Genomic DNA, 133,428 nt, shown 5'->3' with positions numbered 1-133,428 from the left:
TATTGTTTCAAAAAGATAAATGTACGCTCAAACGTAGGTACTATCCTACACCTTTCGCTAAGATAGATTTTAGTCATGTGTAAACAAATGGTACAAACCATGTTTTTGATATTTCAACCAAAAGTTACAACCCTTCTTAGTACCGAAGCTATACGATATTGACAATCGCAGTTCCGAGAGCTAAAGAACCTATGGTCGCCGCTTTGCCATGAGGATAATTCTGTGTATGGATTTCACCATGTAAGAGACACATGTTCAGACTAATTTCGTTAGATCACAGGTCAACCTTAACGCAGTTACAAGCCGGTGAATCAGATTAAAATCTTACAACCGATCGGTGGATCTTTTTCAACTGGTTTACAGCAAGGCTAATATCTTGTGTTGGAAGCTGGATGACTGAAAAGGATGACTAGGCAAGATGATATTTTGACTGATGCGTAGATATTCAATTAGGGCAATCCTATATTATTAAATGCTATATAGCTGAAGGATTTGTTCGTTTGGTTCGATGCCTCTTTTAAATAGGGAACTACATATAGTTAAATAGGAACTACATATTTAGTAATTGCAGTGTCAATGAAACAACACCAGTTATCTACTTTTGTCAGTGACGATAAATGATTTTTCCACTTTCAAATAGGGCAATAAAATGTTCTGACTCCTTAAACATTACCCATGAATGCATACTAACAATAGCTATAAGATATACCATTTGATAAAATTAAAAAAAATCTTTCCTTGGATATAAAATACGTATGGATACACATAATATCCATGCGTTATTCACAGGTAAGTGGCCGTAAATTCCCTGACATTTTCCAACATCGAATGAAGGAGGAAAAATGTTACATACCTTTTTTACAAGCGTTGCCAAGCACTTTACTGGCAAAACATTGTGGGTTTATTTTTAGACTTTTTAGTTTTACGGCAGAAGGATGTTTTTCACACGTTATGATGATGATTAACGAAGCTAAGATTCCTCTAAAACGTTACATCAATATCTATTCATGTATACGCTACGAAATAAATAATTTAATAAATTATAATACATACAAATCAAATTGCGATTTGATATTTTTCTTACAGACTTCGCATCTCTGATTGTGTTAGACGTCGCTTGGTACGCGCTTTATGTAAAATTTGTATACATTTTACGAGTCAAAGAATTTCCTTATGCTGCTTAAACAAATTAGGTTCTCTGAGAATTTTTTCTTCGGATAATTTTGAGGGCACGTGTACCTTATTCATGTTGTTTTCGTCGTAAAGAGGCTTAAAACAAAAAGATGGCGAATCCGAGAGCCACAAGCAAACCTTAAAAACTTTCCGACATGAAAGTTTAAAAGTGATCCGGGTAGGGGAGGCTCGGGTGGTAGGGGAGACCCGTTGCCTAGCAACGCCGCCCAAACCCGCCCTACGCCGCAAATCTCCGTTTGATACAGAAAACCGAAAATTTATTGTTCCTAACACACAGATTTATGATTTATTTGGTAGCTTTTGCAATAAATATGGATGAAATGTAAGGAAGAACGATTTAATTAAGGATATTTAGCGTGATATATTAATTGGCTTCTTATAGTCTGAATACATTTGTATGTAACTATGATGGTTTATTTTATTAATATTTCCTCTTTGAACAGATTATTAGATACTTCTTTTCGAGAAAGTCTTTGCATGACTTTAATAATATTCTATTTCGTGCAAATAGGTAGTTGATCTTGTCTTGTGAATGAATTGATATATTGTATAAGTACGGTTTTTAGATTCCTATATGACTTTAATCGTTTTTTATTCCGTTCATTAGGATTAGTCTTCTAGAGAAGCAATTATGATATATTTCGTATGAAGATTATTTATCGTTATTAGTCAAATCCATTGATAAATAGAAAATTAATAAAAACGCCCGTAAATCAGGGTATGTTTCAGGTTTCCAGAAAAAAAAATAAACCTTTTTACTTCAGAAAAAATAAAAGAGTCTTGATTTTTAAGACAGTTCGTTTTAATCGCTTCATTAAACTACTCTTACACAATCCAACAAGATGGTAATTCGTCTCAATTTGCGTCACACACTCGAGACAAAAGGAACGCGTCGACAAGTCAATTAGCATGCAAATGTAAGAAAACGACCATTAGGGAGTCTTCGGTACCGAGGAACACGCAGCCTGCCAGCCTCATGTATTGATCATACAATCCCTCACACGCTTACATACGCCCGTCTCTTTTTAACTTCCCACAACAGATCGCTATAAACATAAACATTTTCGTACTGAAAAGCCCTCTCTTCAACTTCCACGCACTCAATCTTCAATCTTATCCTGACATTTTAAATCTCTTTTTAGATTGTGCGTTGGGTAGTAAGTTAGGACATTTTATCAGCAAACAAAAGCCTTGTTGTGCCAGCAAATTCTGTTCCTATCTTTAAAGGAATAAAGATCTATTTCAAAGTGGAGTTAAGAGAAAATGAATCGTATATAGAAATTTCAAAGGTTATTATTGACGGATGTTCGTACGTGTTCTGCTCTCAGTTGTTGTATGGCTAAGATAGAGGGTTGTAAACACCGTGATGAGTTTTATACGGGGTTTATATGTACGTAGGTACTTATAGATATTTGTATGTTGCACGAATACTCTTCGACGTATTAGCTCATGAACTTTAAATTGTGTTAAAAGAATTAAGTCGCTATTAAGCTTGGTATCTACTAAAGAGAAGTTGTTTAACTACGTGCGCCAAATTTTTGTTTGTTTTCTTTTCGAGACCATGATAATATTGTATTTGAAATTAGATGCGTTTGGTATTTGGTCAGATTAATTGCAGTATCACTGGCGATGCTTCAAACCTCCGAAATGCACTTTGGACTTCTACATTCAAAATCTTACATCGGTGGAGCTTTATCTTAATTACATTTTTTTATCCTATCAAAATCATAAATGTGTAATAAGAGTCAAGTTTAATATAATGATATTATTATACCTGATAAACCTATATATGCCTTGACTGTTGATTTCATCGACTAAAAGATGTGAAATGTAAATGCGTCATTTATTATAGCTGTGATCACCACATTCGCTCATTGTGGGTTGGTGAAAACAGATTATAAAATTTGTAATCCGGGTTTCTCACAATGCTTTTCTCCGCCGTTTGTCTTCTCCTTAATCAAGGAAGTAAGAATAACTTGTAAAAAGTTACATTATTACTTTGCCAGCATTGGGATTGAACCTGCAAACCATGTACGGAAAGGACACCATGACCAAATAATTTTGTTCTAAAAAGAAACATGTTTGCTCTCCCTACATGAAATATGGAGCTTACTATTATATTATAATTATTCTATCGCAGTAATTTATACTTATTAAATCCGTATTTCTTTGTTGGATGGATAGGTTAACATTTGAACGATATACGTCATACTATGTGAGGATAGTTTGCCCTCTGGATCTCTTTTTAATCGATATAACGTGTCAGACTTTATGTTCTCAAAATTGGCTTCAGGCTAAGTCCACCATAGTTCATACAGAACAATGTTTTTGTTGTTCTTAGCCTGTACTATTTTTTAACCATATAAGAAACCACAAATGTTTAAATAGCAAAAGACTCACGAACTTTTTGGGTTGAATTACCAGTTCAATCTAAAAGTTGAAATAGGCAGACCTACATAAACGATTTACTTAAAAAGGAGTTTGAAAATGAATCTATAAAATAACGCTTATACAAGAAAAATCATGTAGATATTCTAAGCTCAATAAAATTTTGCAACGGAAGCAAACTGTCAGCTATTCCGTATCAAAATTCAAATCACGTTGATCAGATCTGTAAAATCTTAGCGTAATCGGTGTAGACATATAAGACCTTTGCGGAGTTGGAAATCGGTTAAAATTAAAGGTTTCGTTAATCACCCAACAGCTATAAGGCTTGCTACTTTAAAGTTGCAGTTACCACATCTTCATGATGCAAACTTCTTCATAGTTCGACGAAACAATATTGAAGCAGACAAATCTGCGACATTAATTTGAAACAAAATAAAAAAAGGAACATTTTTTAAAATACCTTTGAAATATGACATCGAAATGTTTCCTCAAGACGCGTAGTGACATCTAGTATAGGGAAACTCAAACACAACCCTCCGTACTCCGGAGGTCAACCTTGCCATGCGCAAATGAAACTTTCCAGATAAGCCATATTAGTCCATAACCATCTTGGCAATAAAGTCTCAATTCCTTTGAACGTTTTACGCATGCGCTGTTAAATTGATTTGTAATGTCAACCCTTGACAGATGCTAAAATGTGTTGGTAAGAAACTGTGTTGTTATTTGTGAAATAAACAAAAACTAGTGAGGGTACGGGGAATGCTGTAGCAATGAAACTAGAAGGTGAGACATACTACCTAATACATTATTCTTCGTTTACTAGTATGACGTAAATTATGATCATATTCAGAAATCAAAAGAAATAACCTCAAATCTCATCGTAGAAACCGAGACGAAATCATGGATATTCAATTAATATTTGCACTGATTTAATAGATGTTAATCTTCTAATTTCACTACCAAAACATTCCTTAAAATTACGACCTCAAATTATCATGACAATATACAGAAATCTCGTACAAACTGCAAATCAAAATCAGCAAAAATATTCGCTATGACATCCATAGCTAAAAGCAATCACGACAAACGAATTGAAACATCGATCTTTTAGATAATGGGCTATAAAACTACTTGATTATCGCGTCAAAAATACGAGTAGATACATTGTAGTCAAACCAAAGTATAACCAAGGTTAGAAAGGATGCTGTGACCCGTGGAGAGGGATCTATTGTAATCACTGGGGATTGGGGTGCTATCAGACGGTAATATGACGGGATGGGCTGAGTCAAGCCCTCGTTCATTCATGCTCGTGATACACTGAATGGAAGGATGCCGAATGATTTGTTAGATGGGGTTTGTAGTCTTTTGGCGGATTGCAGTTTTGATAAAGGTACCATTATACCTATTGATAAAGAAATATGAGTGACAGGAGATGAGATTTCGGTATGGATGAGATTGAATGTTTGAACCAACATATAAATCAAAGGTTTTCCTTAGAAAGTTTAGATTCTCTATACCATCTAGATATACCTATAATTTTACAGACACAAAAACGGAGTACTTAAACAGTAAAGGGCAACAATTACATTTAAACTGCTTTGCGTTTTAATAAAACCTTTCTTGAATAGACTCTTGAAATTATATGTTATGCATTTTTTCTGCTTTGCGTTGTTTCACACATTTTCCTGTCCATTCCTGGGACCAGTGTGTCGCCTTCCCTTAGCAGCGCTTGCGACGGACACCCCGACATATGGACCGCGCACTTGTCACAGCGAGTGCATAATTTGTCCTCCATTATGGCTTTATACTACTCTATAATAAAGTGGGGTCCGATTAAAGACCAGTCTCGTCTTTCTCCGTACCAACTGTTCCAAAATGAAGGGTCCAAAAATAAATTATGCATTCGATACATTGGAAGTTCTTTGTAATAGATTTTTGTTTCAAAAGGGTATGGGCACCTGTCTCAATGTTTTTTAAGTATTCATAGAAGTACATTATTTCAAAGGGAACTCATTGCAATTGCGACAAACTCATCTTAAGTTTTGGTATTGTTAATTAGCCATTTTTTTATTTCTTTGTCATTGTATCACTACGTCTAAAACACGAAAAATTTATGGAAACAATAAGTATGACACGCCCTGGTAATACTATATACTATAAGAACAAGCAACAGTTATGTCACACTTTATTTATAGTAAAGCGATACTGCCTATCGCAAGACCAGTCAAAACTGTCGTAACATTTGCAAGCTCAAAGTCACATTCAAACTACTCAATTACAATAACAAAGCAATAAAAATTCAAATAAACATTAAAATACTGCTAATTTTAAAACAGCAATCGAATCAAATATTCAATTTGCCGTGCTTTTGACTAGGCGATGACAAATGTAATGGGCAGGGCTCTTGTGAAATGAGGTGTGAATATTGTGTCCCGGCGGGTTGCCCTCAGACCGCATGGGGCTCGGCGAGGCCCGCTGGCCCCTGCAGGCCCCCAGCTGGTCCCCTTTATGTTGCCAACTACAATGCATCACAAATTATAGACAGGTATTAAGTACTGTTGGTATTGTGATTGTTGTTATATTTTTTCGAGCTATTTATTGATTGATGGCGCGTGCCGCTTCTTATGACGGGTATTTTGTATGTGACTTGTGGAGCTATGCAAGTTAATATCATAGACTCTTGTGATAGTTATTGTATTGCAGAGAAATAGGTATTGTAACACAAGGAGATAAGATCAAACTTTTAGATTATGATGCTTCTCGCTTTTTAATGAAATTGTAAGAAAGCTGAGCTCATTTTTCAAAAATCCTTAAATAGAACCCGTTTCTTTTACCTTATCACCATTTACCCAGTTTTACCGTACCTACTCGTAACATTGCCAATCTCTCCAACATACACTGTAATCAGATCGCAAGCTATATCGAATTGAAACCTCTTTTTTCCAGCATGTTTAATTTTAATGCTGAACGCGATATCGTCGGGCATGCGGCGCGGGCCTCACCACCCGCACGGCCAGATCCCGGTTGATCACAAGCATCACCATTACCAGCCTCGAGGGTCGGAGTCACTCACCGCGGACTCGGATTTGCTGCATGACACCAAGTAAGTCACCACAACCACAGATGTTCCAATAAGTACTATGGATACCTACTGCGTTTCTCGGAGCAAATTTTTTGAGACGATATATATTTTATAACTTTCTGGAAGTTAGAAAGAAGAAGTACGTCGCGTTACGTAACAATATCGCTGTTGTTTTGGTCACACTCCTCTATTAAGTCGTGCACTATTTAAATAACGCTTGTTGCTTCAGCTATATTAGAAATACTATGAGAATAATCGTCTAATTCGTTGGACCGACTAATACGAAAAACCCACGACGACCGCTGACTATGCGATTAAATATAGCATCTTTATCCAAAACTCTTCTCAAAATATACCTTCCTTTATATTCTTTCCTTAATAGCGTTCAAGGGATTTTATTTATAGTAAATATATGTTTCAGGCATTTAGAAGAAGATTCACAAGTTCTTAGTGAGGAAATGTTATCTAAAATGACGCCTGAAGAGATGGAGTTTCATTACTTTTCAGTTCACGACTTTGATAGGAATTCAATGTTGGATGGCTTGGAATTATTGAAGGTGAGAGCAAATAGAAATATAAATCCTCTTGGTAACATTAAAACTGATGCACTTATACGGAATGGTTGGCGCTCTCACGTGAGGCCTATGTTCGGAACTAGACGATAAAGTGCTGATATGATGGTGATGAGACATCATACGTACGCGGTATCATTTGAATGTTTTTTGTATTTTCATTTCTTGTACATAACTTACGATATTTCTATATATTTCCTGGCCTACAATAGGTACATTTTTAATTAAAGGACGATGACTACTAAAGGTAAAAAAGAGGATTTTTTAAGTTGTTCATTCCAAACAATGAGGTTGCTGGTCTCATTTGAGTTGATTGTCTTGTTTATTAAATATGAATCTGTTTCCAGGCGGTTTACCATACCATGGAACACGAGGTCCTCGACGCTGACGAGGACTCCTCTATTGAACCTATAGCAAATAGTATAGAAATGTATGTGTGTAAGTATCGATATATCAATATAAAACTATAATGATTTAGAGACATATCTTTATTATAGAGCTTCTTATTAAGAAAAATAATTCGCTGTTTGCTAAAACCTAATTATTTTTGTCTGTTGTTAAATACATTGATCATGTTTGTCATTAGTTGAAGAAAAGATTAACAACGAAACAAATCAATAAGATTGACATACAATGATAGGTCGAAGAAAAGATCAATGATCGGAATATAACATTTCGTAAGTCTTCCTCTAAGTGGCATGTTCCGAAATATTAAAATGATACTCGTACATTATTAGTTTTGTGTTTAATGTTAATCTACTAAATTTTTTCAGCCCTTGTCGACCGTACTCTAAAGTCTGATGACACAAACAACGACGGCTACGTATCGTACGCGGAGTATCGAGCAGCTCGAGCCAGGAAGGACAAGAGGCGAGCCGCGAGACAGTCCGCTGCCAGTGCCAACGCACCCGCCTAGTTCCTTTTATAAGAGACAATAATTAATTTTACATTTGGTAGTAATACAGGGCCTGGATTTGTCCAAGCGCTGATTGAATCGCTCCATGTTTTGTTCAATTCGCGTCACTTGTCGTCACTGTTCGTCTTGTAGTTTATTGTAATAATGGATACGTTTTTTTTTGTATCACAAATATAAATTGATCTAATTACAGCGAATGGAATTTACGCGTGACGTCACGATTGTATGTTAATTTTACGAAATCGTTACGTCATACGCCCTAGACTCTAAAGAGGTTTATCTTTTTCAATTTTTGCTGTTCAGAAAAAGGCAAAAATACGTGTCTCGTTATGTTTAATATCTAATTGAAGGTCTAAATAGATGATCCTTTTTATACCAAATCATCATCCCTGAAATATTGCTATTCATTATACATTCCATTGAAATGTAATACTGTCTATAGTGTCTATCTCTGATTGTTATTACGCCTCTGTAACATGGCGATCTCAAGTAGAGCTCCAAGAATGTTCGACATCAACGCAAATGTATGCGACAGGTGAGTGTGATATTTTAAATAATTTTAATTCAATGTGTCGGTTTATTTTTGTCAAACTATACTTACATTTTTGTAATTGAATTATGTATTCGACCCATGCTATAATGAAGGAAGCGCAATGTATGTCTGATCTCAAATTAAAATAACACTATGTATGTAGTTTTGACTGAAAAATAATATGTATATATTTTTATTAAATATGGTGTGAAGTAGACTGAATTGGGCTAACTATATGTATAACTAATTGTTTAACGTCGCGGTTTCCAAAGGGCTGATTAATTTTATGTACTGGTGAATTATACAATGCGGTTGGTTGACCAAATATTAGTAAAATAAATAATGCCTTTTCTTAAAGAGTTTCATGTTTTTTTTAGCTTTAAATGACTTACAGTGAAGAAGAGAGAAAAACCTAGTTTATGGTGATTAATCAGTCTTTTGGAAAAATTAACTAAAGGAATGGATTTTATAAGTATTTTCATACCCCTTCCAGTAACATTATATTTAATATATTTTTAAATTTAATGTAATTGTACATATAAGTGTAATACTAATACTTACTATAAAATAACTATTTCATATGAATAAAACTTCAGTATCTTAGAGTTAAATTATTTATGACTTTTAAACTAAGGACTTCGAATTACATATACTATAATTAATTATGTTTAAGGATTAATCTCGAATCACAAAAAAGAAAACATCAGTCACTATAAATAAAAAACATTGAACAATGAAAAATCGTATTAAAATAAACTTCAAAAAAAATGACGAGAACAAGATTTTCCTATGTCCAAAGTATATTATAATATTTTGCAATGATTAAATGTTCCTCGTGACGTCACTTTTGTGTAGTGATTTCGCGAAGTAGTTACGGAATGACTTAATTGACGCGTAAGTCACAAGTGTACTTTCCTAATCTAAGCAGTTTAGTTTATCTTTGTCAATTTATAGTTCAGCAAAAATATTCGTTTTTTTTGTTACATTAAAAAGGTTTTTGCTTCTTGTACCCAGTCGTCATCCCCATTTCAGGTATTATTCCTTGAATTCTGTACTTACTATGTGTTTTTAACTTAGAAACTCTAGCGGAAGTGAGACATAGCAACGCACAGACTAATGTGCCATCTCCCCTTTCACATTCGAACCGGTGACTTTACGAATTCACAGTACATGCATTGTTCGTTCTCGTTTGAAAAACAAATATCTATCGCCTATCTTAAAGCCTTATGATCTCCATAGTATTAAATTTATTATTGTCCACATCTATAACGAGTGTCGCAGTTCATGCCGGCGTCACCCCACTCAGCTGCTTCCTTGATACCAGCTGATACTTCTGCGTACGGCTCCAATGATGTACTGTCTCTGGAATATGGAGAAAGGTTAATAGGTCGAGAATCTACTGATGCCCATCAAAACGATAATATAGTAGTAGTTATCATGATGTGTTGTTGTCTTTGTCACTGTAGTGAGGAATGATAAGGACAGGTATTTGTTCTTCTTTGTCTGGTATCAGAGCATTATAAAAATTTATTTTCCTTTAGATTGTTTTTTGAAATTGGTTCAGCTTGAATCAAATTATTTACAACAACCTGACCAAGAGATAGCATCGGATTAATTTATCAAGGATTCTATTAAATATGAGTAACAGTATTTTAATAGTAAAATACAATACAAATGCGGTCAAGGCTTAACCCAAAAATATGTACGCGCTTCACAATTGATATCATTAGTTACGCCAAATTAAGAGATTTTGTAACCACGAGGTCCAAGTAACTGGTCTTAGGAGTTATGTTGCCTTACCCTTGCAATAATCTGGCGCCTTGCAGCATCAGTTGAGCTCCGGACGAATACATGCCAGCCTGTTGTGGTCTCTGGCACGATAGTAAGTACAAGCAGCCGTAGTCCTTGTTCTGCTGGCCGGCTAGGTAGCTCAGGTAGAGAAGGATCTCATCTTCGCTTATATATGTTGCATTTTTGTTGTCTATAATGGGAATATTTATGTTACCTTAATCTTGATGTTTGCTAGTATTGTAAAACTGAACAGTTCACAGAACTATGAGTAAAAGAAGAATGTACATGTACTATGCCCTATTAATGGACAAAACCTGATAGGAAATAATGATATTAATGTTTTATCATATAGAAGTACGAGACTAATCAAAATCATGGCAAAAAAATCATTTAATTGTTTTAAAAAGGGGGCCTCGGAGTTTTATGTTAAAAGCCTGGCTTTAAAAGACAAAAAAGTTAATCCTCTAACTTTTAAAAGCCCAAATGAACTTTTATCCCCTACAAGTGAAACTACTTACGACCTAAACGCAAACCCTGTTTGCATGTTTTGTCTGACCAAACAGGGTGTGTATAGGTATAGTAAGAGATTTTACTACACCATATAAAAATATGATTTTATGGTTACTGAGCTAACTTCAGTAATAGGACTTTATAAGGGTTTATAATAATAATGAATAACGTTTGCTAGATACAAATAATATGAAATTGTGAAAAATAAGGCGTTAAAATAAATACATAAAAACCGACAGACAGAGAATAAAAAATAACCAGCCGTGATTGGTGTTCTCCGAAAAAATCGTACAAGTATGGGTTGGACTAGCTACGCTGAGGGTTTCGTACCAATAGGCTAAAGATAGAACATCAAAATTTTATGAAAGTTTTATCTATTTAGATATCACGATCCATGAGACACAGATGAACAGACAGAGTACAACGAAGCTTTAGTAATAGGGTTCAGCTTTACTATTTGGGTGCGGGACCCTAAAACTGCTCGCGTTTTTTTCCAAATCTCTTGTTAAAAGTTAAATAAGACCAACAGTCGTCCATCCTGATACAATTTGCTGGTCATTTCGCCGACGGAGTGTGGAGATAATCCTTTGGCAATGGGATTACGGCGTTGGTTGGACATGACAAACCCATTGCCAACTAATATTGGATTATGAACTGGTCAGTTTGTTTATTTCGTGCCCTTTAAAAGGTGCGAGGTGAAGCAGATGGGATACCCCAATGTACTATCAATTGATTTCCTGGTAATTATTGTTTGGTCAATTCATTTGTTGGTCATTATTGGTCAATAAGTATGGGAGCTGTGAGGGTTTGGTTTTGGGGTTATTTGTGGTTGCTTTTGCCGTTTTGTGATAGAAGGGATGTGTAAAAATTGTTTGTTATATTTTTCTAATTTTAATTTGAAGACGAATGTGATTTGGAATTTGGCATCGAGCGGTCTACTGCGCTCACTTTGCTTTATCTTCGTTTTATTTTAGAGCATGTTTTTGTTTATACGTTTGAATGAATGTTCATGTTAATTTTGCAGTTGAAACTATTTATCTCTTTGATTATGTCTGTAACGTAGACAGCTTTAATTTAACACCTTTTTGCTTAAATACTATCAGCCGATTTTAAATACATGCATAACTGTTATATAATTATAATGTGTATGCGACTTACCATCGAGACTCCTTCCGTAATAATGTCCGCCTTTCCATGCACCAGCGCCGAAGAAGCCTGCCGCTAAGATCAACGCCTTGAGCACGATGAGAATCACCAAGTTCGTTAGGTTTAAGCTTAGTACCTGTGTTAACAATCACATGTTAGCAGATTATACCGAGAAAATAGTGTCGCCGAAGATGTATTGAGGACCTTTGTAATGCATATCTACTCATAAGACTACAGTATCCATTTTATAAAGGGCCATGGTGACACATTTACCTGTAAATAGGGTACCTTTAAAAACTATTCAATTGTCCGATTCACGAAAGATAAGATTAAAAGTCACTTTCACAGTAACCATTATTTTGTTTTGGTATACGTCATACTACCCTTCTGTATGACTCATGTTAAAACTATTGTCAAAAAGCAGATTACTCATACAAAGAATGCGTGCAATTTTTACAGGAAGTGCAATAAGTACGAACCTCAGAAACGCAGTCAAAACCAACCTGACTGCTGCCGGTGGACCTGGCGAAGAAAGCCTTCGCTAGGCTCGACACTACCTGACCTCCTGTGCTACTGAAGAAACTCCCATCAGTCTCATTTCCCTTCTCAAACCTCGCGATCTCCTGGCCTTCCTCCTCTTTGAACTGGATCGGAGGCTTTTCCCGAGGAAGCAAAGCGTTCGTATCATATCCTTTCTTCGGGAACATTTTCTTCGCGTACTGAGGCGAGGAATACGCGCCCGAATGCTCAGCAGAAACAAATGCGGTCATCACAAGTAACAAGTAGATTGCAACCATTTTGCTCGATGGTCGTAATGCGACTGGGAACAGGTAGTGTTCACAATAGTCTCGGATAGTTTGAAGCGGCTCGTTCGTGTTCCGTTGTTTTATCTCTTCCCGGCTTCTTTTGTTTGCACGCACGATGACATCTCCTAATGGTCCTATTGTTGATATATTTAGTGGTGAAATAACTATACTTTTAATGGAATGAATGAATGCTGTATATGTTTACTTGGAATACTTTACCTAAGTGAGTAAGTGCTTCAGACAGTGCTGGCATAATTAACTACCAGAACTACAGTTCATTGGCTCCAGTATTTTATTTCTTTTAAATGGAAATTCTGTATTTATTCTAAATTTTAGGTGTTCTAATAGATTCGGTTCGTTAGAGATGTGCTGCATGCTGGCACAGGCTTGCAATGATTGATCTGGTTCTGTCTTCCAAAGGCCAGTATATTTATTTACTTCTTTTAAACACTACACTGTCTAGTCTTTAAAAGACGCAATGACCCCTGCGTTTGGGTTGATGTTTCTTAGGGTAGCTAGTTAGGAAATTAAAAGATGACGTTTATCCTACTTTGGAACAAACTATTTCATTACATTTTTGGGTGAACTGAGAGTATAGCTGTTGGAACTATTTTCACGACTGTTGCAAATGTATCGTTCACGTTTTGGGGGATCATTAAAGTGATGTCATCAAGTCATTTAAAGTAAGTATTACCGTTTTTGTTTTATAACGATTACAAATTTTCTATCCAAGAACCGACTCTTGACCCTTTTTCGTAATACAGCAAAGAACTATTTTTTTTTGTTCGAACTAAAGATCACGTATTTCGACGCCTCAACAAATTGAGACCAACGCAAACAATAATTGAACAAAGAATGTGACATCATCGCAGTGCAATACTTCAGAAACAAATAAGTCAACAATGCAAGAAAGCAAGAGTGTTAACATCCACAATAGTTGTGTTCTCGTATAAAAGTAGGCGACAATGTGTAGCCCAGTGGAACATTTGTTTGCCTCACTGCCCGCCGCGATTGTTCCGTAACACACATTTGGGACAAACTCTGTAATTGTGACATAACAATACATCGCGATCAAGATGTTATTGACATTTTTGAGGGAAATGGGTACACAGCACTTGTTTTGAGTCATGGTTTTGATTTAGTAGCTTTGGCTGCGTTTTTCACTGTTAAGGCAGACAACAATGTGATTTCTCAATGACTAATTAAACCCAAGTGATTTGCTCTTATCCTAGGGTCTAGGTTATATTGCATTCTGCATACTGCAGGTTCCCGAAACGAAGGTTTTGCAAGCTTCACCGGACTGTGAGGAACTAGTTGTAGTAGTGTAGTTCTATATCCGTAGTGTCATGTAGGTATGGACATTACAAATTTGTCGTTATTCTTAGTAACTTCTTGAGGGATTTCAACAACAATACTAATATTACTAGCGGGGTCCTTATTTCTGAAGTTGAACCGTGCCTCTTCGTACCTCTCCAGGCTACCAATAATTAGCAGTCAGATTGTGCAGACAGACTCAGGTACATTCTAAGAAATCGTAAGTAGGTACAAATGCTACTACATCTTGCCAAGGAAAGTACATTTTCCGTGTGGTTGACGATTCTGATGGGATGCTTTCATTGAAAGAGTAAGTGATGCGCGCATAACAATGCACTCGTCATTGTTCGAACAATTTGTTCACTGAGTCTATTCTGAGCGGTAAACATGCTTGTTAAGGTAAGTTTTCTACTATTGGGTTCCTTGAAGTTCCTTCGAGATATTGCTACTGCTGAACGAAATTTCCTATTCGAATACATTTAGGTATGACTTTATTTTTATTGCTCCCTTTGTTATATCATAGGTACCAAAGTGGTATTACTTATTTTACCTAATACTATTTTTTTAATGTTTGTTCTTTTTCATGAATAGATTACTCTATTTTGTTTTTTACTTGTATCGTGTATAGTTGTATGTGTTAAAGTTGATCCATTGTTTTCGTTTACTATTTTAGTTTTTATTACTATCTACTTCAATTACCTAAAAAAATACAGGCCTGAGAATAAATTGAATAGTAGTGACCTCTAGCGAAATGTATGAAAATACTTTCTACCACCATAACTTATTGTAGTTTCTACTGGCTATAGATGGCGCTTAGTGGAGTACTTGTCAAGTTACGTTGCTTACTTACTAATGTAAAGTGATATCGTTAGAGGGCGTTGTTTTTGGAGGAAAAATGAATTGTTCCAAATCCAAGTTAAAGTTTGGACAAAATGCTATATGGTGCTACATATTTGTTACAGCAATGGAGAAAATGATAATGCAGGAAACAAAACACTGAAGTTGATTTTTCAATAATTATAAATTTTGTATTCTTTATTAAAAATTTAAATTCATTGTGAAGTAAAATAGAGCTCAATCAACCACATATGTACTTTTATGAAGTGGTGCATACATTTATATACAAAACTAAGCCTGTCCACATCCTATAGATTATTTAATTTATAATTCCTTGCACGTTTAATCTTGTTACCCTCATTATTTGTAGGCGATCAATCATCCGCAATTTTATCAAGAGTCTTGCTCAAATTTCAGGAAGGCGATAAGGGATAGGAAGATAAAGCCTAATCACCATCGAAGATTTCAAGTCCTCAAGAACGTTTACTTAGTTCGTTCTTAAACAAAAGCATTCACAAGCTCGACAAACAGCCACAAGTCGTAGTTCAACTATCAAACATTTCACGGTCAATGCAGCTGTCGTACTCCTAATGCGTTTGTATTAAACCTCGGTGCGCAGTGCGCAGGGAAGCAAGCGGCGTGAGAGCGGCCGGTGAAAAGATTAAGAAAGTGAAACCAGGTAGCGAGCCTTGACCGTCACGCCGGCAAAGCGAGAGAAGTACAACTAAATTTGAACAAGTTACACGAATTATCTAATGGATTATAAGGAAAAGTGTCATCATTACATTTTTGATCGGATTTTAGTCTGCTGCTGCTGTTTACACCCATTTTATCTATATCATCGTCATCATAATTTAAATTACCTACATTATGTTCTGACATAGTAGGAACTTCTCCTTGAACGGTTTTTTTATGAAACATATAATATATAGAGCATTATTTTCTCAATTATGCGTTAGAGTAAGTAGTGATTCAGTTAATATCAACCTAACTATTGAATTTGAATAAAAGGGAAGCGGTTGATGTGTGCACTGAATGGAGAGCTGCGTCACAATAGCAAAATGTACTATTTATCTATGAGCGTCTTTGAGTAAATAGACTATGATTTGAAGCAGACAGAAGCTAAAACAAATCTCATTCAGGTCATCAAGACAAATTCTAAGATTGTTTCATTTTTTACTTACCTTAGTAAGCCAAGGAATTACACAAGGAATCCATATGGCCCAGGATAGAGAATCTTCGAAGGATTTGGAGGAGATCTTTGCCCAGCCGTTGGACACAGTGGGCTATATAAAAGAGACAATGAATGAAGTAACGGTGTCACACTGTCACGTAATTGCTTAGATTATTTGGATGATACTCGTACCTACCTAATTGAATCACCAGTTTCATCTTAACTAAACCTATTGCTTATTGGTATGTTGTATTCGTTTCATTTAAGTTTTACTAGATCGTCTTTCGAGAACCATTTTACGTTTAACGTAAAAAAAGAGACCGGTCAAGTGGGAGTCGGACGGAGCAACTATGAAAGTTCCGCATAAGTAGATAATAGAAATTCCAATAAAAAATGGTCAGTCATTAAATTTATGACCCTTTCAATCGTTGCTTAACCTGGATGATTTTTTTTTCATTATTTGTTGTTATAGTGTCAATAGGAACTCATCATCTGAGACAATTTGAAACATCTTGCTTTTACCGTTTATGATATAGACAGAAAGAGGAGCCTTGGTAATGAAGCTCCGTTTCTACTCTTTGGATACGTAACCCTTAAAAAATTTAAGCTACATTTTAAATAAAATATATCTAAACAAATTACAAAAATGTATTTCCCACCGAAACAAATGTCCGTCTCCACAGCGGTCCGTAATCTAGGCCTCCGTTCAAAACTATTCTGGTTCACAATTTGTCAGAGTGTCGTGGAAAGTGTTTTTGTTCTTATAACATTTGGCGGCAATTACGCTTTCGACCATGATGCAATTGTCGGCTGGAATAACGACTGATACGTAATCATAACAGTTTATTGAGCTGTGGACACAACGGTTTGTTTTGAACTAAAAACTTCGGAATTATTGGTCAGAGAGAAAAAAGTATTTTGTATTTTAAGTTCTAGATTGTAACTTGGGAATGTGTTTGTTTTGTGGTGGCAGATCATTGCTCAGATTAGTAGCTTATTTTTTTTACTTGTGGGAACCTTTTATGATATTCCTCAGCCTCAAAAAGCTTATCACCCAAACATTTGCTCTGAATAGAAATCGAAAACTTAAAAATCAATCGTGAGCACTGACCACTAGACCGACAGCCTAGTAGACTAAATCTCGCCAGATAAAACACGTTGACACGGGAAAAAAGCACACAGAAGTTCTGCTTTTTTCTCATTGATAGGGATCTTACATGGATTACTTACCAGCAAAACATCAGATAAAAAGTACACTGGACTTACCCAAATAAACTTACACAGTCAGGAGGATCAGAATTTCGATCCACACTTTAAAGGACAAACCAGGGTTTCAACTCAGTTCACAAATTCGATTTAAAAATAATTCCCAGTTACCTAATATTAGTTTTACTATTTTTACCCGACGACAATGCATTGTCCAAAGCTTTCGTCCGCCGTTGTGTTCTCGCACTTTGGCGAAGAAAGCGACCACAACAATGGTGGCCACGAAACATAAACAGTTCGCTGCAACCACGCTTTCTTTCTTTTATTTACAACAATAACTGTTACGTACAAACTTGGATATTAAAATGCAGTTGTTTGTGTTCAGTTTTGGGAACAGAAGTCGTTAGGAAGCCGCTGCGTAATTCGAAGAGGAAAGTTCTTTTTAGATTATAGCTACTGGCTGTGGAGGTCTTGACGCATATGCGTAAAGAAATAAATAAACAGGTGCTTAAGATTAAATTCTTTTATAATCATGAGCCCTTTGGTCCGGTTTAAAAATAATTGATGCATTTGGCCCGTTTTGGGCTACTTACGTGTAGTTTCTTTATTCAATATATTTTTATTCTACAAAGAGCACATAATATATCAAATTGAAATTGCGGAGTTTTAGAATTATATTCGACAGTAAATACAAACCCCTAAAGAAAAGATTTAATTTAAAAGATCTGCAGACCGGGCTTAATCCTCGGCGTTCCTTGATTAAGACCTAAATGTTGGCGGTTTTCTATTTTAGGCTTTCGGTGTAATAAGATGCGGTTACCAAGTTCTCTTAGTTTAAATTAACTGTTCAATTCATTCTCAGTGTTTTGGCTCAGCACTTGTTTTTGAATATGTCTGCGTGGTTCGAGGTATTATACCTCTTTGGTGAAATCTTCGAAAATAATGAAAATTTTGCAAAGCTATGGTTCGCAAACTCTTACTTACATATCGTCTTCTCTAACGCTTATGTTATGCCTTGTACTAACGGATTACGAAATTTTTAGGAATATATGGCTACGGCTATGGCCTTCGCTAATACTGACCTCCTGGAAGCAGGGGAAGATACAAATAGAACAGTAGCGGCTCTTATAAGATGATCTTAATCAAGTAAGATTCTAAGCCTAAATCCTAGTCTGATGTTGCATTTCTTACTTACCTATAGTTTGCCATTTGAGTTACACGTTTTGTGTTATTTGACATCACGGATAGCCGAGTGGCATGGTTAACCACGAAAGAACTGTGCGCGTCATGTCACGGATTCGATCGCCGCGTAGGACGATTCCAAGTATTTAATTTTGTGTTGTTTACGAGTTTTTGCTCTGACGCCGTTTGTCTTGTGCATCTGCCATGAATGATTGTGATAAAGCCTGGTGCAGGAGTGGCTTAGAAAATATATATTTAAAAGTATTTTTCTGTCTGTGTACCGAGATTCCCCACTTTTTAATTTAATCGTACACATAACCCGTATCAACAGTGGTATCACTACGTCACGGTAGTGCTCTGCGACACTTCTGCCACTCTCATTTAACGCCAGCCGTCCTTTATGCTTTCTACAGTTTGAAAATGGACAAATGTATTATGAATTTCTAAGATTATTTTATTTAAAATCGCGACAGACATATTACTTAATATACATTTTGAAATAACATCTAGAGAACTGTCAGAGAACCTACCCTAATTTAGGGTACTTATATGTATATCAATTTATTGTATATATGTGTATATTTAATTGTAAAGTGAAAAGCAATCTCCAAACAAATAAACAATTGTTTTTTACGAGTCATGATCCACTTACTTCCATTTGTTATATTACGTAGACATTATCCAATAATTTGTTTTAAGATTGCAAATGAATTATAAAACCATTATCATTCTACATTGACCCATTAAGTATAATTACGTATGGACTCGTGTGATCGCGTCTTTGTACGTTACGTTTTGCAGGTACTATGTACGTCAATACAAAGAAATTTCTATTATGTGCCACTGTATTGTTTTGTGATTTGCCTCAAGTTCCTTTCTCCAAGCATTAACCTCAGTTACGTAAGTCTAAAAAACAAACTCGAGAGACAATTTGCGAACGACGTCTTTTATCCACATTAACATAATAATCGCGATGATGATGATGAGTGAAGGCTTTGCGAAACCGATTCACTTTTGTTTTCTTTTTAAATGAAAGGTAAACGTTTACTATTTCTTTTGAGTTATGAGTGCGTTCGTATCACACGAAATGACGTCGATATACATTAACAAGAAAAGTAAGTCAGATGTGATTCGACATTCGTCATTAGAAAAGTCTTTACTTTAGAATTGTCCTCAATAAACTAAATGAAGCATCAGATGTATCCGGATGCTCTTGATATGTTCTAAATTGCTTGCTTCATCAAGACAACAGTACGTTTAATAGAGAAAATTTCTGTTAAATTCCATTTTTCTCCACGTGTGTACTGTTTGGGAGCAAGTCGGTCCGGTAAAAGTGCAGTCTACAATTAGAGCGAAGTTGATCGGAGTCTAGATAGGGATAATAAGTGGGCTTGCGATTATGGAGAGAGCAAACACGACACGAAGGAAATAGAGTACAAGGGGCCGACGTTTTAGGTCACATTGTATTTAGTTTTGAAAGTTCGTGTGTTTGATTATGTCACAAAATTCGTAGGATTCCTACATAGAAATTGTGTTGGTGTGACAAAAATTGGTTTCATAAATGGAACTCCCCTATTATAAACAAACATAAAATGAGGTTCTATTCGTGAATGCATGACCTTTTGTGTAAAGAAATCCGCACATGTAAAGCCTGGTATTATTAAATTTCATGTAATTGCTATTGTGATGCATTGAGATAGAAAGTCTAAAACTTTGATAAATCACAAATTGTATGTGAAGATTTCAAACGTGCATGATCCAGCAAATGAAAAACATGTCATTAAACATGTCATTAGTCTGTGCTTGAGATCATCGCTTGCTAATTACTTTGGTATTTTAATACTTAATTACATGTTCAACACGAACGATTTTACTTTGAAAGTGGGTTCAAACAATAAAGTATATTCTTGAAAATGTATTGTGCCTTTGTTAGTTGATTTGCGTAGAGATGTTAATCGTCATTTCACCGAGTCGTGTGTGAACCGCGAAACTTTCCTATTATCCATGGAGAAAATATCCCATAAAATGAAAAACGGTTTCACCCGTGCGCGGGTCATGGCCCTGAGAGTCGCGATAGTCAATTAAGATAGTCGCCGGCAAACGACAATCGCCACATAATTATCTCGCTCATTCCTCGTGACCGTACTGAATCAGCATTGCATTAGAGCGCAGGGAGGGTTAGTGTGCATCCACTATCAAAACTATATCAGTGGGCTGCGGCGGCCGCCGGCGCTCAGTACTCGCGCGCCTCGCCCGCGTGCCGACACGCGAACCAACGAAAGTGAAATAAACACGATGAGAATAACAGTGCGCTTTTTAGTTTTCTGTGGGGTTGCCCTTGCGCATGTTGCCGCGGACTCCGAAGACCCAACACAGATTGAAAAGTATGACAAAAAAATTAAAACATACCAATTAGATGTTCCTGGAAAGGATCCAATCACAATTATAGAAAATACATCAAATGCCAAAAATCTGGAAGATAAATGGGAAGATATGACTTTTAAACACAGCGATAAGGATGATATAGAAATTAAAAATTTAATGACACATATTGTGCATGACTTCGACGGAAATCGTCCGAGATGTTATGGTCCTTCATGCCAGGATGGATACAACAATGAAGAAGAGGAGGCGCTGGATGAAGACATCTTGACTGCAGACAAACTTAAAGATTATGGAGACTTCCCACGTGATCGTTTACAAGCGATAACTGCTTTGGCTGCAAAACTAAAAAAGGATAAACTGAAAGCAGATCGCCTTTCATCGATGAACAGTGAAGCTAATGACGACGAAAATAACGGCAAAGTGTATACAACTTGGAATCGGTTGAAAGTTAAGCAACACAAGCATCCTTACGATGACAAAGATGGATGGGTGAGCCTAGAGCCGGTGGCATGGTCTACAAGTAAAATATCAAAATGGAAACCCAATGTCAAGAAACAGAAACCTAACCACTGGAATGATGATGATGATAGATTCCCAAGTGATGATAGATTCCACAGTGACGATAGGTATTACAATGATGACCGATATCAAAGTGACGAGAGACCAAATAGTTACGACAGATTCCCTACTCAAGAACCAAATAATAATTACAACTACAAACCCCAGAAAAAACCTACAACTAGACCTGGATATATCAACAATAAGCTGCACATGGCTTCCGAATATGAGTCTGAAGTACCATCAAAGCCTACATGGGCTAAACCAGGTCATCAAGCAAGTTACCCTTTAACATGGGCTCCGGATGAAGGCAGGCGGCCACATAAACCAAACTGTGATAATAACCAGGAAACTTACGCTGATGACGACGCAGTCTACTATGGAATGTCTGACTCTGTAGTAACTGATCATCGACCTCCGAACTTTCCTTATGAATACGAAGCTCTTCACCAATCAGCGAGTTCAATGCAAAAACGCCCTTACAGAAGACCCACCCAAGTAGTTTATTCTGGAGGCTCCGATTATGATAATGACCGTATCTCTCGCCCTCCTCATGGTGATGGTCAATGGGTACTACTATCAACTACTAAAGGATACAGAAACAAAAAACGGCAGCGTTCTCTAAACCCCCCTGCTGATGACCGCTCGGATGTATCAACCATGACGTCACACCAAGCTGTAGCTCTGACTGTACTGCCCGTTGATAAAGCTCACACTAATATGACGACTTCACATGGAGGTATGTTAGAAGTGGAAAAGAGTTTTCAAACTGTCGAGGAAGCAAAACGTGATATGGACAAGAAGCATGACCTAGATGTTGCTATGACGCAGTTTAGGCCTGTGGTGAATAAACATCGACTACTGAAGAGGAAGATAGTGTCTAACGTGGCTCCCGACAGTTCTACTTTATTAGCCGCAGTAGGAGCTGGTATGGTACCTGCGACCATGGCCATGGTAGTCCCTATGATGCTAGGCAGACGTAAAAGGGAAATAAGAACACCAGAATTACAATTAGAGAATTTATTATATGAATACAGAAGATAGACTTTTAGTTATAAATTGTTATTTATTGACTATTTATTGAAATAATTTATTTAAATGAAGGTGTGGACTTGTGTGATTGTGTCTGTTATATCTGTTTTTGTACGTGTGCTATATTTATGTCTTGTAGCAAAGAATATAAAAAGTTGTGATTTATTGAGTTATGTTGTTTATTGATTAAATAGTACAAAAAATACTTATTTACTTATTTAAATCCTTCCTCTGCTCATATTTAATGATATACGATTTAGTGGTTTCTTAGGTTTACGCGAATGTTAAACACGATTATGTTATATACGATTTAATCAATCAAAATCATATGCACTACTACCCTGTAGTTTCTTTTATATTGAATTATCGATTTAAGAACAATTAAATTCATGAACAGAATAATGAGAACGTCCAAAAACGTTGAAAAAATATAAAGCGATGTTTTCTAACAATTTTGTTTGAATAAAAATCTCAGGCATCATTAATGCACTCCACAAAGATGGTTTACATTGATATAAACTTTACTGCAATATACTTATAGTCTATCAATCGAGACTTTCGTATCACATTGGTACAGCTAACGGTACTTTTACAGTAAGAGGATAACAAATGTATAATGACTCTACATTTTGGACTTCTTTACAAGCTAGTACCTACTAGGAAATGTCTCACGACCAAAATTGTTGATCAAAGTCCATTCAAATATACATATTTGATCGTCATGTACATTTCAATGTTGTCTTTTGTTTTGTGACTTATGTACGTTTATACTCTGTATTCTGTGACTGAAGGTTGAGGACAGTCGTAGTCGAGAACGACACACAGAGAAATTACACCACCGAATGTCATTGACAAGTAATTAAAAAAAAATCGTGATAAAAAGCCATTTTTGAACGACACTTGCTAATAGGGTAATTTACGAAGAAATCTGTTTAGTCCGTCAAACAGATTTAAAAAAATATTAAACAAAACATTCGTGTGACGTCACTTAACAGTACCTTACTATATAGCTAGTGATGTTCTTAGCCCCCCGTACCATGCTTAAGTGCTTTTCATATCCTTACTTTTAAATATAGTAATAAAATGAAAACTACGTTTTTAATAATTTTTGGAAATCTGTCCGACGGGCTAAAAAGATTCATATTTTTAGATTTAGTCAAATACCCTATTGTCGTTCTTACATTCGGCTGTGTATTCTTATAAACGATTAACAATAAATTAGTATTTATAGTAAACTTCTCCGGGGTGACTGTAGATGTTCCCTGTCCGGATTGCTTCCATCAGATATTTGACGCTGAACAGACAAACTATCAGGAGCACTGCAACAAATAAGATAAATTTGAATCATAGAACGAGAAGTAATATTTTGCTTGAATAAACACAAGAATTTCCACACACTAAAATATACATCTAAATTGCAAGTGGGGTTGCTTTAACTTTAAAAAAACCCGTCAAATGATGCAAATATGTATTTTAACTTTTAAAAATAAAATATCTAAACCAAAATTAAATTCCCAAGTTCCGGTAGTGAATATTTATAGATTAGGGAGAGAAAGTAATGAAAGCCGTACGGTCAGTACATAAAACCATCCTAAATCCTAGGAATAATGATATTCGATAAAACGTGTTTACATCCTATATCTGAACAATCACTGGTCTGGTCATTGACATTGTATTGCTTAGTCCATGTACCGTAAATTCAAAACAATTGTTATTATGATATGTAGGTGCTAGTGTTATTTGCACTAAGGAACATGTGGAATTTTTTGCCGCATCAGCGTTTGCTGCTTGCTTAAAATTGCATTGGTTTGACATTGAATTCCGTTAGTTAATTCAGGAATTTATAGTGTTGAGCGTCAATTGGGTGACGGAAATACTTTTTGTAGCAGATATTATTGACTTCAAAATATATGTGGCATTCAAGGAAAGTAAATTAGCAGAAGTGTATCCAGGTATAAACCCGCTTGACATGCCTTTCTATACAACAATCTTTTTTTTACTCTTCTTCAGCTCCTCCCATTATCAACGAATCATCATCATCATCATCATCATAATCATCATCAGCCTATCGCAGTCCACTGCTGGACATACGAACGTCAACGAATGCATGACGACTACTGTTCAACATAATTGTAGGGTAACAATTGAACCAGTAATTACTATAAACGTTTGGTATTCTATGTATCCGGCAGTTCCTGAAGGAAATGTGTAGTTCTGTACACGCTATAGGAGTTACACAATATCCTTGAAACTTATATATGATCTGTTTCCTGTTACAGGTAAATTGTGATACGTAACGAGAGACGGTTCCTTTTGGCTCTAGTGAGGTCTGGCGAAGTGTATGTCGTGTGGCAGAAATATATTATAATAGATAGAAATATGGAAACTTGGTTTGGTTTGGCTCGAGACAGTTTGGTTATTACATTTAAATTAAAATTGCTGCTCTTGTCTAAAATATTTGAATAGAAGATTTTAGTATGTTTAATGGGTATCAGATAACAAGCAACGCAAATTGAACTTGTAAAGGCACTAAATTGCCATTTTACGATAAATGTTATTATTACCTCTAAACACAGATTTACTCGTATTTATCACTTAAAGTATCATATAAGTGGTGCTCATATAAGTTATGAATGAATAGAGTTCTCACCTACGAGCCTGTAGAAAACCCCTCCATTAATATTAAAAAAAAAGATATAAATCCTATTCAACTCACAACTGAGTGAAAATTCCAATTCAGAATGGATTGGAAATGAATTTCTATTGGATTTGAGAAATGCAACCAGAAAGCCGCCGTTTCAATAACTATTTTTATCTGAAGAAAGCGAATCAAGGAACGAGCGAGAAAACTTGAATAAGACTAATCGAGTTTCTATCATAATTGTGGAAAAAGTGTTGGCAACAATATTTTGTAAAAAGAACATCACTGTTCACTTCTTTTTAAATAATCAAGGCTTTTTAATACTTTTCTCAGTCGTAGATTCTTGTGGTTAGTGGTCTAGCTTGATGTGAGTAGACAGATATAAAATTTATTGCATAGCTATTAAGTTTACAGAAAACTAGACAAAAGTTTCAATGAAAATATATTTAAAAATATATTGACGCTGACCTAGAATATATATTATTTTTAAACTTTATGTGGGATATCAAAGATTCTTAGATTCAAAGATTGGTGACAAAGAGAATTCAAGAAATAAAAGGCTCATTTGTAGGACTTGTGTTTTGATCTATCATTATCTCTGTCTTCGAAGAATCCTAATAAATCTGCTATATTTAGATCTTCTCTGCCACTCTTTTTTTAAATTCGATAAAAAGGCTTGGAACTAAATACGTATCTGTAGTTCTTGTATCTACGGTTACAATCACATGTACTCACGGTCGGACAGGGCAATCAACCCCAGCTGTATCCAGCCGGCAGTGAGCGCCTCCCACACTATTAGTATAATCGTGAAGAATAGGTGGAAGAAACTGTACACGAAGAACGTCGTCACCAGACAGTAGTTCGCCTGGAATTTTAAACTTTATTAGTATGTGCAATAGTGATTAAAATGTGTGACGGTAATATGTTATGGATACAAAGACAGGTAGGCTAAGTGGAAAAGGTAATTTGAGGTTATTTTCATTGAGGACTATGGACAATGGATTGGTCTAAGCCAATGATTAAAAATGCAAAACATAAGAGGACGCTGTATTCTAACAGCTTGGTATCGAGATACGTCTCTTAGGACTAACCTGTAATATCTTATATTAGTGTCTGTGGACTATAATCGATTTGGAAATATTATCAAATGTACGACTTCAAAAAATAATAAATTCTCCTTAATTCGACCATATTTTTACTTCTTCTTGATAATTTCGACGTTTTCGAAACTATTGGTTTTTATAATCATTTTATTACACTGAAGTTTCATGCCTGAATACCTACAGCTACTTGTAAAATCACAGTCTTTATTGAGTTTACTTAAAAACAGCACAAGAACACGTTCTTGGCTTAATATCCTAATCGCGTGTTCAGATATTTCTAAACAAGGGTTGTATTTCGAATCTGGCACACCTTGTTTTCTAACGTTAGTGATACAAACCTATTTAGTTATCGCAAAGGTTTTTTTCTTAACATTTATTTTAAAGTGTAATGTAATAAACGTTAAGGTCACTGACCATTCAACCTTTTTCTGATTTCACTCTTTCTCGAACCACAAATACCTAATTGATACAGCGATTAAGCTAGTTTCGTAACGGCAATCATCAACGAAAGTATTATCTTGTATAGTAGAAAATGTTCCGTGAAAACTAATTTATATCTTTTAATTTATTTCAATGGCAGCCATTTAATTTTGTTGATGGAATATTGAGGCCTCTCTAATTCCGCAATCAAGTTACATAATACTTTTTTCGGTGCGTGCATGTATTGACGTTATTGGTTGAATGGTCTCGTGCTTGTGCTTTGAATCGTATCGCGTCACGTCATCATAAAAAGTTGAGTGTGTTTACGTCATGTAAGTGTTTGTGTGTCGTAGTATTGGATCAAAATAGAAAGAATCGATTTCGGTATCCATTTTTTATGCCTTTTCTTTGCTGCTCATATAAACAAGTGCGATGAATGTTAACTTTATTAGCTTTTTAAGTATCAATTGGAAACGAATTGAGGTTTGATACATGTAAGACACATGTACACATGATAAGATTGATGTAAACATATCAGACGTAGTGATTCAAATGAGATGTACTGTTTGGCATCGTTACATAAAAATTTATGCAAATTAATTGCACGGCAATAAACTCTATCAAGACTTGTCTACCTCGTTTCCTCAATTTTCCAATTAAAATAAGAATATTTTATAGTTTTTCGAGCACAACCTGGCAAGCGCTCTGCTCGCGTTATTCTAAAACCTGTAAGGAGGTAGGTATTGCATTTAGAAACTAAGAAACAAGTTACACACGGCTACCAACACGACAAAACTACTTTTATTTTAGAAGGAGGTTGTATACTATCGTGAAAAAAAGAAAGGTTAACGATACTGCAAAGGTAAGTAACGACTTTCTGTGATGTCATATATTTTTTGTAAGAAATAAGAAAATAAAATTGCCGACATTCCTGACACACAATGGAGTGCTGACACCGGTCTTGATATATTGTATCCTCGTATCAATATATTTTTATTTATATCGTATTGTGGACATTCTGGGAGGGACGCAAGGAGTCAATATAAGGTGCACAAAGTGTTTTCCTTGTAAAGTTATGCTCAATATAGAAGATGTCAAGATATTTTCTGAGCTTCCGAATGTGAAGAAAAAGAAATAATTGTACAGAATATTATTTTGATCTGTTCCATTCGAAAAAAAACCAATCGAAATAAACATAAGTAAGTTACTCTTATGTGATTTATATTGGCTCAAATAAAGATCAAAGTTACACCGATAAGAAATATTATAAAGAATTAGATTTTTTGCTTCAATATTTTAAAATCTTGATCCTCATTAAACATCTTTTACACTATTTCCATCTCTCTCTATGTACAAGATTATAAGCCTCGGTATAAATATTAGATAAAAACCAAAATGAAATCTTACCCTATAAGCGCCGCATGTAAACATAATAGCAAATAGGAAGAGCATCAATCCTATAGCGATGTACGAGAGATAGTAAGTGAGCACGATTATGCTTTCGAGCGAGTCTCTCGTGGACCCGAAGATGCTCTCCAAATTCTCGAAGTTTCTGAACTTGCCATCCTTCTCGTAATAGTTGTTTGTCACGTTCAAGCCGAGTTGGTACAAGTGGAACGCCGCTGTTGCTATTGCTATTAGCTGAAATAAGAAAATTTATATTGAAGAATATTTTTCATTGAATTTTGTTGGTTAAGTTTAGCTTTTGATATTTAAATGCATTTTTTACGGTTGGGACAATTTTTTGGGATCTGCCATCATTTTCATAAATTCTAAGAGTCAAAATAAGAAGATACATTGTCCCGTTTCTTCTCTAAATGAGCCATTAATTTCTTGCCCGGGTTAGCATATTACGTGTAAAATAAAATAAAAACACAAAAATTTCACAAGAAATAACACACAAATACTAAATTCTATTACATTATTACAAATAAGAATATTTTCTTTTCTTTACAACACATAACATCTCTATTATATGTACAAGAACGTGAATCTCAAACGCCTGATAAAATATTCATAGCAAAGCCGCAGAGCATCAACATGAATGCAAAATGCATCTGGAGTAAGTTTCTTCGAAACGAGTCATTTCAGGCCACTGTTAAATTAAAGTATGTTCTTAAGTTCAGAGAAATAGAGGCTTACTGTGATTCTGAAGTAAAAACATTTGTTAAGCTCCTGCACAATTGTAGAATTGAGTTTGTTTTGTTTTACTTTGAACAGTAAGTACGGAATGTTAGGAAGTTATTGAGAGCGAAAAGAAGCAGAAACTAGCACGGAATGTTTTTGCTTCAAGATCGTTTTTTAAGATAAACAAATACTTTTGACACGTTGCGATGGATATATACAGAATTAATTTAACACTTACCTAACAACACGAAACAAACACAAATCGTATTAAACTTTGCTACTAACAGATAAATTGGGTAATTACAATTAGAAGTACACTTCCTTCTGTGTTGTACATGTATCCAATTAATGTTGAATAAATATTTTTCAACCTAACTAAACTGAAGAAAAAGTTCAACATCTTTCCCAACTCTGAAAATATATGACGTTAATCCCAAGAAAAAAATTAACCAAAGACATTGATTTCAATTTTATTCAGACTATATTTAATGTAAATAATGTTTCTACAATATAGAATAGGTAAGTCTACTTACTATAACGATGTATCCGAATATAATATTCCCCACTCGGAGGGGGAAACAGAATAGAAACTTTCTCGTCATGTTGACATCTGAATTCCTGAAAAGATGAAAAAGGGATATATTAAAACACATTTTTTTTGTAATTCAATATACACACATTCCCTATCTTTTACGAGTCAAAATGATTGGCTAACGTCAAAATATTAAGTATCCACTTTCATATAGGTAAAAGTTAGATACCTACATACAATTTTCTGAAACCCTTAAAAGCAATATTTACCAAACTTTCGAGAAGTTCACATCACTTTCTAGCCCTATACGACCATTTATAAACGTTCCACACTGCAATGCGAAAGTTTCAAACTATGCCAATTAGTGTTTTAAATGAAAATTCACTTGAACTTGAACTTTAACGATGATATCGCAAACACATTTTATACGACGTACATTCCGCCCAAATTAAATGTCAGCTTGATATTCATTGCTCGCTCTTTCCACTACACACTCAACGAATCCAAACAAAACTATCTATGCACTGCACACGACCGAAACGTACGCTATCATAACACCATGTGCTATTTCAGGTATCTAGGTTCAGCGGACCTAATCGTAGCGAACAGCGGCCAATTTAATTAGGTCTTAAATTTAGTGACTTTATAATGAGTGTAAAGGTCTATTAAAGGTTGCTGGTCGAGGAAGCGTCTCCACGGTTCGCTGATCGTTGTAAAAGTTGCAGTGGGGAGAGGGTCCCTGTGAACGGGCCAAGGTCGGGAGCCCAGTTTATAAAAAGGTACATCGTGCCTAAGTAGCAACGTAAAAGGTGGGTCAACCTCTTTTATATGCGATAAGAGTTCGGTTGGGAATTTGGACACCTGGCTTTAAGTGCGCTTGAATATGTCGACGATACCTAAGTATAAACGTATAGATCCTTTTTGGTCATGTTGTTTTATTGCTTACGGTAGCATCACACGTGTGTTTTCCGCTTTTGTTTGTCAAGCGGTGTTAGCAAACTTTTTCATCTATACTTCTATACTCTATACTAATATATAAAGCTGAAGAGTTTGTTTGTTTGTTTGTTTGTTTGTTTGTTTGAACGCGCTAATCTCAGGAACTACTGGTCCAAATTGAAAAATTCTTTTTGTGTTGAATAGACCATTAATCGAGGAAGGCTTTAGGCTATAAACCATCACGCTGCGACTAATAGGAGCGAAGATACAATGGAAAATGTGAAAAAAACAGGACGGTTATAAATCATAACTTAAATCTTCTTCTACCCACGGGAACGAAGTCGCGGGCAACAGCTAGTTCATGAATAAAAGAAAACGGGTCGAGTTTTGTAAGACTTTGGTAAGAGTATTGAATATCAGTATTGAGAACTAAGGTATTATGTACCTGTTAGTGTGTCTTGAAGGTGTTTTACTCAGTGTGTCAGAGAGTTATTACATCATTTTCCTCTAGACAGATTTGCATAAGGTCACATCGGTTGTTTACTGCAATTACGATGTCTAGTAGATGTATAGACTAGGTGTGAACGGTACTGCTAGGGAAACCAAGGTCGGTTAATAAGTGGCAAGTGTGTAAGCAAAGCAACTTGCTTTTTTAAGGTTTTGTAGAATATGCTCTTAAGGTGTCCGATTAATGAATGCTTTCAGAAACAGTTGTTTAAATGGTTTTATATTTTAGTTCAGTTTTTTTACGTCAAAGGAAGTATTAATCCTAAGATGGTGAAACGTAATGAAGTAGGGCTAATTACCTACGTCACTTGTGGGTAAAAGTGTACAGATAATGACGTCATACGAAATTGAAACTTACGGTACCAACATCATTTTTCGTTTACGCCATTTTTTTACAAAATGCCTATTTTTACGTAAATACCTATTGCAGAAAAATTATAACCTAAATATTTGTCCCTAGTTGTTATCAAACCAAAATACTTGTACAGATGCACTCACTAAAGTGCCAACTAGGTCACCTTTCTGCTATTATTTCTCGACCTTGATCCCAGAAGGAACCGTTTAGTTTCATTTCATACAGTATGATGATGATGGTTATTAATTACTGTGTATAATTTGTCTAATGATAAGAAGTTGATAAGAATGAAGACAATGAGAAAATAAAAATAACCGTTTTTTCAGGGCCCATGTACATGCCATTACCATGCCATTCAGCCCTGTACTGAATACTGTCACACTGCTGGGCACGAGCCTCTCTTAGCGTGAGAGGTATCAGGCCCTAGTCCACCACGCTGACCAAGTCTGAGTTGGCCGACCTTACATACCTTCGAGAAATTTATGGAGCCCTCTTAGGTACGCAGGTTTCCTTACGATGTTTTCTTTTTCCTCTACCGTATTCTAAAGCAATCGAAACTGCAGCGTGTAACGGAGATGGCAAACGAGAAGATGTCTCGCTCCCACAATCGAAACTATTAATTAAGTGGGAGACTCGATGAAGGCAACTAAAGAAGCAAGCTCCTATCTCAGTAAGCTCCTATAAAATAATACTTAATTTGAGCATGTTAGAAATGTTTTATATTCATTGCAGTTTTTCACGAAGACATTATCAAAATCAATTTTCCTTTTATTCCATCAAATTCAACTTGACACTCATAAAAACTTGAAGATCACTTACAGCATAATAAAGTGTAACAAAGCATCGTCATCGCAAGATAAAAATGTCCTGTTAATGATTACGCAAGACCTATTTAGAGTAGTTAGGGATATGAGCACTTTGATAAGAGTTTGCGCCATCGTAAAACTAAGCCGTCCCATGGAGATGAAGTAATTTTATTAACGTGTTTAGTGTCTATTAAAATTCTTAGGAGTATTATGCTCTTAGTTTCTGAGCGACTATCCAACGACTATGTGGACAGAATATATGTTAATGTTGGATAGCATCTAGTTAATATATGAAAGTACTATACACAACGCCTTATAGTTATGGAATGTTTGAGTGTCAAAAAATGGTAACTGCTGAAGATACCTTTGACATAATATCGTAAAATTGACCATAAAGTATCGAGGAAATATTGATTTTTTTTAACGACTCCCGCACTAAGGAATTTAATCCTTGTGTCGCGGGGGGTTTTACAAACATACAAATCACATGCACTCAGAACAAGCATTTGTGGATCTCACTTACTTATCCAACGCGGGGATCGAACCCGCGACACGTCGCGTACAGTGGTTTTGGCGTGGTGACCTCAACCACTCGGCTATCCGTGCAGATTATTGGATTTAAAGTGAAATAGGATTTTAGGCAGAAGTTTCGTTTAGATTTTTTATTCGACTTTAAAAAGGCGGAGGTCCTCAAATCAGCCGGTATTTACGGACATTTCTTTTCCGCTTACGTTATATTTTTGATGCATATTAGCTGTTATCTAGTCCTATAAAACAATACAGTTATAAGTCCTTTTTAGTGTATGAGCATGACTGTTAATTTGAGCAACGAATTTTTAAATTCCCTTCAAAGTTATTTATTCGTATACGTGGACGCTCGTACGGAGACCTTTGTGTCGCGAGTCCGAGTCTCTCTTGACTGTCTTTTTAATAATGCTCCATGCATTATTTTAAAAAGATTTTCTCAGGAATAAGTATCACTTCTATAAAACGACAACTTTGTAAAGACGGTAAATTATGCACTATATTTCTGTGGTACTTGTATAAAAGTACTACTTAAACGTTAAGCCTTACAAAGCACGCGCCGAACAATAAAAAGGAACTAAATATTGAGCACAACGTTCCTCCCTCGCAATACATATATCAATAGGCCGCAATTATTCACAATTATACCACTGGGACAATATACATGCATAATACATTGTGTATCTGCACGGCAGCTGCACGCTGACGTTATTTGCATCACAATATGCACCTGACAGTACCGAGCCATTTTCAGTGGTACCCGGTCAAGTACAACTGCGTGGATGAAGGTTTAATGATGTAGAAATGAGGTGCGGTTTGCGTGGAGTAGGTATTTGTTGTAAAAGGAATGTGTGGTGATAGTTTGTTATTGTAAGATAGTATATGGTGTTATGTAAAGGTGTAGAATATGAGCAGTAGACGGATAGCCGAGTGGTAATGCTGACCACGACAAATAATGTGCGCGACGTATCGCGAGTTCGATCCCCGCGCATAGGACAAGTGTTTGTGTGATTCATGAATGCTTGTTCTGAGTGTCTGTGTCTTTGTGCTTGTGACTTGAATATTTGTGAAACTTACTAAAATACTTTTCTTGACACTTTTCTGGAACAACTTGAGATTTCGTGACATTCCTAATCCTGAAGCACTGTTTCGTTATGATCTCCATTGCCAGATAGTCGACATTTTCAAACGACAACCAAGCAAGTAACTTTTACTTGCTTGGTTGTTGTTTGAAAATGTCTGGCTAAAACATTCCACCATCCAGATTATCAAGTATCTACTTATTAAGATCGTTAAATCCTTTTAGAAGCTAAATACTGCCTCATATAATTTCAAGCTCTAATATTACTAGGATTAAGTAGAATTTTCCTTATTTCTATAATTTATCGTATAATCATAGACTAGTTTAACAGCCAATTCAATAAATAGCTTTCCAGAAACGTTTTATTACCACCACTGTTGTAAGAATATGTATGAAAATGTATTATTTTATGTATTGGTCGCTTTCATTGCGACCGCGGCTTAACGTAGGCGGTAAAATACGGGCCTGCTTTGACATTTCTGCATAAAATAGGCCTCGGATAGTGAGATAATATAAACATCAGTATAAAGTTAAATGTCGGATAAATTATCGTGTGCTAAGGTATGAAAAGATTTATGTTAATAAGGCCTTTTCGGTTAGATACTTTAAAATAATTCGCTCAGACGTTCTAAGATTGTCAGTTTAGTAAAAGTATTCGTAATGTGAATATAAAACATTAAGGTTCCGAATATAGATATTATAATTAAGATTAACGGTGGCCTACTACCACGTCTTAAACTTATTCCGAATATGAGAGAGAGATGATGAAAGATGATGTCCATGCGCGCCATCCAACTTCAATAACCATTATAACCTTCTGTGGTCTCCTTACAAGTATTGACGATATTAAGACTTTTTCTTTTTCACAGGTAATAGGTGCTCTACACCAACTTCACACCATTACATATGTAATACTCACTATTCTACAAACTAGTAGACGAGGAAATGAGATGCCGCGTACACTCTACAGCGTGTACGCTCTCTCGCTCACACAATTGCAACTGTTTTAATTTAAGTCATATTGGTAGGTACGTCCACGAGATGTAACAAGTGAGAAAACTTAATTAAAAATTAAGATACAATATGTAAATCGTGAGAATATTCGACGGCAACAAGATGTAATGGATAGGGTCATTAACATTATGTCTTAGTAACTTTTTGTAGATGTAAGAACATCGCGGTATTTCCACGATTAACGTAATGCTATGAGAGGTTGTTACAACGCTTTTTATGAGTCTAAATAATGTTATTTTTGTGTTTGTTGCTATGTCAGAATCTATAGAATAGATCCTGTTTAGGGTTCCGTCTACTATTAATTTGTAAAAAAACTTAACAACATTTTGGGTAGTCTATTGCTGTGTAATTGTAAATACCAGTTGATCCGTAGCTATTGTGTTGTTCGGTATTTTTCTAGTTCATGTACAATCTAAAAAACTTACTAGTAATATGGCTTCGTATTGAAAAGATAATATATATAATATAATAATAAAGTTACTTTGTTTTGCATGGTTATTTGCATCCATAGCAACAAAAAGCGGCATCGCATCAAGTCCAAAAGTCCATCCACGGATTTAATAAGATACGGAACCCTTAGCACTCGCGTCAGACGCGCTGGACCCTGGTTTTATTATGTTACTATAATGTTATAATAAATTATACATTTGGATGATAAAAATATCAACTCGTTTTCTGATGTCATCGTTTGTATAATAGTTACCTTAAATATGTACAAATTATGTCTATTCTAATATAAATTTTATGCTAATCATGTATTAGGTATTATTTTTTATTTTGTATTTTGGATCAGAAATTTAAATCTAATAACGATTTTGTAAAATATTTTCTTCTCAGGCTTTGTCACATATTCCGCCATGTTACGGAAATTGAGGCTTAATATTGTGAGCTGATCAAAGAAAATTAACAATTCGAATTTTTCAGGTATTACTTTACCTGTATGTAATGTATCCAGTAAGAAAAGCTAAATTTTCCAGTTAAAATGAATAAAGTATGTAACAAAGTAAGTATGTAACAATTTGGTAAAACACTGAAAGATAGATCCGAGATCTATCTTTCAGTGTTTTACCAAATTGTTATCTTTTAAGACATACATAATTTGTCAATACTAGATCAAAATTAAATGGCAAAGCTATTAAAAAGTGTCACACTTGTCTTGTCAACGGCCAAAATACGGGGTTAACGAACTGGTTTCATCGCTAATTAATTAATTCTTAGTAATCATCATTCTAGTCGCCTTCAAACAGGATCTTAATCTGCCATTTAAATTGTTTTTTTACCAAATAGGTAGATTATATATGGGATTTGAGATTATTGGTTTTATCATTTTCATGGCATTCAGTAGCATTTTAAAGGTCCAATTGATCAATCTCAAAGGTTGCCCTTTGGGTGGTACAAGCAAATAAAGCAAAAACGGGAAAAACGCTCCGTACGTCCGTCTGTCCCCGAAGTATGTCTCACGAATGACGGTCGTTTTTTGGATATTTTGAACAAAGACTAGTAAAAAGGGGTTAACTAACAAGCTTTTTAGAAATATCAAAATTTAGGTAACAGCGGAGTAGGTACGATATGTTTAATGGACTTCTTCCGTATAACATATAAGATGTTTGACAAAAACAAAAAAACCGGCTGAGAACTATAAAGAACCGCTCAGCTACGACTTAATATCCGAAAAAATAAAACTTGTAAGATAAGCATTCACAGGTAATAGACTACGAACTATTAAAATTAAATAATGTTGTTGATGACTTACCTAAGTAAACTTGATTATTTTCCTCAAATACTTCACGAATATTTCAAGCAGCAAGTATTATCTCATCACAAGCATATCACATCATCACACACACAAGCACTAAATAAAAACACTGGCCGCTAACACTAAGTATCGATTAAAACTAGTATCGATTAAATTAATTATCGATTTGTTTCGCGTGTTCAAATTTCGAATGCGGGATGCGCTCGCGCACGGACGCGCGGTATCTCAGAGACGCGGAGGCATACAAGTTACGTCACACGGCAAGGCCGGTCCGGCGACGCAACCTACTGACTACTCCGATCGGGGAATTAATCGTCGCACCAAGGTCACACCGAAAATGCTACCATTTTATTTGTAAGTATTGATAGTTCCGCCATCTTGACGAATTAAGATAGTTTGTCATGATAGTTACCCTTACTTATTTATTAAACATTATATTCGACTTGTATTACCTAGACCAGAATATGTCTTGTCAATAGCTACCGTGAAAACTCATCTTTTCTAACTCTTTCAATCGCGGAATCTAGCTTAAAAAAACAGTTAAATTGGAATATTTCAGTATTAATTAATCAACGTCCTTGAAGACAAAGGCAAAAAAGGACAACAAAGGACAAGGGGAACATTGAAGTGAGTAGTGTGACCGACAAGGGTCAGCTAGCCGGTGCCGGTGAATGGAGTAAGACATGTCATTCACGTCACCTGATCGCGTCACTGCGGCGCCGCTGTGTATTTCATCTAAAATATCACATCGAAAACAATTTCAAAGACTCGATTAGCCTTGAAACCTTGAAGTGGGTATGGTACCTATAGTAACAATAAGACCCTCATACGAGGTTTGTGGGATGAGCGGATAACGATTGTAGCCGAAAAAGACTGATTGTGTAGCAATTATTAAAGTTCATCCGCTTCTTAAATATTTCATCACTTTTTTCAACTATAAATAGATAATTGTAAAGAACATATAAAAACAAACCTACATTGCAAATAACAAACACGTAGGTAACAGAATTTCAAAAATACAAAGGCTGTTTTGGTCAAAGAAATCTTCGTGATTGACGTGAAAAAAATAAGCACATTTATCACGGAAATCGTGTTTCGCAGTGACTCGCTGTCTCATTGCTTCCTAATTGTTTTGAAGCAATGCTTTGTATAAAATTGTATTGTTTAAAATGCTGTGGAAGTAAGCGGATAGTTGCTATGAAATGTATGGTTAAACATGAAAACATGTACAACATCTTCCAATTCACAAGATGAGGTCAACGAGGTAAAAATCTCGGCTTTTAAAAGTCCAAAGACACAGGTCTCTTATTGAGAATTTTACAGTAACAATATTTTTACACTTATTAATTTAACTTTTCTCTCAAGAAATGTTGAAGTGTAATAAATGAAATAGCGAATAAAATGAAACGACTATGTACTAAACACAGAAGCAACGGTAAGATGGTACAAAAACTATAGTTTGACTAGGTAAATAAATTTATCTATAATGCTGATTAAAGATGCCTTCGTAAAACCGCACAGGCTTTAAAGCAAAATAGCTCGTAAGCTTTCATGTATACCCAGAACATTTAATTTTTCTGCGTGATCGGATTTCAAATTAACCTAGAGAGAAAATTATATCCTGGAACCTATTTACACATTCTTTATCTAATAAAACTGTTCTCGGATATCTAATAAAGTAGCACGGATAATAAATATTAATTTTATTTAATAAACTCAAAATTAAAACATTCACTTAGGAATATTAAGGAGTATAATTTTATTAACACGTCTTCATCTTAACGAGGGACTTAAAAGGCACAAAAAGAAAGCATCAACTAAGTATATCCCTCGTTCCGGAATACATTACAAACTTTTTGTGGTGTAGCGTGACTCCAATGTACCAGTTTATCATGTACTAGAAGACCTACCACCTTTTCTTAAAGTAATGTGAGTCTAGATGCGAAAGCGAGACGCCGCTCTACATTATATAGTGCTCTATCCCGCTTTCACCATCACAGTAATATTACTTTACGAGATAGTGGTTGGATCTTGGTGATAGGGAAGAGTGGGCAGCGAACGGGTTTAACCTGTCCCCAGTGTTACTTGACGGGATAGCCGAGGGTACTCATTTGTACTCTATAACGACCACTACACCTACGTAGAAATCGCCTCATTGATTTTTAATAGACGTCCGATATAGCTGAACTTTTTGGTTGGATAAGCATGGATAGGTTATATTCACGGACCTCGTATTTACGGTACGATAGTGATGTGATGATGTAAATACGTTTTTCTGAATAAAACTTCAGTATGGGAGATTTGAGAAATATTTTTACCTTCGGATCTCCAAAAACGAAACGGAACTGTTTAAAGCAGTTTAGTCTCGTATTAGAGTGTTTATTCTTCACACAGCTAATATTTATTTATGAAACAGATACATGATAAGAACATTAAATCTGGTGCAATGTCCAACAAAACTATCGACAAAGTTTGTCTGTTGGATCTTGTTAAACATTTATAGCGAGTACAGAATATTATGCACAAGCCCATAAGCATTTGTTTTTTTGACTGGTGTCTACCACTTCCCGTTATAGTAGAATTGTTTCAGTTGTGGCTAGATGCCGCTCTACACCGAATATTGCCATATCTCGCTTCTACTCATAATACAGTATTTCTTTAAGAAGTGGTGTTTGGTCATGTGCTCTGACTCAGCCAAGCACCATATTTGTATAGTGCAAGAGCTCTCCATGGTCTAACGAAGGTCAGTGCGAGTCACTTGAGCGCTAAGTAGGAATGCAGGTAAAATGTAAATGCAGCTGTATAAATATTTTTAATTCCAGTATCCATACTGGGGCCATTAAAATAACCTTAAATACCTTGAATGTGGGGTTAAGGTAACAGGTATTATGGAAACCAGAACGAGGAATGATTTATATTTTGTTCTCACGCACGGGTTGGAAATTTCAAACTCTGTTGTTAGGTGAGTAATATTTTATTTTAAGATTCTTTTGAACTTGACCTTAAATACTTTTGCTGTGGCATGAACACACTTAAACTCTAACAAAATTGTTCTACAAACAAATAAGAAGAAAAAGAGACGATTTTTTTTGACGAACTTTTTCTTTTCCTCGCTGCAAATATAGCTTTAAGACACATCATTACACAACTTATGTCCATTGTAATAAACGTGGTCATTTCTATGAATCCCTGGTGGTCGCTCTGGACGCCTCGTACACTCTACGGGGCTAACAATAGTGTCGCCGTAAACATCGGCTTCGACGATATGCCATAAAATAGATATCTGCCATATTATTATAGTATGGAATATTTTATGACCAGTAACTATTTATTTCCCTGCATCTTAGCTCTTGCTCTTAACTTGATATAGGATGAAAATCTGTTTTTATTCCATTTTTTTAAATAAACGTATTTATTTAAATGAAACTAATAAACATAATACCTGCAAAGATTTCGAAACGTCGGGAACTAAAATCTAAAATTAAACCGCGATTAAATCCGTAAAAGTAGTTTCATTTCAATGTCTAACATTCGCGTAAACCTAAGAAATCACTATAAACGTTTTTACTTCCTTACCATTCATTAAAGTTTTCACCTTATCTGAAACTAAGCGTAAACAAACCATCATTGAACAAACAAACATCTAAACATAATTATTGATCAATAGTTGAACCCCTGGTCTGAGCCTCGGTGCTATTCTTACAATACTGCAACGGCTAACAAACATTGGGAGGTCTACATAATTCTTTAATCATCAACAACTGATGATGACGTCGACGGAAATAGGCCTAAGAACAACTATAATATTAAACCTTATGCACAATATAACCTTGACATCTAAAGCTATCAGTAAAAGTTATAACGAAACCCCTCGCAATATCACGGCAAACTCGCGAACTTCGTCGACTTCCAAAATTCAAACTCCATTGACGCCTAATGAAAGCGCTGTAATAGAATATATTATGTGCCGAAGCAAATATATATTGAATTTCCTTCGGAAACCTTGTTCCGCTGAACTGTTGAAGAATTGACAGGTTCCCAGATGAGTGGCTTTGTTACAATTACCCGGTATTATGCTACTCCTACGTCATTTGTCTTATATTTAACGGGTTTCATTACACCTGGCTTATAACCGCCTGTGTGTGAAAGACAGATGAGACTATGAAGTGTAATGCGCTGTCTTGCTCGTTTGTAAGCAGCGGATGATTTTTTTTACGATTTTTTGTACTGGAGTAGTAAAAATTTTAATGAATAAGTTTTATTTGTTTTTTGCTGTTACGTTATGTTTTAAGATTATTGAAAATTGGCAGAATATAATACAACAGTGCAGGGCGTTGAATAGATAGAAGAGAAGACGCCTTGGAAGATCGCAATTATGAGATAGCAGTTGAACCCTTTACGGTTCTTGGCGTCATTTTTGTTTATAGACATATATATATATTTATTGAGTCAAACAAATTTAGCGTTTACATATTCATGACTTGAAAAGCATAAAACAATCCGCTATGACGTCAGAAGCTCCCATTAAATCAGGATAGGTACTTCACCAGGTAAACGTATTGCTTTATGGCCCGAGGAAAGGTTACTGATGCTTTATTTTTATGATATCGTCATTATTTCTTTGATATAAATAAATAGTAGTAAGCTTTATTAAGTAGATGATTTTATTATTTCAGCAACTTTCGTGATAATGAATTATTGTTCAAAACAGTTTTGTGAACCAATGTATTAACATAAGTCTTATATTTTCTGTATTTAATAATTATAAATAATAATAAAAAATGTTATTAACCAATGCAACGGATAACTTTTTGGATCAAACTGGTACCTCGTACATTCGAAACTATACATGGAACCGCAAGGATACCGAGACATTTTATTCTATTCTATTATATTTAAAAAAAGGAATGAAATATTGAAATTCTATTCTATTTAAAAAAAAAGGAATTGTTGAAACAAAAACAGAAACAAGAATATATAATCCCTACATAAAAAATATTAAACCTTATGATACACTACTAAAAAAAGTGGGATTTAGTGCTCGGTTTCTAGTAAACAATGCATGTAACATGCAAAAAGCTCATGAGAAAATTCTCTATATTGGAAACTGCTAGCAGTACGATGCTGTTCCACTATTTTCGTTCAAATACATAGTATTTATTTCCGAGAAAGCTAACAATTGTTTTCCTGTAGTGCGTCGTTGTGGTAGCATAAATAATTGTTAAGTTTCGCGGTAGGTATATTATTATCTTTAAATATTTGATCTTGTTCAACCAAGCCAAATGAATGCAACTTTAAATTACGAATGTTACACGTAGTAGCTGATGCAGTCATATCATACCAACCATCAAATGCCAAAGGTGTAAGATGCACAGTTTTCTATTGTGATAGGCGATCTCACATAGACAATAGAACATCATAATTCCCCGGCGTATTATACCGTTGCCATAGCAACTAAGAAACACTGGATGCCGCTTGCAACGGTACAGCGATGGTATCACTATGAACATTATAAAAAGGTTGTGAAGGGTAGATGATTATCGCTGTTTTAAAAAAAGAATCACGTCTTCTAAATAATGTTCCCCATTTTTTTTCTTTTTGTAGTTTGTAGACTTTTTGAAGTTCTCATTTAATAAGGTTCAAAAACGTTTCGGAGCCACAAAAGCCCGCAGTCAACCCATAGTTTAATGTCACCTGTTTGTCAATATGTGTTACATATGAAAGGTAAATTTAGTTTAAATTAAATAAATATATATTAAAAAAAAAACAAACCCTTAAGGCTCCAGGTAGACAGACAGCATTTGAACTGCAATTCAAGCGCAAATTGCAGTTTGAATGCAGTTGATACGACAGCAATAGAACTGCAAACCAAACATGCAGCCAGATTGCAATTGAACTGCAACCAGACTGCGCTGTTGTATTGCAGTTGAAATGCCATCCGTGTGTCAAAAACCTAAACAAGACCGAGCACGGTAGTCAGGATTTTTTAGACTGTTTATTGTAAATTATCATGTAACAAACTATCAACAAAGCTATCTAATCAAGCATTTCAACTTTGCCTTAAAACAAGAAAAGTATTAAATACTTTTAACTACTACCGATATTTGTCCTTAACCACTAAAATCTGTGACTGATAAAATACAAATCGTTAACCGAATTTCCGAACGTTAATTACCAAGTTTTTGCCTTCGTTTACACAAAAGGCGCGGGTTTGAAATCTCAGTGAATGGTGAGTGGCTTTGAGATACAAGTCCGTTGGAACATGGATGAGTGTATAAGTGGATGTGAGGGCTCTTTGCCTCTCGTTCCCGCCAACATATAAAGGCTTATAATCTACGGTGAAGTGTCTTCAACACTTTGCTATTCAACTGTTGCTGTTTTATTCTCGCAGAAGTGAAATGCATGTGGTTTTACAAATTTGCGGTAGTGTTTTGTTTTTAGTGAAAGTTTTCGAGGATAAGACGGCTGTATACGATGATTCCTTTTGGTTTTGTGTATTGAGGTTTTATATTTTGAGAATGTACTTATGTAGCATAATGTGAATTATATTGTTTGGCATAAATGTGAATTATAATAAAAACACTCCGTGCATAAAAAGTTATCGTAATGTAGGTACAAAAGTGTATTGAATTTAAGCCATTAAGTATGTAAGTAAAAGTAATTTAATAAAAAAATGTCCAAAAGTTGAAAGAGTCATTTGACATATGAAAGTTATAAAACTCCCGCGGCGTCGGTCGCATGACAAAGTGTTTCCCTGTGGGTTCTCCAAAGAAAAAGTAGGCCATTACCAATCCCTATGTCAATCTAAATTACATACATAAAATATGATATCCTTCTTTATGTGTGGAAGTACTAGAAACATTTGCCCAACCTAAATGAAGACTTAAATAGTAGCATTAAATATGAACAGGTTTTTAAGCTCAAGATAATAAATTCACCTAAACTGGCTAAAAAACATCGAGAATAATTTGATAAAGACAAAAGATATTTTTATTTGTAAAACATGAGTATACATACATAGTGTGCATGCAGGGTGTTAAAAAGAAAAAAAAGTAACAGTCATGTTTAGCCATTACAGCATACAAATATAAAGAAAGAAAAAATAATCTTATCATTTTGAAAAAAAAAACATTTTAAACCTCTCCAAATTAACATTTATACTTAAGTATTTATTAGTTTTAAGTTAATACAACAAAAAATAATAACAATAACAACAACACTATATATTATTCTAGCACCTAGTTGCTCTACCACTAATATAGTTATAATTGTAAAACAAAGAAATGACAAAGAAATACAATTAGAATAAAAAGTATGGAGCAGTAAATCAGCTGTTATATTTTATCCTGCAGGAACTCTTCATTCATTTGGTTCATTACTTGCGAGAGAATGTCTTTACTTTGAATACCAAAAAATTAGGTTCCTTAAAAAAAGTACATACATAATTAACTCTTCCAAAAAGTACCCCAGCAAGAAGGCTTTTTTTACTTCTCTCTTACTTATAGGTCTTGAACAAAACTGACAGTCCAATCAAAGTACTGTCAGATTGAAATGAGGTTGTCTATCTGCCTTTAAACCAACAGTCTGAGCACCTGTCCGATACAGCTTGACTTGAACTCAACCGATATAGGTCTTGCCACCTCTTAAAGTAGCACTAACACGTTTAAGCGAGACAGAGCACTGAACGACGTAGACGGCATCTCGCTTTACACTGTTGTCGTACTTTGATAGGCGGTCGGTCCCCAGATTCCAAACCCCATGATCAAAGGGTCATTAGAGGACATAAGTGCTATGACCTTTCCTACGCAATTAATTCTGGCTGCATCATCAGCACTATTTGCGTAGGTTGATCCTTAATGAGTTTAATTATCTTTAGAAGGATAATGTTATTGCTGCCTGCGCTTACGTGATAAGTAGTTACGGGGTTTCTGGATGGTTTAATGGGAGGGAAGTACTTTAGGAGGTACACTTACCATCAGTGAAGCAAACGATTAAGCGATTTAATATTGACAATAACGTGAGATTAAATCATTCATGACTGGCCTGTTGGTCTAGTGGTTAGTGGCCCTGACTGCTCTTCGGTTGATTGCGGACTGCTATCGGATTGGTTCGGTTCCCATCCAGGGTGAAAGTCTATGTGATCGTTTTTTTGTTCTGTGTCTGGCAGTCATGTCTGTATTTAGAAAATACATATAAATAAGTTAATCAGTTTCTTAATTCTTTGACGACCTCCGTGGTCGAGTGGCGTACGCACCGGTTTCAAGGTGTCGCGGGCTCTGAGGTCCCGGGTTCGATCCTCGGTCGAGTCAATGTAAAAATTCACATTTCTACATTGTCTCGGGTCTCGGTGTTTGTGGTACCTTTGTTGTATCTGAATTCCATAACACAAGTGCTTTAGCAACTTACTTTGGGTTCAGAACAATGTATGTGATGTTGTCCGTATTTATTTATTTATTAATACTCATAATAAGCTTAGCTTAAGTCTGGATGGCGTTGTGTAAAATATTATAGATAAAAAACCTAAAATGAGTCATAGCGGGAACTTTCAATTGATATTCATGTCCTTAATAACAATTTAAGCGTGCTTATATGAAAATAAAATATTCCTAAAAACACGGTTACAGTTTACACCACGTAGTGCAGCCAGTTATCTAGTATGATGCCTGATGAAAGTAAGCATATGGTAATGAAATAAAAGAATTGCTAACGTTACATTCAAAGGCGCAAGGCATATCAGTTTAAGAGGCATTTGCATGTATATGTCTATATAAGTTATCACGACATCGATTTTTCAAAAATATTGAAAGTTGGTTAAGTAGATATATTTTTTTTATGAAGTGAACTTCCGAAATTGTAGTCTCAAATTTGTGAATGGAGAAATTCGGAGCTTTACTCGGAACTACATCATCAGATTTTTAATAAGACAAATCAAATATACAAGAGTATTCAATTTTCCTTGTAAGATTTTATCTTCCTTTACAGATCTAGAGGAAATTGCCACCTCGGCGGTTGATAAGTGAAAATGTTTTATCACTTGCGTCTTAGTACTTAGCGACCGGGAACGGTTCGGAAATTAAATGTTTGCTTTCTAAACAAGGTAACCCACGTACAAAGTGTTCCGACTGTTTTGAATTTATTCGTGAATGCCTTCATTTTACAGTCCATTAAATCATTCCACCCGATTGAGGGCAAAGCTAGCGAGGTGTACCTGACTTGGGCGTCTGCGGTGCGTAATATAGTTAATGTGGTGTTGATCAAAAAGGTTACGCAGCAAGAAGGCTGATGTAAAAAGTGTTTATAGTAGGTGTTAACTTCGATGCGTAGGCTGCGTTGTAATTTATGTCATTTTGATCAATAATTGTTTTGTTTCTGGCTTGAGATGTTGCGATGTTACTTTACTCACCAAAAAATGGTATTTATAAACCATGTACTATGTAGGTACATGCACTTTCCAACAGGTCCCCAAGATACATGCTACTATAAAAGCCACTGTAAAAATCATACATTTAGTGACTATAAATGATCATTTTTTTTTCTTTTCCACTAATGTAACAAGTGTATTTACATTTTGTATACCTAGCACTTTGGTGCCACCCATTTATCAGTCACAAAATACCTTAAGTACGGTTTACAACATCGAACAGCTGGTTTGTTTGTGTAGCACGTTGGAGCTTGAGTTTGAGCCATCGATTATCGATATTAAAGCAGCACAAGTTTTGGGAGTCTGACAAGCTTAAACTTATGCTAATCTTGATAAGTCTTCTGGTTAAATTAACAAGCGTCTCTTTATAGCTTTCATAAGTAGATATCAATGTAACCATTATGAGAAAAAAATGCCAGTTATGATAAAAAGGTCAGTCTAGGAAGGACACTTTGTTTACTGAAAATAAGATCACAACATTTTTTCTGCTAAAAAGAGTCTGTAATCGTTCTATTTGTTTTGACGTTACTTCTATATATGCCGACCGATTTCGGCTAAAGTGACTTGGATCTGTTTAGAGAGCTAGTCCTCTGGTGACTGACATAGCCAATTTTTGCAGTGAAAGTGCGGCCACATTCGCTGCTAGTCAGTACCTAGGTCTCACCTAGGGATGCTACCTTTTCAGGATAGCCGGTTAAGAAATATCCCCTTCAACATATCATTATATATCGATATCATTTATCATATTTGCAGATAAATTTCATTTCAATAAACAAGTTGAACCCACTTGGCATTTTTTTGTAAATAAAATGTATGAATATTTACTGAATAGCTACATAAAGTAAAAACGTAAATTTACTTAAATAAACTGCACAGAAAACTTGAATGGAATTGTCACTTAGATAGAAGTTAGTGTGAGCAGATTTTAATACAAACTTTTGCCCGTCGTCCTCGGTCTTCTAACCTCCGTAAGACGGCATGAGTGTTCCCTAAATAAATAGGCAGAGTTTAAGCAATAAACTAAGACTATTTCTCATTAACATTATAGTTAAATTGTCATTGTCAATAACCAAAACCAAACTGATAACCAAAATAATATGAAATAAATAATAAAAATAAAAGTACAACATGCATCTAATTCAATGGACTTAAGAAGATACAAATCAATCACAGATTTTGAAAGTCATGGAAACCAATTTATTCAGAGAACTCCAAGAAATCGCGGAAAGACAGAAATTTGAAACATGGGAATCGTAAATAGTAAGGATTTCATATCTAGGAGAAAAGTGGATGAAGCAACAAGCAATTCCAGGAGGAGCAATGATGGGCATGTTTATCAGGCTAACTTATTGCCTATGCATATCAGAATTATAAGAAAATTACATATTAAAACAGTTGCTGGAATTTAGACCTGCAACTATGTGCATAATAATTCAATCTTTGAAACCCTAGTTCACATAAATACTTAGACCTTTGTTTAGTCCTAGCTACCGCATTAGGTTAAGTAACCTGTAATGGTAGATTAGTGTGATAATTAAATAAATAAATAAATAAATAAATAAATAAATAAAGTTTATTCCTCATAGAAAGTTGTCAGTCAAGTCCTACACATACATATAATAAACGCGAATATTTGTATGTATGGATGTTTGAATGGTTGTTGTTCTTTTACGCAAAAACCACTGAGCGGATTTAGACGAAACTTATAGTTTATAACCAGAATTAACACCTAGAAGAATATTTATCCCGATTTTATGTTCCCACGGGCACAGCTAGGGCATACCTAGGTATGACGATAACTTAGTATATTATTAGAACGTAGGAGCAACATTAGTTAACAAGGTATAAAGTTGATAATTGATAGTATCGATATAATTGGATTTCATTCGGCTATTGATTGATTAATGAACGCATCTGTGTGTGGGGACACAAAGGCGATAAAGCCAAGTTAATCTGTTCAATTAAACAATGGAGATCGATTAGTATTAGACTTGAGCTGATTGGTAAAAGTAATTGATTGGATCTTTGTTAAAGGTAAAACTAGGTTTTAAAGATTTTTGGAACGAAAACAATTGACGTGTGAAACTTGTCTGAGCATAAGTTTAAGCCGAAATGCATGTTTTAGAATTCTTGACTGTTTGTTTCTGTGTCGGTAAACCTTTAATATTTTCCTGAGATAAGCGTTATCAAATTTACACATTTGTCACAAAAGCTGCTGCTTATAGAGACTTTCTCACGCGGATGCAATCGAAGGCACAGCTAGTATTTCAATAATACATAATACCCAATCCTATTGAAAGTTATGATAAAATAAAGAAATTCTAAACAAACTACTTCCCTTTTGTCTATCATGTCACAAAATATCTACAAGCAAAGCAAAGTACCACTCGACATCATACAAAGACGTACCAAGAACTATTAGGTACCCAATTTAGTCTACATTCTTGTTGAAGCGATCAATCTTGAACAGAATCTGGACCCATTAGCCGCCGTAGTGCGAACAAATTGGTTGAATCGATACGCACTGTGAGAGAACCGTCAATGTTGTAGTGATATCTACTAGGTGTTGGACCTTCATGGACGAATATTAGGACGTAATTACTGTATGATATGCTAGGATTTATGGGCAGATATGATTTGTTGGAAGAATACCTATACGATCTATTTTCTCTTAAATTCTTATTATTTAATTCATTTGTTCAAATTAGGCTAGTAAGCAGCACTTCTTAAGGTCAATTTACATTGAACAGCACTCAGTTTCGCCCACCATTATATTTAGGGCATAATTACAAAAACAAGTAAGTAAGTAATTCACAAAAATACAAGAAAACCTTAAGTTTATTTTAAAGTTAATGAACTTTGAAAAACAAAACTAAAACAAAAACAAACAAAAAAATTGATGAAGGAAAAGAGGTTTACGTGCGTTTATTTTTGACTCGCTTAACCTTTATTTCTAGTATTTAATGACATAGTGGGAGCAAAAATACATAATTTGTGAAAATATCAAGGGCCTTGCTACCACAGTTTACGAGGTACAGCCTGGTAACGGACGTACTGACGGAAGGAAGGACGGACAGGTTAACTGTTTAGTTTTACCCTATTAAACAAACGATCTTCATCGAAAAAATCTACTGCCTACCAAATCCAAAAAGTCAACTTCTACATTTGGTATAACATAACATACATTACAATTAACAATAAACAATAATACATTTTGTTTGAAACCAAAGCCAATATGATGTATAATTGAAAAGTTAATTCACAAATAATATGGAAAACATTAAAACCCTAACCGCAGCAAATTAATCGAATCTGGGAGGAAATGGCACACCAATTACGTTTCCCTTTTCCTGTTACCATCTATTACTGAATATGGAACATTTTATTCGCATTTTAATATATTCTTATCTATACTAATATATAAAGCTGAAGAGTTTGTTCTCTGTTGTTTAATCTCAGGAAGTACTGGTTCGAATTGAAAAAATATTTTTGTGTGGAATAGGCCTTTTATCAAGAAAGGCTATAAGGTATATAACATCACGCTGCTAATAGGAGCAAAGATACAATGGAAAATGTCGAAAAAACGGGGAAAATTCTAACCACGTGGACGAAGTCGCGGGCAACAGCTAGTTACTGATATTACGTTAATTAATGTCTGAGTAGGTACATTTGCATTTATTCGTTTGTGTATATAACAATAAGGCATGTACATATGTATGGCCGCGAATAAAAGCTAATAAGTCTTTACTTACTTCTTCTTTATTTTAGCAAGACAGAGGCGAATGCCATAAACAAACGACGGGTATACACTACTCCATTGTAGTGATGATGATAATGATGATGATACCTATATTTTTATATATTTGTCGTCTATATGCACCAAGGATCATTTTAAATCACGCAATTTTATATTGAATGCCTTTATACCCAAATAAATAACAATTTGCTTTGGCATGCCATTTCAACGCCTCTTTACTGATTTCAGCATAAAATAAATGGTAGGTAACAGTCATAGCCATAACTCAGCTTAATATCAGAATAATACTGACGCATTGCAAAAGTGAAAATAAAAGTTTTTAAATTCATACTATGCTGTAACATTGGCCGCTATGCTGTTTTTGCCAATATTGAAAAAGCAATTTGCTATCTGCATAGCGTATGGGGTGACCTTGGCCGTTTGGCAACCCCTGCCAGTCGATACTGGCAAGCTGAGTCATACTGGTGTGCCGTAGATGGTGGTAAATATGACATTGTTTGAAATGCCTATATTCGTATAAACAAATGTTTTAGTAAAATTTGTTAGTGGCCAGGAGAAACAATGTTACCTTCTAGGTTTTGTTTTGTAAAAGGATCAGCAAAAAAACCGATAGGTTATCTTCTAATGCTTTACTTAGTATTATTTTGCACTCCACGAGATATAAAGTTGAAGACTGTCGGCCAAAGCATAAATTAAAATGTATAAAAGATTTAAGTGGAAAATAATAATGTTTTTTTTTTTGAAAATTTCATTATTCCTGATTCCTGACAGTGATTAGGAAGTCTACAAAAACATGAAATTTATAATATATCTGCGACATTTGCTAGGTATTATGTTTTGGCTGGATTTAAGCTTTCCACTGGTTTACACGCATGAGTCTTTTCAGCTGTAATCGAAGTTTTAGCCTTGGAGGATGACTCAGGACTAACGTTATATTACGTCTAGGTTTTTGGTTGGCAACATCGAACATAAGCTTACTTTAATTATTCCGAGAATATCTTTGAGTGAAGTTATGCCTTTAATATTTTATCCATCAAGAAATTTAAGATTTAGGTTGCTATTCATCATTAATACACCAATATACAAGATTAATGTGTGTGTGATAGTTTCATAACTAATGTTTAAGTGAAATAATAATGTTCAAACAACATAAATATACAACCGACTTTATGTAATATATCTCTGAGCCAAACTTCATAAAAAAATATAGGATAGTATGTCAGTCAGGTCATTCCGAAGTACTAAGATACAGACGAATTAAGAATACGGTTTTTGTTTTTGAATACGGTTGAAAAAAAATTAGTCTGAAACGTGAGCTATCAACACCATATACAAACTCAATTCCAGGATAAGAAAAAACCATTTCTTGAGACTGACGACCAAGAAATCCATCACGTATCCCAATAATATTCAGATCACAATCATCCTCAAAACGTCTGGAATTAATAAAGATAAGATATCCCTATAAATATTTCATGCAGGGCTCATAGTTTCGTGGGTACGTGTGATGTGTGCGTCGCCGCGGGGGCGCGTCGGACCGGCGCCGCAACCCGCGTAACATAACAGCACTATTATTACATCTCACTCACAAAGCAGCCTGATTTTATAGACGTCTTGTGAGCAAGTAACCTCTGTAACTACGTCATATGAACATTATGTAATGGTTGAAATATTGGAAATTATAGAAGTTGAGGTTGACAAGACGTCGCGTAGGAAATCGCTCAGTTATCGTTGGTAAATTGTTACAGTCTTTAATACTTAGTTTCTTGACATACAGGATAATTGTTATATATAAATTGGCACTAAGTCCTCTTAAAAGCAGAAATATTTAGGGTTTTGTGAAAATTCAAGTAGGTACTTAATTCGATTCGCAGATAGAAATGCGAAACGAAGGAAGAATCAACGCGTTTGTTTTAGATTTCTCTCTGATTCGTTGTATATCAAATAGAGATCTTACTTTTTAATTTCCTTATTATATTTATTAATTTCAGAGACATTATACTTGGGTATTTGACTACATGATTCAAAATCCCGATTGAATTTAAAGCTATTCAGGCATTCTCAGTAACTAACTACTTTACATGGTAACATGCTTTGGTTTATGTTATACTCCATTATCCATTCGCTTGCTCCGCCATATTTGTACATCAATCTGTTAGGGTGGACGAGGGTATGTAACAGTAACGATGTTAAGTGCTTCAAGCGTAGGTGTTGTGTGGGATGTGAGATGACTGGCATTTAAAGTAAAAAGTTCATAAAATTGCTACGCCATATCTTTTAACTAATCTTAAAGTAATTTGTGGTTGAAAATACAATAAATAAATATATAGAAGGACGTTAAAACTTATGGTAGGTACATACGCAATATTAAAATGTAATTTCTATGGAAAAGAATCGGTGAGGTAGTTGAACCCTATCTATATCTAGACTTTGTAATATGTATATGCTTCTAATAGTCACAAAACGATACTGTGACTGGCCTGTCAGTTGGTCTAGTGGTTAGTGTCCCTAACTGCTTCATAAGAAGACGTTGGTTCGATTTCCAGCCGTCACCAATGTTTGTGTGATGAGCGTGATCATTTGGTCTGTCTAAGTACCTATTTTATGCATGTATTTAATATAAGAATGTCTTTTCAGTTGTCTAGACTCATAATACAAACTTCGCTGAGTTGACTAGATGACGTTGTGTGAACGTTGTCTAACATTACCTCTTTATTTTCACGGGATAACTTGACTATGAGTCGGTCTGTTTTAAAGGCGCACACGGGGAAACAGATCCAACAAACAGTGGCCTTGTTGAGAACTTTAATCTAAAATGTGATGGGTGTTTATAAAAATATAAGAAAGGATTTTTTTTCATAATGAAAGAACACTATTCTCATCATCAAACATTCTCGAAATATCCATTTAAATCAGGAGCAGAAAATCTAGGAGCGAGGATAAAGGGTTGTTGCGAAGCTTAATCAATGTAGATGGCTGGTGAGCTACTTGCACTGAGCACCCGTCGCAGACGAACGGATTAACACTCAGTACAATCGGATCGTTAACGAGATTCTCGAGGATTTTCATCTCAGTTGCATAGTTTGAGGATGCTTTGCATTGGAACCGAGAATTATAGTGTTTAGTCAGGTCTTAGTTTCTTACAAAATAATGATTAGCGCTATACAAACGATTTATACATATGCATGACATGTTGGTTAATTCTCAAAGCATCTAATTTGACTTATTCAGAGTACTCTTATACTTTCTTAATTCTTCTAAGATACCACTGCCAAACTGGGAACTGAAAAAACATTGCAGGGGAAGCTGGATTCCAAATTTTTTATTAGACGTAGCCAAACCGCAGCAAGATTTGTAATCAATGCTAATTGAAAGATTGGCTTTGAATGCCATGTGGTACCTACGTCATCGCTGTAATGTTTGGACTTCTGTACTGAGTGACAATATGCCACTCGAGAGCTTTGTAGCGACACTTCATCTGGTCATGCAGAGCTGTCTGTTAGTTGATGGATCTCCAAAAAAAGGTAGTCAGTAACCTATTTCATATTTTATCGAATACAGTTTCGAAATGTTAGTAATATTTAAATTATTAGCAATATTATCCACTATAATTTACTTTGTACATGTAGGTAAGTAATTGAAAAATAAATGGTTGTATTTCGATTAATTTTTCTGGACGTCGTCTATTTAATATTATAATTAATTGAGCTATTTTGCTTTTGTTGACTTTTCTTGCATTATTTTTTTGAGAACTAGTTGCCTCAGTCTACAGTAGTCTACAACGTAAATCGTGTAGATTCTCTCCTTTTATATCATATTTAAGTTTAACTTCTGTAAGCGAGTACAAAGGCAATCCAAGTTTATAGTTAAACAATTCTAAAACTCGTGTTAGCAGTCTGCAAATAGCAGTTAGCTTTTATTTACAGTATTTACTGATGGTCGCTATTTTCTGTGACTTTGTGTAAGTTACAGTCATTGTATTGGTAAAGCAGAAAACTTACGTATTTATGACTGCGCATGTTATAATTTTTTTGACTTTAGAAATCTGACGATTTTTTATTTAATGTAGGCCTTTTTTCAGGTCCTTTAGCTACCGATATTTTAACATTAATGACTTTAGTTTCGTCTGAATTTACGGAAAATAACCGGCCAGAAAATACACAAGTTTAAAAAAACAACTCTCGTTCAACAACATTTTGATTAGTTAGCTGGCGATAACTAGATTTTATTTTCATTTATTTTTTATAAGCTCCAACTACAAGACTTGTTTACTTCCTGTAAACCTTTGGACGAGGGACGGCTACCATCTATATAATTTGTTTTTGCTTAAACTAGGTCAAGTCTGTAACGCAATTAGAGGCAGGGAAATTGCCTTCAGACTGAGTTTAATCCCTTTGAATGTAGTTAAAGTTTTGATAAGATCATTTTACAAATTAATGTTCTTAAGAACCGTATGAAGGAACTTTGTGTTCGAGATTTTGTTAAGGTAATGTTCGAGGCAATTATAAAGTTTTAGTTATCTTTAATAATAAGTTTTGGAGATGTGCTGTCGGTTTTGCTTGTTGTAGGTACGTGGTGTTACTATAAATATGCTAGTGTAAGAAATATTTCTTTGAATTACTAATGATTTTAATACTTGTGACCTGGGGAGGGGTCGTTTCGCAAACTTTCTATTCATAGTTTCACAAAGTTTTAAAATACAACCAGATTCAGGCCATGCAATTTTTGGACTACACAATCTTGGATCGAACCCACTTCACGTTGCCAATCCCAATGGTTTGGCGGAGTGACCTCAACTACTCAGCTATCCGTGCAGTATAACAGTTTTTCACAAGTTTCAATGTGTCTAACCTCTAGTTTTAATTTCTATCTACATACTTTTTACGTAGGTAGGCTGTCACAGGTACCCTATGATTATGATAATGCATTATTTACCAATGATGAAAAGTGTCCACAAGCTTGCATTTTCTAATCTATACTATCTATATTTCTATACTAATCTATACTAATATATAAAGCTGAAGAGTTTGTTTGTTTGATTGTTTGTTTGTTTGTTTGAACGCGCTAATCTCAGGAATTACTGGTTCAAATTGATAAATTCTCTTTGTGTTCAATAGATCATTCATCGAAGAAGGTTTTAGGCTATAAACTATCACGCTGCGACTAATAGGAGCGAAGATACAATGGAAAAAGTGGAAAAAACAGGGTAGATATAAATCATAACTTATACGAGTATCTTCTAACCATGCGGACGAAGTCGCGGGCAACAGCTAGTACCAAATACAGTTATGCAGTAAAATCTGCCATGATATCTAACTCCTGACAGATTCACCGAGTACCTATGATGTCGTAAACATTTATGATAGCGAAGGATCTTTCCTGTACGTACACCCTACCACGGGATAATATACATTGACATAATCTTTATCTCGACGCAGGAAGGGTGGCTTTTGCGTGTTTTTGTAACAAGCTTTTTGTTAGTTTGCACTTAAGAAATAGGTGTCCATAGTTGGCCCTAAGGATACACAGAATAATGCAGTGTCTTACAAGTTGTTCAACGTTTGTGTTTATTTTTCAAAGTGCACTTAAAACTGAGAATTCTGGTAGTAAAACAGGTATTCGAAGCATTTCATTGAACCAGAACTAAATTTTTTTAACCAGAAAATGAACAGTTTTTTGAATAAAATAATTAAGTCTTCTATTTCAACATTCTGTCACAACTATTGAGTATTGAGTATTCAATGCAAAAGAAAAACTTCGAAACAAAATTCCTTGCTCAGAAAATTATTGAAAGTATTTTGATTTGGTAAGTATTAAATTACATAGATTAATTAAAAATCTTGCAGCATCTGCTGATGTTCCTTTAATTAAGGTTTACAGAGCACAAATACTTTTGGTTCAAATTTAAATATACACGTTGAAACACGTTTTTAATTAGTGATCAAACAATGTATTTTTTTTTAATCTTTGGTTGACTTTGAATGCTAATCACGAGGTTTCTTAATCAATGCTAAAGCTCATACTAAAACATTCCTTTATGCCTTTATGTATGTGGTTACTGAACTCCTTTACAAATTTTTTCCTTTAAAATTACGACAAAACTTTAAAACTGATAAACGTTCAAGCATTCAATAAGTACCAGCTGTCTAGCTGGGGAAAGAACACAATATGGTGACGTAATAAAATACGTGAATAAACATACATAAGTATGACTTTAATATGCCAATGAGTCACGTCACAAGTATTAAAGGATCAATCTTTAGCATACGTGTTACTCAGAAACTAATCACACCTACTCCAATTTTCCTCTGAAGTTTTCTACCTTCAGTGACACAGCCTGAAAATTCGTAGATATCTTACCTAGAAACACATTTCATCAATTTTCCAATCTGTAAAAGTACGGGAAATAGGAAATGAATGTTTGTTCCCAGAATTAATTTCATGTCAGTTATTCAGTCTGTCAGTTTTGCCTGTTGGGCTAGGGATTAGTCGGCCTTACCTACTGCTATACTTATCAAAGGTCATGGGATTGATTCCCGCCCGCGACAATCTAGGCTTTGTTTATCAGTACCATTATTCAATAACAGTTTATGCTGCCGTATTTACGTACAGGACTGAGCTGACGCGTCGGCAGTTCGAGTCGCCATTCTGCGGATTAATACGCGTGAGTTAAGAGTTCTTTAAGAAATAATTATGAATTTTCCTCACGAAAGTTGTTATAATAATGTAGTTGCTTAGTACTCGTACTCATAATACAAGATTTGCTTTGTTTGAGACTAGATGGCGTTGTGTGAAGTTTGTGGAATATCAATACTGGTTTTTATAATATCAATATCTGCATACTAATAAATAATAGTACGTAATACACATAAAACTATATGGCACATGCCAAAACATGTTAGTAAAAGTTTCGAGGATTTTAGAAGGTTTATCGATAGAGCACATATGTTTTGTTTATTTGCAAAACCTTTTTAAAAGTCTTTAATTTGCATATGTCTGTTATGTTTTAAAACAGATCACGTTTGTCAGTTTGAACTATTTTTTTTTGAGTTTTTTTTTATTTATTAAACTTTATTAATTTAATTTAATTTACAAAGGCTCAAGTGACTTCACTACAAGGTCCCACTAAAAACAAGAAAAAAACATCTTAAAAATATACAAAGAGAACGCCTTTTACTGATAAAAGGCGTGTAAAAATTACACACCTCAAGTAGCTCAAATGAAATGAAACTACTTTTACGGATTTTATCGCGGTTTAATTTTAGATTTTTTATCCCGACGTTTAAATCCGTAAAAGTAGTTTCATTTCAATGTCTAACATTCGCGTAAACCTAAGAAACCACTATAGCTCAAATGAACCAAATAAATGCTACATATGCAATTATACCTCACTCATTTTCGGAAACTGAAAACCTCGGTGTTAATTATCATCATTACAAGTTGACCGTATTAGGCAAAGGATCGTAATTCAGACCATTACAAGGCATGCGGGTGTCTACATACAATTTAAAATGGCAACCTACATTTCTACTGACTGTTCACACTGCAATACTTTAGGTTACGATTAATATGCTTTAGGAAAAAGAACGAATATGAATTTTAACATGCTACTTTTTTTTATAAAAACGGTTAATCAATTTAATTATTTTGTCGCTGGGGTTTCACAAATATACAAGTCACATGCACAAAGATACCCAGACTCAGAACAAGCATTTGAGTATCACACAAATTTTGTCCTTCTCACCGAACATCTTACCTTTTAAAATATACTTTATTTATTGTGTGAATTACATAATTTTTTGTCTATTAAACAATCAAAAATGTTTGTGAAATTGCAAAGTCGCAGCTAAATAGGTACGGTAACTAACTCTTTTGTAATTACTTTGTAGTGAAGACTGCCTAATTCGTTGTAAAGACACAAAATTCCTAATGCTATCTCTTAAAGAACTAATTTCCATACTAAAAGCGTTTTTCTACAAAAAATTAAGTAATCTTGTCTGAACTCAGGTCGGGTCTGAGATTAGCGCTATGTTAGACGACACCGCGCGGCGCTATTAGTGGTGCCAACCGAACCTTTGTAATCAACGACTGAATTAATTATCATCCGTTGTTTAATGACCATCGCAACTGTCTTATTATTGTATATGTCGATATGTTTTGTGTTGCATAGTCGTTGTGAAAGAGAAGTATATTGATGGTGACTGAAATATAGTCCATGTAAGATGATGGGTAAGAAAGGTAGAAAGATAAGGGTTTTGATCGCTGTGTGGTGTAGCTTAAGACGCAAAGACGTGAACAATGGAGGCGATGGATGCGTATATACATTCGAATACCTGTACGGTAATTGAATGTGAGGACAAGCTTTTTTATGATATTTTTTTAAACTGTGTTTTTTGGCTGTGGTTTGAATTTTCGTGAAAAACAACAACACACTAGTTAAATTTCTTAGTGAAACTTTTAATTTATTAAAAAACCATTCAATGATTATAATTGTAATGAAAACTAGTGAAACACGGACAAAATAACCCAAAACCCAAAATAATAATACCAATTTAAAGCTAGTAAGAATCAGGCACTTAAAAGACATTTAAAGAATCTCTTGACCTACAAGTATTAAATGGAATCTCCACTTTCAATTCAGTCAGTCTGTCAGAATTAACAGGAGAATCTGACATCCCATGATTTTCAAGTGTAATCAGAACGAGGCGTATTAATCAACGAAACATCGCAGGTGCGAGTTGCATGGTAATTGCAAAATTTTGAACTACCCTCACAACTCATCTGTTATTGAGAGTTGTACGGTTTCTGGGTCAATTAGCCGCTCTATATAAATACATATACATGCATACATATGTATGTGTTAATATAATAGACTGAATAATGACCAAGATGATTTAGTAAGAATAATTCTTACTCTACTTTCTTCGTAGAAATCTTTCACTAAGAAATAAGCTTAAAAATAATAAAGGAGATTGTTCTATGAAGATGTTCATAAATAAAAGACCTAGTTCGGAACTGACTTATGAACAACAATGTAATTACATATATTCGTAATATCGATTTGACATGAAATAATGTAAATGTTTTGACTTAGAATCAAATTAAAATTAAATTTCAACTCCATATCGAAAGGCCGCTGTCAAGCTGAAAATAAAAATAGTATAAAACCTACTTTATGCTACTACTGCAGATTTTTACTAAACTAATCTAAATGTACTCAGTAAGATAACTTTAGTAAACATCTGCAGTTTAATCATAATGCCGCATATTACAAACTTGACTCAGTTGCAAGGGTCTGTTAGCGACATGTTTTTTACCTCTTGGGCATCTTCTTGCTAATACTTTTTAATCTGCAGTAGACAGTTACCGTTGAATGAATTGAAAATAAAATAATGCATTTATTTTTATTACGAGTAAGTTTGCTTTTTCCGATGTTGATAAATGTTTATAGGTTTTTAGATAATATTTGCAAACATTGCATGCGACCTTGAATAATAACACCAGTTTGTGAATTTATCACAGCTGAGCGAAAGACTCATCTCATACAAAGAAGGTTTGATCTACCAATACGAACCTTCTTTTTTCGTCATACGGTAAGCGTAAAAAATAGCCATAAAAATGTCAGCCAGCATTGTATTCGTCTTCCTTTTTTTATTAAATCCGATAGCTTCGTATTTCACCAGTACATTGCCAGCTCTACCATGATTAATGATGGTCACACGTCGCCTTTAATTTTCTCACTTTCCTGCACGTTTTGGGATAAAGGCCCGTCCTAATGGCATCAGACTAATAGGTGTCAAGCCAGTGTGGTGATAGCTGAGGAATTACACGGGGTCACGGTTTTCAGTGTGTTATTTTGAACTCCTGAACTAAGGAATTTAAACTTTCCGTCAGAGCTTTTTGGAGCATACGAATTATATGCACAAATCCAAAGAGTTTTCACCATTTCTTGTCTCGCGGTACATCGTAAACAGTGTTAATTGGCTTAGTAATCTCTGAGTATTCCACTCGTCTATCTGAGCAGTCTAAATTATTTCTTCCTTATAAGAAAATCCAGTTCTATTACTAAACATCGCAGTCGATTCATTCGAAATGGTAAATATGAACACCTATAACCCCTATTCGAGCAACATAGGTATCTTACCAAACGTATGCTCCATACCATTTCAAAGTAGGTACTCTACATTTTCCTTGCAACTTTATAGAGCTATACAAATAATTATCAAAGTACCTTATTCCATATAAAATATTCTGGACATAATTCATTCTATTTCCATAGTTGAACGTCATATTGAGTGTGATCAGTGTATTGGCGTAATAGCCCCCGTGGAGAGCCATCGACGTTAATAGAGCCCCTATAGTGGAGCGCTTGATTGAAATCGACCATATATATTATTATCAATGACTGCAATTCATTTGGAAATGTGAAATTGATAAGCAGATAACATTATGTACCTGTCGATGTTGGTGCGTTTTAATCGACAGTTAAGTTAAACTGTTTGATTAATGATTTTGTATTTTCGGTTGAGTTTTTTCTGTGTAGGTTTCAGTCGGTTAAATGTAATAGGTAAGGTAATGTTTACGCGTAAAACAGCAACGGTCTTATATGTGAATCTTCTTATTTATGAAATAAAATAAATATTGGTGAGTAAGGAAACTTTCGTTTTATTCTAAGTAAACATACGTTGCACTACACAATAAGGTAAGAACCTGTGTTCTTACCTTATTTGTTATTCGATAAAAGAAAAATGTCGATACAAAGCTTTTCCATTGGGAAATACTTGTACTGAATACCGCAGAAATCTATAAAATTACTCTAATTCACTTCCCTCGCGGGTGATTGTCTACAATGCATACTCGCTCGCCCTCGCTGCGGTGACGTGAATGCCTTGGCGTAACCATGGTTACGAGACGCTGCAGTGCTTTCTCTGCCCGCCCTCCGCCGCAGTAAGCGCCCAACCCTCGACCAGTGCGGGTGTGTCGGTCGCTCCCACACAACTGTCGATGTTTCACTTTTTTTTTCGAAGACTAGACTATCAAGTTGTTAATTTTAAGAATTGAAACTTTTAATTTGTTTTTATTTTTTGTGGATACAAAAGAGTTGAGTCATGAATTATCAAGGAGGTTACTTCGAGGAGTTTTGGATGCAGTTGCAGTGTTTAACAGTGATGCAGCTGGTGTTGTGTGTGTGAACCATGGATAAATATTGTTCAATAGTATGGAACACGGCGACATGACGGCCCAGGAGCGAAGCAACATCTTCACTGATGACGACGAGGACTTGGTGAGTCTGTTATTATATAACAGGATATCCTTGAGTTTTGGAACCGTTCCAAGAATGGCTGGGACTGCTGTTACATAAAGTTTCGAGTGGCTGCAGTGAGAAATGAGATACTTAAATAAATTGAACTTATTGACGTACTTTGAGTGCTGTAAAAATACTGCTGCATATATTCAAAATATAAAAATTACAATTTATGTGAAAGCATATATCGAAACAAAACACACCAACTCTACCTTCGATAGGACTATCATCAAATTACACAATACCTTATAACTAATTCCTGCAGGCTTCTACATCAAAAAGAAATAAAGGTAGCGAACAAAACTCAGTGCAAACGCATTTTCCCCGATGCTATCTTCATTTATTCATAAGCTAATAGCCGTCCTTTATAGGGTGTCATTACCACAGTTTATCGAGCAGAACACCGTCGAATGCCGTCGATGTCAAAGCCACTTAGAACCAGGCTTTTTCAACAAAAGAATTTCTGTTCATCGTTTTATACAATTCATTATATGAAATAAAATGTCGAAGTTATGCTTTGTGCATACTTTGTTCGGAAAATTGTTTTGTTTTGGTGATAGTTTTTTTTTACAAACTGTTATCAATTGTTTTGTAATGCATTTCTATATTTTTTAGATAATGTAATTTATCCTATCATCGCATTTAACGTTATAAACTCTAAGGATTGGTTATTTCCTTGTAAATTTTCCTGTACAGTATCTTTTTGTTAGCATAGGGTATTTATTTAGTAATGCTAATGTTGAAGGTTCGTTTTGAGACGCTAACTATTGACAAAATTTCATTAGCATTTTCCCGGGCTTGATCCTTCATTTTTGGTTCATAAGCACTGAAGGTTTGATCATTAGTTTTTTGGTTCACAGTTACTGAAAATAGATCTATTGGGTAATATAATCATTGACTATTAATAAACACTTACATGTATTTGTAGTATGGTACACAACTCAATAATTAAAGTATTGTCGAAAGTAGGCTAACGAGTTATCAATTTGAGTAATTATATCTATCTGTATACTATGTGTGTCTTCAAACTCTATGAATAATTACCGACTGAGTATAATAGGCTTTACGAAAATAGATTTACGTACCATTAACCTTTTATGTAAAGTTGAACAGTCTTAATATCACAAAGGGCAGTTAAACAGAGAGCATTTAAACTTGGCTGAACGTGGCTTCAGATTCAAAGTTGGAACACTCATGACTATGGCAGTCGGAAGTACACATTACGTGCGAGTGGGAACATAAATCCCGGGCCCACAATGTTACGGTGTGGGTAATGTGGCTCTACCACTATCTTTCAAAATAATACTTTTGCAGGAGAAGAAGAGAGATGCCGCTCTACGCCGTATAGTGCTCTGTCACATTTCCACAACTGCAATAACAGATAGTGGTAGAGTCACATTACCCACAGTAATGTGGCTCTACCACTATCTCCCATACTAATTCTACTATAGGAGTGGAAGAGAGATCACGCTCTACAATGTTTAGTGTGCTGTCACGCTTCCTCAATTGCAATATCGTTACTTTAACAGCTAGGCCTACTGCCCTTGCTACCTGCTCATAGCTAACTAACTTTTATGATAGAAACAAAACAAACACAACTCCTGTTTATCTCCGCTATGGTCATTAGAAAAGTTGAGACTTTTGAAGCAGCTTTGATTAAATGTGTTCACGGAACGCAGTTGTGAGATTTATTAGAAGAGTTTATAAGCTTAGTTTATGGTTTGTTACCTGTTTAATAAATTTGGTATTGCGTTAGACGATTATTGTTTTAGGATTAAATAAGATGTGCGCTTTGAAATATATTTAACTAGCTGTTGCCCGCGACTTCGTCCGCGTGTTTAGAAGATATAAGTTATGATTTATACCTGCCCTGATTTTTTTACCTTTTCCATTGTATCTTCGCTCCTATAAGTCACAGCGTTGTGCTATTTAGCCTAAAACCTTCCTCGATGAATGGTCTATACAACATAAAAATATTTTTTCAAATTGAACCAGTTGATATTAACCTGAGATTAGCGCGTTCAAAGAAACAAACTCTTCAGCGTTATATATTAGCATAGATTAAGAAAAAGGTTTGTTTTGAAAATGAAGGCAATTAGAGAATATCATAATAAAGTTTTATGTAAATTTAAACCAATTTACAACTGTAAAACGGTACCAAATCTCTAAAGGGTTAGCAATATAAATATATTTTATCCTTTGGGCCTACAAGGTAGCCATAATTTCACATAAAAAACGAGATAAGCGTCCTGAATATTTAAAAAGATCCAACATTCACATAATCTGTGAAACGTGGATACTATTTTGGAAATACATATATTACAATATACGTACGGTACCTGAGACGAGGAAACGATCAATCTAAGTTAGTAAGAATTCTTAACTAAAATGTAGGAGCGCGACAACTTTTTATCCTTCGAAATTGCTTCTCCTGAGTATTCGAGAATGTTTTGAATTAAATTGCTGTTTTCTTCGGCTTTACTTATATTTGTTGCGTTCGATAGAACAACGCTTTCATTAATATTATTTATTTTGGATAAAGCTCGTTGAAGTAAAATTAAGGCGGTTTGACGATGGCTGAACAACTGAACAGTTGTCAAAATGTTTTTGGCATTGCGAAATAATTATTGTTAAGGTTTTGCTCTTTGTGGTTTTTGAAACTTTAATAATATTCCACAAAGTTGGTATAAATTGAACACCTAGTGTTTACTTATACTTTAAGATGAGTTATTGTAACATCACGCTAATGTTTGTTAAAAAAATAAACAGACATCTAAAAATGGTTAAGCTACTCCATAAATAATTTAGTATTGAAACTAAGTATTCTCATATAGTTTTCAATGCAGTTTCAAAACTCCTTCTGTTATATTACCCTTTCTTAGGACGTTGAAGATGTAAAAGAGGGGTTAAAAAACGATCTTAAATCAACAGCATAAAGCTCATATCTTGGCGATAAAAAAGAGGCTATTATTTTGTAACTCAAGACAACATGAACGCTTCAACGCGTATCAACTCTCCTTTAGATTTTACCCTTATACTCAACAATACCAATAAAAAAGAGCTTATTCTGCTTTAACGATATGATATGTATTTAACCTATAAACCATAAATACGGTGGGAAGATACCTTCATATTTTACCATCGTTATCACCTGGGGGGCTACCACAACCGCTTATAGAACGACGTTTAATTATTGAAGGGAGATGGCATGATACACAGCGTAGAGCGGTGGCCCGTTTTCACATGTGCAAAAATCTTACTTCAAAAGAAACTGGTAGGTGCTCAGGTATTTTATATATTTCGCCGAAGGTATAACAGGATCCGATAAGCAATTTATTTAGCTCCCTTTAGCCGCCGGCGAATAACGTGGTAAGGGCATAACTTATTTTATATACTAACTTACCTTTCAATCAATTGATGTATGAAAATATCGCTGCGGTTATTGAATTAGTAACTACAGGTACACTGGATCTGTTAGATATTATTTTGCATTGGGTATGTATTGATTTAATTATTTCTCACATTATATGTCATGTGATTGGTCAATTACAATACACTAAAAACATATTTTCATAAGACTGTGACTCCATAAGGGCCTACAATCTAGATGTAATAGATTTTTGCTACTTATGTGTAATTTAGAATTTCTTTTATTTTTTTCATGGAAATAAACAGTTTTTTTTTTATTATTGTGTTCTCTTTAAAAGAGTTTTTTCAATGCTAAATCTAAGTATTCCATGAACTGTTGACCATAATAATGATATCATTATACCTGTTTTTTTTTATTCAAGGAAAAATGAAAAAAATGCAAAAACGTTTCTATTTAAAAAATATTCAGGGTAGGCTTAGATATTCAGGGTTGTGCTAATATTTGGGCTGACAACCAACCAATGTGATAAGGGTCGTATTGTAATTATACGTGCTCAAATTATAATCCCGAGCTACTGATAATATTTTATCTATACTACACTTTCCATACGACCTTTAAAATGTGTTTAATGACGATGTTTCTTTTTCAATCATATCGAAATTTCTAGATGTAACTAAATCATCTTATTAAAGTTCTCATGTCGCATATTTGATCTACTCCAAAACGTCTTGACCGTTTTGTAAACGCATATTTTGTAAAAAAAAATACGTATGTAATGTTTATCTATACCAGAAATATCCTAATAATCATCTACCTCCGATCTAATTTATCTTAGCTACGCAACTAAGTGGTCAATCGACGTCGTTATAAGATTCCAGCCGCCCCTAGCTCGTGAAGTGCCTTTGAGGATAATATTTACTTTAGTTCTCATCTGCAGGCAGACTCTAGTGGAAAGTTACAGCTTTTTGCATACATTTTGATGAAAAAATGTCGAAGCTAACAAAATTAAGCAATAAGTTAGTTACGGTTGAAAATTACGGCGTAGCGTTCGTAGCAAGCTACGTCGTTGTGTAGCGCTGATTTTAACGATATTCTGCTACGTTTTTACATTATTTTATAACATGGCAGCTTTTATAATAAAACCTTAAACCATTTTGGCTAAATTGAAGGCATATATGGTTTGATTATTTTCTACATGTTATCTCACTGCAAAGGAACAAGACACAAGTTTTATACACGATTAACTAAATTATTTCATTATTCTTCAATGCCATCCACGATTTCAAAACAACCTTTCTACTCTACAATAATTGAAAGCTTATCTTTTGCCCTATAATAAAAAGCTAAAGCATATATACAGGCATAATAATATAAGGTAATTACAGGGTTAAGGCTCGATGGCTCGCCGGCCACAGCGCTGCGGTTATCGGAATTTGACACTCATGGGATATGCTAGCAATTATTTACGCATTTTAATTAATTGTGGCTGATTTATAATTGAGGACAAATATTATGTTCCTAATATGTTGTCATACTAAAAATACTCTATGGTAAGGTGAAATAAATATTGATATTTTTGCTTTTAGACAAAAATGTTTGCCGTAGTATACGAATAACATGGGTTGGGGTCCAGGGTCATGTATGTTTTAATGCCAGATATAGCAATACTAAAATTATACATAGTTGTTATTATGTATATGGAAAGACACAGCAATATACTGACCCACATACAGCATGAAGTACTTGCGTAAGTAAACAAACAAAGAGTAAATAATTAAAAATACAGCCAAAACGACCTTGAAAAAGTCTTAGTATTGGCAGGTATATTGGGCCATGCAAACTAACCTAAATATTCTGTTGGAAAAGCTGGGTTGCCGAGCATTCTTCATACTTGATTCTGGCATAAAATATTAATATACCACAACCCTTCGTATAAAGGGGTTGCCTTGAACTAAGGTGATTTACACCTGCCGGTGAGAAAGCTAACGCTGACAGTCTATCAAGAACCTTTTAAGTAAATCTTTTGGTGTTGTGCGAGCGAGACGGCGATCTACAAGACTTATATCACTATCTCACTCCCACAAGTACAGGCTTCTGTTCAGAGGTCTTGGTAAGACACCTGGTCATATGATACCACGAACCTTTCGCCTTGAGGAATACATTAAGGTCAGTTACGTGACCTACTTGTGTTATAATGCTTTTAAATGGTTAACTTTTTTCGAAGTATATAACGCTTTGGGTTTGATAGATAAATCGGTTTTCTTATTGTATTTGAGTTAATTTTACACAAACTGTATTTCATGTATATGATTCTAAACAATTTAAATTTATAACATTAGCCAAATATAAAATAAATAATACTGTACTCTCAACCAGGTATGATTGATTAAGAGTAGATCATTTGTTTATTATGTTGATACCTTAAGATACTTGTTTTTGGATTAACCTCACTAGGTTGCCAATGTACGACATGCATAAATCCATATAAGTATATGAAATTTGCAGTTTTTTCAAACCTAAAAAAGTTTGACTTTCTCTTTTAGAAACTATGTCCACACATTATTATGTAACATATATTAATATTTTTTTTACAATACGGGACTGGTATACCTTCAAAATTATATTTTTTACATATCAATCTAATATTCTTTAAAACCTTTTTCAAAAAATTAATACTGGACTTATACATACATAAGTCAAATGTTTGCGATACACTCATCTCAGTGTTGACCCCCGAATGCCGTGCTCCTGAACTCCGCGTTCCTTCACAAACTCAAGAGGCTGTTATACTGAAAATTTTCAGGATTCAAGATACTTAGCAATAAGTACGCCCTCGACTTATTGTTGAAACAAGATTTTAAATTTAATCAACTCTTTTGTTTGTGTTAGAATGGAACTCTGTCACCGTGTCGTTGTAATAAATTAGGAAAGTTTTTTTGTACTGCATAGTTGTAAAATGTATGAGATGTAATCAACTGTTACAAACTCATATTATAATGCAGATGAAACTAGATGAACAACAGATTTCATTACTATCAGAAAAGTCACTTCATTTATGAACTTTCTTGACTCTTATAGATTGACAATTTAAAGCCAATGACCTTTTGTTTTCGAAAGCTGTCTTATATGAATGTACACACGCTATAAATACGTAGTCACTAAAGCTAACACAATCCGAAAGTAGCAATATTAAAGTAGAGTAATTTGTGATAATAACGTCGTTTAAATTTAGACCAGCCTGTAATTTCTACCGTACTGCCCGCTGGGATTAAAACAAATCTCCGAAAAGGCCTTTAAACCAAAGACTCCTTGTTCCAAATAAATCCGTCACGATGCCACCATCGCAGAACATCTACCTTTTAAATAATTTAAGGCTCTATAAAAAAAGTTTTCTCGTAACTGGAAAATATTTTTCTTCGGAAATGTCCAAAGGGGACGACAGAATTTATAGGCAATTTACGCACTGGCAACATATACCAAGAGTTTGTCCTTTTATTGTGAGTGGCCACTCCGTTTTCCCGCTATTCTATCATTTTGTTGCTTTTGTAACCTCCTTGAAAATAATTGCTTTAAGGGTGACCTCGTTTTTAGGATTTTGTTAAAAGTGTTTTTAGTAAAGGCTTTCATAACATGAACCGTTTCAAGGAGCGTATTTTCCTTATCATAATGTGCTCTCTAATTAACCTTACCTTACTTTTAAAAACATCCTTCTTTATCGAAATGATTAGAATATATTTACCACATTCGATTCTTCAAGAAGAAACTCATCTAAGAAGTAAAATTTGTAAGAACAATCCTCTAAACCACGTCACTCATTATTCCTTCAGCACTTCAAAGGAACTGCAGACAAACTCACTTACGTGTGAACTCAAAGTGGCTAAAGAATACATAAGACGGAGTGCAAACCGCAACTTGCTTCAAAGCCAAACCTCTCAAAGCCAACAAGACATGTTTATTCCAATTCAGTTATTCTATTACTATATGAAGAGGAGGTAAATTAGCTCTTGGAAGTGAAGTATTCAATTTGCTCATACGCAACCAAAATGACTTATGGTTCGTGACTCCTTTGAGTTCAATGTACGTTAGTAATTGGATTTTTGCTTAACTTAATACAAATAGAGTTATCAGACATGACTGATGGGATCGCAAGAAAATTGAGGCTTTTGACGTTATGAGTGAAAACAGGAAAATAAGATGTTGAAGCCGTATGATTTTTCAAAGGTAGTCGTTCTTTTAATCATCAGTGTTTGATGATAAGGATTAATATCTAGTGATGTGTATCTATATGTCTCTCTATTAATACCTATACAAGATTTCAGTATATAAATATGTTTCGAGATTTCCCACTCGTTCCACTCATCTTTATCTCGCGACTGTGGATCGAGGTTAACAATACTGACGGAATATTGTCCAGTAATTACTACCGTAATGCAGCTGTCGCGTCGATAACCCACAAAGGTCAAAGTCATAGGCCTTAATAACTGAAACTAGGTTGCAGGTTACGATCAAAGTTCACACCATTATAACCCTTATAATACACCCCTTTAGGTCCATAGTTATAGTGTAGTCGAGTTTTGCATAAATTGAGCGTAATATTAAAATTAAAGTTCGTTGTGCTTAGAACATTGCTAGTCAACGAAACAGGTGCCCCGAATAATGGCGGCGAGTCTAGAATAGAAATGTATTATTAAAGTATTATAATGAAATACGTAGAAACACGAATACGAAATAAAATAATACTAATGTTACGTAATATTACCTCGTTCTTATCTTGAGTTTTACGAATTATAATTATTTTAATCATAGAGGGAGAATATTATAATTATACAAAAAGATTTTTAAAGAAGGAATTGTTTACGCTTGAGCGTATCTTTAATAATAATGAGAGGAATTGACAACAAAAAAAAAGGTGTAACAAGATTTGGTAACATCACATATGTTACGGTAAAAAATAGAAAAACGACAAAAAAATACTGTCAGGAAATTCAATTCGAGACCTATCGTCCACAAAAACAAATAAACAAACATACGTAGAGTTATTCAGTGAATATCGATCGGGATGTCAAAGGACGTGACCTGAGACAGCAAGTTGACCTCTCTCCTTAAATGTAGCTCGTTTATAACAGCTAATAAGTCCCTTCCAGCCGCGAATATTTATCAAGAGCTCAAGGTGAAGTCGCTCGACCCTTCTTTGTTGAAATGAAGTTCCTTTTGTTCTTGTAAACAAAAAAACTGGACGACAAACAAATCTTCTTGGATATTAATTTGAATAATTTGAACAATGAACTGTTTACACATTTTTAATACATTTTTTAATTACTGTCTACTGCACTGACCTATTCCTTGTGTTGCGGGGGGTTGTAAAAAAAGTTAAGTCACATTCCCAAAGACAGATAGGCTAAGAACAAGCATGCGTTTGTCGTACAATTGTTTGTCCTACGTGGGAATCTAGTCCACGGTAATGCGCGCACATGACATGTTTGTGTCGTTTGTAATTTTTTGTTAAAAAACTATTTGAATTAAAATATTAGTCTGTCATATCAACTCTAATACGGTTATTCAAAGAAAGAACAGTTAGTTAATAATATGAATCCACTTTTTACAATAAAATAGCATGCTTTATACATAACTCTTTATTTAACTATATTCGTATGTGTATTGCAAAAGTAAAAACAAAAAACCGATCGTCTTACTTTGAAATAAGCGTAGAAAATATTCAAATTTAAGGGAAATTCGTGAAAGTAACAACTTCAAATGTTATTTTATCATCGTCGGTTGCTATCTCGAATATACGAGTATCTCTACATTTCATTTTACCTCATATCCTAGCGTGTTTTTGGTTGTTTTCAGCCAGATTCATCTGTATTTTTTACTCTGTAATTTGTTTTTTTTTATCTTGAGCTCCACACTATTGAAATTTGGGATAGATGTTTATAATGAAGTAAATGTTTTTACGTTAATAATTTTTGACGTTTTGGTCAGTAAGTCACGATTCTAAAGTTTTTTTACAAAAAAAAAAAACTTCAATCCAAAAAGCAAATACGACGTCAAAAAAAAGCTGGAACAAAACTTCTATTTGAATATAATTGTCGCTGTTACAGAACAAAAGAATAGCGCTTTCGTGTTCCAAACCCGCGAACGTATTACTAAAATGTAGAGCCCACAATTTCGTCATCAAAGCAAATTCTCATACAACTCTGCACGAATTCCTACCAAACTATATTCAAGGTACTTTACCAAAGAGGTTTGCAAGCATCATTAGTGATTTAGTCGAGATCTGAGAGAATAATTTACCTTAAATGTCGAATAACACAAGTTGTATGTTGCTTAATGAAGGTTTAATACGTTAATACTGTATTCAGCGTCTTAATTCCCCAAATCGTGTATCTTCTAATTGACAAATTGAATGGTAGGTGATTAGGTTACTTGAAAGTTCATTTTCTATCATTTTCGCCTCCTATTTTTAATTGTTATTTAGATTAGCATGAACGTAAGGTGTAAAAGATTAGAGTGCCTACAGAGTCTATCTACTTAAAATCTTTGGAAATGATATTTATCTGTCTACAATGTCATATATGTGTTTGTCTCAAAAAAAAGGAAATGTACAGTCCAATAAAACGCAGTGTCACACAAATGCATTGCCTATGACAGGTAGAGAGTATTTTCGTGTGAAATAGTTTAATCCTAATCCAATAATGTTGAAAGCCCACGCCGAAATGTTGGGTTAGAGGAGAGCCACGGAAAAATAGTCCTTATGAAAGTTATTCCTGCATTCTGTATATCTGCCTATCATCATCCATCTGTTTCAATAACGTTTTTTCGTAATTATTTATGACACGATTTGATTCCTACCTTAATAAATTAAATGTACACAATTATATATGAACAGACAAATATATAGAAAACTGGTTTTCCCGCCGCAAAAATAACAGAATTAGCTACTTATGAAAATCGTGTCCCTTCCGCAAGATCGCAACGACCTTCGTTTACTGTGGTACAACTCTCAGGGCTGCTTATAATTGATACCTTCTTTCCTTTGTTTTTTTTTTACTCCCACGCCTGATTTTACAGTCCACCCAAATATAATACTACTACTACCTGCTATCCTGGTACCACCCTCATGTATGTGATGCTATTCATAACATAATACATTCGATGGGAGTATTTGTTTACAAATTCGATAGTCCTTCACGTGAACCTTCACTTGCACAGGACCCTAGTGCTCATACCGTTTTTGTAATTTATTGCGTTCAGGAACTTTGTTTTAGTAGCGATCAAGGACATCTGTTAATACCAGTACCTGACTCGAAACTCTTGCCTCTTGACTTCAGAACTGCTTTGCATTCGGCCTTATCTATTTATTGATAAGCTTGAAGTGACGGTGACCTAACAAGTTGTTACATAAGTAATGCTTTATGCTAATGGATGACCGAGGTGCGCGGGATCCGTCCTTGACCTCCGTAGGAATAGGAAAACAGCTCAGCAAACTAAGTGCTGTTAGATAACAATACAATACTGCAATTAATGGTGTTGTATACAAAATAATAAATAAAAAAATAGGTGAAATAACATTAAAACGTGTAATACAATGTAAAGTAGGTACGAACTTTTTACTAAGGAATAGAATCTTCGAAAAGAAGCTTTTTCTTGTTTTTTGAAGTTTGGTTTTTGCTAATGCAATTTGGTTTTATGTAGTGTAGAAAGCTCCATAAGCTTTCGGAGAAAAAGTGCTGCAAAACTTAAAAACAGGAACACTGTAGCAAGCTTGCTTTAAGCGATCTAGATCTCTTATAGCAAGTCAACATTTTTACATATACAAATTATTTTTATAAGAAAACGAGCTGAAATAGCAAACGTTGTTTTGCTGAATATTTTTTTTATAGTTGTAAGTATTTGTAATGCCTCATTATAAAAAAATTTAAAACAAACAATTTCGTCCAAAAAATCAATTTTTTTTTGTGTGAGCAACCCTTGGCATGTGTCGATTCTCAGACCTACTGAATACGCATATAAAATTAGTTAGAAATCAGTTAAGCCGTTTCGGAGGAGTATGGTAACATCGTGACACGGGAATTTTATATAAGAAAATATATGATACAATTTCATTTTAATATTAGTGAGTAATATTTCGAACATAATATATAATAAGGTAAATCATTTACTGTATTTTATCAATTACCGACGCCTAATCATATCCCCGGGCGTATCTGTTATTTGTAAATATTATTTCAAGCTCTATTTAATAGGCAACTACCGAATCTATTTAATAGGCAACTACAGACTTTTAAATTAGATAATGCGAGATGTATTGTGCAAGTTGTTATACATTGCCGGCCATAATACATAACCTTGGATACCAGATCTATTTAACACCGCAATGTATTGCTACCCGCAAAATATTTGACGACCTCCGTGGTCGAGTGGCGTACGCACCGGTTTCAAGGTGTCGCTATCTCTGAGGCCCCGTGTTCGATCCCCGGTCGGGTCAATGTAAAAATTCACATTTCTACATTGTCTCGGGTCTGGGTGTTTGTGGTACCTTCGTTGTATCTGAATTCCATAACACAAGTGTTTTAGCAACTTACTTTGGGTTCAGAACAATGTATGTAATGTTGTCCGCACTTATTTATTTATTTATTATTTATTTATATGAGACTTGGGTATGTATTACCTCATAACTCTAAAACATTGAATAGTTAAGTAGCTCTTTAAATACACATAAACAATGGTAGTTTGGACTTCGTAGACATAAGCACAAAACTTGACTATTTACGATTCCTTGACTTACATGAAACTAAGTTGCCTTACGAAACATTCAGAAGCTAAGGGGACTGAGGGGTAGGTAATGAAGTAGGAGGGGAGAGGGGTGTTCTGCATAAGCAATTTCCACTAGAAGTTAACTGGAGTTGAGAATATCTGAGCTCCAAAAAGTTCGAATGTTATCCAAGAAAAGTAGGTGAATACTTTTGTATCAATAGAGATTATTTTGAGTCTTGGAATATATGTAGTTTCTGGTATCGTTACCTGGTCTTTATTTACAATTTTACAGAGTTAAATATTTGCAGTACATACATTTGCTATATACAAAAACAAAAAAAAATCATAAACAATAATTAAATCAATGCATCAAAAAAATTATCGGCGTCGCTGCCGGCTGGGAGTATGCCCAAAAGGCTGGCAGTATTGCCACCAGCGAGGTAAAAGCCAGCCTTTGGGTCACGAGAAGTGTCAATGAGACGCTTTGCTAGGTCTTTAATAATACAATTATATATTTTTGACACATCTTTTATCATCCTAGATCTCCCGGCAAAATAATTTTATGGAATAAACAGTATCCCTTCTACTATTAAAAATTAATGTGAATGTATGTTTGTTTGTTAATATTTCTCCTGAGAGCAACATAAACGAATATCATAACACTTTGTACTCATATGGAGGTATTGCAATTAACATACTGAATATTCGCCTTAAAAAATACAGCATTATGCTTCGCATCGAAAGCTGATATCTAATCTTGTGTTATAATTGACTAATCGATAAATTTAACAAATTCTCGTCCTTCTACTACTTCCCCATATTACACTTGCTAGCTTATATACTGTATCTCAAACAGTTAATCAGCAATATGGCTGTTCTATTACCTGACTTATAATTTATTCAATTGAACAAACTATTCAAATGTACCTGACCTAGTAACCTGAACCTATGGAGGTCAATCAGTTGCGAGCTTTTAGCTATTACATAAATTAGTAATAAACCAGTAAAAAGAATCAATATTATCGAAATACTTTTTTTTTCTTTGAACGGGATGATCTCTGCTAAGGCTGATTTTGATAGGACAAGTACTAGTCCGAGAGAGATAAAGAGAAAGAAAGAGAGAGAGATGATAAAGTGAGGATTATCCTTCTTTCTACTTTCCTACAATATTATAAACGCGAAAGTTTGTATGCATGAATGTATGTAATTCGTGTAACCCATGCATGGAGCTGGACACCAAAACTGACTGCTGTTAATGTGGCTGAATATCGATTTCATTACATATGCCATAATGATTTTGATAACTATACCTACTACTAATAAAGTTTGACCCAAAAACCACAGAACAGATTTAAATTAAACTTGGTACACATATAGTTTATAACTAGGATCACCACATAGGATATATAATTGGTTTTTATACCTATTCTATTTTCCCGTAGGATCGTTGCCGATTTGTAGAGAGTGAGCCCGCGGCAACAGCTAGTGCTTCTATGTAGAGACACGCTGAAGAAGAATAATCTTTTCATCAACGAAATAATATCAGATTAATCTAATATACATAGGCAAAACCGTATGAGATAGCTAGTCCGATATAATTTGATGTTTAATTCAGATCGCACTTACCTATAAAGGTCTTACAATAAAAACAAATATCAAGACGTATACAAGATGAACCTAAACTCTGTATTATAGTATTCTTGGCAACTGAAACTGACGCGATTCCCTCAGGGGCTCGACTAACTTTATAACGTGGTCCGCATATTGATAAACTAACCTTTCTCATTGTACTTAGATACAGTAAGCTGGCAAAGTTTGGAACAAAGAGGTTTTATGACTAGAGATGTGATAAAAAATCATGCATTTTAAGAGAAAATTATTATTTGCGATTTTTTGTACATTGCATTTCGTGTGCCTCTACCATTGACATCATTTTGAATCGTTTATCCTTCCTCGGACAACTTATACAAAATCTAAACTAACACCTAGTGAACTGAGGACTACTAAAACATTTTTTTTTGCAGTTTCTCTTAACCACTGCGATAGATAAACTCGTCAATCATTACTACCCATTGACCTCTCTGTTTAAAATCGGCTATTCTTAAATCAAATCGCCGTGTCATATAACGTCAAATAAACGTCGGTCAGATAAACTCAATTTGGTTCGGGACTGTACAAAGATATCGTATGTTACAATATATCTAATATCGAGATGATTTAGTCGTTGAGTGTCGTCTCGCATTCTACAATGTACGTGCGAGTTGAACGCGATGCTACAAGTACTGTCGCGTCTAGTATTTGGTGTAGAAATTATGTTTGTTTTTGTTCGCGACTGTACTTGCGAATGTTTCTTGTTTGACGTGTTGTTAATGACTGTAATTATTGTACAGAATTTGAATGTTATTTTAGATTTTGTGTGTTTGATTTTAATTATACTTGCTAAGCAATAGCCAGAGGATTTGTCATTTAATTGTCTTGTCTTGATTTGCAAATTAATGTAACTGGGCGCTATTTGACGTATATGTAACTGCGTCACCTAGTCTGCTATACAAAATTCAGTTATTGATTGATTTAAAATTTGATATGACATTGCGAGTATTGGGTATTGTCGAATGTTGGCTAAACCAAGAACAGAATTCAATAAATACCTTCTAACTTATCCATATAATAATATTTTATAAAATATTAAAATTTTACATTCAGCGTAAATCACTTGTAAAATGATATTGCAGAATACTCGAAAGTTTGTAAAATAATGTGGTTACTAAGCTTATAACTATGCTGTTTCAAGTCAAGTTTACATTTCGAATGTTTTAATATTCAACGGAGTATTAAAACCTGCTTTTGATATTAATACTCTTTAACTTTGTAGTAAGCTGTCACTTTGTCAGACAGTTACTTGTTTCTCCTTACATTATTTATTCTGTGGTAAAAATTTCATTCATTTCAAACCTGCTACGGAGCTACAGTCCGAAATTATTTTTGTTACAACGCACTAAAAACTTTTCAACAATAAAATATATTACATTTCTGACCTATCCTTCATATTCATATTAGTTTTTATCTCTGAGCGAAAGTCTCTTCCAAATCCTTGCACGATTCTCTATTCTGCGTCACTTTGAACTAGTTCACGCGGTTTTCTTTTAGATCAGTCCAGCACCGCTTCCTAAGAAACCAGGGCGCCCGCACCGCCGTCCAATCGCTGGCTCTCATTGTGTTTCAACCCAGTGCACAACAGTCCACAACAGCAGTGTCTGTGCGGCTAAAAAACCCAATCCTATTTTAACCTGGTAGCCTTTTTACCAATGTCTTTTAACCCACTTTCGGAACGTAGAGTGGTGTTCGACTTTAAATATTGCCTTACAAAGTGTTTTCATATTTACCAATAGAGTCGCTGAACTGCTGTCATTTAAGACTAGGCGATCAAAAAAAAATACACGTAAATAAATCATTCCTGAATAAATAATTATAAACTCGCCTCACGAAACATATTATAAAGGCATACTTACATATTTTCCAACGATATTATTATACAACCAAATCTTCAACAGTTCTCAAATTCATATTGCTTTTTAAATTAAATTTATTCCGTAAGGATACTTGATACGTCACACGATAGTCTGATATTACGATTTTTATACAATACTCTGGAAACCTCGATCACTTGAAGTGAGTTTGTTCGAGATATTGAAATTTTAGTCCCATGGAGCGTTAGACGAAACTTGACTGTATCGCCGAAGGCTGTGTCAATATCCATGTGTAGGTTGGTACCGACAACAACGAAGGATTATGAACAGACGCTAAGGAACAAACTGTCCAAAATGTACAGGAACATGTCGTAACGTGGTTAATAAGTTTTTTGTAGAATATAGAGTCTAATATATACTTTTTTAGTGTTAATACTAAATTCAGAATGTTACATATTAAAGCGCTCTTTGACTTTTGTGCTGACTGTATTTGCGTATAAGATACGAGCTTCTGTTATATGTTCAGTTGTGTGTTAACATTGAGATCAATTTTCCTAAAGGCAAAACAGATTTTCTACAAAATTTCTGACATAACGAAAATTATTTTTAAGCAAAACTTCTCTTGAATTGATATAAGTAAGTGTTAAATAGTTGAATAAAATAAAAATATGGTAAAAGAAGGTCTATCGCCATTTCTTAAATATAATTGCCGGTGTGAAAGAGGCTCTACAACTTCGGCGCGTGGTAGTAGAACCTCAAGTATGACATAAAATGCCTTTAGTTGTAAAAGTACTTGTATGTCAGTCTTTATCAAGTACAAGGAAGAATAAAATGGTGCACACCCTGTAAATACAGCGTTTTATGGTGTGTTAAACACCATCATATTTTTTGATATCGCGTCACGTTTTGCCTGTTTTGACCCCTCACGAGCTTCCCGCCTCCGTTGACCCCAGGGGTCCCTGACCGCTTGTTTAAAGTGGGTTTCTGACACATTTGTCTGATGTAAACAAACTAAATGCTACATACTTACTCAACGAAAATTCTAGAAAAGACATTAGTTTAGTTTTTGCAAAATTAGTAATAAATTCAGCATTTTTCATTTACTATTCGATGACTTCATTTTAAAATTTGAATTAAAGTACCGTTTTTATTTATTTATCAACAATTTAGCCATTTTATCGGGATTGCCCGACTTATGAAATATTTATGAATTTGCCTTCCGAAAGCAATTATAATAGTCGCAAAACTGACCGAAATTGTATTTCCGGTAAAAAAATAACAGTTTACCTATCTATAAAACAAAGCAAAAAAAGAGCTTTTGAGTTGAACTATCGGGCCATCTCGTTAATAGCCACTAACGACCAATGTTCGTACTCTCCTAACTTAATTACTTCACAAGACATTGAGAGACAGAACTCGAATTATCTGCGGAGTTCAACCTTATTTAATTTATAATAGGAATTTAAAGTCCGGAGGGCTTACATCCAAACTCACCAGCGAAACATGGCCAATCTCGTGCCGGACTATGAATTCGCGTGTGCCTTGAAGAGATTTTAGCAGTCAATCTGGCCCGGCAGGCTTCCGACATTTTTGACTCCCCATTAGGGATGACGAATGCTGGGTAAACGGCATAATCCACAAAGGAAAAACTAGCATGGGACGGTTTTAGTCAGTAAAGTCTGAGACAGGAATAAAAGGCAAAAAAAGGAGAGTTACACCATCAGTTAACTTAAAACTATTGCAGCTGTGGAAGAAAGATAACGCACTACATAAATATGTACTTCTTATTGTAACGTTGATGTACAATCTGGTGTGGGTGTCAGAGTTTCAACCACGCCTAGGCGTCTGACGTCGAGCGGTGTCATCTTCTACGATAGAGAACCGAGAACTTTAAGACGTGGTGGTATGCCTTTATTTACACTTAAAAGTGACTGTTATTTTAATACTGATTTTTGTTCCCCATTAGCCTATTTGTAGGCAACAATTAGTGCCGTGAGTCTGACACCCACTTGACTGCTGTTTTATAATTAATGAGTACAATATTCTTTCACAGTTCGTCTTAAGGCTGGCTTAACTGGTAGATCGGCAGCTAATTAAAGTTAGTGCAGGACTGTCTGAAGTCTTTTGGAGATTACTCGGTATTCGAGCGGACCAGTCCTCGAATTACGAACTTTTCCATAACGACCGCCGGCCGGACTGTCATTAACAATTTGAGAGCCAAACTTTGAATGTTCATAAATATTCGTAGATACTTAATTCATGTAGGATAGTACTTTGCGGGGACTTTAACTTTCTGTACATTTTTTTATATAATTGGATCTTTTATTATTTTTAAGTGAGCAAAATTCAATAACCGCATACGTGTCTATGCTGGTATTCAAAAGATCGAGATTTGAAATGAAAGTTTTCTTTTGTCCTGAGTTGTGGAACATTTGGTTAAATCACATACGTTTATATTTACGTCTCTGCTAACTTAAGATACTGTTACAATATTGTAGACAGAATTCAAAGTTAGTAGCCACTATTTATATTTATTTATTTATTCAGTTATTAATGGGTACATGTTATACTTATGACGTACAGTATCTCCCAAAACAGTACACATTGTTTGTCTGCGAGATCAAAAGTACTATACTTATATATGTATAAGCTTAACTAGGTATCACTTTATATTAATTGTATGAAGGAGTGTTTCTATGGCAGAGTATTTAATGTTTTTTTTACTTCTTGACATGTTGTCACTTCCGCCATTTCATTCAGTTATGCAGGCCCTGTCTCTTTCAGTCTATTTCTGTTCTTTTATTACATTATTAATTAATGAGTCATGGTACACAATGTCCTATCATGTTCCCTCGCCTTTTCTTTATTGAGGATAGAGAAGGATGAAATACTTATATACTCATAGGAACGGCATTCTCATCACAAAACTTCAAAAACATATCATCACTCTCACTCAAATATAAATTCTAAAAGTTTGATCAAAGAACTTTACGCTCGCTGAAATATTCCTTTGGTCGTTTCAACAAATTTGGCCTTTCGACGTTAATTCATGTAGGTATGTATCGTCAAAGTCCACGGGACGTTAGTCAGATGCCGTGTAATACAATTACGTGACAAACTTGGGTTTATTGAAACTACGGCGACGTGGTGAAGGCGCTTTCTGTTTATGTTTAATACTGATGCTAATTTTGATTGGAACCAATGTTTGAAGAGAATATTGAATTGGAGATAAAATAGCCTTTGTATTTGAAAAGGAAACCCTATATTGCTGACTTGGTAAAATCATCTGTCACACTATTATCAGCTTAAATCGTTGCGCAATAGTGAATAAAGTCGTAGCAAATACAAAAAAACTGGTTAAATCTAAGTCGGACTCGCGACACTAAAGGGTTCAATCGGTACGACGAATAGGGCAAAGAAAAACAAATCGTTTGGTTGAGAAATAAAGGTCAGAGTGGGTTATGTCCTAAATCCATAAATTTATGAACGAAACCATTAAAGCTACAATCACAAAAAAAACATTATTATTTTTTTGTCATTACCAAAACAGAAATACATCTTACCAAAAAAATCAACGTTTTAGTTATCACAAAGACAAACATCGGTAGTATCGGTACCTTAGTGATAAGGTTAAGGTGTTATAATAAGATAACACGAACACCAAAAATTATAGAAGACCTCTGAAAGAAATACTTGTAACACATTTTAATCAGTTATTTTATATGTAACTAGCTATGGCCCGCGACTTCGTCCCCGTGGGTAGAAGAGATAAGTTATGATTTACATATACCTGCCCTGTTTTATTTTCACATTTTCCATTGTATCTTCGCTCCTATTAGTCGCTGCGTGATGGTTTATAGCCTAAAGCCTTCCTCGTTGGATGGTCTATTCAACACAAAAAGATTTTTTCAATTTGGACCAGTCGTTCCTGAGATTAGCGCGTTCAAACAAACAAACAAACTCTTCAGCTTTATATATTAGTATAGATTTATCCTAATTTAATTCATATTCCTTTGTGTTCAGTTCCTCAACTATATATAAAATGGTAATTCACTTTGATTTCGTCAAACCTTATGGCTGTTTGAGCTAATCACTTGTCAAAAGCAATTTGTCTTTTCACAGTCAGATTAATTGAATAATTACTTAGAGGAATTGTTGTTGTATTGTATTGGGTACTTTATTCAGTTTTAGTTGTTGTTATGACAATTAATTTGCATTATTTTAACAGTGTTATTTTCAGATTCTTTACAAACGTGGTATACACCTAGTAAAAGTTGAGGGAAAAGTATGAATAAACGTACCCAAAAAGAGATCCTTTTGAAAAAAGAAAGTGAGTGTATAAAAACGTGGGAATATGCATAGAAGACATGGACGTGTCTTGGTACAATACTACAAAACCATTTCAAATTATGAAGATATAATTTGTAACTAATTTGGGCTAAAAATGAACTACGTGATTAGGTGGCATGTCTGCTTAAAAATGGCCCCTTTTATACCGACGCGATGGTAGCAGGGATCAAACTTCTAGTAATATCACCACTAATCATTTATTTATTTTTATTTATTTAAAAAATACTTACAACTATCATTACAGAAATTATATCCCAATACGATAGTGTAGATACATCTCTATTCATATTACTTAACAGTCTTACATATTATCCTTAAAGTTAAATACATAGTTACTATTTTCAAATATAATCATGAATCTTCATTACACCCCCATAACCAGTCCTGTAATCATTTAAACTTGATACGCTATGCCCCAGTTCTCAAATACTTTTCATCGCGGACTGTTTTTGAGCGACTTATTTACGCTATTGTGATAATAATTAACGCCTTTACTGTTAGTCTTGAAGACAATGAACAACACAAACTCGTTCCCTAATTAAATATGAATACGCTTTAGCTACTCTCAAAAGCATTGTTTTAAATTTCTCTCATTAAAATCCCTAGTTGCGTTTTAATAATCTTTTTTTCTTTATGTATTGTAATCCCGTGCTTGCTATTTTTGGTTGCACTTGTTGGGATGATGTTGGATTTATGATAATTAAGGTGAACCATGTTTTAATTGAGAATTGTGCACTTATTTTGGTAAAACAAATTTGTAAATGATACCTAAGAGCCATTTAATAACACGGTATGAGCAGTATTGAGATGTCATAACCTGTCAGGAGCAGTGTTAGTTTAAACTGTCCTAAACAATTGTTTTTTTTTTGTTTAGCCAGTTACAGCCTCTGATAATTTGATTTGTATTGCGAAGTGATTATCACTTCCTTAAAAATGTGAAAGTTAGTATAATCGTGAAAACTGGGAATTTTTCTTGTGAGTAAAACCATGTCGGAGGCATTTGGCTGTACAAGATGAGAGATGATAGATGTTTTTAAGATAACAGGCATATATTTACTAGGTGTTGCCCGCTGGCCCGCCTGCTACAAATCGGAAAAAAATGTTCTGTACCCAGTTTCGACTAAATCCGTTCAATAGTTAATGCGAGAAAAAGAAACGAACGTTTGTGTTTTTGATATTAGTAGGATTTGTACCTAACAAACCGAACCTTTGACATGGATATCAGAAAAAAATGTACAAGCGTAATCTTCGAGTAAGATCGAAAGCTAAGCTACCTATTTCTATTCCATATAAATGAAGACCAATAAACAAATGATTTTACGAGCACAGTTCTTACGTCACAAATGTTATAGCTCTCGTAACAAATATGTAGCGATACCACGCAAGTATTGCAATCGTATGACGTCATCAAGCGTTAAACTACGTGAGCAATAATGTAAATGTTTATTCTGAATAGAAATGGGAACACGGCTATTGGATTCGTTGAAAGATGAAGGAATATTTTGTTGGGTATATGCCTTTCTAGACAAGTTCATTGTAAAGGTAAGCTATAATACTATAGCTAGACGGTCAAAATATTTACTGATAATGTTTTTATATAGCCGCTACAACAACAAATTATGGAAATTAAAATAGAGATTAAGGAAGCAGAATTTCATGAGTATTTTCTTTGCATATACATAATTAGATCATCATCTAGCCTCGCCTAGCCTTTTCCCAACTATGTTGGGGTCGGCTACCAGCCCAACCGGTTTCAGCTAACTACCAGAGTTTTACAAGGAGCGACTGCCTATCTGACCTCCTCAACCCAGTTACCTGGGCAACACTGCATATAATTAGATATGAATTGCCGTTATCCGGTTTACAAATACGATTATTTATTGTGGTTATTTAAGTTTTTACAAGTTTTCAATTCTATTTATAATCCTTAAAGCCGATAGAACTGTTCAAGTCAGTCAAAGTGACAATTCTAACACTCGTATTCACAAGCGACACTTAACGTTCCACTTTACAGTGTCACTTGGACAGTTAGCTAGACTAGACTTTCAACTAAGTGACGTTTGTGATTTAAAATTTTCAAAACAAAAAATGTAACAACCATACATAAATGAATGTTAATTTCATAATTTTGCTTTTAAAATATAACTTATCTTTAAAGGTTATAATATACTTTTTGATGTATAGTCAAATGTTTTCATTTGTAGAACACATTTCTAAATGGTTACTTTGGGTGAAATTACAGTCATGATAATTATGTCCGACACTATTTCAGGCAAGGCGGCTAGTGCCGCAAGACTCCAGCCTGTGTGGGACATATTATATTATAATATTATCCATTAATGAGGTCGAATTCGAGATCTATATCTTGGTAGTTCGACAGTCTTACCACTAGGCTATCACAGTCGTAAATAAGTTTATTATAAACTATACCTAACCAAAAAGAAATAAGGATTACAATTGCTTACCGTCAAACTTACCTTAGAATTCTATTTCTTTCTGAGTAGGTACATATTGTATACCTCTATAATAAAACTCACTCATGAGTGACTCATAAGAACGGGTCAGAAGAACCTCCTTTTTGTTTTAGAACCCAACTTACCTTGTGTATTTAAGGGCTTATGTTCGATCCTAATCCTTTTTACCCTACCTACCTACCTGCTTTCCTGATAACATGTTCCTTTAAGCGCAAAACTAACAGGTATTTTGGTTTGTTTTATTACTCTAAGGATAATAGACCGATTAGTAATCTGTTAAATTGTAGAGTATTTTCTCTAACCTTTAGTCGAATTGCTTTTACCGAGTGATTCAAGATTGAAAGTCAAGTCCAACATTTTTATTTATGATTGCATTTTATTTATTGTTTAGGAAACTGAATATCCGCTCTTGACATTACTTTTATTTATCTATGGTCAGGTAGGAATCTAGCAATAGTTATTAATGACCTCTTTTCAGCAATGAACGTGGCCGCGTGGGTCGTATCCGTAATACGGAGAATTGGTAGTTAAATATTAAAAATATACTTATCGTTATCACTAGCCACAGTATCAAGATAAAAACAAATACAAAAATAGCAATATTCAACATTAGTCCTGTATTACGTTCAGTGCCATATTGTTTGTTTACATTAGGTATAAACTAGTAGCTATTACTCTGATGGGACCGCAGTAGTTCGAATCGTACCCTTCGCGATAGCCACAAAACCTTGACCCTCTGACACCATTACTCCATAGTGGTAAAACAAATGAATTGCAGATAAGCCGACTTACATTTCCATTAACAAATTAAAAAGGTTTTATCTGAAACAGATATCTAATCAATGTTGTATAAGAATGTTTGTGAGATTCTATTTCTGACTATAATGTTATTTGTGCAAAAAAACTACTGGCTAGTGATAGTAAATCATATACCCATATTTGATTTACAAAAAAAAAATAAGTTGAGCGTGGCTCAACTTCTTCTAGTGTCATGTCATTAAGACAGGGAGATTTGAAATTCGAATCTTACAATCTTCAGTTATTTTTTTATAAAGTTTGTGACATAGATTTTTAAATGAAATAGAAAATTCAAACTTTATAATATAATGGAAAGGTATAATCAACACCTACTTGTATCCACTTAATTGCAAACAATCAAGACACTTCATAAACCATTTTTATTAAATAATTCGGAACATTCCCGGGTTTTCACCGTAACGCCAACGATCTTTCCAATAAATTTTTACCTCAAAACCAAAACAATTTAATTTATTTCTATACAAATTTGTTCGATGTCTTTTTGTTGCTTTTAATTTTGATTGGGCCGTTACGATCATCCGATATTTTATTGAGGCAAACAATGACAAAACCAATTTGAGCGGGAAAATGTACAAGCGATGGCGAAATTTACGTGTCGCAGTAAAGCTGAACGATTTAATTTATGTGTGTGTATATACAACGGCAACGTTACAAATTAATGTAAATATTGCGGATTCTAAAGCGTTTTGGATAAAATTGATTAAAATTTTCAACATCTATTCTACTTTGATTGAATAATCACTCTTGTTCATGAACGTTATATTTTTCAAATTTCATCATTATTATTACTTTTGCCTTTATCTTTTAAAGCCATGACGTCATAATCTACCCTGTATTAATACTACAACATTATCATTATGAACTGTACAATGTCTATGTTTGCATCCTGTTATACGAGACGCAGACATCCGCTGTCATAATATAGGCCTTTTTACACGAGTCGATACAAGTATCCTTAACCCGTCGCCTTTGGTTTTCAATGCCAATACCTTACAAATTTCCGACGGTCGTCGTTCGAAAACTCAAGTTGTCAGGTATCAGAGACTTGTGTCGCATCGTATATGAAGGGGCTAAGTTCTGTCAGCGGAAGTCTGTGTCTCGTACAGTGACAAATGTATTGTTGTCCCTCGGGAATTAAACCGGCGACCTCCGCTTCCGTAGCCGTCTGATTGTTACACGTTTACATAGGGTGGCTATACTCGAATTGTTTTGTTTTGTAATAATGCTTGTTTAGACGTGTACTTAGCCACAAGTACCTACTTACGTGACTACCTACTGCTTAGTATATAAAGTATCTAAAAACTAACGATAGTGTTAAGGTGAAAATCTTCTTTTTTTTCTAAATGTAGAGATGCTCTGTAAAAGCTCTTTGAATTTGCCCAACTTTGGGATAAGTGTAGATTAGGATCATTATTATTCAAGACTATTTTGTTCCTTGTGTACGTCACCGGGAGTAAGAATTTTCCTCCAAAGGAAATAATAAATTAATTTCAAATTAAGGCTACAAATTTTGTTTTAACATTATTCATCACACAGTACACATTGCCGTCTTTTGTATCACAAACTTTCAACACATTCATACCATCAGAATGATTACAACTTCCCCTTTCGAAAACTTCTCTCATGTTTAAGATTACGCAAAACCTTTTCGAAGACAAAGTCGGAGATTAATGTAATTCTACTCAACCCGACCTTCCTCTAAGGGACCTTCTTTCATACAAATTATCTTGCGTAGCTCAGGAATGGGGAGAGAGGGGTAAACCGGTCCACAATAGTGTCAAGGTGAGAATGTTATTAGGCATTCTCTGGCAAATCAACTGTTTCGTAAACTGGTTACCCTATCACCTATTTTGTTATGTTTTGTTTTCTTTTTTGTAATAAGATACTGGCAGTTATTCTTGTTTGTGATTTAAATTATGTTCTATTTTCTAGAGTCGAGTAGGTACTTTCAGGAACTCGGACATTTATGCATGTAAAGTGGATCGTATAGAAACTTTTTAGTGGGTACTCCATTTTCTGGCACTTACGAGAATAGCATAAGTACCACTGCGAGCATTTTAGAATTGTTTTCTTACATTACTGTAATGTTATGGTACATAGTGAAACATTTTGCTCTATCTTACCAAAAAGCTTTTCGGGGAAGAGAACCTAATTCTACGTAGGCAACCATAAGGATTGTTATTCGAAAAGGGAAAAACAAAACCATATTACTGAAGCACCGCTGTCTGTCCGTCCGTCCGTCACCAGGCTATATCTCATGCATAGTTAGATTGTTGGATTTTTTTTTACAGATTATAGAATGGAATATAATAGAATAGAATAATCTATTTCTGTCACCACTATAATAACAAATACTAGAAATAAAGCTTGAGCTTAGGCAACAGGATATTTACAGTCAGAAATTTATTTTATGACAAATGAATTAGTGGGTAAACATACCCCTAAAATGCCCTAAATCATTTACTTTTTAACCCAACCGGTTCGTTTTTTCTATTCTATTTGTACGAGATCTTCTCTGTCGCTTGCCAGACTCGCACTAGGCTGGTATTATATAAAAAAAAAACTAAGCAATGACATCACACTTATCGCAAGCAACGTGAATGATTTAAAAGTCAGGATCTCGTTAACGTAACCTACATCCCACCAAAAACATTAAATGTGAAAAATTGCCAAGTCTCTCGATGCAGTCTTTCCATCGTAAAAAGTTTTGAGATCTCATAGAAGCCAAGTCCTATTCAAAATATTTTGTAGTTATAAATCAACATTTAGTAATTGTATCAATAGGATGCTTTATATTATAATTATAGTGACTTGGCAATGAACACAAGAAGAAACAAATAAAACGGCATATTTGGGGGAGTTGAAAATTACACACACCGCATGCGTAAACATGCCGAAACCTAAACTCCTAGCTTTGTCCACGTCGAAGATACAGGGGGGGCGAAACAGCCGCGAATCGCTTCGAGAAAAGATGGTACGGCCGTGCCCGTTTTGCTCGAGACTTGGCTGGGGCACTGCCGTGCCCCCAGATTTCATTACACTCACTATCACTTTTTGTCCTAGAAATAAAATAATCTATCCCTCAACACATCACATGTCTCAACACCAATCCCCTTTTTATCTCACTAAAACACTGAGTAAACACACCAATTAAATGTAAGTCTATCATTTATTTCGGTGTTCACTTAAATCTGAGACGTCGCCGCAACTAGACTGTGACAAATGTGTTTCCCTGTGAATTACACTGTGCCGCTATTATATCGAAGCTGTTTAGAACGTAATTAGAATAGATTTGTACTGTATCTGTTTGTAAGTTTTTTGTTGGAATTAAACATTTTTTTCGTAGAAAATCTGATAGAACGTAGGCTTGTGAAGTAAAGATCTATGTATCGTATTATGTATCGTAAACCAAATTGCAGATTTAAAATTTTGATAATACTAAGTTTTGGTTTTAAAACCAGTCATGGAAAATCAGTTTCATACTGGTCATCAATTTGAAAACCAGTATGAAATGCAAATTATACAATGGAATAGATTAATTTCCAGACGGGACTCGAGCCTATTATTATTTTGATTGTTAATTGGCTGTACGGCGTAAGCGTCAGATGTTATACCAACTACCAACAAGGTCAAGTATCAAGAATTAGAATATTTTTTTGTCCTGTCCGTATTTTTATTCATTGTACGAGCAGCGCTTTCTGCGCATTAGAATAATAAAGACATGATCTTAAATGTAATCTAAGAAACATTTTTACTATATTTGTGTCATCATTACGTCCTCATGCGATATATGTACAAACTAAGGATTAAAACGATACATTTAACTAATGATACGAAGTGGACTCTCAGCAGTAGCGACTACAAAAGCTGTACAAAAATCATTAATATAATATTCGTTACTATAATTTACATGTACAATGTAAAACAGCCTTTATTTTATAACAGTTTCACTAAAAGCGCAAAAGCAATTCGCGTTGTTCATGCAGAGACATAAATCCGAGTGCACACGAACAGTGATGTTGGTTTATTTGACAGCTTTGTTTGAAACACACGGTGGCCGCGGATTCCGTAAACATAAAATAGATGCATTTAACCCTATGCGAGTAATTGATTTGTCTACTTGATTAAACGATTTTTGTTTAAATTTGAGTGGACATTAGTGTATTGGTCAAAAATTGTAATTGCTTAGGTTGGCATCAATATTAATTTTAATAATAACTTTCTTCGAAATACATACTTCCCAAACATAATTTTAATAGTTAGATATGTATAGGTATTTCATTCATCCGAATAACCAAACTAAGATGAAAATAATGCTTTCGTCAAGACTTGAAGCTGACTCTAAAAAAGTATGAGCAATCGAAGACTAACTAAAAAGTAATATACATCTAAGTATATCTATAGTAGCAGTGCGTTTGCACAAGCAGTTTAATATCCTCCAATAAAAATAAAGTTGCGACGCCAACAAATACATTTTCACGTTGCGTTTTCAATTCCCTTCGTTGGTCGTAGCCTTTCAAAATATTAACTACATTCAACGGCGAGTCAACTATTGGAAAATATTCAAGTGGCGCACAGTTGCTCTTCTGTTGGAAATGCTTTGATAAAATAATTATAACTTGTGTAGTGTGACCAAGTTTTCCCATTTAAGTCACGTGTGGTGCTGGTATTGTCGGGGAACTTTCATGTTTCTGAATGTTTTTCCTGTTGTACACATGTTATGTTTAAATTGTGTCAGCTTTTTGTGTGACGGTATCCGTAATTGTGGTCTTTTGAAGGATGAAGGGAACTATTTTTTCTATTTAACAGATTCGTTATAAACTTAGAGTAGTAAACCCATTAGTAGCTGGCAACTGGTCCGAATAAGTGAACTCTCAACTCAAACCAGGCAACTGAAAATTTCAGAAAACGTATACTGACATAATTTTTCAATTGCCTGTAACTTTTTCAACCCAATTAAAAATATGAAGTTGTTGCGGCAAAACGAATGGTCCATTTTCGTCGGAATTGCAAAACTGTAGCATTTTTTTATTTGACGAGTAAATTCGAAGCTTGCGTGAGTCCTGAGGGTAAAGTCCCTCACTTTGAATAATGTATAAGAATTTCGTAACTCAATTCTAGATTTATGCCTTCGTATTGATTTTGGGGAAAGGTTTTGGTCAGGTTATGCAGCAGCGGTATCGTATGTTATTTTGCACTAGGAAAATAAGGGTCAAAGTAAGTGTAGAAATTGACGCATAGTAAATATTGTAATAGTCATAAATACATGAAAGTTTAAACTTGAGTTAAATAAGTTCGGAATCACATAAATCATTTGTCTTATAATGGGTTGGTTTTGTAAAAAACTCAACCTTTGTAATATTTTTTATAGAAAGTGCAGTATTGGAATTACAATCCCTAAAAGTGGCCAAGAAAAACTGTAACCTTCTTTTTCTGATGACCTCTTTCGAATTCTACTCATTCTATAATCTGATCTAATCAAATACATATTCATTCTATATTATTTGAATTTGTATCATCGTGCATGTGACTTGAATTTTTGTGAAATCCCCGGCGACAAGGATTAAATTTCTTAGTAATATAGAAGTCATTTAAAAAACATATGGGTATATACTACTTCCCTCACTTGAACCTGGTCTACCTACTCATATATCTCTCGTGTCCGTAACTACACGTAGGTATGCAGTGTCAGGAATGTCGTACACTTTTTTCATTTTGTTTACCAACTGCGCGCGTAGCTCACGTCAAAAGTTATTAGTTTTCGGACGAAGTTCCTTTGCGCCCCTCAAACTTTGTTAAAAATCAAGTTAGTCCAGCACTCCATTACAATTTCATAGGAAACCTGCTTTGCTTGCTGTGTTATTTTGTAGCTACCATAGCAACACACATCTGCTATCCACGTTTCAAAATCAAATCCATGAATTTCTGCAATATTAATGAAGAAAGAAGAGAAAAAATAATTGAAGAATTATGACCGATGGAAGAGAAAGGCAAATCATCAATTGCTAGTTAATCAATATCAGATAAGTCATCAATAGTTAATTTTGGAGGAGTTAATTTCGCAAGAGCTAATGCAAGTTAAGGAGTAGTTATTACGTTATTACAACTACGAGTACCAAATAGATACTACTATTGTTAATTGGTATTGGCCAATTGTTTTAAACAGCAATTTAAGTTTTAGATATTTCTTAATATATTCGGAATTATTGTTTTTGGGTTTGGATCAATGTTTTGTTTTGTTTGATGCTCATATTTTTAATTGTTTATTACTTTTATAAACTCAGTACAATATATTCATACAACAACCCATATTTACCAGTATTATGTACAGACATTTTGTTATGATGATAAATAAATAAATAAAAGTAGATCCTCAAACCACCAGCTTTTTTTCTACTTGAAGGTGATTTTTAATGAAATGAATTGCGCAACCATAATACTGAATCGAATATTTCTCTCTCAGAACTCACTAGCTATTCAGCGCGGCTTTGGATGCCGAATATACCCGTAAAATCGTAACCATTCTTTAAACCAGTCCAATTAAAGTATTTTATGTGTTAATACAAGATGTCAGCTACCACCATACTAAATTCCACTTCAATCGGTCCGGCCGTTTGAGCGTGAAGTGGTAACACACACATACATATACACATATACAAATACACTTACTTTCAAATTTCTAATATTAGTGCGTTTAAACAAATATAGCAAAACAACCTTTTTAATACTCCAATTTTCTTTAAAGTTTCAATTCGCCCCGCTCACAAATCTTGATACAAAAGCTTTCCCACGGTAAAAGTAGTGCCAGAATTGAATTGAAAACCTCAAGACAAGTAACACATACACAATGGTACAATAACAATATTAATTCAACATTTACTTCTAGTTTATTATTGTTGGTTATAATACAAAAACCATTCAGACCTTTGTAACGGTCGTAGAAATAAAAATGCTTCATATTTATTCATTTTTTTTTATGTTTTGATTGGTAAACCTTTTTGGTTTAGATCTGGCTGTGTCGTCAAAGGTATAAAGAATGAGTCCTGTGTTTATAATTCGTTGTCAAAAATTTAGAATTATTTAAGATTTATGATGATTCATGATTTATTTAAGTTTTTAAAATAGAAGGTCCTGACGTGAAATATGAATAAGAAAATTGAGAAATTCTAAGGGCGCGAACTACTTACATAAATATATTTTTTCAACTTCTTCATGAACTATTATAAAACGTGTACCACGTTATTTTTAAATCTATATCTAGCAGTTGACAAAGACAAATTAAAACCTCTTTGTTTAAATAATGGCTCATCGCTATCATTGGTCAAACGATTAAGAAGTTGTAATAAATTAGCTAAATCAAATTAAAGCTATCTCAAATTGAACCAAATTGAAATTTATATTCATTTAGTTAATCGTCAAAATAAATATTTGGTCATCAATCTGTCTCGCCAGTCACACGCAATAGATTTATTGGATTTAATTAAACTAATGTACTTTTAAACTAGGAGTATCAAATAGATACTACTATTGTTAATTGGAATTGGCCAATTGTTTTAAACAGTAATTAACCAAATAGTTTGAACGACCAGTGGGATTTATTTACCTGAAGAGCTAAAATAATTGTTTTAATCAATGTGAAAATATTGAACGAACGTTTACAGTTTAAGTTTTAGCTATAAACTTATTTATTTGTTCGAAACAAATAATTTCATATTTTATTTGTGTATACTTGTCTTAAATTTTGATATCACATTAATCTGAAACTCAAACCGATATCAACAACATGTACAATTCACGTAATTTAGTAATAGGACAAAAATGGCTAACATTACAGCTAACAAAATAATGTCGAGAAGAAACTAAGATAAAGTTTGATTTAAGACTGAGTCTAAAAAGTATCAAAAAAGAAAACATTTGAGCAACGTTCAGTTTTTACCGAATTTCATGGTAATTAACTTACTTTAGTGGGTATTGGGCGATCTAAAAGATTAAGCCAGATAACCTTAACTGATTTTTACATTTAACCTTTGTACATAAAAGTTATTTAAGGTCCAGCAAGAGCTTACTTACTGTCGTACTTCTACAGTTTAACGCCTGTTTTATGGTCCATAAACTCCTTAAGCTTAACGCCTCTTTCTACTGAACAGAAATACGTGCAAGTCCAGTATAAGGTTTATTATAAATAATAACAAAATACGCCTTGGATTTTTTAATTCATTCTGCTATTTATAAAACTGTATTTGGCATAATTTTATCAAGAAATAAAATACTTAATAATGACTTTTGTTAACGATTGTTCATTAAAGGAATAAATAAATTTAGCTTTTCGTAATAAGTTAGACACAGCGTGATAGTATTTTTGCTATGATAATAGTTTGATAAATAATTAGATTATTCTGATTAAATCTTATTCAGAAGCTTAATTTCGTAATTATAAACAGCCAACTCTTACCAAATATATCTTTATATTTCACATTCAAATGTGTACAAGTACTATCACCAATAAAATAATTAATGTATGCTATTCCAAAGCCATCCATTAATACCAGTTCTAATTTACCTAGTTTCCCTCTAAATGCATGGACAACACATGCCAAACTTGTCGAATGACGTGTCTATATTAATTTACCCACAAGCTTCAAACTAACATCATTAGTCGGCGAACTAAGCCGTCATATGTGCTGCCGTTACCATGACAACACGAGCCATGATGTAGTTATCAGGGTTCATTCATGAATGCTTCATATTCAATGGTTTTGTTGAGAAATTTATAAATTGTTTGGACTAAAACTCATTTATACTATTATTAAGTCTCGTTTATATTCAATCCGAGGATTTTCTCATTAAAAAAGTATCAAGTAGAATATACTGTTATACTGCGAAATAAAAACAATTTTAAGGATCTGAATTCGAAATTCAACAAGAGCTTAATCCATGAACTCCAATCAGCTGCTGAAAATTATTCATCCATCAAAATGGTAATTCGAAATTGGATATCCATGAAACAAAAAAACTCTTTTGAAATATTAAAAAGAGATGTTTTCAATAAAAGGCACATTCGAAAATAAGTGAACGAACAGACAATATATCGAAAACAATTGAAGATGGCGCTACAACAGAAACGTTCAGCCAAACAAACCCATTTGCGAAGAAACAATCGCGAAACGGGCGCTTTGGAATTTTGGCTCGGCAGCCAAGTCCGTTGTCATCGAGTATACGAGCATGAGCAAGCAATAAAGCTGTTTAGAAGCCATTCTAGTGATCTAATCAATGCGAGGGATTCCCAGTTTATCCAAACAATTGGCTCTGATTGACGACACTGCGGGCCACAGGCTTATTGTTAAACCGCGCCTATAGATTTGATTGTAAATGCTTCGTGTGGTTGTTGGAATATAATTAATGGATTTACGTGAAGTTGTGTATGTTCTCCAATATCCTTGTTTAATTGGTCGAGATAATTAGCAATAGTTCTGTATGATTCGTATTATACAAACACCTAACAAAGCTTCGATTGTTTGCGAAGGTTAAGGTCGATTATATCCCAATAACTAAGTTCTGACGTTTGTTAAGTTTAATTAATCATTGGTTAAATCGATAGATATGGCTAAATCTACTTTAGGTGAGGTAGCTACTATTCGGAACAAATTAGTGAAAACATTTTCCAAATATTGTTGAAAACGTATTAACATCAATAACGCAGCACTGAAATAGAAAGTGGTTTGTTCCTAAATCTTCTATTTCCCCAAAAAAATATTTGGACACCTTAGGGTTCCAACCCTTAGGGATTCTTGGGCAAAGTTATTAGGTCAATGTAAATAAAGGGTGATTCTTCGCAATTGGGTTTCTAGGGTTGTCCCAACATATTCATCGGATTGAACAAACATACCTCAGCGTTCTTGGATTATGCCATGTCTAATAATAGTTGGGCCGTCGACGCGGACGGTCCAAATTTGGAATATTTATGCTCGGATCTTGTCGTCGTCAATATAAATTCTTGACCAAATTAAATTGTTGAAATTACATCAATAGTGTTGACATTTATTACGCGATACCCTGATTCGAAATCATACAAATGCTTGAAACCCAGATTATAAACTATCGGTGTACCAAGTTTTCAGAGCTTCTCTCGTGAAACAGTATATGATAAAAAACATCCATACATACAAACTTTGGCGTTTATAACATCAGTAAGTCAGTGATATATCGGCCATACTTCTATACCGTTCCTTCTTCTACCATAAGAATATTAAATATAGATAGAATAGAAAGTGTGATCTATTTGTTATATTTTTAAGAGCTCTTTTCTATTGTCCTCAGCGGCCTCGGCAGCAGAGTCTCGGCGGAGTCCTGCGTCGGGAAGGCAACTGGAAATGTTTCATGCTGACACTTATGATCGCCGGCTGCCTCGGCTCCGTCGCGTGGTGCAATACCGCTGAGATTGATAGGGATCTCATCGATTTCAGCAAGTGAGTATAAAAATAAATTTAACCTTTTCTTGCTAAAAATGTGTTTTTGTTTCCAGTAATTTGAGAACGTTTATTTATTTTCATTTAAGTTTTGTTAAAAACAACTTTATATTGAAGAATGAAAAAGTCTTGTGTCGTGTCATGTGTCATGCGCCCACTAGACATTATGTCTACCCAGTTACATATGCATGTTACAAAAGGGTATCTATACATGTGACATGCTTTCAACGTATAAAATACCTTTAATTTTTTTTATTCAATAACGTTATCCTGTGACGTAATTATTGAAATTGCCTGACTAGTTTCAAATCCAACCAAAGTACTTAATCATGAGCTGATGCAACGGCGGGCGTGTCGCCATCATATACCTTTAAAACCTTTTCAATTTTCAACAAAAACTTATAATATACAAAAGCACTTATGTTTACTATTCAATATATTTTCATAGGTAAGTGTTCACCAAAAAACAATTTAATCGAATGTCAGTTAGGGCAAACGGGCACTGAACTTCAATGAACATGGGCCTATTCACTTTCAGACGAGTATATTAACATAGCCCTTTATAAGCGTTGCATAATTAGAAGGATTACACAGGCTTGTGGCTCTTGAGACCTTTCAATTAGAGCTTAATTGATTTAAGTGCAATTTAATTTAACATTCCACGAATCCTACTTACTTAATTATTAAACATCTTTAGCTGGACGTAGTCATAACGTCTTTAATTTTGAGAGAAGTTACATTATTACTGAAATAGTACTCAAATTTAAATTGTTTTAGAATGTAGTCCTCATTTTAGCATCGCTTATTCTTACAAACGTTTACATATTTATTGTCACATCTATATCTATACTTATATATAAATCTATACTAATATATAAAGTTGAAGAGTTTGTTTGTTTGTTTGAACGCGCTAATCTCAGGAACTACTGGTCCAAATTGAAAATTATTTTTGTGTTGAATAGACCATTCATCGAGAAAGGCTTTAGGGTTAAACCATCACGCTGCGACTAATAGGAGCGAAGATACAAAGGAAAATGTTAAAAGAATAGGGCAGGTATAAATCATAACATTCTACCCACGGGGACGAAGTCGCGGGCAACAGCTAGTTTGAAATAATTGTTTTTCATCTTTTTTAAGTAGAGACTAAAGAGGCTCTATATCAAATACTCAAACGTTACAAAAAGTCTAGCTGAAGGCTACTTTTAATTTCAAACCTTGTTAGCCAGTTTTGCTAATTTCGGCGGAACTATTAAATCTGCCCAGATCCTCTTGTTCGAAATTAACCACAACGCCGCAGTGCTGCGTCAGACCTCTCCGTTATAATATAGGCTAGCAGCGGAACGATAGACTTTGTCGGCCTGATCCAATTTTAGCAGTAGTACTATGATAACTTATTTTCATGTTCTCGTAGTGAATTCAGAACTTTTACTATTAGAGAACCTTTAGTTTTAAGAGTTAAGTAATTCGCGATGTTTTTATCGATTTAGACTGCTAGCAATCTGTTTCTATTCATATTCTCATATATAATTTCGTTACACGTTAAATTGACCTATTATTTTACTAAACTGTTCTTGTTTCGGTTAAGAATCAGATATATGTTCGTGAATTAAGATGGTATAAAATAAAAACTTTTGTTATATTAACAAACCCCTTCAATGAAATTAGTAAAACAACACCTTAAAAAGAGGATTATTCTGCAAAGACTAACCACTAAATCAGTTTCGTTTCCGTCAGGCATCCAATAAAGCGGACGGTTCGGGAATCACCCTGCGACGTGGGTTACGCCTACATCCCGATCGCGTTCGTGCTGCTGCTGTACCTGGTGTACCTGGTGGAGTGCTACCACAGCACCGCGAGGATCCAGCTGGCGAGGAGGGTGGACGTGGCCGCGGTCAGCGCCAGGGTGCATGCCATGAGAAATGCCACGCCAAGAGTTTGGTAAGGCAATGTTTGCATTTTTTATCGAATTTATTTTTTATAATATGATTTATTTAGTAAAAGGGGATTGCAATTTTTTTTTTATTCGTGTTTGACGTTCGAAAATTTATATTTTTCTTCGTTTTTGTCCTTTTGATTGAAAATTCCACTGATTAGATTTTTACAAAGCGAAAAAAAGAAATACATTCATTTTGGCGAAGACTGTAAGCATACTATTGAAACGCATCTAAATTTTTTGACACACTTAATGAAATCTGAGATTAAATTAAAATGTTTTAAACATCATGTTGCAATCGTTCATATCAAACTTCTGCCGAATAACTCTCAAAGTGTCTAATATAAAATGCAATTCTTTTTCTATTTTATTTTCTCCGCTGTATGGAGACAGGTGACATTTTATTTTGAACGTGAAATGCACCTTCGCCGAAAATTTTCGACGTTTCTCGCAAACGTCGGATGCCGCATGCTGGCAATTCAATATTCATAAATTGCGTTAAGTTCTACCGGATGACATTTCATTCATACTTATACATTCTTTGCTGAAACATATTTTAGCTTTTTAGACGTTTTTGCATTTCATATTTCTTTAATGTAAAATAACAATAAATGTAGGTGTTTAGGTAAGTTCATAGTTTTAAACCGAGGTACATTGACGAGAACTGAATATGAAAACAAAACCTATTTTATTCTAACAATGTATGTAAATTTAAATAGAAATATGCACACAGTATAATTTGATTTACAAACACACTGTGTAGAATTTATGTACGTTAATTTCAATAGTGTAAAGAAATTACAGAATTATTAACAATGTTATTCATAGCAAATTTCTATGCTATTGAATACGTTTCATTACTAAGTGATAATTGTATCGCGTTGTGTTCTAAATCAATTTGTTTCTGTTATTAGTTTATTCTCAAAGGTAATAATAAACAAATTCAATTCATTTATGTCAGTCCTGTTCATAACATATTAAATGAATTGCTGTCTATTTGTCTTTATCCAATTAATATTAAAATACGAAGCATGGCTGTCTCTCTGTATATAAAAGTTATCAAGCTCCAAAGCTCAGTAAAAGATACAAACTGCTTAGTAAACCTACATATTACGAGTTGCTTGTAAGTGGTTCACGGTTTTGTGTGAAAAAAAGTTAAAAAAACATTAAAAACATAAACTTGTTATTCAGCCGTAATGAGCCTGCAACAACTACCAATGTATTTTAAAGTAAGACTATACCCAAAGCTGTTGTGGTAACGAGAAAGTTGATTTGTCATGTGGGTTCGGTGGACTTTTACTTCAAGTAGGTACGAGTATTCAGCCGAGACTAAAACCAAACATTTTCTCAAGCGAAACTCAAGATAAACGCGTAATTGTTGGTCTGATAACGCGCTCATACAAAAGCTTCTACAGTAATTCTAACGAACAATAGCAATAGCACTGAACAAACGCAAACCCGTCTAGAACCGAATTCAACAAAACAACGCTCCATTTTTTTTGCTGGCAACCATCCAAACGATTACCTTTTTTAGGGTTCCTTACCCAAAAGGAAACAACGGAACCCTGCTACTGAGGCTCCGGCAGTCTGTCCGTCTGCCCAACTGTCAGTCACCAGGCAGTATCTCAGAAACCGTGACAGTTAGTCAGTTGAAATGTTCACAGATAATGTAGTTTTGTTTCGGTTGTAACAAATAGTACCTACTAAAAATTAAGATTGAGGTTATTCATATATTTTACCGTCATAACTTTGATAGGAGATAGGTCATGAATTTTGGTAACGAATTTGTTTTTTCTTTGTCATAATATATTTGTAAAAATCTCTCACTTTCGTGAGTCTAGCTCGCACTTGACCAATTTTTAGGTTCGTCCCACATTACATTTTACAACGCGTATAGTATGCATTCACAAACTTTTATCTCACATTGCTTCAATTTATCGTGAAGACGTGATAACCTTAAATTGATTGTCATTAGCAGATACAGAGTGTATGTGACATTAAATTTGCAAAAGAATGGAGTATGAACTTAGTGATCAATTCAGAGTTTACATATTTTGAATTATGAATGATATACATATTGTACTAATCATACAATATGTATAGATCAAAAGCTTTTACTGATTATTATTTGCTTGGGGACATGAAAAGAACTACCTATTACATTTTTAATAAAAACAAAATGCCCTTAAAATTGTAAGCAGATTTTTTTGAGATTTTTTTAAATGTCTAAAAGACTACTTTGTCTATAGTGAAACATGACGCGACTAAATATACCTAAATCAATGAATACTTACCAAAATCCAATTCCCAATGAACTCGTTTCCAAAGTATATAAAGCCCGTGTTAAGTCATAAAACGTGGCATTAACCTTTACGACACATCACAGTTTTACTAGTGTCAGCAACTGTTGCAAACAATCGTTACCCGCCTAATCAAATGTTACAGGTTCAAATATACAGCCTGCGCGGAAATACCCCTGTACCTATAAATAACAATTCTTATATACACCACCCAAATACAATGCGAATGTATTATTAGAAAATGTTTTCTGTACTTTGTAGATGTATTATTTTGCTGCGTCAAAGGTAACACAACTATCAAGATATTAAATGTCCTTACATGAACGACTTGGATGATTTTCACATTAAAGCAGCCGCCTTGATAGTTGTTTTAATCGTAAATATTTTTGATAGAATGCAAAATTTCAGTTGTGCACGAAGAATAAACTTTTTTCTTTAGTGCACTTTACAAAATCGGTACAATTATAGCTTAAATTGTTACAAAAAAGCAAAATATCCCTCAAATTAATAAGAACGTCGAATGCCACGAAGAATGAATATTAATGAAACCGAAAGCACAGCACCTGAAGTGATCTTATATTCACGTGATATGCTTGGTTCTGGTACGAAGGATATAATATATTAATACATTTACGTAGCCTTGGCATTCCACGCATACATTTCGAATATTATCTTGAGTTTGTGGGAACCCACTATTGCCAATGATGTCTTGTCAGATTTTGACTAAGCGTCTAAGACTGTGACTAATATGACTTATTTAGAAAGGCTTGACACTTACTGCAGGAGTGTAAAATATACTGTAAAAGCAAATAGGCTCTTAAAGCATAATTAGGATAAGTTTTTTAGTCAAAGTTGCGAAGCTTAGAATTGATATAACTACGTGATTATTAATTGCGACTAAAAATATTACAATTAAAAAATGATATGACTTTCTTCGATGTCCTATTCCAAAGCTGTTTTCAATGCAAAAAAATAAAATGGATAATATAAAATGCAGTTATCAGAGATACGTAGTTACCAGGCCACTTACAATATCTTAAAGTAGGTGTATGACATTTACACAACAATTACTTCTCTAATAATAGCGTGAAGCCACAAAGAGCTATTTATAAACAGCGACAAAGTTACTCGAAACAATAGAAGATCATGGATACTTATAACAAGAACGAATAAAGAGAACTTTACTACGAACATAGTGAAAGCGAGACGGCAAATAACATTGCATATAGCGCCATCTCGCTTCAACAGAGCCACAGTACTACGTTAATATCTCATACTAAGCGCAAAGATTACAAGATATGAAACACAATACATGTCACAATCTCCACCGTTATTGATTAAACGAACGCTTTGTGACTACGTAATGTATTCAAAATATAAGATGACATCGTTTTTGCAGGTGGAAGGCAATATGCTACCATTACGTGCGGCGTAAACGACAGGTCACGCGGTACAGGAACGGAGACGCCTATACTACTACACAGGTAAGTATTTGGTACTATTAAGTAGAGTAATTTTAGTAATTAAATAAACTGATTGACGGTTAGCCGTGGTAGAGGTCACTACGCCAACGGCAAAACACATGCGAAGCGTCGTGGGTTCCATTCCCGCATGGGACAAATATTTGTGTGATTCAAAACGTTTTAACTTTATTTTTTGAGCATGTGACTTAAATGTTGCCTAGGGAGGAAGTCGTTTTTTAAACTACAATAGATTTTTACTATCAGTGTTAATGTGTCACATTCGTTTTCCTTTGAACACTTCAAATAGCCCATTCAATCCGATATTGGAAAAATAAATACACATCGTTCATATAAATCGTCCATTAAATACAAACGGTCACAAAAGTATTCCTATAGAGATGTTTATACGTCCAATATTTTCTTTCTGTACAAAAGGTACCGAAATAAATCCAAATAGCGGCTTTTAATAAAAATCTTGTAGCGTCCAATATGTCAGCACAATCATATAGAGTGGATTGTATATATCGACTGGCCTGTTGGTCTAGTGGTTAGTCGCTCTGACTGCTATAACAGAGTTCGTGAGTTCGATTCCCAGGACAAATGTGGGTGTGATGAGCATGATCATTTGTTTCGTGTCTGGGTGTAATTTATGTACATATTTAAAAATATATAAGTATGTTTATCAGGTATCTAGTTCTCATAATACAAGCCCTGCTTATTTTGAGACTAGGTGGCATTGTGGGGAAGTTCTCGAGTATTGTATTGTTGAGTATTATTATTTTGTATATCTTGTTTGGAAACCAACATATATCGAAGTACATGGTACTACTAAACGACGTAGAGCAGCGTCTTTCTTCTACAACTGCAATAAAATTTAATACTTTTATGTTTGTCAATAGGGCCACTAAGCTAAATTTAATAAATAAAGCGCTGTAAAAAAGCCTACGTATACGTTGCCTTTTACCATCAAAAACTCATCGAGCGCTTTCATCGCTGAACTAGGTTAGACACACATAAATTGTTTGGTTCCGCATGACCTTTGAGCGTCACGGATCGAAAGCGACGACCTGCATATTGATGTCACATGCATGTATAGCTTTTGTTCCTGAAATAAAACAAACATGGCCGCCATTTGGCAGCCAGGATGCGGTTAAAAATTACACGTGATGGTAAAATACTACTGTACTACTTCCTACTATCCTACTAATAGTATAAATGCAAAAGATTGTATGTATGGATGTTTGATCGCCTTTCATTAGAAAACCACTAAACAGCTTTAGGCAAAACTTAGTACACAGATAGTTTATAACTAGGATTACCACATACTGCACATAGGATAGTTTTATCCTGCATTTAGGTTCCATTGGGATCATTTTCGATTTTTAGCGGGTGAGTCCATGGACAGCAGCTAGTTCATTAACAAAAGCAAGTATTTTTTCACTTAAAGTCAGAAAATCGAATTTCAAAACAACTAAATTATATCATTGGAAATGATACACCAAAGTCATCTAATTGGTTATGTAGGTGTACAACATAATTATCTGTCTATAAGGGTGTCTTAAAATAGACAAGCGTAGGTACTCATTTATTTCAGTCACATGGAAATACATCACCTTTCACATTCTCCATTATAATTACAAATGTCGTGTGTTAACTTGCGTTCTAAAAATAAATTAAATTTAAGTTAATTAAAAAAACACGGTCTCATATATTAAGCTGCAGTCAGAAACAGATGTCGGTGAAGACATTCGGATTTACAAAGTTCCAGTATTTTTCAGAAACACTTAGTAATAGATGTTTCAGCTCAAACAGTTGTCAAGTCTATTTTTTCACCTAGTTGAACAAAGCAATGAAGACATTGTGAGGAATTTATAACGCTTGCGTGAAGCCACGTCATAAATTTGCGAGTAGTTTAAAACTCAATACCAAATAATAATATGTACCTCAACCACTTTAAGAAAAAGCATACAACCTCTTTATTCACCATACAATGAGAAAAGAAAATACCTATTTAATCTGACAATTTTAAACGATATGTTGTTTGTTGTTGTTATACGCAGTATACACAAACATCAGCTAATATCGTTTCCAAATTCATTATCAAAGCAGGCAGCTTGAACATTTAATCCGTTCTAGTTGGAGCGAGCTCGCCTTTATTGGAATTAATCACTTCATCCTACTGCTACAAACTTTGTTGCTTTGACTCCGTACAGTTATTTCGCAAAATACAGGGTATTTCCCAGTCTATCATCATTTAGATGGATAATTCAAATCCAACACGTAGTGATTAAGAGTAAATTAATTCTAGATAGGTCTTTGCCTAGTTTCATAGAACAGTTAATACCTACAGGTGATTTTATGTCTCCTTTAGAAATGAAATAGGTTGTCCTTATTTTGTTAAAAAGTTGGTATGGTTAAGATTATTCTTTACTTATGACTTAAGCCAAGTTTTATTTTTAACCTTTTTCATACATCCACGAATGGTGTAGCTCCCAGAAGTTAAAAGATATAGCGGTAAAAGTGGAGTTTGAGATTAATATATTGTGTTCGTAGGTGTACTACGAGAGAGTAAACACTCATAGCGCGAGTACATCCTTTGCACACGCTTGCTGCGGGCAGCGGGACGCGTCAAGAAACTTGGTGCTGGACTCCAAGACACCCATCACCAAAGTACGCTTCAGCAAGGGATTTGCTTTCGCCAATATAGAAGCAGCTAGTGGTAAGTGAAGCTGACGCTTTAAGATTATCTAGTCTTGATACTCAATACCGATATTAAGGGACTATTTTATTCTAGAATTCGAGGACCAAAGATCAAGATTTTTCGCGGAACACGAAAGGTTTGATGACTTCATGGAAATGCGTGAAGGTCTCGATCTCATTGGCGTTACCTCCTTCAAGGAATACATGGTGGCCTATAGGTAAATATCAGAAGGTTCACGCTTACGTATATTTTTTAAGAACCAGCCAGAAGTTTGTGAGGATTTAAGTCACCTTCATTACAGGGATGCGGATCGATGTCCGTGGTACTCATCTCAGTTGCTCTTCTGGACACTTTCCTGCCTCCTTCTCTCATGGCCTCTCAGAATACTAATAGAATGTAATACAGCATATGTACATTATACGGTGAGTGTTACTTAGTTATATTTCTCCAAGATATATTATGTACACATCGTTCAATATCTTAGATGTATCGGATATTTTTATTTTTCTGTATTCGGTTTCCATTCGGGGAACATGTTTGCTTTGATCTCATTATTTGATACAATTTGATTGACACACGACACGCGAATAGGAGTGCTTAAATAAACTCACCTTGACTCTTTGATATATATTCCTAATGTTTATTTGATTACTTGTATTTTTGTTCTAGATTACGAAAATATTTGGCACAAACTACGAGTTAGACCCCAGTAGGCAGTTAGATATTGACACGCATTTATCAGATACGTTACCACCGGTGACGGCTAACAACTATGGATGGGCCCTAGCAGATGAGCAGAGTGCTGTATTATGCTCAGCTCCCCGTCCACCACGCACGTTACCTCTTTCACACGCTTCTACAGTCGACAGCCTTGAACTGTTTGCTGCTATACGTGGAAACTGTGCCTTAGTTCCCTCCTACTCTGAAGCAATGCGCATCGACGCAGCATTAAGAGAGGAACCAGCAGAGGCGAGTACTACAGCAACTAGTAATAGTAACGAGGCAGCTGGTGTAGTCATCGATGTAGAGCCCGAAGCCAGGGCCTCTCCTCTTCGAGCTGTCAAAGCAGCGTCTTTCGACGAACCTCCACGAAGACCAAGAGTGACAATTGCAAGCACACATTCCACACATAATATATCGGCCAGTGCCAGGGTTAATGACGCAAAGCAACAAAACAGGCGTTCCTGGGCAGGGGTACTAACAACTGCCCGGAGCGCGCGACAGATTTTGGAAGAATTTACTTCGTCGAGTTCTCCTACTAATTATGAACAGATGCCTGAACCACAAGTTAGTGAAAATGGAGAAACAACACTATATTTCTCCCGAGACTTATCTCCCACCTGTTCCAGAGACCCGTTTGGAGGCAGAGCTCAAACGACCCCTACAGACGAGCCGCCTTCATACGAAGAGGCTCTTAAGATGCCTGCTCTTAGGAAATTAACGAGGTCTATTACGGGAACTAATTTGGCCGGCTCCAGAAGAGCATTCTTGCGAGATGTGCTTACGAATAGGAGGTCGTGCTTGGAAGGCGTCGGAGTGTTAGCAGGAACTAAGGTAGTTAGGTTACCGTATAGCGAATCCGGTGACGAGACGCCTCTATAGCGCTTTTGTAAAGCCCGTGCAATTACTGACTTTATATGGTGCAATAAAATGTTATAAGGTATTTGAATGGGAGACTGCTGTATTGTGTGAAATAGATAAAGCAGTTACGACTGCGAGTAATAGTGATAGTGTTTGTACTAACGTGTTTATACGCTTTGGAATTGTAGAAATGTATTGATTGAATGAGCTTGCGCAATAGTAGCTATATTAAAATGGAATTGACAATGACGGAACTTTGAGTTCGCCGACTAACAAATGAACGATGCAAACTAATTTCAAGTGGGTCTTGTTTAACTAATGGTTCGTAATAAAGAACACCATTTTGACGAAGATTTAAGTACGTAAGCTGTATACTATTTGGCTTAGACTAAGTTTCCTCGTTATTTATAAGAAGCTATTGTGATGACACCTCTTGCTATTCAAATAGGCATTCAAACACTCCTGCTTGTTTGTTCAATTTTCAAACACTTCATCAATAATTCAAAAATATACAATATTGGTCCCAAATAACGTTTTCATTGCTTAAAAACAAAAACAGGCCTCTCATGTTTGAGTATTTTTTCCTATAATCATTTATTGTCACCAAAAGTTACTATGAAATCTAAATAACTGTGTGAAATAAGTGTATTGTATAGAAAATATTTCTAAGTACATTTAGGTATAAGGCAGTGCCTTATATCAATGTTATAGTTGAATGCGAAATTAATATTATAGACCTTAAGAATATTGCAATTATTGTATGTAATGTAAAAAGTATTGTACTAGCAAAGCGCAAGCTTCGCCGCACCACTTAGATAGAGAATAATCTAAGCAATACATTTTTATATTCAAATGTAGGTGCACGATATAGTAAACATAGTAATGGGGATCTGTCACCGACTGTTAAAGTAAGACACACAAACATCACAAATATATAGAGTCCACAGAACAAGCACAAAAGAAGGAGGTATGGAGATGACAGGTCAAAGTCACGTGACTGTTGGAGATGAAATGTCATTTCCATACATTTGATTAAAGTTTACGATTGGAGATATATCACTGGTGTAAAAAGTAAGTCTTGTGAAAACGAGATACTGCGCTACTTCTAGTGTGCCATCTTGCTTTTACAATTAAAGCTTCTTTCTTTAAGAGGTGGTGATAGTCCCCCTGTTATCAAATTCGGAGAAAGATTATTTCAATTCGTCGTTGAGTGTCAGGTTGTTTGAACATGGAGTAATTCCTTTGATGTACTTTTGTTTTTAATATTCCATTTGCGAAATTGCGAAATGAAAGACTGTCAGGCGTTCGTTAAATTCTTTATACGTATTTTTTTCTTTTTTTGTGTGTTTTAAGGCTATTTGTACACGGTACAACGGAAAGCTCCTAAAGTTATGAATATAACTAATCTACATTTGACGAAAAAACACGGTACAAAACAACTCGAAGTAGACTAAAAGTTGCTACAAATAAGTCTTTAAAGTTGTTACGTGAACGAACAGCCTTACCCATCAGATTCTAATGAAGATTAACTAATTAATAAAACATCGCAATTTCCTCGTACTTCAATAAATTAATACGAACAAATTAACACGTTGTATAAATAAATCTAAATGATAGGTATTTGCCAAAGTGATATTAAACTAAGTAGCTTATTAGGTCGCGATTCAATTAATATGGCTTATCCATGGCACCAATTAAGGTACTTAATTAATGTATATTTTAATATTTATCGTCTTCTATAAAATCTGTGTATTCTTTATTATTGTGTGAATATTGGTCCTTGTTATTCATGTGCAATAAAGAGGAAAGGTCTCAAGAAATTTTGGAAATTATATTGTTGAAAGTATTAAATGCACCGTTCCCCTATTTTCATTCCACCCTATGAAATCATTGTTTTGCTTAAAAGACAACATGACATGAGCAAAAATAAGTACTCATTTCGATGGTCGTTAATCATATTAAACGCACACATTACTTCAATTACAAAATCTACACTTTCCTGTCCATGGTCGAAGCTAGCTAGTCCAAGTCTTTGAAGCTACCCTGAAAATTTCAGACTGCTAGCTTATCGGGCAGAGCCTCAAAATTGAGTTACAAAAATCCAACAGGAACGACTAACGATCAACCATACAAACAAGAAAGTGGATGAAAACGTGGGAAAATAGAGAATAGTCTAAAAAAAGAAAAAAAAACAATAGAAAATGTTTACCCGTCAAGTTTATGACCGTACCGACCGTTGCTGAATCCAGTTGTGATTTTCTCTGAAATAAATTATCTGTGAAAACTTCAACTTTCTAGCTATAACAGTTTGTAAGATACCGTTCGGTGACAGGCGGGCGGACCAACGAACAGACAGCGGAAGGTTTCGTTTGTACCTTTGGGTGCTGAACCCTAGAAATAAATTGAAACATTAATTAAATTATTTTGCCATCAACTTTTGAACATATCTTCAAAGTATGCTCTGAAAAGATACTTAAAATATAACCAAGTTTTGCGCCATCATTTTTGGTGACACTAATCTATTCCTTTTATTCTCAAAAAATCCTAAACTACATACATTACTTATGATGTAACATTATTCTTCCGCAAACGAAGCCACATTAAAAAAGACTTGTTTATTCTTCAGCCCTTAATAAAAACCTATGCTAATACCTACCTATTATATCCTTAATATATTCTCATATGTACCCGTCCAATTATTGTCGAATGGATAAAATAATTATATAGTATGTAAAGACCCTAGGGATAAAACTACGTTTGAATTGTCCCTAACATTTTATAAAGAAAAAAAAAACTTAAAAACTCAAATATTTTTTATCAATATTATTTGCAGTTTGAATGCTTGTATATATAGATGGTAAGTTACGGAACAAATTGATTAATTATATAAAGTGCCAATAAAATATGTTAGTTGTAGAGTACGGAGTTTCGTATTACTATCGGTTCGATGCAAAGTTGGGGACTAACTTTGGTGCACTGGAACATTGGAATTGGAAATTGCTTGAATTTTCAAGCGAGTATAAATTGTATAATTTCGATGACGATTTTTTTAATACTTTTTAGATTAATAATTTTGTATACCTGTTTTCTTTTTTGTGTCGCAAACATAAATCTATCAAAATGCAGTGTACGGATCTTACGCGTGTCGTCACTTCTGTGTATCAATTTTGCTAAGTCGTTACGTCACAAGCCCTCCTAATCTTTAAAACATGTAAGTTGTTACGATAAAGTGGAAACACGCATGTACTTAATATTTTTTATTTAACAATCTTTTACATTTAATTCGTCCCAGTCCCAGCCCAAACCCAGTCGTTATCCCTATCACGAAAATTATATAATTTTACTTGTCCATGTTTCTGTTTAGTATGATATAATTATTTCTACTTTATGTCAGAAGCCTCATTCAAAATTATGTAAATGCTATCCTGCAACAAGTACATCGATCAGAATTTTCTTTATTTTATGTTATAAACGTTTAAGACGTGTTGCCAAAGTTACGTCTCCAATTAAGTAAATCGATTCATATAAAAATATGGCTGTATTATAATCTAAAATGTATGTAGATATAATTAAGTAAACACTATAGATAAACAATGCTTTTATTGTTGTATAAAACAACGTTTTATTTTAGAATTACAGTTTAGTTGTAACGCTAAAAATTAAATATTTTTGATTGTAAATTAATGGGCGAACCATAAAAGTTTATTATTTTCAATAAACTGTGTTACAAAATTGTTGTTCTTTTATTCTTATTTCAGAGGAAGAGAAAGAAATACTGAGTACCTAATACAGTACATTTTACAGTATGACTACGACTACTACTAATATTTCTATATTCTGTGGTATTACTATGATAATTGATAGCCTGCTGTGCACCTTCTAAATTCAATAACTACTACAGATGGTGTAGGAGGTGATGGCAAGCCTTTATGCCAGACAAAACCACTGAACTCAGAAATCCTTTGGTTGCTGTGGGGGTCATGGGTGGCTGAAAAAGAGTATTTATTGCTTGGTACGACGAGTAGTGATAGGAATAACTTACGTAAGTCATCGCAAGCAGTTTTTAACCGACTCTCTGTGGCATCGTATCCCCCGAACGAATTGAGCTATTTCAATTTATTCGCTTTTGTATTAAAGGTGAATTATGTGCGAGCTTTCTTAGACATGATTGATTTATATTGGTCAAGCCGTTTAAAATTTGTGAGGGTGATAATTATTTCAGTAGAGAGTTTTTTTTTTAATTTGACACATATAGACAAATAACCTGAATGTGTGAGCAAAATCAGCATAGGTAGTCTAAATAAATTAATGATAACATGACAAACAAAATAGAGAGCAAATATTCCTCAATACTCAACCCTGTTGTGTATTTTTAACGGAAGGTCACACCTAATGGAATTTCGTGGAAACCTTTGAATGATGCTCGTTCATTCCCCGAATTGCAAACACGTTAATGATATTTTTTGGAATTCAATATTTCTATCTAAAACTGCGCAGAATAGTGCTTTCAATTACAAACATTGATGTACGCAGCAAGGTTTTTCAATTCCAATAAATCCTTTTTTTTCATCATAGTGGTACAGAGGTTTTAGGTTTTATTTCATATCGCTAACATACGAAACGAACAAGATTATTTTCAGAGAAATAAAGAATCCCGCAATAATTGTTTTTTTTTTTAGTTATTTAACACACATCTTACATCTATAAGGAATTTAACACAAGGATTTGTCGCGGAAGTTTTCGCAAATTTAAAGTCACATGCACAAAGACACCTGGACTCAGAACAAGCATTCATGGATCACACAAATACTATAAAACAAACAGTGGGTTTGGCGTGGTTACTCGTGCAGTCAAATATTATGACGTAACGAAATATGAATCTTCAGAAATTGTAGGATTTGGTTGAAATTACATATTCTACTGAATCAAATCCCCATTCCCCCTGTACCAACGTAATGGAAACTAACGACACTGTGATACCGTATCGAATTTTGCAACAATGTAATCAGATGCTGCTTTGAAATTGCATCCGGAAATTATAATAACTTCACCCCAACTGTGAATACGAATCATGTGTATTAGATTGTAACTGAATTCATGTTCGTATAATATTTGGTTGCCTTCAAAAGGGCCTTTCTTTTGCAATCACACGGTTGAAGTTATTCTTACGATTATAATAACATCTCATACCTCATACATTTAATAATTAGGTAGTAGGATAGCACGTAGATGACATTATTTTATAACTAACAACTTGAAGCAGAACGAATTACCATTGTGGCAGTGAGATCGCATGCTACGCTGTATGCCATTGCATCTCTCTTCAACACAAAGGAAATACTTTTTGTACAACTTTTATCTAACATACTGACAGGTCAAATGCTAGTTGGACTAGCGAAATATGCTGAGGAAAAACAAATCGTTGGATGACAAATAAATTTTTCGTTGCTAATCCTTGATCTTTATTTTCAGTAGGTATTTGTTTTTATAGCGGCAACAAAAACATATCATTTGTATAGCTCACTAGTGACTGACTTACAGACAGCAAGCAGCTCATAAGTAATAGGGTTCCATTGCTACCCTTTCGGTACGAAACCCAAAAAGAGGTTTTTAATCACCTACTTCAATACGTATTACATCTAAGTCTCTTACATTGAATCTCCTTAGTAGACTCATTAACTGGACTGCGACTTGCAACGTGAAAGGATTAGCCAATCAGCTCTGGGAGTCGTGTTGATTGCCCGGGTGCGCCGGACAAGCTTAACTTAGTACTTAGCTCTACCTTACTAGGTCACTAAGGGTATTAGACGTCTTGTGAGAGAGGTGAGTCATTATATCAATACACCTAAGTCGAAATATCAGTTACAAGTAGAAAGCGACGGTAATATTTGTTAGAGCTGTAAAGTAAGGGAAGAATACAAAACAAAAGTCTATTTTGTATAAAATTGCAGAAAAATGTGCTTTAACTGTCCGTCATAGTGTCATTTATAAACTGTATACGTGGTAGGTAATATTTTAAAACAAAAGCTACGGGATTTTTATAGGTGTATTAAAAGTTGTCTAAAGTAGTCTAAACTAAAACCAATAAATAACTGATAAACTATAAAACAGAGCTCTTCCTCTCTCCTACCATAATGCTGTGCCCTACGGGGCCCATAATTGATTATTGTACCTGAAATTACCACCTGTAACTACATTATGGAAGCAATAAAGTATTGAGTATTAAATAACTTTAATTATGCTTTAACTTTAAACGGTGTCACAACTGTTAAAGCCCGCTTCCAAAATGAGTACTGCTATAACAGAAGAATTTTTAAAGCTTTTTTATTTTATTTTCAACCTATATCGTATCTTCCTTCATGATACCTACGTATTCGTAAACGATCGATCAAATTGAGTTGAAACTTTGGTCAAGTCCCCTAACGACACCCGCGAGGGTTCCTGACCAAGCAAACTCAAAACACAAGCGCAACGAAACTTATAGGAACATGAAAAATATACTAAAGAAACATAATGAAATGAGTGGTACGATAGGGAGTCTAATGCAATTAAATTGGCCTATTTTTTCATTCCAATTACATTGCCGTGTCAATATCAAAGCATAAACACGATTCGTAAATCTGGAATTCTTGATAAAGGAAGACGGAAAAAATCCTTGAAACATAACACCACACCCCAATATTTTACAGTAATGACGTCAGAATCAGGAGTACGCTCGGCTCAACGGCTCGAAGCGTGTTGATGCAGCATAATAAAAGGAGGTTCTGTTCTCGTGACGTCACGCGGATTCTAAATAATAGAGTTCATTTTTTTTTCGAATTTTCGTACACGTGTTGGTAAAGAGGATTTGCAGGTAGTGTTTTGTTTTCCCCTCATTGTCACAGTGAAATGCAAGTCTTTGTTCCATGATAAATGTATGCAAATTTTTGTTCGATTGTTTAATGTTTTTTAATTTAATCGTAAAGCTTTACTGCGGCGCTTTTGTTTGGGAATATTGGACACGTATTCACGTGGGCTTTGTAATATACAGTTTTTATGATCCAATATTAGAATGAAAAATTGTTTAGGCTTTCAACGGCATGTGGTTTGTTCGTGTATTATGTTTTAATAAAACTTTGGAATACATAAAAAATATGTTTACATAACCTCGTAAGTATTACCTACACGCTCCTGTGAATATACGTTTCAACAACCTTGATAGAAAATTTAATCTTCAATATCTGAGATCTTGTAAAACTTGCAATAAAAAGATACCAGGAAAGCTCAAGGCAGGAGCTTATTTACGAGCTTTCCAAGTCGGGAATAAAATCTGTGAATAAATCACAAGTTTATTTTCACTCGGTGTTTTCACCCCATTGAACAATAATTCCCTTTTTTGGGTTGCGGCAATCATTGGCAGTAGGCTCTCTGTCACAGATGAAAAATTATCATAATATAAGTTATTATATTGACTACAATAGAAGAGGCTCTGATTTATGATTTTATATTAGTTATTGATGTTGAATATCCACGGTTTCCTGTTATTAATGTTTACAGATTTCATTTTCTGTTTTCAGTAAAAACGGACTCCCATTATTAATTATCCGAAGACCGTCTGTCGCTACGTCGTATCCCATTAACTACGATAGTTAGACAGTTGGTACGGGTTGATAAGTGTCATTGCTTTTGTTAATTTATTTCTTCTTCTGCCTATTTTTATTGAGCCTTCAGCGTTGCGGGCCTGGTTTGCACCTGACAGGAATGTATTCATACATACATAAATACTGACTTATCAAAAACAGTCACAAAAAGTGTAACATAATTCAAATAATGACATTTATAAGGACCAAAAGGTATTTTCGGCTGAAAATATCACAATTAATGAAGCATGAACGAACAGACGTTTATCACACGGATTCTCAGAAAATGTAATTGGGTTGAGAGGTGCTGTTTTAATTTGTTACGATCCTGTGGGCGATGAAGGTATAAATGTTGATAATTATTTTTTATTAGAAAGCATTTATATTTTTCACTTTATTTTTCGTTTTTTACACATGGAAGTAATTGTTTTACTTATATCTGCTGTCATTCATCAGGAGCATTTTTAAGAGAAGAAGCAAAATATATTTTGTGTAAAAGACTTATGTTTTATTTACTTTTAGATATTCTTGATTTATTATTACTTACATTTCATTGACGCAGAATGTATATGTTCTGTACTAGCTGTTGACCCGCTACAAATCGATGATGGGAACATAAAATCGAGATAAAAACTATTATATATGTTAATCTTGGTTGTAAACAATCTGTGTACCAAGATTCGTCTTAATCCGTTCAATATATTCTGCATGAGAGAGGAACAAACATCTATATATCCATACTTAGGATATTTGTAGGATTTTAAAACTAAAAATAATACACTATTTAAAAAGCGGCTCTAAAAATATATATTCTTACGAGTATATTGCTGTCGACTTATTTATGTTGCCCACTTCAGTTCCAAAGTTCCCTAAATCATTTTATTTACTAACTACTTCTTAGAACTAAATAATAAAGCAACAAAGTACAAAGACTTTGAAAATTCAAACAGATCTGAGTCAAATTAAAAGTTTCAAATTTCTTTGAAGTAAATATTCTAACCGATAATCGCAATGATCAATCGAAGCGATTTCTACAAAGCTTTTGCGATTTTAAAACACGATACTTTCTAAACATCACTTTTAAACAATTGTAGACTTGTGAAACGAGATAGCAAATAAGCCCGCACGCAATCAATTATACACAATTGAATGAATATTTAATATTCTCTATTTTAAAATATTCTTTCAGACTTCGGAACACACAGCCATGGACAGGTACACGCTCTAAGACCAGTACTATTTTATAGTCTGTGTTAAGAAGTAACATACGTCAAGAAGATTACAAAACATAATTTTAAGCTTAATGAAATACTTAAAACAATTGATTAAAATATCTATGTTAGTCTTTTACTTTTAATTGTGAGGCTAGACAACACTTTAAGATGGCGATATTACAAGTTTTCTTGGAAAAACCTACTCGAGATCAGAAAAGAGGCAGTAAGCAGGGGACGCCTACACCCAACAGTGGGTGATTCCAGGCTAAAATAATAATGTTGTTGAAGACACTTGAATAAATGACAATCATATTGTGACAAAATAAAATCTCTTTAAACAATTTGGCCAAGACCTTGATATTTCAAACAAATATTTAGAAATCGATAAGCTCGTTAGAATTCTGAAAGCTTTCGACTCGTTCGTGGTGATCCAATTATTCGTTACCGGCGCCAAAAAATATTTAAATACCGTCTCAGGTTTCGATCAATATTTTGATGTTGCCACAGTAATATTTGTGGTAGTAAACATTTTATTTGTCTTTCATCGTTATGTCTTCAGGCGAAAAGATAATTCACTGGTTTTATTAAAAGTATTGAAGGCATCAAAGTATTATGTATATAATGTGTATGGGTGGTAAATCTCATAAGAAAAAATCGACTTCGACTTAAGCTAAAATACACAATGTATAATAGTGTTGGTATAATTTAATTTCCTTAAACAACTACTTGCAGTTGGCTAGGCCCATGTCCAGCAGTGGACGAATATGGGCTGATAATGATGATGAAACAATGCCTTTAAGTAAAAGTGTAATTACTTCTTCTTTCTTCTTTAACAAAATTAATAATTAAGCTTTTCTGTTCATGCTATTAACCAACCATTATTACAAACTCAAATAAAACAATATCAACCTACCATATCACAATAAAACCTCTTTGATACAAGATTACAATTTCTGTTTCAGGTGTGGTTTACTCGCTTTAGCCATATCGATTAACGTTAGACATTCGTACATTCGCTCGGTCGCTCACATTCGCAGGCGATAGAAAATCGAATGACGTCAGACGAAGCGAAAAGGTTTTTCCGCGAGCATTTGTTTACTTTTATTTTCCGGATGAAGACTTGTCAATCGAATATTCCTCGAGCGAAGATATTACGATATTACATTGTAGTGATGCGACATAAACGATATTAATATGTTAGACCAGTTATTGCCCGCGGGGCTGCCCGCTACATATCGAAAATGATCCACGATAACATGAAATCGGAATAAAAACAATCCTGTGCTAATCCTGGTTATAAACTATCTTTGCGTAAAAGAGGAACGAACATAAATACATACAAACTTTCGCGTTTATAATATAAGTAGGAGGGTTTACTTATCTCCAACTATATAGCATTTAGGCCAAGAGGTATTGAAAATCGTGCTAAATATGGAATAACTCATGATAATATTTTGAGTGAAAAATAAAATTCGCTTTTGTATTTTTAATTGATCTTTGCAGTTTGCCTGAGGGCGGGGTTTGCCTGTTTCACATGACATACAAAACTCTCAGGTCTCTCTTACGAAAAAAACTTTTCCTTTCCAGCAGTCGATTATTGTAGGCCGTACTGTACTTTTTACTTATAATGATTCTATCAAGCTTCTATGTCACAGTTTATGTTAATTCAAACTGCCATACAAAACAAACTATGTATAAGCAGATTGAATTAACTTGAGTAAATGGCACCATTAAGTAATATACCATGGTGTTACTAAGTACCATAACTTTAATTACATTAAGTGATGGAACTTATGATAAACAAGAGAATAGCTGAGCCATTATAGAACACTACTAAACTTAACATTCGTACTCATAATGAGCTCTTGAATTATTATTGCAGTTGTTAAAGTGAGATGCCGATACGTGAAGTGTAGTGCGCCGTCTCGCTTTCTCTATGAAAACAGTTCTTGCTTTACGAACTCTTGGTACATGCACTGAAAGTCATTTGGAGCTGTAATAATGTTGTTTATTTATGGAACTCGTCTTTAATTATCGTTGCCTAAAGATTCTATTATAACATGTTAAGGTCATAGGGATCCTAATATGGATTGAATAAAAAGCTACGTTAGATTTTGTAGTTAAATTGACTTAGTTTTAAACATGGATCCTAATAAAATAATTATCACAACTTCTCATAAACTTTAGGGTGTAATTTAACTATTTTAAAGTGTGTTAGGTAGTACAGGTCGACTACCGACTATCTCCTATTGAACATAAGCAATTTTCTTTTGATTCAAACAATGTACTAACTCAATCGATGCGCGACGTCAAAATCTACGTATTTTGAAATTCAATCAACGTTTTCCTTTCGGTTCGCGAGCGGCGTGACGACGATTCCTCCCTCGGTGCTTAAATTAAGCATTTGTCCCGATTCTGATGCGCACTTCCTATTTCTTTTATTATAATAAACATTGCAGAGAGTCCATCGACACCCAGCGATTGCGATTTCAAGGTCGTTGGCTCCAAAGGTGGTGTAGTGATCTAGTAAAAACTTGGGATGCACATGGTCAGAAATCGCAAAATTTAGAGAAGTCTGGACGAGAAAGGGAAAGGGCTTTTCCAAGAAGTGGGATATAAAACAGTCTAAAAAATATGAGTATTATTTAGTGCTTTTTGTTGTTTTGTTCTAGAATTATTGAAGAAACCTAAAAAAATCCATAAGAGAAAAACACGATCTTTATTTAGATTACTAGCTAAAAAAATCAACAATTTAGCTTTCTCTAAATATGTTTTCTTCAATAAACACACAAATATCATATAGTCAAACTTTCACACAGTTGCTACGAATATAATTATTATTATTTAACTGACAACAAACCTTCCTATCATAAATTATAATCAGAGTTAAAAATAAATAGTTGAAAAGACGACCTATTTAATCTGCTGGCTACTATAAACAGTAAAATATCGTAAACTCAATTATGTATCTGAACAACTTGACAGTCCGTTGTCTGGTGACGTTCACTGGTAGCCTTCCAATTTGCATGAGAATTATAATCCATTTGCCTTTTAATCCCAGCGCAGCGGGAAATAAATTAAAATGTGTAATTCATAAAAAATCCCTTTAGGAAATACCGATCGTGATAGACCGTCAGACATTATTCGCGACCCAGGGGATTTATTTCTGAGCAAATTATTTGTTTTTATGAATTCTGTGAACGTTTTTTCGTTTATTCGTTTTGTTGTTCTATATAAACCTTATATTAGGTAATATCGATTATTATGATGTTAGTTCTGATGTTACTCATCGTCAACATTGACGTTATTTCTTTTTAGGGACTTTTATGACACTCAGCGCATGTCAATCGCATCGTGCAGAAAGAGAGATCAATGTACCAAGCCTATAAAGTCGAACAACTTTCTTGCGTCATCTGATTGGCTTTCTTAATATTACATCAGAGTAGAATAGTGTCACCGAATCATTACTTACGGCTATATGAAAAAGTACGTGTTTTTTGTGATCTACCAACACGTCTTAAAGTAATAATATTATTAAAAAATATTTCGAGTGTTGAAAGGCCGCTTTACTACGCCGTGTATTGCATTATCAATGTAATTCAGAGGTGAGGTGTGACAGTGAGGTTATGAATCGGAATTCGGTTTAAGCCTTTACCAAAATATACTTGAGTACATAGCAAGGTATCAATTTCAGAAATTATAAATCAATCAATGTTTAGACTAATTAACCAAGTAATTATATAAACTGTTACCATAAAACAATTTGCTCAGCACGACGTAACCTCAAGCCCTCAGCAGTTTAAAATAGAGTATGAACATTAAAGGTAAATTTTCGTGTCACGACTGAATATGCAACATGTATTCCAAGTTTATGGCGCCGTGTCTTAGCGCGTAGCATGCATAAACAAAATATATTTTACGTAACCTTTTCTGGTATGCATATGCACCATTTTCCGATAAAAAAAATATCTAAAAAAATAATTTCAAATTGACAACAGTTTTAAGTACTAAGAAGGAAGTTGTTATTATCATACACGGATGTACTGTATATAGTACTAGCTGTTGCCCGTGACTTCGTCCGCGTGGTAAGAAGATATAAGTTAGGAATTTTTGAACGGAAGCCTTCGAAGATGAATAATTTTCCGTTTTTTCCATATTTTCCATTGTATCTTCGCTCCTATTAGTCGCAGCGTGGTGGCATATAGCCTAAAACCTTCCTCGGTGAATGATCTATAACAACACAAAATTATTTTTTCAATTTGAACCAGTAGTTCTTGAGATTAGTGCTTTCAAACAAACAAACTAACAATCAAACAAACAAACTCTTTAGCTTTATATATTAGTATAGATATCAATTGGTTTCGCACGAGCATTTTGGCAAGAAGTAGGTGACCAACTTTATAGGATCGCTCGATAAATACGCGCGCTGCAATTTGTCTCAAAGCACGGAAACGTGCCTTAAACAAGTGCAATTGAAGCAATAAACTGAAAATACAATTAATGAGGTGAAATTTACCGTAGGCCAGCGGGCGACATTTAATTATATAATGAATGAGCTTTGTGAATCATTTTATTGGTTTAACATCACTCAAGTGCATTAAACATTTTGAACGTCCATTTGCTAATTACGTAAAGTCAGTTTATGCGATGTGGTGTTGTTAATTAATGCATTGACGTTTATAGGATTTTTCTCTCGAGTATAACTATACATTTCTGTGTAGTTGTTATGTCATTTAATAGAATACTATAAATGTTCTAGTGCCGGGCACATGTCTTTTCCAATATTGCAAAGACTTGCTTGATGAGGGCTATATAGCTCATTATAATTTGAAATTTCTAATTCCAATACCAGAAATCTAAGTTCCCTCACGATTAGACGTTCCTTTTTCTGTCATTTCCGTCTTAGAGTAGTTGAGAAAATACATACAACTTTGAAAGAACAGGATCTTGGCCTGCGTTGGGATCGAACCTGCCCCTCATGAAACCTATCCATACACATAACCTCAAAGCCAACGTTACATTTTAAAATAACGTTGTAGATCTGTTATAAAAAAAACTGTTATTATTTAAATTTTGTTAACTGTTAACCACTTTTTCGTATGTAGCTACTTAATTCATTACATTCTTGCAAAATCTTTCTATCCCAACATATTTTTTCACTTGCAAACTTATCCACAACTTTAGATTTCTTGCTACGCGTAGATATACGATAAAATAGATGGCTGCCATACCTCATTATATCTACGTCACACAGAATTCTATTTGCTGTGTGTACATAGTTTTCAAACATTCGCAGTCAACACACGGCCGCAAACACTTCAAAAGGTTCGGTACATTGCTTTGGTTTTTATTGAACACGTCTGTATGATGAAACGTTACGTATAGCTAGGTTTTTGCACGCGTACTATTCAATACGCCTCTGTTTTACGGGTAAAAGAATGAAAAAGTAATACCAAGCAACCAGTCATATATCATTTTTACTTTCCATATTTTGGTAGGCTTATTGTACGCGCATAACTTTATATTAGAACAAGTTTTGAATTTAAGAAGAACAAATCTGTTGGGTACCTCGTTTTTTTTTCCATTTTTGCGTAATAAAACATCATGTTCAGTTCATGAGACAACCTGGTGACGGACAGACAGGCAGCGATGCCTTAGCAATAGGGTTTCGTTTTACCCTTTGGTGGGAACACCTTGATGATTGTAATAAAATATGCTCAAGAATTCTGTTTAACACTTTCCACCCAAATATACAAACTCAAGAAAATTTTAACTCTGCATGTCGGAGATAAACTTCAAAACACAATATTGGAGGTTTGCGCCCCTCAAATCTGTACAAATATCCACACAGCCTTAGTAAATTCTAAACGGAAAAATCGACCTTATTACTTTGACTTACACGTGATATTCGTGTGCGTTTAACGGCTAACATGCGCGGTCGACTGTACGAGGCAGCAACATCTAAAGTTGTAGCTCAAACGCCAAAACCTGATTGGTTGGTAACTCTACACGTATTTATCTTTCATGTTACGACGTGCAACGTCTAGAAATACGGTGATACCTGAGTGAGGTACAGATAACTTCGTATTTCTGTGTAACGTGAGATTCTACTCTGCTATGCGATTTTGAGCTGTAATATAACTTTGTTCAAAGCATAGCATAATATTGAAAAGGAGTCAATAAAACCTGTTTAAAAAAGAAATAATAACATGAAATGGTTGTTCAATATTTTTACTTGAGCAAACATTAATAGCGCCTACGAGTCCTTTTTAAATCTTGGTAAATCAGTCTTGCAGTTGTAAGAGCGAGACAGCGAATATAACTGCGCTTAAAGGGCCCCAATTCTGCTATTTTCAATGGCCGATCAATGAATGGCAATTGGATTAAATTTGAAATTATTTCTATTCTCTTGAGCATTATGCCAACAAAATAATTACCTTATAACAAAGTATTTACCTTCAGTGTATCGTTCCATACTAAATTTCCAATTATTGTATAGAAAAAATGATTATGACAATACAAAATTTGTCATTTTAAGCCAATTTTCGTTCATTCATCGGCCATTGTGAATAGCAGAATTGGGGCCCTGAGTCTCTATTTCTCAAAGCAGACTGTTGAAATTGTCATGTACGGACAGTGAACACAGTAAAGTGTCTCTAAGGATGTGATAATAATGTGAATTATTGTATGTTCATTCATAACAAACTTACTCACTGACAAAAAACAAAATCATTTTTCTAACATTCCCTACAAAAGCCATCTCATTCTTAAGATAATGTTTCCATTAACCAACCAAGGTTTACTTTCAGTTTTTCAACATTAATAAGGCCTTTTTCCTTTAGAATAATTTATAAGATATGTTCAAAGTGGCTCCGTTCATTTCTTTGTTTTGTTATCAATCTACTTAGACTCAGGACTTGGGTCTCAGAACAAAGGATGTACCGAGATAAACGGTAAAGTCATGATAATTGTTGTTTTGATGTGTTTAGCTTAACCTAAAAACGGGAATGATATTCATGAAATGGTTAGCAATTTTAGGAGACGAAATAAAAAAATGTTGCGTTAGTACTTACTTTAAGCCAAATTAGTTTGCTAAACGTTAAGATACATTTACATTAAAAAAGAAAAATCCATCGTACGAACTAAATTTCGCTCTACTTTGTACATCGTCATTTTTAACTGTTTTCCTGTTTAGTTTAATACTTACCCTGTGAGTTCATACAGTAAGCCGAATATTCAATTCTTTTGATTTCCAGTAGGTACCTATACTACACAAGATTTTATTTGTCCGTAACTGCAAGCGAATAGTCCTGGGATCCATCGCGTCTCAATTGTCACTCCGACACGAGATTTACGAGAAGCTAATGATCCTTTTACCTTTTGCCGACGCCCCACATATCCACGTTGATAACAATGTGAGGATATATACTAGAGAGAGAAAATCTTTGGGTATATGTATTTGTAGGTACTTTCGGACAACTCAATCTAGTGACGTCTTTGTGTAGAAAACGTGTGACTTTCATTAACTTTTGTCAGAATGATTCGTACGTAAACGATATAGGTACCCACGCATATTAATCAGGAGCTCTTTACTAGCTTCAGAGCCAACCGGAGTCATTTATCACGCGACCATTCTGCCACGTCAGTTCATGATTAAATAAAAGAATGATAAACATAATATTACGCTTCAAGTCTACTCGACTAACGTTTATAATAATTCAATACTCATTTTTTGCAATTTAAAAATGATGCATTTAAAACCGAAGTAAAAAGGGAAAAAAAAAAACAGACTTTTCATCTCACATTTTCAGCAGACAACGAAATACGGTAATCCCAACATCTATATATATAAAAATGAAACCCGTTTCGCGTTGTCATGGCATCACGTGTGAACGGCTGAACCGATTTCGATAATTCTTTTTTTTAAATGTTTGTGGAAGTCCAAGGATGGTTCTTACGGAAAAAAATATTAAGAAAATCTCTCAGAAATATTGAAAAGTATACATTTAATTTTGCATATTTTAAAAAACGCGCGTTACGAATGTCATTTTTTTTTTTTACGAATGTCAACGTCATTCACAGCCATAGACTATATTAAAAGAGCATCGTTTGTTCGGAAACGTGGTTACTTAATTAAATTCTATTGCACTATTTTATAATTTTTTGAAAATAATAGAAATAGTAAACCTATACAAATTTCGCATATCCTATTTAGTAATCTGTGGTAGTATCTGTTTCCCTAACTTGACATTGGCGTCATTGGCGAATGGCTGAACAGCCAAGCCAGTTAAAAAAAAAAACTGTGGTAATCTGTGGCATCACATCCATAACCGCTTTCTAAGTTTTTGATAAAGTTTGTTTTGTTATAAAGACTAAGAAGTTATTTGTTTGTTAATTACGGTAAGTTGACAGCTTCATATCGATTTTTGGTAACTTTTGGTGACTACATAATATTACAATTTGGTTATACAGAAAATATATGAGAGCTTTTTATTTTCAGTTTTTAACAATGCCACCAACCAGACGTACAAATTTAGGCCGCAGAACTCAAAATACGGCAAGTCAAAGAAATCTACGAGCAAATCAAACTGATGAGCAACGCGAAGCGCGAAATGAACTTCAACGGAATCGAAATCAACATAGAAATGTTGTGTTTAATCCCCACAGAGCTGCATTCAGTTATAATAGGATATGCGAAATTTGTATAGGTTTACTATTTGTATTATTTTCAAAAAATTATAAAATGTGAAAGTTGGAACTGAACGATTGACATTTATCAGGTTGAACCAGGCAAAACTCCGTTCCAAGGAATAAGGTAAACGCTCCTAATACGGCGGTAGTCAAAATCGCTTCCTATTACGGTGGTATTTCTATTTTCGCGTTTTATTCCCGTTTTATTCAGTGTAGGTAGACCAAAACCGAAACTATTTATTCTAAATCTTTTACTTTATGACTTAACTGACATTTGCGATTATAGCACATAGACAACACAACAAAATCAATCAGTCTCTGTAACGTAATCGACGTGAGAGGTGTTTCCATACAAACGCGGAACAACAAAAGTAAATACACAAATATTTAGAAACTAAGTTTTTCGTATTAAGATGCCGTTCGAGTTTGTTCTTTTGTTATTTATAGCATTTTCTTATTATTACACTCACTATTTAAATAGCTTATTTTATATTTGTAAGTCATTTTTTACCAAAAAAATTAAAAATAAAATACCGCCGTAATACGATACAAATTTTGAAAATTAATCCTAATACGGTGCTATGACTCCGAAATAGGAAAAGTACTGGTCATGTTTAATTGTTTATAACTTTCAATTGATTAACTTATTCAATTAGTTTCAAGTTTAGTTGAAATAATTATTAATCACATAACTTAAAAACCATATTCTGTGGTATGTGTTGTTAATTGGAAATCTAGTTAAATATAGAAAACTGTCGAGTAAAAAATTTTAGTTTCTTAGAAGAGGCAAAAATGGTAAGGTGTATTTTGATGTATCACAAAACATTTATTATGTATAAATTTTGACTTGAGTTTTACAAATCTGAGCCAAAAAACTGTTAATGTTTGATTAGGCATTTTTACTCTTTTGTTTATCGAAATTTTATGGGTCAGAATTAGGATTATCGAAAACATGAGTAGTTTCCTATTACGGCGGTAATTATTTCCAGGTAACTCCGTGTAGGGTTCTAAGATCTCCTATTACGGTTCTATTAATTTATCTATAAACTAGCTGTTGCCCGCGACTTCGTTCCCGTGGGTAGAAGAAGATGTAAGTTATGATTTATACCCGTCCTGTTTTTTTTCACATTTTCCATTGTATCTTCGCTCCTATTAGTCGCAGCGTGATGGTTTATAGCCTAAAGCCTTCCTCGATTAATTGTCTACTCAACACAAAAAGAATTTTTCAATTTGGACCAGTAGTTCCTGAGATTAGCGCGTTCAAACAAACAAACAAACAAACAAACAAACTCTTCAGGTTTATATATTAGTATAGATTTAATAAATCTGTGGAAGGGTCAATTCTGTACACTGAAAATATTGAAAAAATAAACAGCAGCGAGTGACCAAACCCAAAAATGTGATTAAAATTTATTTTGTCTGTCTGTATGTTCAGGCATCACGAGAAAAATAACTGTTCGATTTCGATGAAACTTGGTATAATTATACCTTATTTTTCAGTTTTATCCATAGACGTAGAACTAAGGGTGCCGCGGAAAGTGATTTAATCCCTCGAATACTATTGATTCTCAACAATTTCAGATCAGGTCAGATCAAGGTCAGAATTACTATGAAAAAAATACTTACTACAGAACGCGATCTCAACAACAGTAGCTCTATAGAGGGATGTCCTTAATTATTATAGGCCTAGCCGTATTTGGGTCCTATACATATTAGATGTCATTGTCAGAGTTACTCAAAATGGAAATAATTCATTCACCATTAATTTGATTACGCAATTTAATAAAATCAATATTTAAATAAAAAGGAAAAACTTTTACTAACACATTAATATTATTTGTACGGAACTTTAATGAATATAAGTTCTGACCCTCCGTATTAGGACCCGTCTACCGCAGTAATAGGATCAGAGCAAAATTGTACCTCCGTATTAGGGAAAATCGACCAGACTATTTAAATATTTTTTTAAAATAAGAAACATCATCAACAGAATCATAGTCTCAATCGCAATACAAAATATAAATTCCACTTTTAACGATAGGATTATTTCCACCTTTAGAAATACCTACAAATGCTTATTTTTGTTTCTTACTTTCAAATGTTGCGAAATACCTCCGTAATAGGTGCTTTTACCTTACATTCATCTTCGGGATGCCATTACTGCTGATGGAAATGCACAGAATGTTGGCAGAACAACTATTCTCTAAACACTATTATGAAAATATATATTTTGTTTTGTATTTAATAAAATTAGGTCCTTTTCAGATATGGCGAGACCAGGGAAATAGGGATTAATTTATATATGGAGGATATTATAGATTCCAGTTTAAATTGAATAGGTACTCATACCTAAGATAGGTCAACTATACAAAATAAAGTAGTGCAAAGCTACGTTCAAAGCTACGCTAAGGCGGTACGAAGTTCGCCGGGTCAGCTAGTATCATATAATTATTAATTAGCTTTAAAAATACTTCAACATTTTATTTTCTAAATATGAAAATATGTGTCCTACAAAATATAATAATCTCATGTGAGTAAACCGTAATTAGTTTGTAGAATTAAGTCGGATTAATTCACCCCTATATATTTAGTTCTAAAATAATTTCAGCTTAATTTGATGACCAAGTATCTAAACTGGTTTCTCTGTAAATATATTTAACCCAATTCGTGAACAAATATTTGGGCATTTGTGTAGACTTTGGCTCTTGAATACCTATTTGTGTTCGTGAATATGAGATAAGTACTTGTAACAGTGTGAATGGCAAGAATAAGAACAATTGCTAAGTTGTTGATTTGCAGCAGAGTTTTGAACACTTTTGTTCTGTGCTTCATACGTTAGTTTATGTATTTTTCTATTAAAACGAAGGAGATGACCGAGTTTATTAATGGCAATGGCAAAATGGCAAACTGGTACTTCAGTTTGCATAGTAAACGATTTAATTTTCCCCTATTTTAAATACCCAATATAGTACCGCAAAAATTGTGAGTTAAAACGAATACTACCTATTCATCTGCAACAGCTAATTCTCATTTTAGTCCAGTGATACCTAATTTGTCGTTAGGCCTACTTATGTTCAATCAACTGTGACTCATCAAACAAAATATTGATCACCCTTTAATATAGAGCCAGCGTCTTGGAAAGGGATTAGGGATTTCCTCCAGGAGCTAAATATAAACGCGAATCCACTGATTTGGATAAATCCTCCACAGTTCAGTAGATCGAATTTTCTTTATTGTGAGCTTTTATTGTTATGTATTAGGAATATTATTTTAATTTTAATGACATGACAAGAGGTATAGTTGGGATATTTTTTACAAAAAATATCTGAAGAAGAGTATATTATATACTATTTTTGGTAGCATTTCAACATAATCAAATAAGAACTTAGCCAGACTTGATAACGGAAGATGCGAGTAAATTTACCATAGCATTTTAACTAAGACCTGGAAAGCGAAATTCCGCTAGACCGACTATGAGATGGCTAGTGGATATAAAAATATTAGATGAGATGAAGAGAAAATGGTTGCGAAAGGCAGAAGATATACGAAAAGATATAGGATTGCTAAACAAAGGAAGCTCCTATACTCAGCGAATCATAATTTTATTTAAATTCTTCACAAAAAATCTTATTTACACAACAAAATTAACTAATGAAAATATTGGTAAATATGTAACAGTCACCTAAACTAATACACTACCTGTACCTACAACAATCACCTAAACCTAAAAGATCAGTTCGGAAACCAAAACATTTTATCCAAAGATGAAACTCTGAACACGGTAAACTCCAATCTAAATTACGTAGGTACATTGGAACTAATATTAGTATTTCAATAGCGTTCGGGGCGATTGGGAATAAAATGGCGTTCCAATCTCATTTCGCTTCCCCTTTGCTTCTAATCTGAACCTATAATAGCATTATCGAGATCTAGATACGTATTTTATCCAAGTTTGAGTTTTTATCTGGTTTGTTTTAAAAGTTAAGGCCATTTTTCTATTGGTTTATCAAAAGAGGGATGTTTTGAATTTTTATGTTCTTTACTTTTCCGTACCTGAAAGGTACAGACGGTACCTATTCTGAGGGTCCGCTGTCGGTCTATCCGTACGCCACCAGACTCTATCTCATGAACCTGAAAGCTAGTTAGTTGAAGCTTTTACAGATGATGTATTCTTTTTTGCCGCCACAACAAAACATAAAAAAACAAAGATCAAGTTCAGCAACGGTAGTTATGCTCATAAATGCATTTAGACGAGGAAGGCATTGAAAATCATGTTTTTCTAACACTAAGTATTTAATAACATATATTAAAGTAAAAATATTCGTTAAACTTAAACTGGTATCCACCGAAATTTCTTTCTTAACTTTATCAATCAACAACACTTGCAGCCTTTACATATATTTTTAGTTCCACATCTCGGAACTTTTCACATATCATCGCCTGCCCTGAATACTAAATGCCGTGAAACTCCTAATCAATGACAGCGTTTTAGTCGGAGCAAAAGCAAAAATCAGGTAAATTATTTGGAAACCACATTTTATTTGGACCTATTTATTGGAACCTAACAGTTTAAAGAAATGACCGAATCCGATTTTCCGAAAACAAGTGACACTGACAAGGAACACTTATTACGCATTTTCGGATAAATATTGATTCGTCGAAAATTATATTCTGTCAAACGATTTTTGGCTTACAATAGGTAACCAGTGTGGAAGAATTTTATTTGGATGAAAATATTATACAACATTGACTAACACCATGAAATAGGTTTTGCCTGTCAACATCATTTCCCAATTAAAAAAAATAATATTATTCTACGTCAGCCGCTCGCAGCATGATAACATTATAATAAATTCCGAAGGAACAAAGTTGGACCATAAAAACGCTACATCTCTCAAAACGGGGGTTATAAAAATAACCCTCTTTGTACTCTGCTCATGAAATTCTAATTTACCGGATTCTACTTGAACTTTTTTACAATTAAGTAAGGTATTTAGAGATGTAAAATCGCTGTTAACACTTATTAAAAGCTGTGACTTTCAAAGAGATGGGTCAACAATTCTGTGTCTAATTCCAATTGTGAGATATTTTTGTGTCTGTTGCTTTGTAAGTGCTTTTTGATATAATCGAGAATTAAAAAATAAGAAATTCTAAAGAGACTTGTAACCTGTTTTTCAGGATGCTTCGGGCTTTATATGCGAAAGCAGATAAGTTTGATGATATATTTTGGGTTAGCAGGAGTTAAATACTCTACGTTATTTCTAATTGGCGTTTTGTAAACGAAATTATCGCTACTCCAGATTTGTATAGCTCTTAGTCCTCCATATTGTATTAAATAAATAAATAGTACCTATTACTGAGTATTTCAAAAATCTTTTTTTTTTTACAAATTTAATGACTTCACAATTGCTTGTAATATATTTTAAGCTGTAAAAGTTTTTGCCAGTTTTTGCACCACTTTATAATCTGCAAAGCTTGAAATGTAAGTACAAGAGAAACAACTTCTAACCATGAATAAACACTTAACTATTTTTGTGTTTATTGCTTACAGAAACGCATCTGTGAAAATTTCCTCTGAAGCGTTAAAATCGTTCCTGAAGTGCACCTTAGTAGCAGGCAGTCACAACGATGATTCTATGCAATGCAACTTTTCTGTAAAATTGACAGCAGTCTTTGCCTGCATAACTAGACTAGAACCTCATTTTGAAGTAGGTAGAAGATGTTAACACATACATTTACTCGCCGTAATCCCAGATGGTTGTAAGCACGATGTACACAAGCATTTAATTGTTAAGACTAAGCTCACTCTGTACATTCGTTGACAAAACACCTTTGTTTGTTTTGCTGTCTCATTGTTTTAAGGGGAGAGCTGTACATAAGTTAAATGAGTTTTGTCCTTTGTCTTGTACAGTTATTTACATAAATGGTGCTACAGTGAAGCCAGTTTATATTTTTTATACATCTTTTACTCCTTTCTCTGTATTTTGTTTAGCGGAAGATTTACGTTCTACGAGTTTATTCAGAAAGTGAATAAATATGGTGCGAAAATAATGTCTAATTTGTTTTTTACCTGCTAGGAGTTTCAAATTAAACTTTGAAGCTTAGTTTCTTCAACGTTAATTATTACTACTTGTGTAAAAAGTGTATTTAAGTGAACGGAATGCAGAAAACCAATGACGAAGTACAATAAATTGCATCACAACATGCAAAAAGTTCAGTAAGTTTTTACTTGTACGAGTATGTAACGTTCGCTCTTGGTAAAAAAACCAAATTTTCTTTTCATTCTCTCCAGTGAGTAAAATAGAGATACTCCAGAAAATCTTGGTAACTAATTATGTTTGTTTTACTATTTTGTTTTTCCTGCATTACGGAATTAACACCATAAAAAATCTTAAGGATAAAATATATTTTTGCCAAAGCAATATATATTTACTTTTCCATAGGAAAACAAACACCCATATCCCAAACTTCGGATTTATTGTTTGAAAGGACATGAAAAAAACATCCGACATAATTTTTTTTAAATCTGAAATATACGTATTGTGATTAGTCTCCTAAGTAATCTTACAAATTAGCATTATTTGAATTAATTGCTTCCATTTTGGCACCGAAACCAGTAAACCGATTAAAAAAACTGCAATGATAATACGCTGAAATAATTATGATGTCAAACAATAACTGAGACGTTATACAGATACATGATGGTGTTTTTACAAAAATGCTCATACTACGCCAAGATCTTTTCTAACTGCAATAGAACTAGGTTCCTAACAACTCCGCCTGTATCACTGCAACTCCTCCAACTTACGCCATTATACTTCGTCTTCCATCTTCGTCTTTTCTAAATCTTCTCATTTTTATAATTCTGTTACTGAATAAAGTACTTAAATAAAACTGAGAATGACAAACAAGCACCAGAATAAAAGTTCTGGTTTCAATGTTCCGAGAATTGCAACGATTTCCTCGTCGAATTCAACCTATAAATCATCTGTCGAAAAAGCCTTCTGGGCATACACCGGACTGATTAAAAAAGACTACCTCTCCAGAGATTGATAGAATGGCACTCACTTATTCAAAAGTTTTTCGATCAAATAGACACGAACGACCTGCATTGGAGCAGACCGATTTTTCTGGTTCACTAACATTTTTATTCTGTTTTACCTAGACGTATATCAAGTTGGCGATACAAATCTATTGCAGTCTAAAATGAAAAACAACACGGCATGTATTGAATATACTTTTTTTTCCGACTCCAAAAGGAGAAAACCAAACTCCATAGAAACTTGGGCCTGGCGTTACAGAGCTGGAATTTTGCCATAAATTAGAGAACTTAGAAAGATTTCACGAGTCCAATTTTCACGTCACTCAACAATGGCCAAATTGGTAAAATCAGACAATGTTTACACTGATTGTTAGTCTTAGCGAAACCTCCTTTTTAAAGTGAAACCTCCTTCTCAAGATCCTTGGTGAAACCTCCTTCAAAACCTGGGACCTGACAAGCGGTGCGCTATAAAGGACGGAGCGCGCTTAGCAACGCTCTCTCTCATGTCTCTCTCTCACACTCTCTGCTGTCAGGTGGCATCGCTGGAACATATGGCCGTCTACTGCGTTGTATTTATTCAACTGTAGCGCTTGCAATCTACCATGATGAGGTTTAGGTACCTACCTACTTACTTAAAAAGTGATTAATTCAGATTAATATTGGTGAAAACTTCAGCAGAAAACTATGTTTACTAGATAAGGCCTACTTACATCAATAATGACATATTTAAACATTGTATTTACTATCAGGCGATTTTTTGATGCTATCTGAAATTACAGTAAACTGAGATTGCAACAATAGGTTTATTAAAATAAAAACTGTATTATTAAGATCGTTCTTTATTAACCACCTTCGTTAGGATTATCGTAATATAATAATACAGGAATTGTGCAGGAGTAAAATTGGTCCATGGTGTGGGCACAGCACCCAACCAATCTTCGCCTTTCTATTGTGTTGCAGCGGTCTGTTGCTATTCCACCATTAATAGTATCCACCAATCGTCAGAAGAGCAATATCCAGATCCGGTTTTCCAGCAAAGGTCAGCAGGAATGCAGGCATCCAATATGCAAGCAAGGGTCAGTCAGAAGGCAATCAGTTTCGGAGTCCAGTATTCGAGCAGAGGTTTAATATTGTAATAAATCTCGAGAATTTGAAAAACACATTCACGCGCTCGAAGATACGAAAAGCGAATGTCACTTATGAAAGCACGATGACAATTATCAGACGTTGACATTGGCATTTGACATTTGCTAGTGTAATTGTTGTTATTTTTACAGTGGGTTGGGTTCTTGAAGAAATAAATTGAGTCCGAGTTGACAGGAAATTTTCATTTATTGAACATTGCTTCTAAAATACCTCTTGAATCTTACAAATTGCACATATTCTTACAAACAATACTTCCGCAAGACAATCGCCGGATTGTTGCGCAATACTAAACAGAAATAACAATTTTAAAGCCTTTTATAGTCGCTTCTACTTTTATTTTATTTTTACTGACATACGAATAAAAAACAACATGACAACTTAAGAACAATTTCAAATTTACAAACTTAAAACTAAACTACAAAAATGAGGTTCAATATAATGAGGTTGAGTATGCTGTCAATTGATCAATTTCAACACTCCTCCTTGATCAATTTACAGCGAAGACTCTCAAATATTCTTCTGCTAAGTGGTTTCGTCAGGATATCTGCAATCTGTTGACTGCTTTCAACATGTTGCAGTGTCACTGTGGTGCCAATGTGTTGCTGAATGTACTTCCTGGGTATTTCGATGTGTTTCTTTCCTCTGGTCGTCTTTCCTTCATGAGCATTCTGTAGCATGTGTATGGCGGACATGTTGTCGACTTTCAGATTGATTGGATGATCACTTTCCAGAATTCCAAGTTCAACAGCTATTCTCTTTATCCAGCACACATCGTCAATTACAGACACCGCAGCTCGATACTCAGCTTCTGCAGTAGAGGTAGCCACCAGACGCTGCTTCTGAGAGTACCAGATGATCGGTCCTCCTCTCAACACTAGCACACCACTCGTCGATTGTCCTGTCTCAGAGTCTCCTCCAAAGTCTGAGTCAGTATAAGCCACTAACTCCTTGTCTCCTCCGAAGTAGATTCCAGCAGTTGCAGTTCCTCGCAGATACTGGAAAACTCGTTTTACCATTGCTTGATGACTCTTCATTGGTTTGTTGCAGAATCGACTGAGATAATTTACGGCGAAACTAATGTCAGGCCTTTTTATTGTAGCGAGATACAATAGACTCCCTATCGCTTCGCGATAGTTATTGTTCGCCGGAAGTGCCTCATCATTCTTGAAGTTTGCCTTCTGCGAAACCATTCCTTGTTCAATTGGTGTAGATACTGGGTTGCATTCGTCGAGTTTCATCTTTCTCAGTATCTTTGCCGTGTAGCGTGGCTGGCTCACAAAGATACCATTGCTGTCGATTTTGATCTCCATGCCTAAGTATGTCAGTTTGTCCAGAGCTCTCTCGCTGAAGGTGATCTGAAACTCCTTGCTGATCTCTCTCAGCAGTCTGTATATTTCTTTTTCATTTTTCCCAGCTACCAAACCATCATCCACGAACAGAGAAAGCATTAAACTCTTGTCTTTGTTGTAGTAAATGCATGGGTCGTCATCGGTGTTGACTAGTCCCAACTGTTGTTCAAAGTACTTGCTGACCCTCTCGTTCCACATTCGTGGAGCTTGTTTTAGCCCATACAGACTCTTCTTCAACTTACAAACTTTCTGGGTTCCATCGTTGAATCCTTCGGGTTGATTCATATAGATGTCCTGCTCCAGGTTGCCATACAGAAAAGCTGTCTTCACGTCAAAAGAAACTAACTTCATTTTCTCCGATGCTGCATGACTTAGAAGTAAACGAATTGACGCATGTCGGGCCACTGGGCTGAACGTCTCTGCATAGTCTACTCCCTCTTTCAGCTCAAATCCTCTGGCTACTAGTCTAGCTTTGTATCTTCCATCCGCTTTCTCTCGCAGTACCCAACGACATGTTATTGGCTTAACTGCTTCAGGACAGTTGACTAGTTTCCAAGTTTGCATTTCCAATAACGAATCGTACTCCTCCTGCATTGCTTGCCTCCACTTCTCATCTTTCAGTGCCTCACTCACCGGGATGTTCTCAGTTTCGCCTAACATGGCGACTTGTGCGCTCGTTCCTCCACGCCGGGATTCAAGTACACAGTCTCTTAATCTCGGTGGTGGTTGTAGGGTTCGACGATCTCGTAGAATCCTCCTTTCCGGTTCTTCTTCTGTCTGTCTTGTCCTTCTTTCGTTGTCGCTACATTCCTCTGCACTTTCTCCTGTTGTCCAATCTTCTTTTTCGTCTGACTCGCTGCTGCTTTCTTCATTCTGTTCAGTTGCTTCTTCTGTCGATATCTCAAGTTCAGTGCCTTGTCTCAGTCTCAATTCCTCTTCATTGAAGATTACATTGTCGGAGCTCACAACTTCTCTCTTTTCCTTCAGATAGACTCTGTAGCATGGTGAGTCTATGTCATAGCCTACCAATATACCCTTTTCTGACTTCTTATCAATCTTGCCTCTCTTTTGTCCTTGTACAAGCACGTAACATTCGCATCCAAAAGGTCGCAGCTTTTCAATCTTCATTTTCCTGCCGAACCACAATTCTGCAGGACTGCTCCCTGGTACATTGCTAGTTCCGGTTTGGTTTATTGTGAAGATTGCATGATTCATAGCCTCTGCCCACAGTCTTTCGTCCAATTCATTTGCATGTATGCCTGCTCTTGCTGCCTCGACAATCATTCTCATTTCTCTCTCCACCCTTCCATTCTGTTCTGGTGTATACACGTTTGTGAAGGTGTGAAAGATTCCCAGTTTATCCATCAACTCTTTGGTCGTTTTATTCTTCAGTTCGGTGCCATTGTCAGATCTTAGACTCTTCACTCTCCTTCCCAGCTGATTTTCAACTAGTCTCAAGTAGCTTGCTATCTTCTCTGGAGCTTCACCTTTCGTCTTCATAAAGTAACAGCTTCGGTAGTGAGTAAAATCGTCCTTGAACATTAGCCAGTACTTTGATCCTCCTAGCGATGGAATATTCATTTCACCGGTGTCGATGTGCACAAGTTCTAATGGCTGCTCAGCTGTCTTTGGGTTGATTGGGTGTGAGATACGATGTTGTTTACCATATGTGCACCCTGTGCATACATAATCGTCCCAGTCGTCGACATATTTTATTCCTTTCCTCTTCAGAATGTCCCTCACGTACTTGACATTTTGATGAGCGAGTCTCTCAT

The 133,428-nt window shown here is 34.6% G+C and overlaps 5 protein-coding genes across 5 annotated transcripts; 3 read left to right on the top strand and 2 right to left on the bottom strand.

Moving 5' to 3' along the window:
• The first annotated feature begins 3,855 nt into the window (after window positions 1-3,855).
• LOC113496195 (multiple coagulation factor deficiency protein 2 homolog) lies at window positions 3,856-8,327 on the top strand. Its single transcript, XM_026875347.1, has 5 exons — window positions 3,856-4,365; window positions 6,529-6,685; window positions 7,086-7,221; window positions 7,584-7,674; window positions 8,010-8,327. The coding sequence occupies exons 1-5, from the start codon at window positions 4,353-4,355 to the stop codon at window positions 8,150-8,152; spliced, it is 540 nt and encodes a 179-aa protein (XP_026731148.1). The 5' UTR covers window positions 3,856-4,352; the 3' UTR covers window positions 8,153-8,327.
• Window positions 8,328-9,928: 1,601 nt separating this feature from the next.
• LOC113496061 lies at window positions 9,929-13,215 on the bottom strand. Its single transcript, XM_026875145.1, has 4 exons — window positions 12,635-13,215; window positions 12,144-12,267; window positions 10,485-10,665; window positions 9,929-10,046 (listed from the first exon to the last, which is right to left on the bottom strand). The coding sequence occupies exons 1-4, from the start codon at window positions 12,926-12,928 to the stop codon at window positions 9,935-9,937; spliced, it is 711 nt and encodes a 236-aa protein (XP_026730946.1). The 5' UTR covers window positions 12,929-13,215; the 3' UTR covers window positions 9,929-9,934.
• Window positions 13,216-19,963: 6,748 nt separating this feature from the next.
• Window positions 19,964-22,646, top strand: LOC113495981. Its single transcript, XM_026875010.1, has one exon. It carries the CDS (start codon window positions 20,946-20,948, stop codon window positions 22,635-22,637), a length of 1,692 nt encoding a protein of 563 aa, XP_026730811.1. The 5' UTR covers window positions 19,964-20,945; the 3' UTR covers window positions 22,638-22,646.
• LOC113495982 lies at window positions 22,599-36,833 on the bottom strand. Its single transcript, XM_026875011.1, has 5 exons — window positions 36,426-36,833; window positions 29,450-29,534; window positions 28,197-28,430; window positions 26,002-26,131; window positions 22,599-23,944 (listed from the first exon to the last, which is right to left on the bottom strand). Exons 2-5 carry the CDS (start codon window positions 29,516-29,518, stop codon window positions 23,844-23,846), a joined length of 534 nt encoding a protein of 177 aa, XP_026730812.1. The 5' UTR covers window positions 29,519-29,534; window positions 36,426-36,833; the 3' UTR covers window positions 22,599-23,843.
• A 23,411-nt stretch (window positions 36,834-60,244) lies between these two features.
• Window positions 60,245-108,227, top strand: LOC113495953 (transmembrane protein 151B-like). Its single transcript, XM_026874958.1, has 8 exons — window positions 60,245-60,890; window positions 94,466-94,614; window positions 96,349-96,552; window positions 100,247-100,331; window positions 102,864-103,029; window positions 103,105-103,228; window positions 103,313-103,433; window positions 103,681-108,227. The coding sequence occupies exons 1-8, from the start codon at window positions 60,825-60,827 to the stop codon at window positions 104,611-104,613; spliced, it is 1,848 nt and encodes a 615-aa protein (XP_026730759.1). The 5' UTR covers window positions 60,245-60,824; the 3' UTR covers window positions 104,614-108,227.
• The last annotated feature ends 25,201 nt before the right edge of the window (window positions 108,228-133,428 follow it).

The sequence above is a fragment of the Trichoplusia ni genome, chromosome 7 (assembly GCF_003590095.1).
Source record: "Trichoplusia ni isolate ovarian cell line Hi5 chromosome 7, tn1, whole genome shotgun sequence".
Taxonomy (NCBI): domain Eukaryota; kingdom Metazoa; phylum Arthropoda; class Insecta; order Lepidoptera; family Noctuidae; genus Trichoplusia; species Trichoplusia ni.
The sequence above is the reverse complement of the archived record's forward strand: the minus strand, read 5'-3'. Positions and strand labels throughout refer to the sequence as shown.

What these genes read in the sequence shown, in the direction of transcription:
- LOC113496195 (XM_026875347.1), top strand. An exon ending in ATGGCTTGGAATTATTGAAG is followed by an intron (nt 7,222 to 7,583) that starts GTGAGAGCAAAT and finishes ATCTGTTTCCAG; the next exon opens with GCGGTTTACCATACCATGGA. An exon ending in TAGTATAGAAATGTATGTGT is followed by an intron (nt 7,675 to 8,009) that starts GTAAGTATCGAT and finishes AAATTTTTTCAG; the next exon opens with CCCTTGTCGACCGTACTCTA.
- LOC113496061 (XM_026875145.1), bottom strand. Translation starts at nt 12,928, where the DNA reads ATGGTTGCAATCTACTTGTTACTTGTGATGACCGCATTTGTTTCTGCT. An exon ending in GGTCCACCGGCAGCAGTCAG is followed by an intron (nt 12,268 to 12,634) that starts GTTGGTTTTGAC and finishes TTGTTAACACAG; the next exon opens with GTACTAAGCTTAAACCTAAC. An exon ending in GGCGCCAGATTATTGCAAGG is followed by an intron (nt 10,047 to 10,484) that starts GTAAGGCAACAT and finishes TCCATATTCCAG; the next exon opens with AGACAGTACATCATTGGAGC.
- LOC113495981 (XM_026875010.1), top strand. Translation starts at nt 20,946, where the DNA reads ATGAGAATAACAGTGCGCTTTTTAGTTTTCTGTGGGGTTGCCCTTGCG.
- LOC113495982 (XM_026875011.1), bottom strand. Translation starts at nt 29,518, where the DNA reads ATGACGAGAAAGTTTCTATTCTGTTTCCCCCTCCGAGTGGGGAATATT. An exon ending in TATTCGGATACATCGTTATA is followed by an intron (nt 28,431 to 29,449) that starts GTAAGTAGACTT and finishes TTCTTATTTCAG; the next exon opens with CTAATAGCAATAGCAACAGC. An exon ending in GTTGATTGCCCTGTCCGACC is followed by an intron (nt 23,945 to 26,001) that starts GTGAGTACATGT and finishes TATTTGTTGCAG; the next exon opens with TGCTCCTGATAGTTTGTCTG.
- LOC113495953 (XM_026874958.1), top strand. Translation starts at nt 60,825, where the DNA reads ATGGAACACGGCGACATGACGGCCCAGGAGCGAAGCAACATCTTCACT. An exon ending in CTGATGACGACGAGGACTTG is followed by an intron (nt 60,891 to 94,465) that starts GTGAGTCTGTTA and finishes TATTGTCCTCAG; the next exon opens with CGGCCTCGGCAGCAGAGTCT. An exon ending in GAATACATGGTGGCCTATAG is followed by an intron (nt 103,229 to 103,312) that starts GTAAATATCAGA and finishes CCTTCATTACAG; the next exon opens with GGATGCGGATCGATGTCCGT.